At 36.8% G+C, this 106,586-nt stretch overlaps 6 protein-coding genes across 6 annotated transcripts; 4 read left to right on the top strand and 2 right to left on the bottom strand.

The window, feature by feature from the left end:
* Positions 1–21,140: 21,140 nt before the first annotated feature.
* Positions 21,141–23,771, top strand: LOC136821152 (uncharacterized). The gene has a single exon (XM_067077383.1). It carries the CDS (start codon positions 21,141–21,143, stop codon positions 23,769–23,771), a length of 2,631 nt encoding a protein of 876 aa, XP_066933484.1.
* Position 23,772: 1 nt separating this feature from the next.
* On the top strand, positions 23,773–24,756 carry LOC136821151 (uncharacterized). Its single transcript, XM_067077382.1, has one exon. The coding sequence runs from the start codon at positions 23,773–23,775 to the stop codon at positions 24,754–24,756; it is 984 nt and encodes a 327-aa protein (XP_066933483.1).
* A 14,406-nt stretch (positions 24,757–39,162) lies between these two features.
* Positions 39,163–72,088, bottom strand: LOC136821155 (rabankyrin-5-like). Its single transcript, XM_067077386.1, has 18 exons — positions 71,934–72,088; positions 70,987–71,152; positions 70,033–70,403; positions 69,537–69,635; positions 68,656–68,826; positions 68,132–68,224; positions 66,553–66,811; positions 57,649–57,817; positions 56,869–57,005; positions 56,274–56,412; positions 55,182–55,382; positions 47,261–47,437; positions 46,308–46,455; positions 45,809–45,899; positions 45,152–45,276; positions 43,548–43,694; positions 42,441–42,531; positions 39,163–39,926 (listed from the first exon to the last, which is right to left on the bottom strand). The coding sequence occupies exons 1-18, from the start codon at positions 72,046–72,048 to the stop codon at positions 39,791–39,793; spliced, it is 2,835 nt and encodes a 944-aa protein (XP_066933487.1). The 5' UTR covers positions 72,049–72,088; the 3' UTR covers positions 39,163–39,790.
* On the top strand, positions 62,096–64,703 carry LOC136821154 (TNF receptor-associated factor 4-like). Its single transcript, XM_067077385.1, has 6 exons — positions 62,096–62,419; positions 62,921–62,957; positions 63,307–63,411; positions 63,820–63,894; positions 64,085–64,133; positions 64,365–64,703. Exons 1-5 carry the CDS (start codon positions 62,196–62,198, stop codon positions 64,109–64,111), a joined length of 468 nt encoding a protein of 155 aa, XP_066933486.1. The 5' UTR covers positions 62,096–62,195; the 3' UTR covers positions 64,112–64,133; positions 64,365–64,703.
* A 10,878-nt stretch (positions 72,089–82,966) lies between the features above and the next one.
* On the top strand, positions 82,967–88,774 carry LOC136821150 (uncharacterized). Its single transcript, XM_067077381.1, has 3 exons — positions 82,967–83,545; positions 85,772–86,010; positions 86,887–88,774. Exons 1-3 carry the CDS (start codon positions 82,967–82,969, stop codon positions 88,772–88,774), a joined length of 2,706 nt encoding a protein of 901 aa, XP_066933482.1.
* Positions 88,775–93,018: 4,244 nt separating this feature from the next.
* LOC136821156 (rabankyrin-5-like) lies at positions 93,019–100,138 on the bottom strand. The gene is made up of 7 exons (XM_067077387.1): positions 98,553–100,138; positions 98,094–98,289; positions 97,368–97,486; positions 96,228–96,363; positions 95,025–95,298; positions 94,120–94,274; positions 93,019–93,577 (listed from the first exon to the last, which is right to left on the bottom strand). The coding sequence occupies exons 1-7, from the start codon at positions 98,554–98,556 to the stop codon at positions 93,433–93,435; spliced, it is 1,029 nt and encodes a 342-aa protein (XP_066933488.1). The 5' UTR covers positions 98,557–100,138; the 3' UTR covers positions 93,019–93,432.
* Positions 100,139–106,586: the final 6,448 nt, after the last annotated feature.

The raw sequence follows: 106,586 nt of genomic DNA, 5'->3' as shown, positions 1-106,586 counted from the left end.
AAAAATCAAAAAGAAATAAAAAAAAAAATCAAAAATCAAAAAGAAATCAAAAAGAAATCAAAAATTAAATGGAAATCAAAATCTCGTACACCTAATTTTTAGTGATTTACCCCTCGTACATTCCAGTGAACATAAAATATTGTTATGAAAAAGTCTGAAAATCCTTTCTTTAAAGTTTATTGACCAAAATTGATATTTGAAATTGTTGCCTGTAACGTATTAGGCAGGGTGTGCCCCAAGCTCCAACCTTCCGCAGGCAAAAATTTGTTCTGATATCTAGGAGAACAATTTTGCCAGCATTGACTTCCAAAACCCTTAATTATTGCCTAGAAAGATGTGTGTTGAAAGCTTTCCAATTTTCTAGGGTTAAGGAAACAAGAACACGTCAACTTTTTATGAATACCCCTGTCTCCTTTGATAATACACTTGCATTATAAAATTATTGTAAAGGAAAAATCAACACTAAAAAATCTAAACAAGCACGAAATGATTGGGCTGAAAGAACTCAAAAATTAACGAGGTGCCTCGAAATGCCTTCACAAATTTCAGTGAAATCTTTTTAGAAATCAATGAAAAAGTACATCAAGATAATACTGTGAAGATTTCAAGCCAGCACCTTCAAAATTTATCATTTAAACTGACAGGAAAGTTGTCATCTTGAATATAGTTCTTATAGTTTCAATTTTGGCGAAAAACTATTGTTTCCACAAAATACCCCTAAAATATGTCCAAAATTAGTTAAGTGTTCTATTGGGTACAGATTCAAAGATAACTAGCAACAAAAAAACTTTTTGTGAAGGAAAATAAGAGAAAAATTTCAAAAACTATCTACCAATAATAAACTGAGCATCTTGATGTTCTTATAAAGCTCGGAGACAGAGATGGAACAGCAATTAACTGAAAAGACAATGCAGTACATATTCCAGCCGCGGCTTTCTTATACTATGGATGGACCAATCGATTAGTGATTAAAAAAAGATTATCCCGGAAGATTATAAATTAAATTCACTATTTTCCCCACTGGAGCCTGGAGCTTGAAATTAGACCACCTTTAACAATTTCTTTCAATTGGTTATCAACCGGATGGATCGAAACGGGGATTGATAGATGTGTATGGTGGCCCATGAGTGCCAAGTTAAATTTTTTTTGACATTTCTATAAAAAAAATTCAAAATAATTTACTTTTAACATTCATTTTTGCAATAGCTTTTAATTTAAGTTTTGAACTAAATTTTGATTCAAAATTGATTTACTTTCTATTTTCGTTTCAAATTTAAAACAGGTTTGTTTTCAAAAACGATTTCCAACTCAGCCCATCGAGGCCATGTCATTTTAAAATCAATTTTAAATTTTTTTAAATGAATTGATCTGACAGCCCATTGAGGCCATTCATAGAAATGAGTAAATTTCAACAGATAAAGTTTCTTTTGATAATAGAACGAACAAGTTGTTTGTTTTTTTTTGGAGGGGGGTCACATTGGGGTTTCCTCGGAGCCATAAATATTAAAGCATATGGCGGCAACAAGAAAGGGGTTGGAAGTAAATAAAACTTCCCTCCTATTACACTTTTTTTTTATAAGAACCAGTAAATTTTTGCTGAGGCTCGGCTGTTCTTAATTTTTTGGCACTTTAAGCCTTGAATTGTGCTTATTTTGTTCTTATTTTTTCTGAAGTAAAAAACATTTACTTTACTATTTAAAGGATTTTAGAAACCAGTGATTCTTTTTGCTATAACCCTCTAACTTCTAACTTCAGCCTCTCCACTGTTCTTAAATTGTTCTTATTTTTTGGCATTTTTTAGCCTCATTGTTCTTAAAAATTGTTCTTATAAAAATAAGTGTATTTCCTCTCTTCTTAACATTTTTCCTTTCATGCTCGCATGCTGCATATTAAGAAAAAATTCGACTCTTTATTTACACATATATACATCAAAACAAAGGCTCTTCATGTTGCCCATTGTTTGATGACAATAATTTTGTCTGCAAAAAGAAGTAAATTTTTTAAGACAAAATTCAACCCACCAGCCAAACAATGAACAATAGAGTGGAAAAGCACTGTGACGGACAAAAAATCTCTCATTTATGGTACCATAGAACACTGGAGTAAAGGATATCATTTAATACTCTCCTACACATTTGTAAAAAATGTTTGGGGTTTAAGCACTAAGTTGTTTTGGCCTTGATGGGCCGTGAACTGTAAACAATCCAATAAGTAACCATAGTAACTTCAATCTTTTAAGCCTGTAGGGGTCTGGAGACAAAGCTGTCTTTGGCACTGATGGGCTACGTGAGAAAAGTGATTTTAAAAATAAAAAAACAAAATGCTTTTTAAAATGATATCGAAAAGTAAATGAGAATTAAAACAAAATGTAAATCATTTGTGTGGCCTTGCTGGGTCGTATTTTAAGTTGTTTTTAAAGTCATTTTGAAAACGAAATTACTTTTAAATTGATTTTGAAATGAAAGTCAATTTAAATTATAAAATGAAAGTTATTTTCATTTATAAAAAAAATCCTTTTTTGAGTTTTTCAATAAAAAATTACCTGGCACTTATGGGCCACCATAGATGTGATAGTAATAGTATAGAAATAGCGATGATAAATTTGTGTATACTATGTCAACCAAAGGATCCCAGCTGGCTCACAACGTTGTTTCAACGTTTTTCTAACGTTTACAACATCCATATAACGTTAGATGAACGTTGAAACAACTTTGTGTGCCAGCTGGGATGAAATCTCAAGCAAAAGAAATGAAAGGATAAATGAGAATCGAAAATAAGAGAGGAAATCAATTGTTTGAAAACCCTTTTAAGATCATTGGACTGTATTTGATAAGTTTTAATACGCCTTAATCAGATGATTTTCACAGTTGGGTGCAAGGCTTCAGTATCAAAGCAATTTAAAATATAATATATAATTATGGCATTACAAAATTCCTCTGTTGATTGGATATTGGGTCATCAGATGTTTCATGAACACGAATTAAACGATATTTAAGCATTCTGATAGTATTGTTAAAAAGGAAATAAAAGCCTTCACCTTAACTTCTCTTTTTATACCGTAACTTATTAGCATACAATACCTTAGCATACAATGATTTGACATTGTTTTGACCAGGGGATTTTTATTGTGCTTTGTTGTCTGAGTTGTAAGCAGCTTTGTTTAAAGGTATCATAAGAGGAGTGTTGATGAGTCATCTTCTGTTCACCATAAAGGTGTGTACGCAAACATGTTTTGCTAAATTAGTGCGTGATGGATTGGAGGGATACATGATTGAATAATCACATGTTTGGTTGAGATTTTTGGAATGTGTTTAGCTTACTATTGTTCTGAATTGTAGGTTAAAATTAATCAAATTGTATTTAAGACTCCACTAGGAACTATCAAAGGAGTGATCTTGGTCTACTGTAAAGCAAATTGTCTGTGTTTTTTCAAGGTTTTTGTTTCTTTCTGGGTATAAATTTATAAGTCAACAATTAACACCTAGAAAAGTTACCAAAAGAAACAAGAAATATGCAAAGCGCTAATAAACTTTAAGGTCCAGCGTAGTACAAGAAAAAATTAAATTTGAATTATGATACGTACAGTAGTACTTTAAGTTTCATCTTTATCGAATCGTCAGTTATCAAATTAAAAATGAGAATGCTATGATTTTATGTTGAAAGTTTTGGATGGATCGTAAAAAATGTATAATTCAATTGGAATGATTCTCTAGGGTCATAAATACAAATGATAATTCTCTATAGACGTTTTCTATGCGTGAAGATCAATCTTTAGAGTTACAATTTGCTATTAAAATTTTTTTTTGATGACGGCATTTAGAAACCAGTTCAGCTCTTTTGTCTAAGAGTTGTTTGACGAGGTTCAAAATTTAGTATTTTTCATAAAGGCATAAATTGCAAGATTTGGACACGTTGTTGTATGATTTTATCTCTTTAACTAGCCTGGGTATCCAAGCGTTAAACTTTTTTCACAGTCTAGTTAGAGGGGTAAAACACTCCGAAAAAAGTGTACGTGATTTTTTTGATTTTGTGATTTTGTTGATTTTGACCCTGATTTTTTTAATTTTTTTGATTTTGACTTAAATTTTTTTGATTTTTTTGATTTTGACCTTGATTTTTTTGATTTTTTTGATTTTAATTGATTTTTTTGATTTTGACTTTGATTTTTTAGATTTTTCGAAAAAGTGTACGTGATTTTCACGAGTGTTTTACCCCTCGGTCTAGTTTATGATAGTTTTGCTACCCTGAGTATCAGAGGTTAAGTTTTCAAAAAATATATTAACCTCTGAAGACAAATAATATAAATTTTATCGCGCATGTGTCAATCTAAATCACTGTAGAAAAAATCAAAGATGAAGAGCAAATATTACCATATTAATGTCTAGCAGACTGTATCAGTATGCAGTTTACTATTTACGAATTCCCCAGAAACCTCCAAGTGTAATTGAAATGAGTTTATTTCGAAAGAAATCTTTTGCATGATCCCCAAATGTATAACAGTAATTACTAAACTTTTAATTATGGAAATGTCACTTTAATTGAATCGAAATAATAGACAGACTTTATGTTATGATTCTCTATCACTGACTCTTTTTACAAAGCATTTATGACTTTTTGTAAGTTGTGTTTTCAACGACGGGAATAAAAATATCAACTTTGAACCTCATCCAAGATATTGGATGGTCGTCATGGTTACTTTTGTCTTCGTTGATTGCGCGCTGAATAGAATCTCTATTCGTCGGCACAGCGTCAATATATGATTTTGACCTGTGCTATTCACGGTATATTTTTGCTGCTTGTTTAACGCTTGGCGCAGGTAACTCACCTGAAGGGAGATTTTTCCCTGCAATGCAGGTTCGGCCTGATTGGCCAGCTCTCGGCGTATTATTTAGCAATACTTTTTCGGGTGAGTTAAGGCATGTCCTAAATATATTTTTCGTGACGCGTACCGCTTCCCATTATTCCTTAACTCTCATATATAGCTCAAAACAATCGTATCAACGAGAGGATTTCGAAAAGTGCTGGGTCAAAAATTTACATTAATATCTTTATTATATGACCCGATATGACCGAAGATATCGGTCAAAATTTGATTTTGAAAAATACATAGAAAAAACACGTCATGAGTAAGATTCAAATGACGTCATTATTGATTTTTACTAATACTATCAACACCAAATTTTGACTGGAGTTGTAAATTAACGATTCTGAAATATTTGTTAAAAAAATTTCAGAATTTTTAAATGACGTCATTTGTTGTCGGGAAAAATTAAAATACGTCAAAAAATGCTTCTTCAATGTTAGTGATATTAATAATAATAATGATTTTGATATACGTTTTTCAATAATTAGTGACACATTTTTTCTCAATCGTTTCAATTTTTGCTTGCGGTATTGCTCTTGTTGTAAAGCACATGAAGGTTTGGATCTTGCCAATTCTTTCGTTTCGAAAGCTCTTGATTCCAAGCCCCATGTTAATCCTTTCGTTCAAGGGTAATATTACAGAATATAATAGAAAGAAAGAAAACAAAAAATCTTCTCAACTGAAGATCACATTGTAGATCCAAGTTCTTTGTCAGCAACAAAGCCGAGTTCAGTTAAATTAGGACCATGGGATACAGTAAAATAACGAATGTTCTGTGCGTGACGAAAAACAAGCTACGTGAAGCTGGGGTCAGCCGTTCTATTCCTTCACAACAAGTCATGTAAGCAAGTTTCTAACTTCACTTGTCCTCGGTCGGGATAACACAGCGGTTGACCTTGATTAAGCTCTTGTCGGTGTATTGCCAATGGCGGGGAGCTAATGTTCATCGACGCATACCTTTCCTACCGATGAAATGCCTCTCCCGTGATCCTAATGTTGTGTAGCACATGCTAGTCTTGAGTTACCATAACGCCTTTTTCGGCTCTAAAATCTCACAATTTCATACAGTCATCGTGCTGGGTATCAATTAAAACACACTATTTAAAGTCTGACAAATGTTTCGCTAAATACCAAGGAACGTATTTCAAATCTTTATTTGTCATTATGATTTAATATCACAAAGTCATTTTCAACTTTGCAGAAAGATTATATTGTGGAGTTTATAGTGGTAAAGACCCCACCCCCCCCCAAAGATGGGTCAAAATTTATGCTGCTTGTAGAAATTGTGTTTCACGCGCGTGTGATTTTGGAAAAACCACGCGTGTGTTTATCCATACCGAAATTCCGTAATGTGAAATACGTATATCCCAAGACCTTAAAGCTCTAAAAAAAATCACAAACTGAAAATCCTAAAAATCACACGCCGACAGAAAATTTCTGTGCAGATGAATGTGATTTTTGTTATCAAAATTATGAATCGGTCAATGATATTGATAATTTGACGTGCTTCTTCCCACACCCGAGCTCAAACAACATTTCTTGAACTACAGTAAAACTTGGGAATATGTTTTAAATTCATTTTTGATGGATTATAAGGTCTTGGGATATACGTATTTCACATTACGGAATCGGAATAATAGATAATATAGGAATAAGATGGATTGTATAGCCGAACAAGAGTTCAGCTATCATCCTGACATGCATGCACGAAGAAGTAAAGAAACCCAAGTTATGATTTAAAATAAAGAACCAAGAATTCATTATAGGAAACATTATAACTGTTTGTCTAGTTTTTAAATTTTATTTCATATTTAATAAAGATCTTTTCTTCTTCTATCATAACTTTTTTAGCTACACGGTTTTTTATTAGCAACATAGGCTTAGGCTTAGGCTTCAAAATGGCCTAAAAGCAACTTGGCTTAGGAACTCTAGACCTGAGTATGAAAAATTTCTAAACTACTAGGAAACCCATTATTTTCCTTTTCCACTCTGAAAAGACCTTGAAATCTTGCTACATTAGGTCCAAAAAACTACTGTTTTACTGTCAAAAATTTGAAATTTGAGGCCATATTTAGCCAATCTAGAGGGTGCTAATTTCAAAAATTTTCTGGCCCGTCGGCCCCAACCCATTGGCGCTTCCTTAGACATTTATGTAGCCGTTACGTCATCATGGTCTCAGCCGCCCCCCCCCTTAAAATAAGGGGGGACTTGAATTTTGGGCAAAATTTTAAGGGAACCAAAGAAAAAGTAATTTTAAACTTAAGGGGGGGGAGTTAATCATTTGAATCCAAATCTCTTTTCATACCTCTTGTTAAGTGTTTTTTTTAAATATATACTTAATATACCGTTAAATTTTACCGTTTTTTCTCTATCGCCCAGGAATGTTGGGTGATTTTTTGGCTCCTGTAATAACACACTTTATAATGAATGCCACACTTGCAATACCTGCTGCACTTTGTAATACAATATAAATTTGAATGCCATAAAAATGAGTTCGTAAAAAGCCCTGTAATTTGCTTCAGTATACATTTAAAACAGAGAAATTCAGTCCTAAAAACTTAATGCAAAATAATTAGGAGGGGCGTTTATTCGAGCGTTTATGTCTTCAAAAACCTATTCATGTATTATATCTTGCACGTTTGCTTAATACTAAAACACATTCAGTGGTTACCCAAAGTGAAAGGGTTAACTCGTCTGACATTAAAATTCTTTGGATTAAATCTGATCCAAAAGCCATGATAGATAATGAAAATGCTTAAACGAAATGAAAGCGTCACAGGCGAAAAATCTTTATGGATTATTTTGTGGAAGGAGAAGAACCGATAAAATTTTTTGGAAGTTTACTGGGCTTTTTACTGTAGCTGGATTTTTTAACCAGGGTGATCTTAGTGTAAGATTTGACTGGGTTTAGACCACAACTTTCTAAATTTTGACCGTATTTGAAAATTTCGACTAATTTTGACCGGGGTCACTCATTTTCCCACCGGGTCTTGAATTTAGGTCATTTTTGGCTAGTTTCTAATCAGGTTATCCACTGAGACGAATCTGACAGGGTCACTGAGACAGGAGTATTTTGTTCGGGCATACTTATCACCTTGCAACCCTAGTATCCCCTTCCAGAGAGAAGCAATCCAGCTTATAAATGAATTGTTTGTGATGTACAGTCACTGCACGCCGGAAAGGTTGATTCTTTACATCGTATATTACACGTATCCTGTATACTTTAGTTTTACCTCATGTGGTATAAACAGTAGCTGAGAAGGGTAGCCGCCTTCGGCTACCGTGAAAAGCACAGCTCAAAATCATATATTGACGCTGTGCCGACGAATCGAGATTCTATTCATCGCGCAATCAGCCAAGACAAAAGTAACCATGACGACCATCCAAGATCTTGGATGAGCGTCATAGTCGATATTTTTATTCCCGTCGTTGAAAACACAACTTACAAAAAGTCATCAATGCTTTGTAAAAAGAGTCAGTGATAGAGAATCATAACATAAAGTCTGATTCAATTAAAGTGACATTTCCATCATTAAAAGTTTAGTAATTACTGTTATACATTTGGGGATTATCATGTAAAAGATTTCTTTCGAAATAAACTCATTTCAACTACACTTGGAGGTTTCTGGGGAATTCGTAAATAGTAAACTGCATACTGATACAGTCTGATAGACATTAATATGGTAATATTTGCTCTTCATCTTTGATTTTTTCTACAGTGATTAGATTGACACATGCGCGATAAAATTTATATTATTTGTCTTCAGAGGTTACTATTTTCTTTGAAAACTTAACCTCTGATACTCAGGGTAGCCTTCGGCGGCGCGATTATTTGGTACATTTGGTATTTTTGATAATACCTGTTTTTAGGTATTTTGGGGAACAATGAGATCAAATGCAAAAATTTCGGAAGTTGCTAAGTGCTTTTGGATAAAAATGATATATAAACAACTTTTTCTTGGAAATCGTTAACCATTCCAGAGGTAAAAATTGGAAAAAAAGTGTTTTATTTCTAGAGTTCTTTACTTTTCAGGCCATCATCTCAAAATGTCTGGCGAGATTTCCTCTGATCAATATGAAAAAGGAATGCTACTAGCGAACGAGTTTAAAACAGAACTTAACGATTGGATATCGAGGAGAAAGAAAATCATTCCTTTGTTGAACCATGTGGCATCAAAGTTAGATGAGCTTCAAAGGGGTTGTGACATTGCTGAGGTTACAGGGGCATCTACAGCAGCAGCCGGTAGTTTAGCAATTGTTGGTGCATCAGTGCTGACCTTTTTCACTGGAGGGGCAGCATCTCCTTTGCTTATTGGGGCTGCGACTGCCACTGCGGCTGCAGGTGGAACGACTGTGTTGGTCACAAAACTTGTCAATACTATTAGTACATACGTCAAGAAAAACGATATTGATAAATTGATGAAGGAAGACGCCGAGGCTATCGAACGAGTCGAGGAGCGACGTGAAGCTCTAGACTGCTATTGTCGTGGAATATGTGACAGTAGTAAATTTCATTGGGTTTCCGCATTTCTACTACTCGGTTTATCCCATATTCAATTTGTTTCTATTACGAAATACGGGGAAGTGTCGAAAGTAAACGAACGGGCTATCTATGACAGAATCGTTGGTAGCATAAATTATGTGAAATTACGCCTGGTACAGTTAGGAAAACAAGTTACAAGATTGATGCGGAAGAACATCATAGGAGCGGCGTTTCGTACAGCAGCTGCAGCTACGCTTGTTTTTAGCATATTAGATATTGTGAAAGCTTCCAAAAGTATTCACGGTGGCTCGAAATCTGAAGTAGCAAATAATATACGAAATATGGTGGAAGGATTCAACACACAGTTGAAATCGGCAGAGGATCTTTTACATGCCATAAAGTAAGTGACTAAATATTTCTGTTGAAAGCTATTTTACTATTCAAATGAAAGTAATAATAAATATGTTTGTTCGCACTAGTTGTTTAGTACTTTACTACAAATCGGAAATAATGCAGCTTTTGACACGTGCGTAATTGGTATTTTACAGACATTATGGCTAGTATTTCACGTAAAATTTTATCGTTAACCCTATCCGGACTAGGTGGGGGTGCTCTTTCTGTTCGGAGGTCAAACTATTGGTAATAGCTCCTGAAATAATAGAGCTTTTGCCGTGAAATTTTCTGTATGTTCCTAGCTTTTATTTAGCTTCAATATAAAAAAAATTTGACACCTAAAAATTTTCACACCTTGAGCATGATGACATTTCTGACAGTAAGGTGTCAAAAAAATTGACACTTTTCCAATACAAATTGATTTTTAATGTCAAATATATCGTTTAAACCGTAATTTATTGAATATTTAGGATAAAATAAGCATTTTAAACTCAGGCAACTTTTTTCTAAAGCTTTTGTTAGAATACAATAGCTATTTATAAGAACAAAGGAAATTTTCGATTTTTGCTCACTTTGGGCATGATGAGTGACGTCATCAAAATAAATTTTTGTCAAAAGTTACCTTATGTGTCAAGGATCTTGTGTGCCAAATTTCATTCAAAAAGGCTCACTAGATCAAAAGTTAAGGGGTGGTACAGGAAAAGCCCCCCCCCCTAGTTCTGAACCGCCCCTAAAAGCCTAGTTTGAATAGGGTCTAAAAAATTTCCAATCCTGACACAGGGCCCGCGCCACGATTTTGAAAGTGAGGGGGCCAACAAAAATATAGTGACTAAGGAGGCGCAACCGGTTTGCGCCGACGGGCCGGAAAATTTTCGATTTTGACCTGTCTTATTTGGCTAAAACAGCTTCCTTTTTGTTCTGATTTTCTGAAAGAAAACTGTTAAGTTTTTTTTTTTAACAAAATAGTATAATTAGACTTATTTAAGTGTCCATCTGTCCCCTCTTAGAAAGGTTCTAACGTTTTTATTAGCACGCGCGCAGAAAAGAAAAATATTATTAGGTGAAGAGAAATTTTTTATTTTGCTTTGCAAAAAAGTGGAGGGGCCATGGCCTCCCCGCCCCCCCAGTGGCGCGGGCCCTGTGACAGTCAGTAGCAACATCAAATGAGCCTATCATAGGCTGTTTAATCTATCATAGGCTATTTAAACTATGATATTTTCCCGAGGGGGGCACTAGGTTTGCGATGTGACGTAAGTGATGATTTTGAGACAAATTTTGATCAAAATTTCTGAAAATTGTGACCCTTTGAGAGAAAAATTTTAGATTTTCGTGATTTTGGGACCCTTTCAAAGACTAACTTATGAATTAGTACCCCTTTGAGAGACTTTTGAGGCATGAAAAAACGTACCCTTATGGCTCGCACATACCCAGATACACAAAAGTGGTGTGCATCTGCTATTATGACGTAATAGCTTCAAAGTTTTTAAAGGCTTTCTTATGGTAGCCCGTGAGATTTTGAAAAATCTTTTTTTGCCATTCCATAGGAAAGAAAAAGAGAATTTGATCGTTTCATACAAGACTGCTTTAAAGGAAACGTTAGATACAATCACCGAAAGAGAAGACCAGGGCGTCACCAATTCCGAATATCAACTAATTGGTATGTTAGCCAAAGATTGGTTGAACTCTCTAATGCAACTTAATGGAGTGTCGTACGACCTATCTCAACTAATAAATTGTTTGGTTGCATTATACAGAAGTACCAAAGAGAGCATTAAAACCTACAAGGTCCATTACAAATTTATGATTTTGGCACACGGTGGCATTGTAAACTTAAAGTACTCTAGTTCAGCTTATTATGGGTATGGTAATAGCATAACAAATGTTAAAGTTTTTGTTCCTTGGGGAAGCCTATTGCATGCCTCTGCTGCTGCCAAGATACTGACTGGTGAAGCCAGCGCTGGTCAAATGTCTTACATCAAACGCAATTTATTTGGTCGGGAAAGTGATGCAGACGTGCGTTGTAATTCAACTGGTAAAATCGTTCACAAAGTGTTTTCATTTAATGATCTTCCAAGAGAGGGCGGAGTATCAATACCGTTTATCAACCTGACAGCAACATACAAAGATGAAAACGTTATCAATGTTACGAAAAGTTATATGGCACGAAAATCACTACGACCAGACGTTATTCTTATCCCCTACTTCAACAGCGCAAACCAATTCTTCAGATACCCAGATATGCCTTTATTTGTTGTGACTTCACTTTTGTCTTTGATTTGTCATGTCATGAGTTCAGCGTCAAACACAAAAGTCACTTGCGAAATCGAATCAGTGCATTGTTTAGAAGCAGCAAAGGCGAGTGGGTTTGCTCAAAACGTTCCTGTTGAATTGGGACAGTATTATTCGCAATTCCTTCAGAAAAAGTTGAAGTACACGACAAATCATTTGGATCGAACGAAAGAACTTCATTATTTGAGGCTTTAGAGAAACTACTTTCATAAAAAGCGATTTTACTCTTAAGGGCTCTGACCATAATGAAAAATCAATTTTACAATTTGAAAATAAGAAATTATGTTTTCACTTCAGATTGAAAATAAAATTTACCGCTAGTAGAATTCTTTTTTAAGGCTTCACTTTTCTTGCCTGAGAAAGGTTAGAGATTCGCTTTTGGCCCTTTTCCTTGCAGTTTTTATATTTTTAGGTGTGCAAGTGATTGGCATTTATGAGGCCCCCCCAGCGGTTGGCGTGATGGCGTGATGGAGGGTTTTTCGTGGCGTGATGGCGTGAAATTTTGAAAAAAACGGCGTGATGGCGTGAAAATGAAGTGCCGGCGTGATCGTGAAATCGAGTTTTTTTAGGCGTGATGGCGTGAAATTTGCAGTTCATCGTGATCGTGAAAATTACATTTATTAGTTGAATCGTATTTCTATGTCCATTTTAGCCAATTTAGAGGGTTTAAATTTCAAAATTTTCTTGGTCGGCCCCAACTATGGTGGACCTCCTATAGGGTCTCCTATAGATCTCATTTTAAAACATAAAAGAAACGGTGCAAACAGTTCTATTCATCTGTCATTTATACTTGTAACTTCCGATTGTTTTTAGCAGTTGCTAGCTAGTCTTCAAAATAATAAAGTCGAATGCTATGAGAGGGTCGAAAATTGAACATTTTCCCCGTCAGCGCAAACCATGGTTGCGCTTCCTCCGTAACTAACATTCTCCTCTCTTTCTTAGATGCTTATTCTTATAGATGCATCAAAGATATCAGGTCTTTTATTTCAGGAAAACATACATTTGTAGCAAATCCTTAAACACAAAGAAGCAACAGGTTTATTATGAGGTGTAATTTTAAGTAGATTGATCAAAGGAATCCTGTGATGTTTAAACCATATTTTGGAAAAAGAGAGTAAATGAGGGCGATTTTAGCCATACTAAATTGAAAATTTCTCCCGTCGGCGCAAACCATGGTTGCGCCTTCTCGTTTCCCTTTTGAAAACTATTCACGCTAATTCACAATTAATGCCCATGGGACCCGTCAACGGGGGGACCAGGGGGCATGGCCCCTCATGTTGCTTGTACTTTTAAAAGATTTCCATTATTTTTACATGAATTATTTTTCAAATTGAATTGAAATGGGTCTTAAAAGAGGACTTTGAACCCTTCAAATTCTCCGTTACCCAACCATGGTGGGCTTTGTCAATTTACTCAAATATACCTCAGCCCTCAAACCGGTGCCCTTTGATGTGACCAGTTGTCCAACAATTTTTAATATGCATAAGTCAAGATTACGTCATTTTTCCTATCGAAAACACCCCAAAAAACTGGAATTTGACCCCTCTGTCAAAAATAGAAAAACAGAGGTCAAATTTTATCTAGATTTTTCGGGTGTTTTCGATAGGAAAAATGATATAATCTTGACTTACGCATATGAGAATGCCGAAAAACTGATTGACGACCAAACACATATATGTGGGCAAAAATTAAGTTTATATAACAAAATATGAGCGTGAAAACTAAATTTTCTAGGCGTAATGGCGTGAAATCGAAAAAAATTGGCGTGATCGTGAAAATCAAATTTTTCAGGCGTGATGGCGTGAAATCGAAAAAAAATTGGCGTGATGGCGTGAATTTTGGGTCCGCTGGGGGGGCCTCATTTATAACAGGATACACTTAAATAGTCTAAATAATGCACAAAATAATTCTTCTATCTCATTTTTTGGATCAAGGGTTATCATTTGCCATGTTTATATTAAAATCTAAAAGCTTTTACTTTACGAGATAGTAAAAAATCGGCTAATTTGAGGCCTTGAGCCTTAGCAACCTGGTGGATTTCAGTGTATAATTCTATTTTATTTTATTTTATTTTTATATTTTTAACCTTTCCCACGCGCAACATTTTTTTGAAACACAAAACTTCAAAGTGGCATAAAAGCTTTGTAGCATGAGAGTTAGACAATGGTTTTGGTACCATTGGAAAAATATTTACATTCTCTTTCTAAAAGTATTCGGTTTATGTCCTTTAAATCAAGTGGTCCGGAGTTATAGTCTTAAGCCTGAGCGTCGTTTTGGGCGTACCATATGCACGTCACTCGGGTCTGAAGGGTTAATGGAACGAATAATTTACCTAACATACTAATTTTGGCGGGAATCTAATTTGGCAGATGGCTGAAAAAGTCTTATTAAAGGGACTTTGATTTGGTGGATGGTCAGAAAAACTAAATTTGGCAGTTTACTTCTTCATAAGCGAGAAAAATATATTTTTGTAAAAGTTAAGATTTGCGGACTTCTGTCATGTTCAAAATTTATACGTTGTATAGTATAAACCTTTTTTTCATTCTAAAGAGGAAAGACTACACTAATTTATGTTTGGAGGCATCGCACTTCGAATTTCGAAAAACGAAAAAGATCTTTTGATCGTAAAAAGATATGAAAAATTTGAATACATATTTGAATACAGCGATTTTCAAAGTTTCGGAAAAATATAAATTGAAATAAATTGAAATTATTTTTGCCAAGTAGAAAAAAATCTTCATTTTTTTCTTTTTCATTTTTAGAATTCTTCGAAAATTCTTAAAGTGTTAAATTCTTCCAATCAGAATTATCTTTTCAACAAGGTATTACTTTTAATTATATCTTCTTTACTTTAAGAGCAATTAATCAAACCGTGTGTCATTTTTTTTGAAATACACTTTAGTTCATAAATTTATTGGTTGATGCACTTTCTTGATTCTTATTGCTGTGTTTTGTTTGTTTCAACAACCCATCTCTTTTCCATAAAAAGATTTTCCAGGCCATACCAGCGGACCGCCCCCGAGAAAACAACTTTAAATACATTAAACTTTTGAAAAAAAATTCATGTGGTTGTGTCCTGGAAATGCTTCCACGGATAAGTTTCGACCCCCCTACTATAACTATATGAACCTGATGTAGTTTGGGCAGGAGATATAGTTGGTTTTGGTGTGGTCACATCACATGAATTAGAGGTCTTTAGACAAAGGTCACGAATATCTTTTCTGTTTCCACACCAATATAACCAAGATTGACACCCAACATAATTGTCTTTACCTGGGAATTAGTGACGTCACACAATATTATGTAATCAGGTGATTAAAATTTATTTGTTAGGAGTAGTGACCTAGTATACATAGAGGTCAAATTTTCTTTGTAAGTAAGCAAGTAGGGAAGTGAAGTTATTTCAACCTTCATCAGTTCATTCTCAAAATATAATTTGTTTTGTAACTCTAGGAGCTGGTTATGTTAAAAAAGATTATTTTTATAGGGAACTAACTTTGTCTCGATAAAGTTCACTCTGTATTCGTGTCCCTTTTGTTTTATTTACTCCATCTGGTCATGAAATTTAGTAAGTTCAGATGGAGGGGTCGCAAATCCCATTACGCTACCCATTGAAGCAAGTTTTCGTTTTGAATATAAATTCTTTGAATTAGATTATTTCGGCATTATTGATAATTATTTTAAAAACCTTCTATGACTTTGAATTAATGTTTTCAGATTATTTCGACCATTCATCAAAATACCCCTTTTCAAATTTTACCTTGTTTTAACGAAAATTAGATTTTGTAACAAGGTAGCACAGGTAGGGCCTCGACACTAGCCATCATACGTGAACAACTTTATAGATATTTAAAAACTTTAATTTCCGAAAAGGAACATAAAGTTTAAGTCGGAATTTCGAGAGGATGTTTCATCAAATAACGAATATAGAGGTGCTTCCTTAAAAAATGACAAGTTCAAATAAAAGAAGAAAGGATTACTCAAACTTCTACCCGTGAGGAATGCTGAAGCTTTACTAATCATGCATAGGCTAAGAGTATTGATACCGATATACATTTTTAAATCACCTTCGAAAATCAAGGGGTTGCAGACAAAGGTTTCAATGGCCATCATTAGATACTCTTAGGTGCCAAATAAATGCACTCCCCCGCTTGTTAATTTTTCGAAAATTTTCCAATCCCCCGGGCCTTATTAGGACTCCCTGTTTATTAAAATTGACGTATGTAGACAGACACCTGTAAACATCAGCAAGTATCAAATATAAATTATCTTTACAATAATTATGTAGGTGTAAGTGAAATATTAAATTTCCAACCTCCCCCGTTTATTTGCACCTAAGATTACAGTACCAAAAGTACCTCGATTAACAATAAGTTCTTCCTTGCTGATAAGTTTTCCCCGTCACGGTAAGAGCCATCCATATACCTTATTGGCCATTTTTACGCCGGCCCCAATTTAACGTCGGCCCCTTTTACGCCGGCCCTTATTCATCCACAGCCTAAAATTGGCAGTAGGGCCGTAAATAAAGCCAAAACTTGTAAAAATCGATATTCAGGCTTCAAAACAGTACATATTAACGAAAATTCGGTAGTAAACTGTTGAAAATTTCATTGAAAATCACTAATTTTGGTGAAACTTTTAATCATGCCTAAAATCCTTTAAGGGGGTTCCCCACTAGAAATGTTAAAATGCTCAATATTTGTCCAATGAACTTGATATTTGGTCACATGAAAGTATTTTCAATTTCCCTAATTTTCCTCATTTTGAGCATGATTTATTAACCATTTAGAGGGCTCCATTCTGCAGTAAATGGAGGACGCAATTTTGATCAGAATGTTTTCAAATTTTGCAGGTGCATTTTATATAGAATTTTCCATGTCCCCTATAAATTTCTAAAAGTTTGGACTATTTTTTGTTGAGCTATGCTATTTTAAGTACGCAGTTATTAATTTGGCAAAACTTGGAGAAACTTCAAATCGTCACATTGAGCTCAATTTTTTTGCTGTCTTAAAGAAATTTATAGGGAACATGCATAATTCTAAAGTCTGTCCAGATATAATTGGCAGTGGAAACAAGAATGCCTGTAACTTTTGATAGTCAAATATAATTATGGAAATTTTTTTTGCTTGTTTTAGAGAATTAAAAGCGCTATATTTGAATGTATTTTTGGTTGAAAAATTCGCGATTTTTAGCGGTTAAATTTGCGATTGTAAAAATTGAGCTTTTTTTCTACTTATGCTATAACGTTCATTTTTACACCAGTGGTAGTTCAACCTTAGGTTAAGAAGTTTGTTAAATTTCAAGGCGAACAGAAAAGTCCTTCGGCAAATTATATCATCCCTGGAATGGCATTTTCCTTAACAAATCCTAACAAAGGGTAAAAAGTACCCCCTAAACTCGGGCCCAGTATAAAAAATTGACCAGGAGTTAACTTTGGGGACCGACCATTTCCAAAACTAGGATAGTTGAGGATTCCAAAAATGTATAGTTTATCCTGTAGAATCTTGGGTTAAGCAAAATGCCATTTTTTGGGTTTGGCTCCTGGACTAGTTCTTCTTTTATCAGAATGTTCTTTTGTTCTTGTAACATTCCTAACATTGGAAAAAAGGATTGCTTGAGAAAAAACTACGCACTGATTTTTCCTGCTTAGGTTTTTTTGATTTTGGCGTTTGGAAAAGCGTTCAAGGACTCGCGAATGAGGAGTCAATTCTTACATTTCCAAGGTAAAATTAACAAAATCCCATCAATCACACAACGAAAACAAAGCCATATTAAAACATAAACCTTTCCCTAAATTCTCTTTCGTCGCTTTATCAGTGTTCGATTGAAAATCTGCTGACATCAACTCAAATTTCGAGCAATTTTTCGAACGAAACCATGTATGGATTGTACGTTGCTTTGAAATGATGTCTGTCAACTTCTTATTCTCTCGTTGAACTTCACGTATCTTTTCGGCTTGTATCAAACGAGCACTCATATTATCGTTGGATGGTTGATAGCCATGTTTGTCACGAACCTTTTGTAACTTGTCCACTGATATTCTTCGAACCTGAAGACATAGACAAAAATTTCAGCTTGATATCTTTGAACCACCTGATGACGTTCAAATGTGACGTCATAAATATTTTTTGAAGACAACATATTGTATTTTATTTTCTAACGTTATCTCATTTCACTGAAGATTGGTGCCTGTGCACCATGAAACTCTGAGTTTGAAACAAAGATATTGTGTCAACTCTTTATTATAACCTGAAGAAATATAAATGATATGTATATAAAGCATTACTACTTGCGCAGAAGACAGAGTTAGGATTTCGATTACAACCATCACCTTGACGAGGTTCGAAAATTGTTTAAAATGATGAACTGCAAGCGCCGAGCACGTTTTTGCTTGTTGAGACAAACAAAGTTAGCTTGAAGAAGGAAATTGAAATTAGACAAACCTCTTGCACAAAATTCATCACATCATCGTGTAACTTCAAGCGAAAATTTTCGAACCTCATTTTCATTCCGAATGCATTTTGAAAGAGATCCAACACCATATCTGTAAACAATTCCTTAATCACCAGCATCATTTGGAGGATAGTTATCTTTATTATACGTCCCTCGAGGCTTTTGTAATTTTCTATGACGTCACATTTTATTTTCCTTCGGGAATCAAACTTTGATTTATAAACAGCATATTGAAACGTAGCTAATTTGATACTCGTCACTGTTATTTATGAAGACTTATGAGAGGAACATAGTGTTTTGATGTGGAAAATTTGACTTATGTTTAGAAGATTTTTATGTTAAGAAGTTTTTTATAAGCCGAAGGCTTTTTACCGACTCAAATTCATGTTTGAACACAAATCCTTTACAATAAATAACAAGATTATGTTATGGATTAAAGATTTGATTTATATGGTTGATTTGAGTTGATTTATCTGGTTGACTTGTTTTTTTTTTATTATGTGGTTTTTTGAATTTATCATGGTTGTGGAATCATCTATGGTTGTGGTGTAAACTAAAGACAAAGACAAATATAAAGGAAAGGCAAAGACAAAGACAAAGAATCACTACGACATTGTTCTAAATTCTGTTGTTTTTGATTGTCTGTTACTCCGTCTGGGAAATCGAGTCTGGAATTCCGACCCCACGTGTTTGTATTCCAGAAAATTCACATTTGAGGACAACCCACGCTTGTTTCTCGAAATCATACCCAGTCCCGTAATTGTTCCGGTACCTCGTCCACGTTTACTAGTTTGCACGCCTGTTTCCGTCCGTATCCTTACCTTACCGGGAGACTCCATATTGATCTCTAACCATATCGAATTTTCTACTGAAAATTGAGTTATTTGAGGATAACCTACGTTTGATCCTCAAATTCTGCAATTTGGAAAAATTGTTCATTGCCATCGGAAAAACAGAAATTCAACAAAGCCTACGTTGTTTGTCGAATTGACGCCCCTTTTCCGTGTTTTTACCGGTAAAATCGTGAACCTTACCGTATTCTCGAGATTTCCGTATACCACAATTTTCCGTCTGAAAATTTGAGTTTTCCCCGTTTCCGCAAACTTACCTGACCCCATTCCGGAAATCCCACTTGTTTTCAGTTTCAACTTCTAAAGTTTGAGTAACCACCCTTTTACCGTCAAGTTCTTACCGTATTCAGGAATACCACATTCTGTCTGTTCCCATTCCGAACGTTTGAATTTCTCCCTATATGTAACTCCCGTTTCGTATCATTGTTCCGCATATACCGCATTTACCGCATACTTTGAAATCGCAATCTACCACGGGCTGACTTATCAATAGCTTTACGCGTCTGCATATCAAAAATTATCGTATCAAACTGCATCTAACTATCATATCAAAATGTCTCAAAACGATAGAGCCAGAGAAATTCAATTGAATAAGGAAATCTCTTAGACAATCCGTAAACGAAACGGCGCTAAGCATCGAATCACAAAAATGATTCCTGAAATCTTGGGGCTTGTAGACGAAAGGGGGAGTAGAACTGAAATCCGTTTCCTGCGAACGACTCTTGATGAAACCCTCAAAGGCGCTATCAATCATCATGAAGCGTTAATGCTTATTTTACCTGAAGGAGATTCTCGATTTGGCGATGAATGGATCGATGAACTCGCTCTCAACGTAAATTCTTGTTTCGGAAGAATTGAACGTTACCTTGATAGTCGTAAGGATGATCCGCCATCATCGTTACTATCTTCCAAAAAGCGCGAAGATATTCAAAAGTGGCGCGAAAAATCACGTGACCAGGAGGGTTCTGGCTCTGGCTCTAATCCGTCAATGAGCGACATGTGCGGTGCGTTCTCTAAACTATACGTAAATGAATCACAATTACTCGGAGAATTGCGTTCCTTACCTGACCCTGCGTCTCAAAATGAGGGCATTGAATCGCCACAGTCACCAATAATATCGAGCGCAAGCGAAATTCAATCAGTACAAACGGTTATCAAACAAATGCCGAAACTCGATCAATACAAAATCTAAGCGACAACTCAAGCAATATTCACGCAATTCAAAATTATACGGAATTTATCGAGACCACAATGCAAGATTATACTGAATCCATCATTACCTCAACGCATGATACAAATATAAATACGCAAACTAACATCAACCCTTTTGCTATCGCCAGTACAAGCCAACACGGCTGTGCGCGCGCCCGCAACCCAATACCACCCAACACCGGATTACTAAATAGTCCCTTATCACCCATGAAAAACTTAGTCGAAACCTATTTGAATCCTAATACCGATGAATTTACTCCGAAATTACCAAGAAATCCGGGTTACCAATCAAACTTCAACGATCAATTACAAAGTACCTACACAATACTAAATGTGTCTACCGTATTTCCAACCTTAATTCTTTCCGACGATGAATTAAATCTTCCTAATCCAAACCCAACCGTTCGTTTGTCGACAACATTACCAGCTCCTCATGCAAATGTTGCTTCAAAAATGGCATTGTCTCCGCATGGCAATGTCAACCAAATGATCAAGCCTCCTCAGGCTATGTACACTCAACCGACTTTAACTCCGCATGTTACTGTCCAACAAACATCGTCAGGCTAATGTTAATTCAAAGACATTGATTCCTCAAATGAATGTCTACACTTCAACGGCATTAGATTCCTTCGTGAATGCCAACCCTTCTACGACATTGAATCCCCTCGTGAATGTCAACACTTCAACAGCATTAGATCCCTTCGTGAATGCCAACCCTTCTACTACATTGAATCCCCTCGTGAATGTCAACACTTCAACGGCATTAGATCCCTTCGTGAATGCCAACCCTTCTACTACATTGAATCCCCTCGTGAATGTCAACCCTTCGACAACATTGCCTCCTCAGATGAAAAATGTTGTCACTTCATCTTTACCAACCGAAATTTCAAAGAGATCTCTCAAATCAGTGGAGTTTGTTGATTCAAATCGCCCGATTCAAGGCGCTCATCCCATCGCGGAACGCAGATCTCTAGACCAATTGATAGATGAATTAGATCTAAATAATTTGACCATCCCGGATACCAATCATTCAAGGGATATCCAAATGGAATTACTCATTCAACAAAGGTTACCCAGACAGGAGTTGATAGTGTTTGCAGGAGAAGCTGACAAATGGATCGAATTCGTATCAAAGTTCTATGACATAGTCCATAAGCAACCGTATCTCGATTCCTTCCAAAAGCACACTTACTTGTCACAACACCTGAAAGGCGAAGCCCTGAAATCGATTAAAGGTTTCACCAATGATGACCAAGGTTATGTCAGTTCCTTAAAGAAACTGAAGTATCTGTTTGGAAACAAGGTGGTCGTTGCTCAATCTGTGATCCAAAGGATAACTAAACGCCAACAAGTCCACGATTCTGATCCGAAGGCTCTTGCAAACCTGTATTTCGAAATCTCGACTTTTCTAAACACACTGCTAAAGATGAACTATGTTGCTAATATCTATAGCACTGATCTACTACGTCAGACCTTGTCGAAGCTTCCTGTATACCTCCAAAGGAAATGGTCTGAATACTCATTTGTATTGAGAAGGAACCAAGAACCCAATCTGTATCATCTTGAAAAGTGGCTGCAAGATAGAGTCATGGCAGCTAGGGATCCATACCTTAACAACGACGGTTACAAAAAATTGTCAAACATGCACAACCGAACTTCTCCTGATGATGATTATCAAGAGCAGAAACGCCGTTGTTCCTTATGCAACAAAGATCATTGGTTGTATCGCTGTCCCATCTACAAATCCAAAGGTGACACAGAAAAGGTTTCTTTCGTTAGAAAGAAAAGCTTATGCTTCAACTGTCTCAGCCCGAAACTCAACGTAAAAGCTTGCAAGTCCAAAAGGCATTGCTTCATTGATGGGTGCAAGATTAGACATCATACAACCCTGCATCAAGGTCTAAAGAAAGGCCCAGATAAGCCAGACAAGTCTCCTCAACCAAAGCTTAAATCTTCCGCACCAAAGGAACAGCAGAACTATCCAAAGGTTGACGAGGTAAAATCTGAAGATCCTTCAATCCCACCAGCCAACTTACCTGATGGGGACAAGATCGAAACCACCATAAATAGACTTGTAAAGGGAAGAAGTCATGTCTATCTGCAGGTTGTCCCTGTTCGGGTGAAGAATGTTCGGGGTATGTGGGTTGATACATACGCCATGCTAGATACTGGCAGCCAATGTACCCTTATTACCAAATCACTTTGCAAGGAACTAAATCTTCAAGGAAAAAAGATCAAAATCAACTTTGGTACAATCAGAGATAGTACTATTTTACCGACAAAGCTAGTTAATCTCACCATCGCAGCTGTTGACGGCAGTTACCAGACTAAAGTGAAAAATGTGTACTCCCTCAATGATTCGGATTTCAATGTACCAGGACAAGAAGTTCCAGTAACAACTGATTCTAGCTGGGATTACATCAGAGATCTCGGTCTTAAAGATATCGACAGCAGCCAAGTACAACTACTGATTGGTGCTGATGTTCCAGATGTTCTCATTAGCCATGATTTCAGGAAGCCAAAGAAAGGCTACCCATATGCTTCAAAGACTCGACTCGGTTGGACTCTGCTTGGAGTGTATGATGGTACTTCAGACCCAATTGAAAGTCGACTTGTTGCACTGACCAGAAATTTGGGGATCAGAAGTGAACTCTCTGAGGTTGAATACAGCAGTTTCTGGGAGACTGGATCATTTGGTACTGAGGTCAAAGAAAGCAAATCACGCTCTATAGACGATCAACGTAACCAAGAAATTCTTGACAAAGAAACTGAATTCAAAGATGGTCACTACATCGTACTTATGCTTTGGAAGAAGGACGTCAACCTGCCTGAAAGCAAAATCTTGGCTGAGAGACGCCTTAACCAAATTTGCAGGAAGTCCCAATCCAATCCTGACTTCTTTGAAATGTATGCTAAGAATATATCATCCTACCTTGAGAAAGGATACATCAGAAAACTATCAGACGAAGAAGCATTATGCCGCACAGCCACTACTTGGTACATCCCTCATCATGGAGTCACCGGTGTGAATAAGCCAGGCAAAGTACGTATGGTGTTCGATGCTGCTGCTCAGTCACATGGAGAAAGCTTGAATTTCAACCTGTACAGTGGTCCTGATCTACTGAACAGCCTTCTTGGCGTTTTGCTTCGATTTAGACGCCATAGAGTTGCTGTGGTTGCTGATATCGAAGCTGATGTTTTGTCAAGTGAGATTGAAAAAGGCTGACATGGATGCAAACAGATTCCTGTGGAGAGACGATCCAAAGTCTCACAAACCTCCTGATCACTATAAATTACTCGTACACATTTTTGGGCTGACGGATTCTCCCTGTGCTGCGACCTATGCCCTACAACGAGCTGCAAGAGATCAAGCTAACGACTATCCACCCGAAGTCATCAAAGCTGTCTTGAGAAATTTCTATGTCGATGACTTACTCATGTCATATACAAATGCTACATCAGCCAAGGAGACCAGTCATGGTGTTATCAGTCTTCTCAACAACAAAGGCTTCAACCTGACAAAGTTCCAAAGTAACGACGAATCCGTTTTGAAGGACTTACCAACAGAAAAGCTTGCTACTCAACCTACTGGGATTAAACTAGACGACAAGGTCTTGTCTAGAGCACTAGGCGTTCACTGGGACCTTGAAACAGATTGTTTTGTTTACAAGGTCAATGTTGAAGTTGATCGATCAAAGCCATGTACCAAGAGATCCATCCTCAAGAAGACAGCGATTATCTACGATCCACTTGGCCTCTTGACACCAATCACACTTGTCGCCAAACTTTTCATGCAAGAACTATGGAGAGATAAATTTGAATGGGACGAGGAAGTTTCCAAATCTCTCAAAAATCGTTATGAAGATTGGCTTTGTCGAATGTCTGACATTGCATCCACTGTTGCTGTCCCACGAAGTCTCAACCTTGAAGGTGACCAAGACGTGCAACTACATATCTTTTGTGACGCTTCCGAGAAAGCATTTGCTGCGTTAGCTTATGCCAGGATCGAGAGTGAAGGAACTGTATCATGCCATATCCTACTGTCTAAGTCAAGAGTTGCTCCACTGAAAAGATTGACGTTGCCAAGACTTGAATTGCAAGGAGCTGTCATTGCAGTGAGAATGAAAGAAACCATCGTAGATGAGATTGATGTCCATTTCTCGTCTATTCGATTCTGGACAGACTCGTCAGTACATCAACAACGAAAGTAAACGTTTCAAGGTTTTTGTTGCAAACCGAGTTGCTCAGATACGAAACCATTCATCAGATGCTGGTTCGACGGACCAGACTTCCTGTTCAAAAACAAGGCAGACTGGTCAACAACATCTGTGACAACCCTGTCTCCTGACAATACAGAAATCAAAAAGCAGACGCTAGTCTGTAAATCATCCATATCACCGATTGTGAAGTTCGACAGATTTTCAAATTGGAAAAGACTGATCCGAGCAGTTGCTTGGGTGATTGTTCTTCTGCAACCCAAGATGAGCCGCAAAGAGAAAGGAAGCGACCTCTCAATCAACGAAGAAAGGGCTGGATTTACAAAGACATTAAAGATCATCCAGAAAGAAACATTCAATGATGACTCATCCAAAGAACTCCTTGGAAAATTCTCCAAACTAGACCCTTACATCGACACAAATGACGGGCTGATGAGAGTTGGCGGCAGACTGAAACGAGGAATGCTTCCATACGCTGCCAAGCATCAAATCATTTTGCCGAAAGATCATCATGCTGTACGCTTGCTTGTAAGATATTACCACGAGCAAAATCATCATGTTGGTACAGAACACCTTATATCACTCCTGAGACAACAGTACTGGATCATCGCTGTCCGAAGCATCGTCAAAAGAGTTATTCGAAGCTGTGTCAAGTGCCAGAAGAGGAAACCTAAACCATGCCAAGTCAAGATGGCAGACCTACCTGTCGACATTATAACTGTGGGAGCCCCAACGTTCTTCCACACCGGAGTAGATTTCTTTGGACCAATTCAAGTGAGGGTCCTGAGAAGCAAAGTCAAACGATGGGGATGTCTGTTTACATGCCTTGTCACTAGAGCTGTGCATATTGAAGTTTCACCATCATTAGAAGCTGACGATTTCATTAATGTTTTGGACCGATTTAAGCAATATTAAACGATTTCACTCTTCAAACTGTAATGACAGAAGTTGAAGCTGTACTCAACAGTCGACCACTAACTTATGTTAGCAATGACCCAAACAATCTTGAACCATTGACTCCCAATCACTTCCTTTTGGGAAGACCTTCTTCAAAACCCATCACAAGCGTGGATTACTAAATTTGATCAGCTCCTCGAAAGAACTGGAAGCAGGTACAATCAATAACGAACCAATTTTGGGATAGATGGTCGAAAGAGTATTGACGATATTGACCACTAGAACAAAATGGCGAAAGACAAGTACTCCTGCACTGAAGGAAGGTGACTTGGTGATGATGCTTGAGAAGAATCTTGTCCGAAGTCAATGGACCCTCGGACGAATCAAAGAAGTATTCAAAAGTTCAGATGGAGAAGTACGAAAGGTTGAGGTCACCACAAAGGACGGTACATACACTTGACCAACTACAAAGATTTCAAGATTGGAGCTGGAATCAACCAGCTGCTTAAGTCAACCAACCAATGTTTGCGTTCATACTGTTTAATTTGTGTGCTTGCTGGGCATGAAGAAAGAAGATCAACTCCATCGGAATTCCTCTGCCCACCATCAAAATGTCTAATTTGTGTGCTTCCTCTGGGCACGAAGAAAAGAAGATAATCTACATCAACTCAATCAATTGTTCATCAACATGTATCAATTTGCCAATCCTGTTTCAACTTGTGTGCTTCCTGGGCACGAAGAAAACACCTTGTGTGCTTCCTGGGCACGAAGAAAACGCCTTGTGTGCTTCCTGGGCATGAAGAAAACGCCTTGTGTGCTTCCTGGGCACGAAAACGCCTTGGTGCTTCCTGGCACGAAGAAAACGCCTTGTGTGCTTCCTGGGCACGAAGAAGAAAACGCCTTGTGTGCTTCCTGGGCACGAAGAAGACTGGGCACGAAGAAAACGCCTTGTGTGCCACTGGGGCATGAAGAAAACACTTTGCGTACCTCTGGGGTGCGAAGAAGACACCTTGTGTGCTTCCTGGGCACGAAGAAAACACTTTGCGTACCTCTGGGGTGCGAAGAGAACACCTTGTGTGCTTCCTGGGCACGAAGAAAGAAGATCCATCAACTCTGCACTCTCCAACTGTCAACTCTACGACAAAATAAAAGAATGACATAACCAACGTATTGGTATTCATTAAATTTGAACCTACTTCCACAGAACATTACATTGAACTCACGTAATGAAATGTATTGATTACACCTGAAAACGTTACTGATTAGAACTACGTTACACGAACACTACATGAAAACATAACTGTCATAATATATCATACTATTGAATGTGAAGTACATATATTGAAGAGTTATATACATGTTGAAGACTGAACTGTGCGTTGCTCTGTGAAGCAAAATTGAATTCTGTTGAGATGCATTATCTCAAGGAGGGGAGTGTAAACAATTCCTTAATCACCAGCATCATTTGGAGGATAGTTATCTTTATTATACGTCCCTCGAGGCTTTTGTAATTTTCTATGACGTCACATTTTATTGTCCTTCGGGAATCAAACTTTGATTTATAAACAGCATATTGAAACGTAGCTAATTTGATACTCGTCACTGTTATTTATGAAGACTTATGAGAGGAACATAGTGTTTTGATGTGGAAAATTTGACTTATGTTTAGAAGATAGTTTTTATAAGCCGAAGGCTTTTTTACCGACTCAAATTCATTTTTGAACACAAATCCTTTACAAAATCAATTGACGTGTCTGAGGTCGAGGTGGAAATAGTAATCGAAGAGGTAGATTGGGTTGAGGAGGTGGATTGGATTGCAGATTTAGAGTTGGTGGCAGTGCTGGAGGAGGTGTATGGGATTGCAGATTTGGAGTTGCTGACGGTACTTGAAGATGTTTTGCTTTATATATTCCAAACTTATCTCACAGCTTATGTTAGCCTGGGAATCCAGGCTCAAAATCTTAGAAAAAAAAAAAAAAAATACCTAAAAGTTCTAAGATTATAGAGCTTGGTGCAGGTAGATTTGACTGACACAGAATGTTATAAACAGTCTGTGTGTGAACCCTTGTTGACAGACTTTCTGAACTTTGGAAACCCAGACAAACACACATAATCAACTTACTATAAAAACTTTTTCACAAGCTCTAAAGACTTTTAAAACTACTAAAAACCACATCAAAACATCAGCCACATGTATTTAGACTTCCAGTGAACAGCCATTCTCTGTTTTCATTTTTATTTGTTTTCCTTTTTTCTGCATAGTCAGCTTCTTCCATGAATTATGCGCATGCATTGAAATTATTAAAATGCGCGCGTAAGTACTGCTAAGTAATACGCCGAAAGCTGGCCAATCATGTCGAACCTGCATTTCAGAGAAAAGTCTCCCTACAGGCGAGTTACCTGCGCCAAGCGTTAAACAAGCAGCAAATATATCATAAAACTAGACTGCGAACAAAGTTTAACGCTTGGTTTCCCAGGCTAATGATGTGTCTGTGGTGGGAGAGATGAAAGCTTCTTCTGGGGCGACCTTACCAGGGGGGGGGGGTCATGCAGTTAGTACAAGAAACTATGAGTAGTAACTGCAAAATCCAAATTTTGAAATACATCCACCACCCTTCTGCAGTTATTACCCTAAAGTACTAACTGCATTTGGGGTCGAAAATCGGATACCACCCCTAATTAAGCAGTAAGGAGTAAGCACCTCTGATACTATTTGTTTTACATAGAAAAATATGATTCCCCCTGTTTTCGGCTCGAAATGACGCGGAATAAGCTCATAAACCTGATAACACAGAGAAACTTTTTTGTGCTTTGGTATAATCGACCGCCGGAGGCGGTTTCTTTCATAGTGGTACGCTAATCTCGTTTTGCCTTGGCTCATTACTTTGTCTGCCATTTACTTTCGGGTTTTTTAACTAGATTACCCAGGTGTTTCTCTTTTTTTCCTCTGAATGTCTTTTATTCGGAATTGAATAATCGAGACAAGAAAAATGACTATATTGTAATCTGTTTTCAATGAATAATCTAAAATGTACTGGAGATGACATGTAGGCGTTAATAATGTCCGCGCGCTCTTTCGCGAGCGTGATGCGTGATGGAAGGCGGTCGTTTCAGTGTGGTTTAGATCCACACTGTGACCTAGTTAATAAATACTATGGTTTTAAGCTCAAACTAACAGGACTTTCTGTTTAACATCTGAAGATACAAAAAAAAAGAAACATCAATAATAGAAACTAAAGAAACGAAATCTTCATATCCTACAGTATCTTATCTAAATAAAAACATTTTTGAAGTAGATAAAATAAACAAGAATAATTTATTATAGTTATGTTACCCTTTGCCATTAATCTTCTTATATGCATGGTCAGAGTATCCGTAACATAGCCTATAAGTTGAACGTTTTGAAAAAGAAAAATCTTATTTCACTCTCATAAAGTCATACATGAAATCAGATCGATTTTGAATGTTTTCAAAAGTTTTGGCAGTCATATATTAAAATTAGCCAAATGATAGCAACAAGAGCAATGTTAAAATACTTACAAGTCTGTGAAAGACTGAGAGTATCATAAGATTTTCAGACGTTTAATAAAACTAAATGAGCAATTACAATGCAAAATCTTAAGGGCTACTCTGGCATTATAGATCTGTTCAGGATAAACATCAAGATAAACTAATAAAAATCTGTTCTTAAATTCTAACAAATAAATCTAAGTAGTCAACAGAATCTAACTCAATTTTGAAGCTTAGGTTTTGAAAAATGGCTTATATTTTTCCAGTATTCAGTTTCTCAGCTTTGAAATGATTAGAAGAGCTTTACAGACTTTAAAAGTGATCAAAAAGGAAAGCTATGCAAAAAGTAGTAAACAGCTGGAAGGCTAGAAAAAGGAAGTATTAATAAATACTTAATCGTTGAAGGGGTATGTTAACCTTTCAAAGCCGCTAACCTTTTTGAAAAAGGCCAAAAAGTTCATCATTTTTTTCTGGAAATTTATTCTTTCAAAGGCAATTTCTCGACCAGGACAAAAGATTCAGGTATCAACTTTGGTATCGTTGGAAAGCTCTTTCTCTCAGCTACAAAAAATAGCACATTTTCTTTCTCTAAATCTCAAGTGGTCAGGAGTTATGACCAAAAGACTGTGTTTCGGTAAAATGACCTTTTCAAAACGTATATATACGTCTTTTGCCTCCTAAGGGTTAAGCTTTAAAAAATGGTTAACAAATAGAACTTGATGGAATAAAATATTAACAGAAACATTAGTGATTTAACTAAACTGAAAAAATAAATACAGAGAGAAATCTACGAAAGCATTTTTATTCTCTCTTCATCAGATATCATTTTAGGTACATCAAAAGTTTGATGACGTGATTTATAATGTTCCTCCATATTGTAAGTCCAAAGAGATCCATTGCAAATCGTGCAATGGACAACATGATTTGAACAATCACTTTTTGATGAAAAGGTAGGGGTTCTAGCCCATTCAACTTTAAATTGACAATTGCTTTGAAGTTTATAAAAGTTTTCACCTCTCTTTTTAGTGCTAACAACAATAATATTTTGACAATCTTCTCGACTACAAAATCCACATATGTTAGATTTATTTCCAACGTTAACTGTTCCATTCAATATGTGACGTCCTACGTGCTTTCTCGTAGATTCTAATTTAACTTGTGCAAATTAAACATTCAACCATTTGCAAAACTTTTTCATTCTTTTTCTTTGTTGTTGACTTTCCAGAATTAGGTTCAGTTGGATTTGTTTAATTGTTATTTCCTTGAAATACAGAAATCTGAACATTTAAAACTAGAACAAATTGCTTATCAAAAGTTTAAACCATTTTACCATCAACTTCGACCAAAGAGGGTTGTATGGCAAATATCTCATACCCAAGCAATTCATTATTTCAAAATAAATGGTTTTCATTTTCTTCCATTTGCATTTGTTTCACTTTCAAAAAATCGTTTTGATCATTCATCGAATTCACATCCAGCTTTTTGATTTTCTTGTTAGCCTTTTTTATTAGTTTTATCTGGCATATTTCTAATTTACCTTTCACTTTAGCAAGTATTGGGTCGCCCAGCATCAAAGCAGAATCAATTGGAAGGTCTTCAGCCTCATCTGTCGATTTTTCGTTGAATTTGCTAAGACCACGCACACGCCTTAATCTATCTTTTGATAGAGGATTTGAGCCAAAAACATTTTTTAGAATGGCAACTTTATAGACCTGAGATCCTTGAATTTCCACCTGGGGATCGTATTTTCTGCCGTTGATTGATGTTTGAGGAATCATATCAGAAATAGCGTCTGCGGATTCTTCATCAATAGATTCTGATGTGAGTTGAGTATTGGACTGATCTTCACTTTCATTGTGAGGTGCAGCAGCTGCTTCTGGGGCAGTTGTAGGATTTTCTTCCTTGTCAATGCTGTAATCAATCTCTACTGGATTTAAGCCTATTTTACGTTTGCCGTATGGAGTGAGAAGGGTGTAACCTTTGGTTGCCAGTGTTGCAAAATCAGAGACGGTTCCTTTAAAGGAAAAAAAACATTATTTCGGTTATTTTTTCTCTTTTTTTAAAAGTTGTTGAAACAGGTGAATGAGTTAAGGTTAAACATGAAAGGAATTATACCTTAATATTTGGGAAATTTATTCAATACTGTTTCTGCAAGAGCACGTCCAGTGCTCCATAAAATAATGATATTAACATCATCGAGTTTAAGGTTTTCTTCGTTCCAGGATTTTGGATTTGAATAGTCCAGTGGGAGACACTTCATTTTACTACCTTAAAGGAAAAGATTGACAGAAGTTTGATTTGGCTAATGACAATATAGTTATTTTGGTATACGATTGGTTTCATGGTTCAAGGTGATATGTTAATATAAATGCTGTAAATATTAAACCCTTTCATTAACTCTTTGGAGACTGCCCTATTTTCGCTGTTTTTCATATACCTTTTTAAAAATGCTATATCTTGGGATTGAGACGTTTTCATCATGTCATTCACCCCTCAAAAGAACAGCAAGACTTCAAAGATTTAGAAATTAAAAAAATAATTTTTTTTCTTTTTTTTTCAAAATGGTGGAAATCCATAATGGCGGCCAAAGTAGCGAAATTTTTCGAAAAATGCGAAAATTTTGATTTATTTTCCTATTTCCAGGGAATTGTGTAAGGTTAGTGTATATTTTGTAGCCTACAAAGTTGTTCAAAATTAATTTGGCAAGAAGAAGAAGAAGAAAAAATGAACGTCATAGCTCTTTTTGATCACTGGCTTTGCACGAGACGCCATTTTGCTGTTTTCAAAGTTTGTTGATATTCTAGCCTGTGATTTATAGGTTAGAAAAACCCACGATATTCTAGCCTGCGAAAAAAAATCTAGACTTTGTACGGCTTTGGAAATCAAGCCATCTGATTGGCCGATTCAAGAGCTTTCATTTGAGCTTTTACAGCGAGCGTAACGAAGCGTAATTCGCGCGCAATCGCATTTTGAAGTCATCATGCCCACAGGCATGATTTTAGCTGGACTAGTCACGAAAGAGTAGCTGTAAGTTGTGAAGAGTCGAACAAATTATGAGAAATTGAATAACTTTTTGTAAACCAATCGGGATGTTTTGTCAACAAGTTGGTGCAAAGTGCCATGGCTCTTGTTGAGAAGACGAGCTCAAGGTTATCAATTGTACCATGTCGATATTTCAATCTGATGTTCCTAAACATTCTTTCTAGGACATCGTTACTGCACAACATCAGGTGCAAATGTTTATCTGGGTGATAGGTCTTCCATTTAGTTGAGCAGTCAGGGCCCACGCCATGAATTTGAAAGTGGGGGGTCCAATAAATATAGAGTCTAAGGAGGCGCAGCCATAATTTGCGCCGACGGGACGGAAAATTTTGCGGTTTTGAGTGTCTGAATGGGCTAAAACAGCGTTCTTTTTGTTAATGGTTTAAACAAAAATAATGGTAGTTTATTTGTTGAAAAAAATGAATGGAGACTCATAATTTTTAATTCTTTAAAGATCTTTTTTCAGAAATTTTCCAAAATAATTACTTCGAACCTCTTGACTATCTACATAAAAATTTCCTACATTAACAAAATCAATTTTATCGGTCAAATCATTATGGGTGTTCAGGATTGCCAATGAGTTCAATCTTTTCTGCTTCATCGACGAACGCAACCAGGTTTTCAACCTTCGTGCAGTTGAAAATGATCGCTCAGGTGTGGCCGTTGTTGCACCATTTACGAGAAGAAGTTTAGCCATCTTGGTGACGTTGGGCATGAGCTTTAGGTCGGCTCGTCTTGATTTCATGGTTGCGAAGATTTCTTGGGCGTGGGTTGGGTTTTCCTTGATCGAGATAGAATTAAGAATTTCTAGATCAGCTGGAAGGGCTGCGATGTCGACATCACCAAGGTAGTACTGCTTCAGTTCGGTCAGCTCCTCCTCGTACGATTGGCTAAATATTCCTTTAAGTAGCAGTAGCACTTGATTGTAGATCTCTCGGTGATGATCTTCTGGTGTTTCAGGGTGGTAGGCATCAGCTTTTTGCTTGTAGCCCTCGACGTACAACAAAATCGAATAATTGGGCTTCTTTCTCTTACGGGGAAGGCTCGAAAGCTCGACATTTGATTTCAAGAGAGCTTTTTTAATGACGGACTGGTAGAAGAGCTTGAAGTTTTCTTCTGACCTCATGCCATCCACCGTTTTTTTTTGTCAACATTGCAAGACGATGACCACTAACAGCTGCAAATCTCTCCAGCAGTTGACATTGTCTCATCAATCAACTTAGTAGCGAACGTTAAATCAATGATTATCATGTTTTTCGATTTAATCGTTCAAACAATGATTTTAGTTGATTTAATGAACAAAACTACGGAACTATGATAATACCGCTATACGGTTAAAAAGAAACCCGGGTATCTAACCCAAGGACACAAAGGGAAAGCAAAAAGTATACAGTAATTATTATACCGTCAGCAGTCAGTCATCTTGTTTGCTGGATGAAATAAAATCAAGATAACAAAGTTTTATCCATTGTTGCACAACTCGAAGAGCTTTGTTTTGTTGTCTTGATTAGAACTTTCTATCTAAAATTAAAATGGCTACTTTCAAATTGAATTTCTTTTAAACATACAGGAACAGATAGTTCAAGGTACTTTAATATTTATGGCAGAAAATAATGATGTTGAGCAGCAGTGTTCCTCACACCCATCACAGTCAAAGCGACCAAGAAAGACAAGTAAGTAGTTTCTTCTTTGTGTTCAACATTTTAATTTGTCACATTTTGTGAAAATGAGGCGGCGAGTGGTGGAAAAAGAAGTTTTTGTGATTGTTTTTTACGCCCAGTCAGCACCTTGAACTGACTACCCAATTCCCCTCACATGGCATGGGTTGACTCTTGCGAAGGTTCATCCACTTGCCAAGTGAACCGCTGCGAGTGGGAATCAAACCTCAGTCCACAGTCCACAGTGCCTAATTTTTATGTATATGATGCATTTACATAATTGCATTTACCACTGAAAGACATGATAGACATAGTATTAGATTGTGATCTGATATTATGAGATTAAAGTCAATATATCAGTCAAGAAGAACTCAAATCAAAACACATACTGTAACAAAAATTAACTTTCGTTTTTAAAATGTACAATACTATATTGCTATATTACAGCTATATACCATAAAATACACAGTGCAAAGGTTTATGATGGCAGATAGCGCAATGTACTGGAGATCAGGTAACTTGCATCAGTGGAGACTAATATGCATAGCCTTTAAAATGAATGACCTTGCTGGTCATTAAAATATAAAATTAAATCAAAACAAAAATGGTAGAGTAGAGCTGCGAGCAGAGCTGCGTAGTTCATTTTTTTGAAATTTTGCTGCTTTGATTGATCAGTCATTTGATGGCTATGCAAGTTTCCCTCCACTGATGCAAGTTACCAGACTTCACGATATCACCTTTCCATGGTACTCTCTTTTAAGGTACACATCAATATTTGAAATACGATTATTTGATTAATGTATGACCATTATGCATGTTAGCCCGTATTTTGACTTCACGGTACTTATCCCCGGATGGTTCAGTTGTTTAGAAGTATGACAAAGCATACTTCCAAAACGCCCGTCCACCCAATATTCACTCAATCATTTTAAATTTACTTTAATTGTCCTATGATTTCCAAAAAAATAAAACTTTAAATTCATAATTATATAAAAAAATAAAAAAGTTTGATGCTTTAGTGAAATATTTCAATAAATTCCTAGTTTCAATTTTCAGTGGGCATTTATCTAGCGCTTTGATTATCGCACTACTAACGATCAAACAACCTCACGATTTATCCACCTAGTGATCTATCCACTAGCCAATCTGATGACCTACCAATCCATCGACCTACCAACTCGTTGACCAATCCATTCATCCATCCCACCCACCAATTCATTGAGCAACCATCAATCCCCCGCCGACCTATCAATCCAAACAATCCATTGGCCTACCAATCTGCTGAGCTACCAATCCATCAACAAACAAAAGCATATACCCAGACGTCCGCACTCGATAGGATCGATCATCGGAATGGCTCGATGACGGATCGATATGTGATCGATGGATTACTTACAATCCGGATAGGAGATCGATGGAAGATTCAGCCATTGAAAAGTCTCGAGTATCGTTCCTTGGTTGATCCATTATAGAGCTAGTATTTCAATTGAGTATATCGATTCGTCATCGATCGTTAATCGATTCGTCATTGATCGTTAATCGATTTGTTACCGATCGTAAATCGAGTATGATTCGATAGGGTCGATAAGATCGATAAAAGATCAATGATAGATCGATAAATAATCGATAACTAATCATAAGCTTAAAAAAATCTTGAGTATCGATCCTCTATCGATCTCCTATCCGGATTGTTAAGTAATCCATCGATCACATATCGATCCATCATCGAGCCGTTCCGATGATCGATCCTATCGAGCGCGGACGACGTCTGGATATACCTACCAATCCATTGAGAATTCGTCAACCAAAAACGATTAGTTGACCTACCTTCTTCGTTGACCTACTAAATCCATCAACCTACCAATCCGCTGACATATACCCAATCCATTGACTACCAATCCCTTAACCAACCAATCCATTGGCCTGCCAACTAATGTCAACCAACCAATTTGTCGACCTATTGATCCATCAACCTAACAATGATCAATCAACCTACAACAATGATCTCCATATCATAATTACCGATCCATATCATCCTACTAACTCCTACTAACCAGTGCACTAGCACTAGCTAAAACTGATCCATATTATTGAGGCCCCCCCAGCGGCACCCCTAATCACGCCATCACGAAAAAAAATTTTCTCCATCACGCATCACGAAAATCGCTAAAATTTGTCATCACGCAAAAAATAGCGAAAAATAGCCCAAATCACGCATCACGCCTCAAATTTTTGCCCTATCACGCATCACGCCAAAACCTTGATCACGCCATCACGCCGAAAAAAATCTCTAATCACGCCATCACGCAAGAAAAAAGTCCCAATCACGCCATCACGCAAACCGCTGGGGGGGCCTCCTCGACACAAATCTTAATTTTCAACAATAAATGTTGAAATGAACTTAAGTTATAGGGTCGATCAGGCGGCTGATTAAAAAAATTACTCTCATTTTGAAAAAATAATATAATTTTTTAACAACCAATAATAATATTTATAAAAAAGCGAAAACCAAACAGAATATTAAGAGGCAAAAAAACATTAGACCTAGAAATTACCTAGAAACTTTAAGAATTATTCTAATTTTCATTTAAAAAAAGGTTTGTGCATATAATATATAAGCATATTGTAATACAAAATATATAACAACTTAGAATTTCTTAATATTGGAAAGGCGTGCTCCTCGCAATTTATTTCCAGATATTTCCAATATCTTATTCAACGGTTTTTATATGATTACAGGGACATAAAAGTAGTAAAATGTAAACATTGCGCGAACCACGTGTCATTAAAGAGAACAATTAAAATCATGTGTCAAAAAGAAACTTGAGAACAATCAAAATCAGCCATATTTGTTTTTATTTTTTATTTTGACATGTGACATTTGTTTTGATTTTGTATCCCGCTGCATACGGTTTGTTTACAAATTTCGTCAGGACTTTTATGTCCCTTTAAAGAAGTATACACACACTATATCTTAAGTTCACGAAGACGGAGTTTGGCCTAAACCTAAGAACAAATTAAGAACAACGCGAGCCTTAGATTTTTAGAACTGATTTTTACGCTATCGTTTGAGCCTAAAAATTTTGAAAAAAATTAAAAACAGCCATCCAAGACTTGGACAAAATTTCATCATTCTTATAAAAAAAGGATCAAAGGCAAAAGAACAACTTCACTTTGAACCTTGGTCTAAAGGTGGAGTTAACCTTTTAAAACCATTACTCTCGGGTACCTAATAGCCGGGGGGGCCCGCTAATTAATTTTTGGAAAATTTTCCACCCAGGACATTCTTATTCCAACCCCCCCGCTTATTGATTTTTGGGAAATTTTTTTTTGAAAGTTCCCTCTTTTGCCCTAATTCTGCTGTATCAGCCTCCTTTTCGAACATTTTCCACCCAGGACATTTTTATTCCAACCCCCCCGCTTATTAAATTTTGAGATTTTTTCCAACCCCCCTGCTTATTCCAAACCCCCCGGCTATTAGGTACCCGAGAGTAGAAACTACTCCCCTGTCTCACAAAACGATGGTTGAATTTCTTCTCATGGAGGGGATGAAAATCTCTATCGACGTCCCAATGGAGTTAGAAGTTCTATTGATCCAAGCTCAAAAAATGCAGTGGGGTAGTTTAAGAGTGCAATGTTTTCTGTTGAATTTCAAGTGGGGATGAAATCAAAGTCAATTTCCTAGTAGGGCTGAATGTGCAGGGTATTTTTCCCACACAAAACTTTGGCCAAATTTTCGAGTAGGGCGGGGTCCACCGAGTCCGTGACACAGGGGTGTTAAACCAAAAGAAATTTCCCTATAAAATAATACAAAGGATAAAAAAGATACCATTGATATTTCTAAAGGTACCAGAAACTGTACAGGTCTTTCAAGTTTGGTAAAGTTACATCATTTCTGCCAGCTGGCACACAACGTTGTTTCAACGTTCAACGAACGTTGTATGGACGTTGTTTTAGCCAGTAGTGACAAATTTAAACAAGACAAAAGTTGTATAAAATTTGCCAGTACTGGCAAAAACCGGGGGTCTTTCCGTAGAAAACATTATGTCATGAATATCATGAATTGACAAACACAGTTCAAAGCCACTTTAAAATAATCTACGAGTTCAAAGCAGTATTATCGAAATGGAATATTATCCTCGACAGTAGCTCTTAAAAAGCCATCGGTAGAGTGTTAGAATTGAATCGAATCCTGGCGCTCGAAAAATCGTGAAAAACATGGGTAGGAATTTCCTCCAATCATTTTTAGTGAAAGGAGTCAGTTTTTTCCACCCAGCTGACTATAGTGACAAATTAAAGGTTTTATTTTTACATAAGTGTAATTTTTACGTTTCATATCAGACATATTTCATATCAGGACAGGGTTTGCCTATTGTTATATTATGCTGATATAAGCAAAAAGTTGTTTTTCTTTTCCTTTTTTGACCAATCTTGCTCCACATCTGTGTCAATAAAAGTGACGAGTAAGCAAACCAAGGATTTATTATACACTGGATATACAAGTAACAGATTTTTGCCGATTTCTCGTGTACTAGCTATGTCCGCAGTAATGATATTATTGTTCACTCTCCTTCCCTCATTAAATGATTTTTCGAAGCATTTTTATTGCATTTCTTATCGAAAATCACTCATCCAATTCCCAAAAGAGACTTAAAACTTTCCTGTGAGAGTCAGATTCTTCCACTTAATTGCTAATTATAAGTCGTTATGACGTTTCAAGCTGTGAGAAAGATGCAAAAGACGTGTCGTGTATAAGAAATTTAATGTTGACACCGGAAATTTTCAAACTTCAACCTCAAAAAAACCACTTTGCCACCACGTGCCTCCAAAGGATTTTCATACCACAGTGGAGCCAAGACACTCAAGTCTTATGTATGTTAATTTAGTCTCTTCTGGGGACAGTCTTGGAAAGATATTTCCAATTGAAAATTTCGTGTCACTATAAGCATTTTGCGTGAATTTCTTGTCTAATGATGTTTTTCTCACATTACATTTCACAAATGTATCCAGCTCGGAATGCTAGCCTTACTTTCAAACTTTTTTTCTGCAAATGTACAAAAATAAAGAGCTAGAGAACTTTTTAAAAATAAGACTGATAAACATTTTTGAAAATTAGACATCTTCGAGCCGCCATGACAGTTGTCCTTTGCGGACAAAGCTAGAACATCAATTGTTTTCTGAAACAATGAAAATACAATGATCGCTCTCCATCGTTTTATGAGTCGTTTATCCAGTGTATAATAAATCTTTGAGCAAACGATATCACTCTTATTTAAAAACAAAACTATTAAAGGATACGGGGGAGATAAATAGCACAACTTTAAAATACAATTTTGAAGAAATCTTGCAAGAATTTGTTTCCATTTCATTGAGTCGTTCATCAAGTAGCAATAAATTAAGCACTTAGCTATGTAATCATCAATCAATCAACAATGAATCAGAATGCAAGTTCCATTAAGGCCACTGACCTTTATATACCCTGGACCAAGTTACTCAATCCCAGCCAAGCAAAACATTATGATCGGAGTTTTTTTTTAAATTGGTACCCTAAAGGCGGCACTACTCAATAGCGGTGAAAATGTATCGAGAACGCTAGATTTTTATTTTTTCTCGAATAATTTTGATGATGTAGCGCCGTTAGACGTTAATTTTTAACATTGCAATGACTTCTTCTCGGGTACCAATTCAAAAAAAAACTCCAATCAAAGATGGCGGATATAGCTTGGTCCAGGGATATATAAAGGTCAGTGGTTATGGCCAATAAAACTCATTTTAACGAACTGATCCTCCAATCAGTAAGCTAGCTGAACCCCATCAGCCAATAGAATAACTCCTCATAATTTGACCAGCCAATCACAAAGCTAGAAAAATGCTCTGAACCAATCAGAATGCAATGTAACTTCTCAATCAACCAATGATCATCAAGTAATAAGGTTACCAGTGGTTAAGAAATCAAAACAAATTTCACAAACACGGACAGGTTTGCTTAGTTCATATTTCAATATTGGCATCTGTTGTTGGGAACATTTGTTGCACAGTAATCGACCACAGTGGCGACTGAAAAAAACAAAGATTAGAATGATTGGTTAAGAGATCGAGAAAATATTTATTCAAAGTAAAACAGAACAGAAGAAGGCACCACACACATTTTTTTTATAAGCAACTCCAATGTTCGGGCCGGGCCTTGGGTTTCTTAATATTTTAGCTCATTTTCTGAAAAATTTGCTTTGACAACCCCTGATATCAAACCACATTTATGCTTATTGGGTCAAGGCTATCATTTGCCATGCTTAAATTACCTAAAAGCTAATTTTAGGCCCCGAGCATTTGGCCATTCTATTTTATATCAATATAGGGGAACATTTCTGAAAAGAATTGAAAAGGTGAAATAGAGTGATTTTTCATTTTTCCAGGGGGTAAAAACTTGTTTTAAATTTTCCAGGGGGTTTCAGAATGATTTTAGTTCGTCCATTCTCACTTAAAAGGTAGGAAAATAATTTTTCCAAGGGTATTTTTGAAAATTTTGCCACTTTCCAGGGGGTATCCACAAATTTCAAAGAATTTTTTTAGACGTAAAAAAGGTTCGAACACCCCCTGTATGGATTTTTAATGGAACAGCCCATTAACAACCAAGTTACTTATAAAAAAACGTGTATCGGTGAAAAATAATATTTTAGTTTGGAAAATTTTAGAAACTTGCCGCCATTCTATCGCCCCCTATTGTTATTTTCCCCGTTGAAGTAGAGATACACAGTGTTAATAGTTGATTGAGAAAACAAATCAATTTTCAAACCTCGAATTAGAAAAACTTGTTCTTGGAGGTTCTTGTGCATGCATTTCTTTCACTTGTGACTTTGTCTTCATACTATCTCTTTATAATAATCTTTCTGACTTTTTCTGTGTGCATGCAGAAATAGACTTGAGCTTATTTGATATGGGGAAAAGATGACATGGTATGCTGTAAAGCGACCGTAGTGCAGTGGTATAGCATCCGGTTACGGTGCGCAAGGCTGTGGGTTCAGCCCTCAGCCGGGTCATACCAAAGATTCCCAAAATGGTACTTGATGCCTCTCTGCTTGATGCTCAGCAATTAAGAGAAGGATCAAGGGTAACTGAGGCAATCCGGAAGAAAGTATGTCGCCCGCTCCTACCTTCGGGTAGATAGCTATCAAAAGAGAAGCTTTCGGGCCGCCTCCAACTGCGGCCGCGGACTTACTACTACTTATTTACCATGTTGTAATTGCATACCTTATCGGGGAAAACTTCGTCGGGGAAAAAGGACGAAATTTTGGACAAGTGACGAATATTTTCCCCGACGAAGTTTTCCCCGATAAGGTATGACGCGCGTTGGAGAAGAGTGTGATACATTGCGTGCTTTTCATACCCTCGTGAGTAGTTTGTGGGTCCAACAAAAAATCTCGTGCGTTGATTCATCGAGTCTGTGTTAACGTGCGTTAGGACGATGAAGGCGAACTGCATTACAGACCACTTTGTACCTTATCGGGGAAAAATTCGTCACTTGCTGGTAGTTGGTAAACGCATTAAGGCCGGGGAAAATTTTCGTCGGGGAAAATATTCGTCACTTGTCCAAAATATTCGTCACTTTTCCCCGACGAAGTTTTCCCCGATAAGGTATTCAACATAATATGTATACAAGGATGGACAACTGAGACTCATCATCGTTACTCCCTTCCTACTTTACAGGGATTCAATTAAGCTTAAGGTCTGTTAACGCGCAGACTTCTTTTCATATCTCAGATACAGCTGAGTCTCTTTGACTCGGACCTTTATAACTCGAACGTCTTCTTAACTCGAAGAAAATTCCTTCAGTTCCGTTCAGTTAAGAATACCTTATCAAACTTAGTCCATAAATTTCTATATAATAACTCGCTTCGTGTTCCCCGTGCGTGTTCGAGTTATGGAGGCTCCACTGTAATAACCTAAGAGTGTTCACCACTATTTAGTTCTAACTCATCATTCATCTTTTCTCTTCTTCTAAAGTCATGGTGTAAAGTGTAATGGTGGAAATCTAGGCTGTGTGTACATAAGATACCGTGTAGATGGGTTTTTTTCTTAAATATTTTCAAGTCACAGTCAGATTATTTTATACGACCTTCCAGCGCTGAGGGGCGGATCAATTTTTTAGTTCGATTTAGAGAAGTTTGATAAAAGATAACAACAGTTTTTGCTTTTCCCAAGAACTGACGTCAAAAATTACAAAAAGTCGTTCTATTGTAGCGTGTAACAACAACAGATATCTTATATAAAACACTAGATAGAGTTTTTCTTGAATATTTTCAAGTCACTTAATCACTCAAGATATTGCTCCAAAATCCAACTTCCAAATCAGGCAATGTCTCACCTATGATATGACGTAAAGTTGACACAAAAACCAAAGCATATTCAGGGAGGGTAATTCAGGGAGAAAGCGGCGCCCTCCTATACCCCTTAGCTAGATAGCTAACGAAATAGGAGCCTTCAGGACGCCGCCTTCGATTGCGGTCACAGACTACTATGTGCATTAGGTTTATTTCATCATTCAAATTCAATTGATGAATTGATTCCACTTACCAATGATGCTTGCGAGTGGTGATGTTGAAATTTTGTCCACATTGATGGCATGATGGGCCGTCTGACCACGCTGGTTCCGTGTTTAACATGTCTAAAACAAAAAATAAAAACCATACAGTTTACGACAGATACAATAAGATGCGAGTAGCCCAGATTGGCGCCATCGCTTCTACAGATCAGATTGTTGATGAATATCATAACATTAAATTACATTATCATTACATTACTAGAGCCCAGACGCTTTCACTTTCAGACAAAATGAAACACGGCATTTGCAGAGTCAACAGAACAAGCCGATCGGATCACTTTTATTCATTATAAGAGCAAAAACACACACAAAAAGCTGAAAACACTACAAACACTACTAACACTACGAATAATTCCTTCCCCACTAGAAACTCTGTTATCATATGACCAGGGGTACTAGACTCTGTAAAAAAAGAGTGTGACGACACAAAAGAGAAAGAGAGCTAGGAGGATTGTCTGAAAACTTAAAATAACGAACAAGATCAGATCAGGTTAGATCATCACCTTTGTCACACTCTTTAGGGCGTGGTACAGGTAACGACGAGAAAATTTATTATGATATCCATTTATTCAGTGGTCAAAGCCAAGGTTTTTCGTCCGAATGTTGATTATACAAAGCTAATAGACGATATCGGCTTTCCGAATTCTCCCCGAATGATTACCCATAATGCATTGCGCAAAAAATTCACGGAAAGTCAATATCGTCCGTGAATTTTTTTGCGCAATGCATCATGGGTAATCATTCGGGGAGAATTCGGAAAGCCGATATCGTCTATTAGCACACTTTTCCTGAAACTTTAGCGAATTGTGCAGAATTTTGAGACGGAAAAATCCCTTTGCATACTTCGCTGAGACGGATGAACTCTTTTAACGCACTGTGTATTGGAGCTAAGTATATGATGGCCAAACCATTTGGGACAAGCTGGAGTTTTTACAAGTTCTTTGATGACTCTGTTGGTCGTTAAATGTTGAGACAAACGATTTTATTACTTTTTCTAAAGAACGCGTCATCCCTATTGTTTAAAAATAACCAATCAGTTAAGCATCTTGTAAAAACTCCAAGGCATCTCAACCACTAACCTAATAATTTGAATAATAATTTCTTAGTGGCGACTGGTGCATTGAATATAGACATTCCATGTTTATTGATGGTTCCAATACGAGCACCTGATCTCAACAAAGCACAACACAAACCAACAGCACCATTACTGTATGCCAAGAATAATGCTAAAAGAAAGGAACAGATAAAAAAGTTGAATATACAGTTGACTCTCTCTAATTCGATCTTCAAGGGACCAAAACATTTCTTCGAATTAGGGAAAGGTTTAAATTATGGAGAATATTTTATACGACCTTCCATAAAGGGTAAATTCTAACGAGTTGAATATGAAGCTGACTCTCTCTAATTCGACCTTCAAGGGACCAAAACATTTCTTCGAATTAGGGAAAGGTTTAAATTATGGAGAATAGTTTATACGACCTTCCAGAAAGGGTAAATTCGAACGAGTTGAATATGAAGCTGACTCTCTCTAATTCGATCTTCAAGGGACCCAAACATTTCTTCGAATTAGGGAAAGTCTTAAATTATGGAGAATATTTTATACGACCTTCCAGAAAGGGTAAATTCTAACGAGTTGAATATGAAGCTGACTCTCTCTAATTCGATCTTCAAGGGACCCAAACATTTCTTCGAATTAGGGAAAGGTTTAAATTATGGAGAATATTTTATACGACCTTCCAGAAAGGGTAAATTCTAACGAGTTGAATATGCAGCTGACTCTCTCTAATTCGATCTTCAAGGGACCAAAACATTTATTCGAATTAGGGAAAGGTTTAAATTATGGAGAATATTTTATACGACCTTCCAGAAAGGGTAAATTCTAACCAGTTGAATATGCAGTTGACGTTTTACTATTCCATAAGCTCATGAATAAAAAAACTCTTGCTTTTCCGAAGAACTGACGCCAAAAATTACAAAAAGTCGTTCTATTGCAGCGTGTAACAACAACAGATATCTTATATAAAACACTACTAGATAGAGCTACTCCGTCCCTAGCTGAGGCAAAATAATCCACCATCTTGAACGAAGTGACGTCATCATTTAGCTTGCATGATCCTTGAAATTTCGAAGTCATTGCAGTGTCAAACAACTTCAAAAGTCAAAACGCAAGGTTTTTACTGTGACCTACTTTCGGCAAAGATGGTGGATTATTTTGCTGCACATGCCGTTGTTTGGAAATACAGAGTAGCTCTATCTAATGTTTTATATAAGATATCTGTGTTAACAACCCCTTGTGCCGTTCAATACCTGACGTATTATTACATGGCTGCGAGTAACACCGAGAATTACTGGAGATGAAAAAAGGTTAAAAGTGCAGGGTAGTTAGTCGGTAGAGCATTCGCCTTACAATCCAAGGGTTGTGGGTTCGATCCCCAGTCACCGCCAACTCAGCGGATGAGTAGCTTAGATTGGGTAATCTGATCTAGGCGGTAAGTTACTGGGAGCTGAGAGTAGGTGTGGCGCTCCACCTCAGCATTCGATCTCCCAGGTCTAGCGCAAATAGAAAAGGGGATAGACTCCCTCACTCCCGGCTCCGCCGACAGCCACCAGATGAATATACTTACTTACTTTACTTAAAAGTGCAGCACAATAACAATATTTTTTGAACGTTATCTGTTCTTACCTGTGCTTTCAGACGCATCTATCGCATCGAACGGATAATTCGGCATCGTCTGTCGGAATAATTCGAATATGGAAGCCGCGTTTTCTTTACTGTAAACTGCTAGCGTGTGTAGTGGGTTGTGGCCCCTAAAATCGAAACCATTGAACTCATACAAAGTCATTGGGTAGGAAATACAAGTAGAATGGGCGCTCGTTGATTTCCAAGGGACAGATGAAAAAAGTTTCTAAGAGACAGTGAAATTTTGAGAAAACAAGATAAGGGGTTCTCAATTATAGGAAAATATCATGTACCATATAAAATATCATGTTTTCTTATGATGTGGCTCAACAGAAGATCAAGATGGATAAAATTGATATTTTTACGTGGATAACCGAAGTGATTTAGAACTTTTCTAGACAGTCTTTTGATCGTTTCTACAGCAAGCCGGGTCGGCTATCTATCAATTGAGCTAAACGTTAGAAGGGGCAGGGGTTTGAACCATGAATCCCTGGCTTGTTGTGCAAACGCCTTAAATCAGTCAGCCCATGATCCATCCGAGACCTATGAGCCGAACTTGGGAAGAAGCGGGGATTTTAAACATGAGTCCCTGGTTTGTTGTGCAAACCCCCTAAACCAGTCAGCCAAGGATCCATACAAGACTTTCAAGATGAAGCATACTTAGCATTGTAGGATTCGGCATTGATGTTGGATTCAGTGAGAAGGACACGTACTGTGGACATGTTACCGTGCTGGCATGCCATGTGTAGACCTGCCAGAAATAAAGTATGAAAAAAGTCACTTTACAAAATAAGGGGAAATACTGCAAAAGGCAAGCCAGTGAAAGATTTTGTTTTTAAATAAGAGTGATATCGTTTGCTTAATTCACAAGCTTTTTCACATTGAGTTGACATGGACGTGGAGCAAGATTGGTCCGGAAGAGGAAAAGAAAAACATCTTTTTGTTTATTCAGCACAATATAACAATAGGGAGGCACTGCCCTGATATGAAATATGTGTCTGATATGAACGGGACCGCCCTGATATGAAATATGTGTCTGATATAAAACGGGAACACTTATGTAAATACAATACCTTTAACAAAAAATCTCATAATGTAGAAAGTCTCAGAAAGCAGCCTGCAAACAATTCTGCCTTCTAAAATACTGAAAAAAACGTACCGTTGTTGAGATTGGTATCCACCAGATCTGGATTAGCACCGTTTTGTAACAAGACTTCCAAAATGGCAGGTTTGTCCTCGATCGTTGCGATGTGGAGAGGGGCTTGGCGTTGCTTGTCAAGAGCGTTCACTTGTGCTCCGGCCAGTAGCTGTAGAAAGTTAGAAAAGAATTAGAGAAAAAGAAATAAGAAGACATTTGCGGAACTTTCCACCATTATGGGAGCAAACGTTCGATTGACCTTAGGAATCTCCTTAGAACCCAAGACCATGTTCAGACGTTACGGGTTTCGTATCGCTCCGGTGTAGTATTTGTTACGGATAGGAAGTGTTCATACTCATTTCAGAACGTTTTGGAGCAAGAAAATGGAGCAGTTCCGTTCTGATGAAAATAGTGGATCTGTTTTGCTTCGTAGCGTCTTCTTTTTTGACGTATCCAATTTTGACGTTCACGTTTGTTCCGGAACCGTTTCGTTTCGGAGAGAAACGGAACGTATCGTGTGAGCGTGGTCTAAAGCTCTGTTATAAGGTTTCTGCGGGCCAAGTATTTCAAACAATCTGATTACTCCTTAGTCTGAATCACAGACCTCTACAAAAACCGCAGGTAGTATATTATCTTTAAGGAGCACGAATCCGTTAGTGGATGCTAGCAGCGTAGTTGTGACTGTTCTTTCTTATTGATACCATCTATCATCAAAGACGACATGAAACCATTAAAATCAGGCCTGAGGTGCGATTTGAACGCGTCGTAAAACCTTTATTTCCCCTGTTTACACGACGTTTATGCTCACTTATTCAAAACTCTTCTACTCGATACGATTCATTGTTCGATAATATTGAAACACGCCGTCAAATCACAGATCTCTACAAAACCGCAAGTAGGATATCAGGAGCACGAATCCGTTAGTGGATGCCAGCAGCCTGATTACTCCTTGATCTAAAAAAACAAACACTTACCAAATGGCGAACGATGATCTCGTTTCCAGTTGGTATGGCCAGGTGGAGGGGCGTCCTGGATGAACCATCTTTAATGACAGAGTTGACATTGACTTCAATGCTGATCAAGAATAAGACGCTATCCACATCATTGTTGGATACTGCTATGTGAAGGTAGTTCCGTCCTTTGTTGTCAAACTGTAATGAAAAGGGTAAACGAGTCAAATATCACAATTCGTATACACGTTTTTTTTATTAGAACAAACAATATAAGAACATTTTAAGGCTTTGTGGGCTCAGAACACTCAATTTCTTAGAAAAAATGCATAAAAATACTCATAAAATGGAAAAATTAAGAACATTTTAAGAACATTTTAAGGCTTGAATATCAAAAGTTAAGAACATCTGAAGACTTAACAAATATTTTTGATGTTCTTATAAAAAACGTGAAGCGCTTAAAATGTCCAGTTAACCTATACTCTACACGTTTTTTTATTAGAACACCTAAAATTTGGCTGAGCCTGGATGTGCTTATTTTTTTAGCAATTTTCAGCCTAAAATGTTCTTAAATGCGTTCTTAATTTTTCAGACTTCTTTAAATCGACAATATCAAGCAAAATAAAGAGCACTTAAAATTGGTAAAATTTGGACAATATTTGACTCTCAATTTTGGAAAATCCATCCCCAAGTTTCGTTTAAATTGCTTGAAAAGAGGAAAAAAATGTAGTTTCTTGTCATTTTTTTCCAAACTGAGGCTGGCCATGTTCTTACGATGTTCTTAATTTTTTGACGAATTTCAGCCTCAATGTTCTTATAAACTAGGTTCTAATAAAAAATAAAACGTGTACCCGTTCTTTTTTTAAGAACAAACTATACAAGCAAATAAGGAATCGAAAGTAAAAATATTAAGAACAGGCTTTGTGGACTCTGAAACACCCGGTTTCTAAGAAAAAATACTAACATAAATGGCGAAATTAAGACATGTTAAAGAATATTTTAGGCTTACAACTCAAAAAGTTAGGAACATCCGAAGGCTCCAAAAATGGTTCTTATTAAAAAACGAGTATTGAGTCAAAAACCAATTGTTGTGAAAAATGTTGGATTCACATGGGCCAGATTAATTCAATGAAAGCTACTTGCCGAGTTGGTTACTACCGAGAAAAGAAACTGAAACCTTTGAAAACTCTAGCGGAAAAAAAATCTAAACAACGACTAAAGTCAAGCGATCTTATGAACAATATCCTGAAAGATAACAAGTACATATTATGTCGAAACTATATTATCCCGTAACAGTCTCGTATTATCTCATAATACCGATATTATTGTATAACACATATAGGAAGGGGATATAATAAGATGGTTATCAGAAAAAGATTTTTCAGAATTCCCTACATGCAATATATAATCAATTCAATATTGACATTCAAAACAACTATGACTGTATGATTAAGGTTAGAAAGTGGGAATTTCCAACATAACAAGACATCGTCTAAATTATTAATGCAAACAAAGGGGGAAATCAAACAGACCTAGTTATGAAAACCACAAGTGGAGTGTAACACAAAACTGTCCAAGATACATCTTTGTAGACTGGTACAACTTGCTGTGGTCCTCAGGGGTTGGTTATCACATTCTTTGTCTCAAAGCGCCTTAACTGCGGCGAAATGCAGTCCGACCCCAGGTTCTCGGTTGAGGCTCGACCGCATTTTAGCATTTAGTTTAAAGCCCCGAAGAGGCTGGAGAGCTCCGAAAAAGCTAGAGATGTATCTTCAACCTCAACCTTTTTCTCAAGCAAGAAAAAGAAAAAGCCTTAAGATTTGCGCCGCATTTAGAAAGACAGATTGACTCTTAACTAACCTAACTAACCCTTTCTTTCAGCATCTCAAGTCCAACAAATCTGCTCTAAATATTTGTACAACATTTAGAATGGCAGATAAAAACGTCATCAAAAAACTATCGGCAAGCTGAGTTTAGTCTGGTGTAATGTTAATGTTCTGTCCGCCAAGTTAATCAGTGTTGTTTGTTTCGTTACACTTATTACACGTTTTTTATAAGAACAAACTATATAAGAACATAAGGCTATGGCCAAAATGTTAAAAACAAGTTAAGAACATTTTAAGGCTTTGTGGTGGACCCTTGAACACCCGATTCTCAGGAAAATAATACTCAAAAAATGGTGAAAATAAGAACATGTTACGAACATTTTTAGGCTAAAAAGTTCTAATAAAAAAACAACGTGTACTGCTTTACGGTAGGATATGTTCTAAAGTCTAGGAATAATATTTTACCTTATTTGATTATTTCAACGAAAGATGAGTTCCATACTTTTCTTGGGTTAGCAAACAACAAAATACCCCTGTCTCCTTGAAAGATGTGTTCTAAAGGTTTCTAGGGTTAGCTAGACAACAAGAACACATCGTTTTTTCTTTTATAATACCCCTGTCTCCTCGAAAGATGTGTTCTGAATGTTTCTAGGGTTGGCTAGGTAACAAGAACACATCGTTTTTTCTTTTATAATACCCCTGTCTCCTCGAAAGATGTGTTCTGAATGTTTCTAGGGTTAGCTAGTTAACAAGAACACATCGTTTTTTCTTTTATTACACCCCTGTCTCCTTGAAAGATGTGTTAGAATGTTTTCAGGGTTAGCTAGGTAACAAGAACACATCGCTTTCTCTTTTATTATACCCCTGTCTCCTTGAAAGATGTATTTGAAAGTTTCTAGGGTTAGCTAGGTAACAAGAACACATCGTTTTCTTCTATAATACCCCTGTCTCCTTGAAAGATGTGTTCTGAATGTTTCTAGGGTTGGCTAGGTAACAAGAACACATCGTTCTCTTCTATTATACCCCTGTCTCCTTGAAAGATGTGTTCTGAAAGTTTCTAGGGTTAGCTAGACAACAAGAGCACATCGTTTTTCTATTATAATACCCCTGTCTCCTTGAAAGATGTGTTCTGAATGTTTCTAGGGTTGGCTAGGTAACAAGAACACATCGTTTTCTCTTTTATTATACCCCTGTCTCTTTGAAAGATGTATTTGAAAGTTTCTAGGGTTAGCTAGTTAACAAGAACACATCGTTTTTTCTTTTATTACACCCTGTCTCCTTGAAAGATGTATTTGAAAGTTTCTAGGGTTAGCTAGTTAGCAAGAACACATCGTTTTCTCTTTTATTATACCCCTTGTCTCCTTGAAAGATGTGTTAGAATGTTTTTAGGGTTAGCTAGGTAACAAGAACACATTGTTTTCTCCTTTATTATACCCCTGTCTCCTTGAAAGATGTGTTAGAATGTTTTTAGGGTTAGCTAGGTAACAAGAACACATTGTTTTCTCCTTTATTACACCCCGTCTCCTTGAAAGATGTATTTGAAAGTTTCTAGGGTTAGCTAGTTAGCAAGAACACATCGTTTTCTCTTTTATTACATCCCTGTCTCCTTGAAAGATGTATTTGAAAGTTTCTAGGGTTAGCTAGTTAACAAGAACACATCGTTTTTTCTTTTATTACACCCCTGTCTCCTTGAAAGATGTATTTGAAAGTTTCTAGGGTTAGCTAGTTAGCAAGAACACGTCGTTTTCTCTTTTATTATACCCCTTGTCTCCTTGAAAGATGTGTTAGAATGTTTTTAGAGTTAGCTAGGTAACAATAACACGTCGTTTTCTCTTTTATTACACCCCTGTCTCCTTGAAAGATGTATTTGAAAGTTTCTAGGGTTAGCTAGTTAGCAAGAACACATCGTTTTCTCTTTTATTATACCCCTTGTCTCCTTGAAAGATGTGTTAGAATGTTTTTAGGGTTAGCTAAGTAACAAGAACACGTCGTTTTCTCTTTTATTACACCCCTGTCTCCTTGAAAGATGTGTTCTGAATGTTTTTAGGGTTAGCTAGGTAACAAGAACACATCCTTTTTTTCTCTTTTATAATACCCCTGTCTCCTTTAAAGTTCCTAGGGTTGCATAGGTAACAAGAAGACATCAGACTTTCTTAAATATACTTAGTCTCCTAATTTCAGAACACATCAATATTTCTATTTTTACCATGCACTTAAAACTGGGGTAAAGCACCCCCAATGTTAGGGGTTGACGCTATGTATACTACGATTGAGCACTGAAAAATAGTGTTCATATAATTTTAAGTGTTCCTAATGCTCGATTATTTTTTCTCTCTAAGGCTCTGAATTCATGATTATGAAGGGTTATGAAGATATATAGACAATTCTTCAAAAACAAAGTTTAAAATAAAACTTTTATCTTATATCGACACAATTCGGTGACAGTGACGCTTCTATCAGTTGGTCTATCACAATACTTATCAAGCATATTCTTTTTAAAGATTGCAGTGCTATCTTCAGCCAATTTGTCTGATTTCATCCTCACTACTTCAGATTTTTTCATTTACGTCACATTCAATATTAAGGAGATAAAAAGGCAGTAAGTGTGGAATTCCAACATGACACGACACACAGTTTATTCCTTAGTTCTCTCTATAAAGGCTCTGCATCTCTATAAATGTATGAAGATTAGAAATCGGTAATTTCCGTGTTCTAATGAGATTCAAAAACACAACAGAGCATGGCTTCAAAACATTACTTTAAGACAAATCTGATCTTTAATTTAAATCTATTTATCTATGTCAGTTGTTTTTAAATCTCAGCATTTAAAAGATATCAATTGTAAATTCCAATATGACACGAACAGCAAAGCTTTCTTAAAATCAAAACAAGAAATGGGAAAGTTTATCTTACCAATGTTCTCTGAACAAGTTCCACAAGTAGACAAATGCACAAAACTGTTCAAACGACATCGTTTAAGGACTCTAGATATAAAACGTGGTCCGCAATGGGTTGGTTATCATTCTTTATCTAGAAGCGCCTTAACTGCGGCAAAATGCAGTCCGATCCTACCTTCTCGTTACAAAAAGCTAGTACCACTAGTCGAGACTAGACCACACCTTTTGATATGGCATCCGGTATAAACATTTTCTTCAGACGCGGTAAAGCTCTAAAAAGTCGGGAAAAATTTTCAAACCCTGTTTTTGGCAGGTTGTCGGGACCAAGTCAAATATTTCCAGGATTATGCGCAAAGACTATCATTCCTCTCCGATTGGAAATTGGTCCGCTCCTTTAAATCTTTAGTGTTTTAGCGGCCGCCAATCCGCCATCTGAATATCAGAGAACCGCACTTAGTTTGGTTGCAGAAGAAGAATGTTCACGTGAGACACATTCCTGGTAAATCCGAATCGAGTCTCCAAACGCTTTAAAAGTCACTAAATGTATTGCTAAAGGCTAGTACCACATGACCACACCTTTTGATCTGGCATGCGGTGTAAACATTTTCTTCAGACAAGGTCGAGAAAATTGTCCTTAAAGCCCTGTTTTTTTGGGGAGGGGGTTGTCGGGTCCAAACAAAATATTTACAGAAAAACGCCCAAGGGCCGTTGAGCCAACTGGGGATGCATCACATCAAAAGCCGACTATCATTCCTTCCCGATGGGAAAAATTCTGAGGATGAACAGAAGCCTACCACCAACCCGCCGTCAGAACATCAGAGGAGATAAGCACCATAAAGGGAATGACTGTTGCATTAACCGATTGCATTTTGACGTCATGTGACGTCATGTGAAATCTAACCAAATCCCTTAAGGTTTATGGTACGCAGTCTAGCAATTCGGACATAGTAGAAATAAAGCAAAAAGTAATGGAGGGAACAAATTAAGTTTATACAAACTAAATCCCGTAACAATAATCGTATCATCATATAGCGCCTACATTACTGTATTACACGCATTATAAACGACTCCAGTCTATATGGTATAGACTTTATATTAATTATCAACCTATCTAACCATTTCCCAAGTTAAAGTACTTGCTTTTGGTGCGTTTAAATTCACAATGTAGATGTTTTAAATTAAAGAGATATTTTCACTCTTCACAAATAACTTCCCCTGGATCTCACTAAAGTAAATTTGTGGCAGGGTAATGCATGGGCCCAATCAACCGTAATATTGGACCACCCCCCATTTCGGAATGGCTCGTCGGGGCCCATGTAATGCAATAAGTCTAAAATGGTATTCCAAAACCATCCTTACTGGATTATTTTTACCCTTTGAACAATAGAATTTCTGTCCCCATTTGGATTTCAATAGGAATATTTATCCCGGCTGAGGAAAAAATTTCCAACGGGGCTGTGAGACAGGGGTGTGAATAACTTTCTGCCTTCAGAGTCTCGTGAAATATTTGATTATCTCAACGAATAATGTGTTCCAAAATTATATCCCTGAAAGATGCGTCCTAAGGGTTTCTAGGGTTAGCTAGGTAACCAGTTGAAATTAAGATCTCTAGCTCTACCATACGCTCAGACCATATATCAAAAAAGTCGGTTGCTTTCGCAACTAGTTAGAAGCTTTAAGCATAGAAGTTCCATTCCCGATGAAGTGGTACATTTTCAGGAATAAGCAACCTTTTTTGAAATCCCTTTGGATGAAGCAACATCAGGGGTTGACGCTACGTATACAAGATTGAGCACTGAAAAAACAGTATATTACTACTACAAAAAGTGTATATGGAAAATTTATACTTTGGGGTTACTAACAATGAAGTATAAGCCCAAAGGGCTAGAAGCAAATCTTTAACCTTTCTCAGGCAAGAGAAAGTGTTTGAAATCTGAAGAAGATAAACAAGCAATTGTGAAATTCCAACATGACACGAACAACAAAGCTTCTTTTTATCAAAACAAGAAATGGGAAAGTCTATCTTACCAAATGTTCTCTTAACAAGTTCCACAAGTTGACTGAGACACAAAACTGTCTAAACGACATCGTTTGAGGACTCTAGATATAAAACGTGGTCCGCAATGGGTTGGTTATCATTCTTTGTCTCAAAGCGCCTTAACTGCGGCGAAATGCAGTCCGACCCCACCTTCTCGTTACAAAAGACTAGTTCCACTAGTCGAGACTAGACCGCACCTTTTGATCTGGGGCATCCGATGTAAACATTTTCTTCAGACACGGTAAAGCTATGAAAGTCGGGAAAAATTTTCAAGCCCTGTTTTGGGGGGTTGTCCGGACCAAGTCAAATACTTCCAGGATTATGCGCATGGGCCGTTGAAACCGACAGGGTATGCGGCACATCAAAAGCAGACTTATCATTCCTCTCCGATGCGGAATTGGTCTGCTCCTTTAGTGTTTTAGCGTGGGCGGCCACCAATCCACCGCCATTGAAATATAAGATAACAGGACTTAGTTTTTTTGGTGCGTTTAAATTCACAATCGAATGCAGATGTTTTCCATTAAAGATTTTTAGTTTTTACAAATAACTCCCCCCTGGACTAAAGCTATATGGTGGCCAGGGTATGCATGGGCCCCATCAACCTAAATATTGGACCACCCCCCCCCCAACTCGGAATGGCTCGTCGGGGCCCATGTAATGCAGTAACTCTAAAGGCTGTCAAATTAGGATCCTAAGATCGTAAGAGCATTTAAACCTGAAAATTTCGAAAATCCAAAAACAGCCAAGCCTGAGCCAAAATTTACTGGTTTTATAAAAAAAAGTGTGTATTTTCACTTTTACAAATAGCTTCCCCCAGGATTACGTTAAAGCTATATGGTGGGTGGGGTAATTGGAATCAAAAGCGCTTCTTCAATTCAACCGAACTCCTTAAAGCCTCGACTTTATCCTGCTTTATCAGAGGTTTTTGCCAGAATTACATAACAAAAATCCACCATTATGGAATCAATCGTTCCAATTCAAAGAAGCGAATGCTCAATGTTTGCTTTCATGAATGGCGTTCTAAAAGATTTAGAACGCCACGCTTCCATTGCATAATGGCGGAAGTTACGTAACTTAGTTAAACTGAAGAATCACATGATCATTGATTGAAAAGCATGTCAAAAAGATCCGACTATATCAAGAAATTCAACCTGACAATTCATATATAAGAATATACAACATACCTGCTCAGCAGCAGATGGTTCTCTGGTCAGTATAGAAGCAGCTACGTCGTTGTCACGGCAACTCATTGCAACCACGAAAGGTGTTTGTCCTAACCGATCTTTGAGATTGAAGTTAATCTCCGGGTGGCTGAGCAAGATTCGTGTAATAATGGGATTCTTCGTAGTGATTGCAATGTGAATGGGTGTCCTTCCTTCTGAATCCTTCAAAATTAAATTGATGAATTTTTCCGAGTGTTAGCTTCAAATGTAACGTACAGTTATACTCTCTCTCTAATTCGAACCTCTATTATTCGAGTCTTTCTGTATTTCAAACTAATAATGTTGATCTGAAAAGTGGTTCGACTTCCTCTCTGTTCTTAAGAATCTTTCTCTAGAATACTAGGTTCTATCCAACGATTTTAAAAAGCAAGTTGATTTGAAGGTATATAGATAAAAATTAGTCTACTTAAGGCCGGTCTCCACTTGCGCGCGCTGCGATTGCACCTTTACGTCAGATCGCGCCAATGGAGTTGCTTCATTTTTCTTTTGACCAATAACGTGGAAGCTTTGCTCGAAAAAGTGCGATCGAAGCGCGCGCAAGTGGCGACCGGCCTTTAAAAAACAAGAACATGGCGTGAATTGACGTCAGAATCCGAGGGGCATATTTTTGAAGGTCCTACATTGTTGCGTAAAGAGAAGAGAGAGAAAATGGAATTCTGCTTTTGTTTTGGTGAGGGTATGCGACAAACAGGAACTATTCATGATATGCACCATTGCAATGTCTTCCACGGAACCAACAGCTAATTAGTTGAAAGTGACGTATTAACTGATTTTACGTCATTTACAACCAATCAGCTATTGGGTCCATGATGTAATGTCAGAAGACATTGCAATGGTGCATATCATGAATCAGACAGGGGATATTGTATCAAACTAAAATGGTAAATTTTCAAGGATGAACCTAATAAGAAACACCTCACCTGAACGTTTTTGTTTTTAAAGAGTGACGTCAATGTAGCGACTTCAAAAATAGGCCCCTCGGATTTTGACGTCAATTCACGTTTGCTAGACCTTAGATCTAAAACGCCATGAACAAAAAGCATTTGATCTAACCTGGGCATTGATGTCAGCATTGTGTTCGATAAGACATTGTACAATTTGATCTTGACCGCTGCCACATGACAAGTGGAGGGGCGTTAACCCGTCCCAGGCCTCTGTACCGCCCTGACCATCAGCGCCTGGCTTACGAGCACTGAAAACAAACAAAATGAAATACGAGTGCAATCCACTGGCGGAATTAAGATAAAACAAGCACGTCGGAGACATGCGAAGGAGTGAAACACTCGTTAAAGACAAAGAAATTACAATTATTCTTCCTTTTGATAAGTTCGACATGGTCTAAAACCGCCTATACACTCGTGTCCACCTACATTACATTTAAGTAACAGTTTTTAACTTAAGGGCTTTTTCTCACTATAAAACCAAAAGCCCGAAGGTAGAGAATCAGTCAGCTGGCTATGTCTAACGGACGTGGCAATCCCTTTGAATACAAAGCATTATTGAAATTCTTATTTTCCCATAAGTAGAGGGTAGCAAAAGGTCCTCAGTCCTCGGCCAAGAGAGATTTATTTGAGCTGATTGTATAAAAAAAGCCTTCAGAAGTTGGAAAGCAAAAAACCCTACTCAAAACTAAAGCAGTGAGACTTACCTGTTAACATCACATTTGTTTCTGATCAAGAAACAGGCTGTGTCTTCGTCACTTTCAAAGATGGCACGATGTAAGAGTGTCCAAGAGCATCCATTCACACCTGTATTCCACGCTGTAGTGTCTGCACCGTGTTTGACCTGCAATCAAGCGTATAGAAATTTCGCATTTTATACAGAAAATCGATATCAAATAGAAAATTCGCCAAAAGTCTTCGAGAAATGAAAAAAACAGCATCCTTCCAGTTGGCAAACAATATCTAATGTTCACATAACGTTAGATAAACGTTGAAAAAAAGTTGTGTGCCAGCTGGGTTCGAGCACTTTGAAGTGAAGAGTAAAGGATGATGAAGGGTGAAGTAACACGTTGTCGAATCACCCTATTTAGCAAGTCATTATTATTAAAACGTTTTACAAATCTGCCTGAAACTCTACTAAATGAAAATAAGTTTCACCTCACGGTATCAAAGACTTTGGAAGGAAGTTACAAGTTTGTTCAATCCCTAGACGTCACGGATTTTTTCTACGCAGAACGTCTATTCCACTTTGCGACTTTTTCGAATGTTTGCAGCCCAGGTTTTCGGACTCCAAACATTCGGTTTTTTGACGTCACTTTAAACTTTTGAAGCTCCTGCAGTAGCGAAAAAATCGAATTTGCGTCAGAACACTTGAAAGGCTTCTATTTTTCAAAAATCTTCAAAGGGAAGCTCGCTAAGAAACGGAATGAAAAATCCCAGTTTTTAGTGAGGTACGCTATTTAATCCCTCAAGTGGAAATTACCTACCAGTGTAGAAGCCGTATCTGTTTGATGGCTTTTGAGGGCGATCAATAGAGCAGTGTTTCCATGCTCGTCCGAACTGTTGACGTCAGCCCCCATCATGCATAGCGCGTCAACGATAGGAATTAAATGTAGTTGGATAGCCATTTGTAATGGTGAAAGATTTTCACGGTTCCTAAGAAGAAATTAGTGCAAAAAATTTGAAGGAGAAAATATTGAAATTGAAAAACAGTTAAATTTGATGCGCAACTCATACAATTATTCTACGAGAAAGTAAAACGAAGAAGCTTAAAAAACAGTAGAGAGTCAAAGAACTCTCATCTATTCACAAGATGAAATATTTTAAATCCATATCTTTTCGATCTATTGTTGAGGACCACAAGAGCTTGACCCGTTTTTATGGAAATATGGTTACAAAGTCCACATTGGGATCAACTACTTGCTATCAAAGAATGAAAATCATTTCTTAAAATTTATAGAGTTCTAAATTATCTTTTCCTAAAAGTTAAATAACTCTAAATTATTTTTCCAAGGGGACACAATTTGTGAAAATTAATACATGCGTTAAAAGCTTTGTTTTCAAATAAGAGTGATATCTTTTGGTTACTCATCAATTTTAACTCACAAGTTCTTTCACATTGGATCGACACGGATGTGGAGCAAGAATTTTCAGAAAAAGGAAAACAGCATGGGGGACTAATCGACTTCAAAACTGGACACACCTCCACAGGAAATCTGTGAGCAGTACATCTATCTAATTGGTAAGTTAGTACCTCCTACCTAGTAAGTGTGTAAAAGAATACACGTTTTTTTTTAAGAAACTAGTTTTACCAAGCAGCCTCAATGTTTCTTAAGAAATCGGCCTTTTGAGCCTTAAATGTTTCTTACATGTTTCTTACAACTTTGTCAAGCTTAAAGGACGCATGTCGATAATACAATAGACTAATCTGTGGTACTTTTCTATCTTCTATATTGATTTTCTGACTTTCTCAGGTGTTTCTAACTGTTATGTAAGTATTTTTCTGGAACTTTGCCTTAATTGGAAGCAACGGATTAGAATAGGTGGATTAAGAACTCATAGAAAACACTCCTCGTTAGGTTATCAAACTTTTTTACGAGTTTGCTAGCAATTAAAACTTGATAAGTTGTAAAAAAGTTGTAAAAAATCATTACTTTCAACATTTTCATTGGTCATTACGTATCACGTGGTACATTTTAAATAAGAAAATGCACTTTTTTAGCCCTTTCTATCCAATGCAGAAATTAGCCAAATAATTTGAAATTTATTTTCCTAATTCTAAATACAGTCTTCTTTCACCAGTATGCAACCCATTCGTGACCCATCGATAGTTTCTTAGTTATAGACCATACGTTAATTTTCACTTATCTGAAGATTGCCATTGACAAAAGATTAAAAATTTACATTAAAACTGGTCTAGCGTTTGTTGATGCTAAAACTTAAGTGCAGGATTTAAAATATTTGCAAAATCATCAAAATTGATCGAATCATAGGACAAATTCGTTTTCGAAACTGTATAAATTGGAAAATTGTTCTTATAAAAACAATGAAAAAACTAAACGAGGAGTGCGCAGAGTCATTTACAGATTTTTCTTGTAACAATGAGAAGACAATGGATCTCTCTTGGGAGCAACGAGAGAAGTTAATCCACCTATTCTAATCCGTTGTTGGAAGGTTCTTAAAAAAAACGAATTAAAAATTGTTATTTTCTCATTCTCAGCCTTAGCATGTTTCTTAGATGTTTCTTTTTTAGACATTTTGAGCCTCATGTTTCTTAAAAGTGTGTTTCTTAAAAAAAAAACGTGTACGATATCTGTGGAGTCAACAATGAACCAAGTGAGGATTGACCTCGCGTTGCTCTCTCAACGACACACTTTTTTTATAAGAATGGTGTTTTTCCATTTCGTCATGAATATTCTTTTAACTTTTTAGGAAAATCATCCTAAAATTCTTACAGTATTCTTAGGTTATGATCCAAACCCAATACTAATTTAACATGTGATATATACCTAAAGCATAAAATGGCATTTTTTTGAACGACTTATTTGGCATAGTTAGCAATCTATAGTTAAAATCGGCCCAAAATGGCATTCTTAGGTTAGCTGTTGCCGAATTTCACGATGATGATATTCATGGAATATTCTTAAATTTTCGGCCAGATTCATCATGAATATTCTTATAGAATGTTTTGTTATAAAAAAATATGTAAGTTATCGGTTCGTTGCTATTACATTAAAGTCTATTCACGATAAGTGTGCACTCTTTTTTCATTTACCTATAACTTTTGAAGGAATTCTTCAATCTTTATAAATTTGGTATCATTGGAAAGATATTAGTGAGTGGAACAATTTGAAATAAAAAAAACTTTAAAAAGATTATAAAAATGAAGATGAAAATGAAGAAGAAAAAAATGAAGATCTTGTAGAAAAGTGCTATAACTTTCATTTTCACTGGGAAGATTTTTTGATCTTAGGAGATCATCACTGTGAAGAAATTTCATTAAAATATTTATTCAATATAAAGTTATGATACAAAGTTAATAAGTGATTGACCCCAAAAAACTGCAAAAAACTGCAGAAAACAGCGTTTTTAGACGTCAATCAGCTTATAACTTTGTTTCATATCTTTTGACTGAATGATTATTTTTGAGAATTTTTTTCACAGTGATGACGTTCGAAGATTAAGAATTCACTTCAGTGAAAATGAAGGTTATAGCACTCTTCTACAAGATCTTCATTTTTTTCTTCTTCATTTTCATCTTCATTTTTATAATCTTTTTAAAGTTTTTTTTATTTCAAATTGTTCCACTCACTAATATCTTTACAATGATACCAAATTTATAAAGATTGAAGAATTCCTTCAAAAGTTATAGGTAAATGAAAAAAGAGTGCACACTTATCGTGAATAGACTTTAGTTCGTATTAGACAAGGGTAGTATGGGGGTAGTATAGGCTGCCAGCGTCCCCTCTGATTTGCTTTGTTACAAGGAATGCGAATCGACCTCATAAACCACATCCGATACACAAGAGCCTAGAAATTCTGTTGACAAAAGTTAAATATTAAATAAAAAGGGTTAAAACAAAAACAAAAATTTGCTAAGCGAATTCTGATACACAACACTTAAAATCACAATATTTACTTTAGTGCGTAACCTTGGAGATCACATCTCACTTGAATCTAAATTCCACGAATTCCACGAATGGTATGTAGAGATTAAAGCCAAAGTAACAAGCAACGTGCTGAATGGGCCTACAAGATATAGCTAGTCGGAAACATGCTGAGTGAAAATGAAAATGTTCGAACAAGAAAGAAAAGAGCATAGAGATAGGTAAGCTTGAAAACATAGTTTCACGTTGGCTTTCCGATGTCTTAGAGCAAAGGAGCGCCAAAGATTTTTGGGTATAAACAAAAAAAATCCTTTCTTTCCTGTAAAGATAACTCTATCTCATTAAAGATAAAATTGAATGAAGCAACTTCCACAAATCCTGAATTTGGCCCAAATTTGCTTAAAAAGATTTTCTTTTGAAAATCTTGAAGTCTCACATTTCAAGGATTAACAGTTTGCATAACTGTGTAAAAAAATCAGAAAAAACTAATGAAGCAATTTCACACAAAGGCAAGACAAGTGATACTTATGATAGACCTACCTGGTTATCAAGCTGACAATAATCAATATAAACACGATCGGTGTTATTGAAATGATAAACAGAACAAAATAATAAATAATTTAGTTAAGAACATTGATCTATGCTTACAATAGGCCCAAAATGAAAGAGCCAATCTCGAGAGAAGTTAATAACGTAAGTAAGTGATAATGTGCTTATAAAAAATATCGAATTTGGCCAGATTTTCTATAAAAACTCGTCTAGCAACCAAAATTTCATGTCTAAACACAATTATTCTTCAAAATTAAGCAAAAAACATCTATCTCATAAAAAAATTGAGTAATTTGGCTAAGAACATTGCATGCTTATTAATAGTGATTCTTATAGATAACATGCGTTTTTTGAGCCAACAAATTTTTTTTGCGAAAATCTGCTTGATCCATCTTTGATAATGATCCAATTTTTCACAAAGTCCAAAAAACCCGTTTTTCAGCCGTTTTTGGCCCGAACGAACGAACGAACGAACGAACGAACGAACGAACGAACGAACGAACGAACGAACGAACGAACGAACGAACGAACGAACGAACGAACGAACGAACGAACGAACGAAGATTAACTTATAGGACCTCCTCTAAAAACCTCATTTTAAGGCATTTTTGACCCAAATTATTCTTTCGAAAATCAAGCTCCATCAGATTTTAAACATTGCCATTTTACATCATTGTACACAGGTTGAATTAAAGGACCTCCGTGGTAGGTCCAAAAATGATGCTATATGTAATAGGAGAATGTTTGTTTAAATAGAAGTGATCTGAGAGTTTTATGAGAATGTAATGCATAAGAAAGTAAAGACGTCGAGAGGGAGAAAATTTGTTTTAAAGATTGAAAGAAACATGTATGTAGAGAGATATAAAAATTAAAACAAAATGGCAAGTTTTAACCCCAAACAATTTGGTTACAATGTTACTTTCGTTGGGGAGGAGAAAAAAACATCTGTACTTAATTCTGATCAAAAGGAGTTTGCTGGAGGAATCGATAAGGATGACATCACATGCGCAATTTGTCATTTGATTTTGAGGGATCCTGTTCAAGCAGTAGACTGCGGTCATCGTTTTTGCAAAAACTGTATCAGTCAATTTCATCAAACCAAGTGAGTCTTTTACAATAAACTTTATCGGTAGAAGATTCGTCGGTAAAAAGTGACACAAAAATCGCTTTGTGACGAATTTTAATACCGATGACTTTTTTAAACGAATGATCGATTGATGTCGAAAAATTATTTCTAAAAATGATTCTAAGCATAAAAATAAGCGTTCAAAGTTTTGATTGTTCTTATCCTCAATTCCTCTGAAAACCGATGTTACTCAATGTATAGGTTTAAAAAATCGTCGGCAAAATATCCGTCAATAACAACTGACGAAATTTCCGACAAGTGACGAAATTTTTTAACGATAAGATACTTGTTGTTGATAAATAAAACACCGAAGGTTGTATCGTTAAAAGTCGAACCGCTTTATGAAGGGGTTAGCTCTTATGCCTCCAAGTATCAAACCAAAGCCCCAATGAAGTTATAAATAACATGAGACTGACAGATAAAACTTTGTATTGAGGAGGTCAATTTTAATAGGAGTTTTTTTCTTCTTTTTTCTAGTCCAGCAAAATGCCCAATGGACTGGAAAACTATTCAGGTATATCTTAGAAGCCTTTTTGAGGTCAAGTTTCAAAATAATTTTTGCAATTGTTTCTTGGTGTTTGTATAACATGATGAATATATTTTAATGCCAAAAGTTTCCTGCTAAATAAACTCGAAAAGTTAGACTAATTCAAGACAAACTACCAGCGGAGAAGACAACCTGATCTTTAGTTGGCAAAAAAAATCACAGGAAATGTTTTTGAATGAAATGGCTCAAGAAAATTTTGACGAATTAGCCAAAATAAATTCCTAGCGGAAATCTAGTTTCGCGAAAATTGAAAGGCCATCATCTGTGAAAATTGAGTTGAAATCAAGTGAAATACTGGGACATTTATTCTTTTTAGATTTTTCCAGATATTGGCAAGAAGCGAGAGATTTTGAATTTACAAATTCGTTGTCAAAATCACGAAGAAGGATGTGATTGGCAGAACGAGATCAGAGAAGAAGAGGTAAAAAATAAATCTAGCAAACCTTTAGTATACTGTAAACGTTTTTTTATAAAAACATTTTTTAAGCCTTGGGATGTTTTTATTTTTGCCATTTTTTTGAGTATTTCTGTCCATTTTCCTAAGAAACTCGGTGCTTTGAGAGTCCGCATAACCTTAAAATGTTCTTAATTTGTTCTTAACAATCTTCTTATATAGTTGATTCTTAAAAAAAAAAATGTATTTCAAAGACTCCAAACAATCATATCATCAGTTGTTAACACCTTTTGCATATATTCCCATATTAATTGACTGGAAATTAAATGGCAGCAGCTTCTTGATGTTTTAGCCCCCCCCCCCCCCCCCTTGGACAAGAAGGCCCCCCTTCCACGATAGACTTTTATTCAATATTTTAATAACATTTCTTTCCAGAACCATTTGCAGAATTGTGGATATGAGAGAGTTTCTTGCGAATTGAAATGTGGCGAAGATATTTTGCAGAAAAATGTATGTCATAAAAAAAAGAAAAATTTTATTTTTAGATAACTTTCTCTTCTATTTGCCATTTTTACCAAATCCCTGTTCCATTTTTTTAGGCGAACCTTAACTTAAAAAACTATTTCAAGCTTAGCTTCTTTTAAAAACCAAGCTATTATTTTCCACTCATTTTAATAACAGAAATTTGTTTGATATTTAGATGCAGAAACATTTGGTGTGGATTTAAAAATTATGGTTGCACATACAAGGTTAGTAAGTTTTCGATCAGAAATTATTCCACAGGGTAATTCTCAACTTCAGTTGAGATGATTGGTGTGGTGAGCCTGTCAATAACTGAAGCATTGTCAATTTTCGATTTAAAGTTGTGCATTTTAATGTACGAATATCTTATCGGACTTTATACGCTTCCCATTTTTTTTGGCATATTTATCAAAGTTTGTAAACTTCAAAGAGTTACAGGCTGTTTCATTTCTTTTTAGGGAGCAAGATTGTCATTGGACGAGCACAACACTAAATCACAGTACAAACATTTGTCCATGAAAATGGAACACGAAATCCAAAAAGTAAAGAATGATTGCGAAGAAAAATTGAAGGAAAAAGATCAGGAGATTCAGGACTTGAAAGAAAATTTTTTACGAAATAAAAATCAATTGATGTCTGAAATTTTGACAACACCGCGATGCCCATACACTTTTTTGATGGAAAATTTCAAAACAGAGTTTGATAAAGCTAAGATTTCAAATGACAGAATTCTTTCACCGGGATTCTTCACAGAGAAAGGATATAAAGGAGGCTTGTGTGTTTATCTAAATGGTTACGGTAAAAACACTCATATAACTGCTCGCTTTCAAAATATAAAAGGACCGTATGACGATTTGTTGAGATGGCCAATGCCTTGGAAATCATTCAAACTCACTCTTCTAATCAACGATAAAGAAGTTGCGAAAAGGCCACTTATGAGTACGGATGCAGAAGGGATATATAAAGACCATTTCACACGACCAACTGGTGATGATAGAGTCAAATCATTGGGGATATCTAAGACTTTTGCACACGAATTAGTAAAAGAAGTTACTAATAATGACAAGGTTGCCATAAAATTCGAAATGGAATGATAAGGAAGAAAAAAAGAAATAAATTCAAATTAAAAGACTAATGTGGACAAAATTTGAAATAAGGATAAGCGAACAAGACGCCTGAAAATTTTCAATTGCGGTTTACGCAATGGTGAAGATATGACCATGAAGCTAAAATTAAAAGACAAAATTTTAGAGAAGTTGTAGTAGAGTATAATCTAAATAAGTTTGAGTTTATCGACCCAGTGATATCCATATTGGAAATTTATCGTGGCTTGGATCACGAGATTTACGTTTGGCTACGTTTCGAGAGATTCTTCTCCCATCATCGGGCAATGTGGAGGTCAAATACATTTTTTAAGACAAACCATTTCTGCAGCTAGCACCATGTAAAATAAGACATTTAACTTTGTGGCGTCTTAGTTAATTTTTTTTTCAAAACAACTTTTTTCTTAGCACCCATTTATGTCATCAACGATTTATTCACCGTTGGAAAAATTTAAATATTTTTAAATTTAATTTTTTTTTTGAAAATTGAAATCGAATTTAGCTCGAATTTACACAGGGTGTTACCCTTCGAGGGCTTTTTTTATAACCCTTTAATGTCCGCACACCTAATTCAATCGGACCTATTTTCTTGGATTAAAATTCGCGTTTCCGGTGATTTTTACCACTTTCGTGAAAATAAATCACGCAAAACCGTTTAGGATCACTGACTCGTGAAAAATAACGTAAAGTAAACTGTAAATTTGCTACTTTTGCGTTTTTAGGGCCAATTTCAACTATATTGTGCTTTAGGTCACCCCATCGATTTATAAAGCCCGAAGGGCTAGATAGAGTGCTTTAAGCTCTTTCAAGCAAAACAAGCAACATGCTGAACGGACCTACCTGGTGATCAAAATCAGATAAAAATAGGACAAATAGCAAGAGAGTAAGAAAGTGTAATGAGCAGCTTGAATATAGGCACTTTTCTGCCCAAATTTGCTCAAAAAATTATTTTTTCGAAAATCAGGCTCCATCAGAAATTAAATATTACCATTTTATAGCACTATGCAAAAAATAAGAAAAAAACACCAAGCCAATCTCGAGAAATGCTCATTTTTCCTAAATATGACAAAAGGGAGTTTCCCCAAATAAGAAAATCCGACTTTTACAGCCAAAATTTTTTTTCCGGAAAAAACAGCTTGAGTTACGTTTTAGAGATACTTGCCTTTCATCTTTGTCCAAAAAATTTGAAAAAACTAATGAAGCAATTTCACACAAAGTCCAGAAAACCCCATTTTTAGGCACATTTTGGCCCAAATTTGCCCCAAAAAATTATTTACATTATTTACATTATTACATTATTACTTTAGATTTTAAATATTACCATATTACATCAAAGTACAAAAAATCTGAAAAAAATATCGATCCAATCGTCAGAAACGCTCTTTTTCCCTAAAAATGACATAAGGGAATTTCCCCAAAAAAGAAAAACCGATTTTTACGGCCAAAAAAACTTTTCAGCAAAGGCAAGATATCCAAACCTTCGGGCTTTATAAATCTATGGGTCACCTCCTCCGTCAAAACATACAAAGTAGAAATGAATTACCTTTTATTGATATTAGCACCGTTTTGTAGTAAAAATAGCGTAGCGTCTGAATCTTTGTACATGATTGAGCGATGAAGTAAAGTTTCCATTCTATCATCCTCCTGATCGACGTATGCGCCTGCGTCAACCAGTTGCTTAGCAACGTCTTCTTGTTGTGTTGCTAAGGCTAACCATAGCAACGATTGACTTTCGCTGTCTTGTAAATTGAGATCGGTAGCTATTGGTAGACGCCCGCTCAAACCGCCCCTTGATGCATTTTCTGAAACAGAATAAACCGAAGAATTTATTGTGATACTCTAATCTTAGCCTAATAAATAGAAATTTCACTAGAATAGCGGTTCCTACACACAGTCCTAACATAGTTTGGACTCCTCACCCTTTCTTAAGGGAGGATGCACCCTTCCAAAAAATAAAGAAGGGGGGGGGGGGTCAAAAATTTTCATGAAAAAGAGGGGGTAGCAAGGAGGAGGGAATCGTTAAATAATATTTGTTAGCTATTTTTGACCAAAGCCCTTGGGGATAGGCATTTTTAAAGGTTTGGGGGATGTCAAGAAGGGGGGGGGGTCAGACCCCTTTCCGGACTATGCTATGTGACTGATAGTTGTTACTATAATAATATTAAAAAATCAGAAGGGTAACTGATCGACAGCCCCTTAGCCCACTGGCCTCTTTTTACAGGGTACACGTTTTTAATACAAGAACAAACTATATAGGAATAAATAGCTAAGATTTTAAGGCAATATTGACTTTAAAACAGCCAATTTCTTAGTAACCTGCAAAAGAAATTCCAAATAAATGGTGAAATCAAGAACATCTGAAGAATATTTTTAGGCATAAAGCTCAAAAAGTTAAGAACATTCGAAGCCTTCAACAATTCTGAATGTTCTTATAAAAAAACATGTAGCTGAATGATTTTGGGAAGGTTCTTGGCGGAACGGTCAAGGCGTCAACGCCTGAAACCAGGAATTCCCGGTTCGAAGCCCCGCCTCTTCGATGTTCAGTTCAGTGAAAACAATCAAAATACTACCTTACAGGTTTTATTTTTACATAAGTGTTCCCGTTTGATATCAGACACATATCATATCAGGACAGTGTCTGCCTATTGTTATATTATGCTGATATAAGCAAAAAATGTTTATTTTTCCCCTTTCTGACCAATCTTGCTCCACATATGTGTCAATACAATGTGAAAAAACCTGTGAATTAAAATTGACGAGTAAGCAAACGATATCACTCTTATTTAAGAATAAACCTTAAAAGTTCTAGATTTATCCACGCAAAATATCGACTACCTTTTCCGCCAAAACTTAGTCGGCCTTAATTTTAGTCACCTCGTCAAAATTTAGTCACTAAGGGCCGACTAATAATTAAGACCGACTAAAAATTTGGGCCATTTCTAAATTTACAAGCAGATGGAAAATAGGAGAAAGCTTAAAATACTGGAAAATAAGGAAAGCTTAATTATAAACTTTTCAGTCGGCCCTAATTTTAGTCACCAAGCCAAAATTTAGTCACTTAGGGCCGACTAAGTTTTGGCCGATAAGGTATATTTATTTATAAAGCAATACTAATTGCATACCTGCATGATCTACGAAACACCGGATGGTATCTCTCTGCTTGTGCGTGATCGCAACGTGAAGTGCCGTGCGTCCCCAACAATCCGTGATGACGCCTGATTAAAAATATCATGATAATTATAAGATACAGGTTCTGATCCATGTATATCCCGTATCCCACGTCGAGACGACCGTGTAACTAATATACACCAGGAAAATGAGCATGTACTCGGTATGTCGAGGAGGTATTTCTTTGGGAACAGTAACCCCCTGGATTTTTTTTCTCATTTTTTAAACCACCCTGGATTTTCGACCTCGTTATACTGACTACCCGGGATTATTACACTCGAAAAATAACACCCTCTGGATTTTTTTAATTTCCAGGCCACCCTGGACGTCACACTTCTTCAACATAGAGGGTACGGACTATTTCCCATTTGTTGAAGGTTATTTTTGCTTCTAATAACTAACTACTAAGCTCCTTTGTAGCCGTGCTAATGAATAATTTTTTTCCTCTTTTGCTTGTCATTGTTTTGAGAAAATATACCTGGTTGTAAGCCATCCTCGATATCCAGACAGCTGATATACATGTTGTCGAAATCGAAAGCATCTACTTGTGAGGGCGAATGGATAGCTTTGACGTCAATACGGCCGTCGAAGGTGGTAATATGTGCGTTCTGGTTGCTTTTACTACTGGCAAGACGATTCGATCTAGCGTCTGTAAATCAAGAGAACAAAGTGCTTTTATTGCCTGTACCAGACGACCACGGATGTAAATGTAGTAACAGAGTGATAAAAAATCGCGTTTTGGGATAGAGATAGGCTAGTGCTTTTATGGAGAATTAAGACGAAATATAGTGACCTAAAACTGCCTAGTTAGTGACTTTTTAACGTTACGCCCTTCTTGGACAGAGTACAACGAAACGGCTCTAGTGGATCAATAGAATGACAGGGTAGCGATCCTTAGGACCATGGTCTTCGATCGCGGTTGACGTTTATCTTAACCTCCAAACATTTTCTCATTATTCAACGCATAACACGTCTTCACTCTAAAGGGTCACGGCTCTTTATGAAAATCTGTCCAGGTCGGCGCACTGCTTTGATCTTTTCCATCCAGATTTGGAATGAATTTAAATTTAGCTTTTAAAAACAATCGCACCGAAAACAACCGTCAATCATAAACATTAGAACCTTCGCATTCATTTTCAAACAAAAGGTAAGGCGGTTTTGAATGTTTTGGCTGAACAACCAGGTCAGATCCCCACATTCGCCATATCCCTCCCTTTAGAGCAGAGCGTGGCGTGTGCAGAATAGATGATCTATTAGAGATAATGGCCATCTGTGAATCCTGAAGAAATGCATAAGCTCAAAATTAACTTTTACGAATTATAGAATGAATTATAAAAAAAGGAAATATTGGTCACATACCTGGTGTAGTTAATGTGGTCGAGTTGAAAACAGCGCCTGAAGTGAGCGCCATTGCAGCGGAAGAAGCTGCTTGCATGTCATTGTAGAAAGACGAAGAACCTGCGAAATTAAAAAAAATAAGTCAAGGTTATCTTTTAGAATCCTTTGACCCATCGCAATAAATCGTTCATATCGTCAATATTTCAACGTTTAAGAGATTACGGGTTTACGTTCATGTCGGCGCATCAAACGGCGACTACCATTTCTCTGCAATGAGAAATAAGCATCATTCTGTAAAGCTAAGAGGTTTTTTATTTTTCAAAAGAGGGGGCTTTGCGTAATGGATCTCCTCCACATATTCGAACATTTGCTTCAATAATGGCGGAAGTTACGTAACTTAACAAGAGATGAGAAACCTCTATAGAATGGCGTAGTTTGCCGAAAGTGCGCTATCGGGTATTATATAAACCAGAAGAGACAAAATGTAATACAAAGACACGAATAGAAGATAACTTACTATCGTCTTCCTGTAGAAACGGATTCATCCCGTTATCCCCGTCACCATCAACACCATCATCATCCTCATCAAACGGATTCAATCCCGATTCCCCGGTTTCCAAAAACGGGTTACCTTCATCTTCAAATGGATTGGAAGTTTCGGGTTGTGTCTGTTGTTGAGTTCTTTGTTGCTTTTTTTCGTTGTTAGCCGATTCTTCTTTCTCGCGTAATTCTCGTAATTCTTTTACGCGTTTCATAGCTTTCGATTTTTCGAGCATAATAATCCTGTGACGCGCCTCTTTGCATTTCTCTTGGAATTCCATTTTGCGAGCGGACGATTGTGTTTTGAGGACTTCACTTTCAATGGTCTGAATATTAGGATTACAACCGCTGCAAGATAAGATGGGTAAGGTTTATAGTACAGCCATTCTAACTTTGGACACAAAGTTGCAGCTGATAAAAGTGACAGCAAATTGTTTCAAACAGACATTGATTGAAATTATAATCAAGAGGAAAGTTATTTAATTTGGCAAAGGGATGAAATATAAAATATTGGAGTATTTCAGAAAAAACAATTCACCCAAAACGTCGAGATCATTTCAGGAAGGTTATATTCACTGGGTATTTCATATTATTCAGACTTACATATTCATCCTGGATTTTTGGGAAATTTCTGAGGAGCCCCATTGAATTTTCGTCTCTATTTCAGGTTACTCCCCTGGTCTTTTAGTTAATTTCAAAAAACCTGTTGGATCCCTTTTCACTAACCCGCTAGATTTCCTAGGTTTTTTGAAGACCTTGTTGGCTCCCTCGACATTGGGTAAAATTCTTTATCTGGGATAGCCTTTCTAGAATGTCGTAAGCCTAACGATTTCAATCGATAGCTATTTGATAGACGAGTTATAAAATCTACAAACAGAAGCAAAAACATCTCTTCATAATCATGTCCGCCATAAGGTCAAATTCTATGTACCTTTTGAGAAGTTTATCGACCAGTTCAACAAGACCATTTCTAGCGGCCGAATGAAGAGGTGATTCCCCTGCTTTATTGACGTGATTTACTGAAGCACCGTGTTCGATCAAAAACAAGCCAGCTGATTGGTTGTTTGACGCTGCTGCTTGATGGAGCAAGGAATCACCTAAAACATGAAAGATGTAGAAAGATGATTTGCTGCTTGATGGAGCAAGGAATCATCTAAAACATGAAAGATATAGAAAGATGATTTGCTGCTTGATGGAGCAAGGAATCCCCTAAAACATGAAAGATGAAAGATGATTTGGTGGTTATTTTTGTTTATTGATGACAGTCGTAACATAAAGGCTACGGTGAGCGTCCTGGGTTCAATCCTCGGTCGAGTCTTACCAAAGACATGAAAATGGTTCTTGATGCTAAAGATTTCAGAAAAGTGTAAATTCAAAATTTTTGGTGGAGAAAAAATCTTCGTTTTTTCATATTCATTTTTCATCTTCATTTTCAAAACGTTTGAAAGGTTTGGAAGGTTCAAAATTTTCCGCTTAAGATGATCTTTTCAAGGCGGCATTACTTTTAATTACATCTTCTCTCCTTCAAGAGCAATAGCGAGTTTATGTATTCGAGAAAAATAGAAGGAGACGGCATAAAGCAAAGTTGACATGGGGCCGAAATCGCCGTCCACTTTGCTCGATGACGGTAAAAACACCAAAATACCGTCGTCTGTTTAGGTGAGTCAAGGCGATATAGAGCCGTACATAAACTATCGACTTTGTTTTGTAAGGATTTCACTTACCGTCGCCCTAGATATCCTCCGATACATAAACTCGGTAATGTTTTACAATGTGCGGACTATCAATATTTTTGGAACAGGATTTAAATCAACTTAACACCTCTCGATAGCAATAAAAACCGATGTGTAGAAAGGGGCTAATAAAAAGGGAATTCACCTGTTAAGTGATTGATTGCATCAGCGCTACTTCCACGGTCGACTAGCCTTGAAGCGAATCCTGTTTTCTCAGAGGCTTCTTCTTCGATTTTGTTTCCGCTGGCAAGAATAGCCATCCATAAAGGAACGTGCCCATTGTTGTCGCGTATTTCAAGGTCAATACTGAACGAAGAAAAGTTGGGACATTTACACTCAGGTAGATTGTTTTTAGTGACCGGGTGGCTCAGTCGGTAGAGCATTCGGCTTATAATACAAAGATTGTGGGTTCGATCCCCAGTCACTGCCAACTCATTGAATGAGTAGCTTATATTGGCTGATCTGATTCGAGCATCCAAGCTATTGTGAGCTGTGGAGTAGGTGTGGCGCTCTCCCTCTCTCCCTGCTCCGCCGACAGTCACCCGATGGATAGACTTACTTACTTACATCGTTTTTTATGAAAGAAAGCAGGAACGCATATTATGCTGACAAAGCAGATTAGACACAATAATTTTATCAAATTTATGCTCCCGTGGAGCGTACACTGACCTTTATATATCCTGGACCAAGTTTCTCAATCCCGGCCAAGTAAAATGAAACAAGCTAGATGCTGAATGGACCTACCTGATGATGAAAGTTAAAGTCTGTCCAGATATAATTGGCAGTGGAAACAAGAATGCCTGTAAGTTTTGATAGTCAAATATAATTATGGAATTTTTTTTTGCCTGTTTTAGAGAATCAAAAGCGCTATATTTGAATGTATTTTTGGTTGAAAAATTCGCGATTTTAAGCGATTAAATTTGCGATTGCAAAAATTGAGCTTTTTTTCTACTTATGCTATAACGATCATTTTTACACCAGTGGTAGTTCAACCTTAGGTTAAGAAGTTTGTTAAATTTCAAGGCAGACAGAAAAGTCCTTCTGAAGATATGGGACCCGAAATACCCCTTGGTAGCACTTTTCTGTGAAAGATCAAATCTCCAACTTATTACTTAAAACGGGGGTAGTGATATGATTGATAAAACAGTTTTTCGATCATAACACATTTTACGATCTCTTTAATGACCTTATAGCCAAACTGTGTTTAGTGTTTTGGGAATTAGCAAAGTTCTTTAGACTTAAAAATAAAAAAAAGGCAATATAAGTTCATGCTTATCTTTTCAATAAAAACAAGACGACTTAAAGTCGAAAATTTCGCCTAGAATTTAAACTACATAGGAAAAACAAGAAGTAGAGATTGAAGCCAATTTGAAATCTACTTTACATCGAGCCTTGATGAAACAATTTTTTAAATAACAACGAGGCTTAAAATCGCTAAAAAAAAGAGACCAATTGAAGAACAACTGTTGTTTAATTTTTAAGAACTAATAAACAAAGGTAATATCACCGTCTATCAAAAGTTATTGATTTGATTCTTATAAAGTAAATGCTTATAAGAAAAATAAATAATCTCATATTATGCACCGTCCCTTGTATACTTTATAAGAACTAATTACCGAAAAGTATATCACCGTCTAACAAGAGTTATTGATTTGATTCTTATAAAGTATATGCTTATAAGAAAAATAAGTAAGCTCATATTGTGCGCCATCCCTTGTTTACTTTGTAAGAACTAATTACCGAAAGGTATATTACCGTCTATAAAGAGTTATTGATTTGATTCTTATAAAGTAAATGCTTATAAGAAAAATAAATATGCTCATATTGTGCGCCATCCCTTGTTTACTTTGTAAGAACTAGTTACCGAAAGGTATATCACCGTCTATCAAGAGCTATTGATTTGATTCTTATAAAGTATATGCTTATAAGAAAAATAAGTAAGCTCATATTGTGCGCCATCCCTTGTTTACTTTGTAAGAACTAATTACCGAAAGCTATATCACCGTCTATCAAGAGTTACTGATTTGATTCTTATAAAGTAAATGCTTATAAGAAAAATGAATATGCTCATAATGTGCGCCATACTTTGTTTACTTTGTAAGAACTAATTACCGAAATGTATATCACCGTCTATCAAGAGTTATTGATTTGATTCTTATAAAGTATATGCTTATAAGAAAAATAAATATGCTCATATTGTGCGCCATCCTTTGTTTACTTTGTAAGAACTAATTACCGAAAGGTATATCTGAAAATCGAAGTAAGTTACCTTGTTGTTGGTAACCATAAAACAATATCTCCAACAAAACAATAAGCAATATTTCTCCAATAAAACAATTAACGATTATTAACTCCACAACACGAGTAACGTTTAACCATAAAACAATATAACACGACTTCAATATAAATAACTCCAACAATGAAACCATAAAACAAACAATGTACAATTTCACTTGTATAATTCCAAGCTCCTCCACAGCTATTATTTAGTTAGTTTATTGATAGTCTAAAGGTAAAAGTATCAATCTGCTTTCTTTTCTTCTTTTCTTTGATTGTCCTTGAACCGATAGTAATTCTTGAACCATGTCAATTACATTCACAAAATATCAGGCCACAGTCTCACGGTTTGCTGTTTCCTGAAAGTGAATGTCTCTTCAATCTCGGATGGCTCTTCAATCTCAAATGTCTATCGTATCAAATGTCTAACACTTATAGCGTGATAACTTCTACCCGTTGTTTTTTTTTTGTTTTTTGTTTTTGTTTTAACACGAACAATGGTGATGTGGTTATTGTTCACCATTAATTACGACCGATGTCGAATCCCCTGATTCAAGTACTTCCATTAGGGAAAAGGGGGATGCGCCTTTCTTTGTCAGAACGTTGGCCAGTTGATGACTTCCGCTAATCCATTGCAGGATGATTTCGTCAGTATTGATCATTTGACGTAGAGCATTTATCTCTACACGGAGTCGTCTGTCAGTCACAGCCTTTGTTGAACCGGCACATTCAAAGAGTGATCTGCTATCAGTTAGGCAGACAACTTCTGGTGTCTTGGACAAGAATTCTTTAATCATTTTTGCCAAGAAAAACGCTGCGTCTGCACCATCTACAGAAGCTAGTGTCTCGGCTGCAAGAGTTGATCGGACTACTCGACGAACCTTGTTTGAGCTCCAGGAAATCGGTGATGATTTTCCTGAGCCATCAGTTAAGAAGACAATGTAGCCACCTTGACTTTGACCACCTTCAATGTTGTTAAAGCTGGCGTCAGTGAATACCTTGATGCTCAAGCTATTCAAATTCAGTTTTGGCACCGTCATGTGACAGGTGTGAGCTTTTACGAACTTTATTGTCTTGTTAACAAGTTTGATGTCAGATATTGTGGCTGTTCTTGTTCTTGATGACAAATCGCTTACCGTGAAGCTGATTTCTGGTCTTGACATACATGCCAACCAATTGAGCTTACCAAGTGTTTGCCTCAATTTAGTCCTTTCAATTTCATTGATTGGATCATCGTTTACGCACTTCATTCTCTCTGATTCTAGAGTGATTGGTTCCAATTCTGTGACGTAATCATTTTGACTGATGGTAATAGTTCCATCCTCGTGTTGGTTGAGATTAATGCCAATGTATTTGAAGTGTTGCACGTGTTCGCTGCTGGTCCTGAAGATGCCCTTTAGCTTTGATATAGTATTTGTGAAGGTAGTGCTTCCTGCCCAAATCACATCATCAACACAAGCACACTAATATTCCAATTAATGATGCATTAGATGACCAGATGAAAATCCCTTGATCTAAATCGATGGGCTTTCCACCAAGTTTGATAAGCTCACTTCTTAATTTTAAATACCAGCTACGGCTTGCGTCAGCAAGGCCGTATACGGTTTTGGAAAGTCTCCAAAGGTACTTGGTGTTGGCTTCCTTTGGTGGTTGAACAAACACTTCTCGATCAATTTCCTTCCCTTGAAGGAAGGCAGTTTTGACATCTAGGGAGTTGAGTGTCCAATTGTTTGATGCAATAATCGTCAATGCTAATCGTAATCCTTCCTTTGAACAGGTAGGACTATCTGTCTTGAAGTTTTGTATTTCTTCGAATCCACGGGCCACAAGCCTTGCCTTGACTGAAGGTTGTCCATCAATTAATTTTGGTGTTACCACCCATCTCAGGCTGATGGTTTTCTGACCTTGATCAGGTACTTCAGTGTATACTGAGTTGTCAATCCATGATTGCAGCTCCTTTGATTTTGCTCTGACTATTTCATCATTGTTGGCAATCAGAGTAACTTCTTCGGGACTTTCATCAATTTCAATGTCTTTGATCTTTGCAAAGTTTATTGATCTCTTCATCCCAGTTTCTGTCTCTACATTAAACCAGCCTTCATGCTTTCCTCCAACTTTTCCTGCCCTTGAAAGGATTCGGGCCTTTTGCCACTCTCCATCGTTGTCTTTATACTTGAGACAAAGATTCGGTTTCAGTTTAAGTTGTTCCTTTTGAGGAGGGTTGTGTGTCTCAACTGAAGTGGATTGAGTTTGTAATTGCTGGGTAGGTGCAGTTGGTGGATCATTACTGATGGGTGTTAGAGAATCTTCTACGTCTGATTCTGATTCTTCTGATGATTGATGGCTCACGTTTGGAATGTTTAATCTTGGGAGTCTTTCTTCAGTGGTACTGGTCGTCGTTTCCGTTTCTGTTTCCGTTTTCTCCTCTGAATGAATAGGTTTGTCGTTTTCATGTACCAATTTAGCACGACAAGGATGAACACAAACATAGTAACTCCCATGTTTGACTAGAATTTGCTGACCGTCCTGACCAAGCACAGTTCCAGGACCCTTCCATTCGTTGCTATCATTTCTCTTGTAGTATACACGATCTCCTGTAAGGTACTTGATTTCTCCTGAAGTCCTAATGTTGTGGGCTAAAGCGCGACGTATTCTCTCTGAGTGTTCGCTTGCAATAAAGGCTTCTCTTGCTTTGTGAAGTACTTCAAGATTTTCTTTCATCATTTGTGTCGCTGGTTTCCCTGATAAAGCTGGTGGTTTATCATCTATTAGTGAAGGCAACTGTGGATTCGTTCCAATGGATAATTGGTATGGGGTAAATCCATGTGCGTTATGCAGTGAATTCTTTGCATTTACACACCAATAAAGGGCAGTGTTAATGCTGCACTTTGTATCGTTTAGTACTTTATCAAGCATGTTGGAAAGTGTTTGATTATGTCTTTCTACAATGCCATTTGACCAGGGAGATTCAGCCGCAGTAGTCTTTATCGTGATTCCAAACTGTTCTGCTAGATTGATTAATTCCTCATTTGCAAACTCACCTCCATTATCCACGAGGAACTTCTCACATGAGCCATAGACGGATATCCACGTTTTTAGTATTGCCTCAATGACTGTGGTCGGATTTTTATCCTTTATAGTCGTTGCAGCTGACAAGCGAGTACACATATCGATAAGATGGAGAATTATTTTCTTATCGTAGAATTTCAAGTCCATGGCAACTGTTTCAAGAAATTTTGATGCCATGGGTAATCCAACAACAGGACGAGGTGGTGATCTTCTGTAGATTTGGCATGTTGTACATTCCTTGTCTACTCTTTTGATTTCTGATATCAACTCCTTGTTGTTACTCCATGGTGCCCCTGCTTTATTGATAAGAGACAAGATTTGGTTGAGAGATGGGTGAGCAAACTGCCGGTGAAGTTTTTCAGCAATTGAGGACATGTTTTTGTCCTCTTTCGAAATGAAAACAAAATTGCATTCAAAAGGCTTGTCTATTGAAGCAATTATTTGACGTGGTTTGGTCAGAGGAATGGTATAATGTCCACTTGAAGTTGTTGCTAGGTGAACAGTTTCCCCCAATGCATTTGCACTGTCATTCTGAAAATCCAGGATCATGTCAGCTCTTTTCATGAATGATTTTGATAGTAACAAGGGTAAGTCCTTTGGTATGACGTCTGTGTTTATCTTGACCTTTGTGTTGCCGATAATAGCAGGGATTGAGACTCTTCCACAAGCCTGGACTTGTTCTCCGTCTCCGAAGCGATATAGGCTTTTACTGTGATGATGCTTTACCTCTCTCTTTTCTTCATCAGATAAAGAGTTGACATATTGTTCAAGCCAAACATCTCCACAAACCGTCTTACTGGCACCACAATCGAGCAAGCCACAATTCCAAGTTTCTGATACTAGATGTTTAAGTTGACCTGGTTTGTTGCTTTCATTATGAAGGACGATTTCATGTACCATGTACGTATCATTTTGTTTCTCTGGGCAGTCTTGTTGCCAATGGTATACGCTTTCACATATCACACATCTAGAAACACGGCCATTCTTGTCAAGTGGATTTTTGCCAGGTTTTCTCGAATAATCTGCCTTAGTTCGAACAGCAGGTTTCTCCTGGCGCCAATTATTTCCTTTTTTATTGAATTTTGATGAGGAAAATCTTTGGTTGTAATTACGTTTACACTTTAACATAATACACACCTTCTTCATCTGATCTGATGATGTTGGTTGGTAATCGTCTGGGTGGGCCTCATTTGTATAAAAGGCAGGCTCTGACTTGATTTTTACAGAAGACATACTGCTTTCTAAATCTCCTTCGATAGACTCTTCTGCAAAAACTTTTATTAGCTTTTGTCTCACATCTTCGTAAACTAAATCCGTTATTGTTGCTTTTATGAGTCTTTCATGAGAATTGTCGAGATTGGCAGCTTTCAGAAGCCGATATGCTAGCAGATCATCTGGGTAGTTAATATAGTTCTTTATCTTATAATATCTTTTGTCAAATTCTGTTAGAAAATCTCGTATCTTCTTCTCTTTTGTTCGTCTATAAGTCTCAAATTTCTCAATGGCATCAAACTTTTCTGTCAACTTATCCTTTGCATAGATCTTATCAAGCCTATTGATGATGTTTTGAACTCCATTTTCAGAAGATATCTGCTCTCTCGAAAGTTCCAATGCAGCTTCTTGTGATTTCCCGTCAAGAGTGAGTACAAGGGACGGTCCTTGCTTCTTTTTGTCTAATGTTGTAAGCTCCGTCCAAATTCCAATTAATTTCTTCCAATCCTCATAGTTCTTACTTTGGGATAGCAGAGGAGGAGCTTTATTATATGACGCTGATGTTGCCATTTTTCTCTGCTACCATGAAAATTGAAGTAAGTTACCTTGTTGTTGGTAACCATAAAACAATATCTCCAACAAAACAATAAGCAATATTTCTCCAATAAAACAATTAACGATTATTAACTCCACAACACGAGTAACGTTTAACCATAAAACAATATAACACGACTTCAATATAAATAACTCCAACAATGAAACCATAAAACAAACAATGTACAATTTCACTTGTATAATTCCAAGCTCCTCCACAGCTATTATTTAGTTAGTTTATTGATAGTCTAAAGGTAAAAGTATCAATATCACCGTCTATTAACAGTTATTGATTTGATTCTTATAAAGTATATGCTTATAAGAAAAATAAGTAAGCTCATATTGTGCGCCATCCCTTGTTTACTTCGTAGGAACTAATTACCGAAAGGTATATTATAGTCTATCAAGAGTTATTGATTTGATTCTTATAAAGTATATGCTTATAAGAAAATAAAGAAAAAATCAAAACTGTGGAGCTAAAGACACAAAGATATATGACGTAATCCAAAGAAAACCCGCGAAAATCGTCCGTGGTTATACGAGCGTGTAATTTGTAAATTAAATTTAGTGAGTTCGTCCACCGTATCAAGCACTTTCGTTTTCTAATTTTTTTTCCGATGACACCGCCGCCGCAGAAAGGCTATCGTAATACTTTCGCTAAGCGAAATTAACAATTATACTGTGATTTCACTTCGTTTCGAAATAATAAATGATACCAATAGCAATAATACCAATGCACCAACACTTAACATTTTCCAACTTTTAATTGCACTGTTCAAAAAAGATAACATAACCCCCGTTTTTAGTAATAAGTTGGAAATTTGATATTTCACAGAAAAGTGCTACCAAGGGGTATTTCGGGTCCCACATCTTCTGAAGGACTTTTTTGTTTGCCTTGAAATTTAACAAACTTCTTAACCTAAGGTTGAACTACCACTGGTGTAAAAATGAACGTTATAGCATAAGTAGAAAAAAAGCTCAATTTTTGCAATCGCAAATTTAACCGCTAAAAATCGCGAATTTTTCAACCAAAAATACATTCAAATACAGCACCTTTGACTCTCTAAAACAAGCAAAAAAAATTTCCATAATTATATTTGACTATCAAAAGTTACAGGCATTCTTGTTTCCACTGCCAATTATATCTGGACAGACTTTAGATAGCAATGCGAGGAGAAAAAAATCAGTCAGAAAATATATCGTTTAGCGAAAATGCATAACGCAATAAATTCATCATTGATTGTTGATGGGGGGAGAAGGAAGGGTTGTAGGGAAAAATTAATAGAAAGTTCTGGTCGCAAAAATCAGTTTTATTGACAATTGAATCATGCTTGATGGTGAGCATTGTTATCAATAATGTTTTTGTGTGAAGAACATAGAAATACAAGGAAAACATATAATGAAAATCTGCAAAGACGGCGATTTCCGGCATTTTCAACCGGAAAAAAATTTTTCTCAAAAATCGAACTCGGCCATGTTTTGAGCATTGCAAATACGCATCTTTCTGCAAAAAATCAGAAAAAGCTAAAGATGAAAATTCGAGAAAATGTAAAAAAAAACGGTTTTCCGGCATATTTCTGGCATTTTCGGCCGGGAAAAGATATTTTTCGAAAATCGGGCTCCGTCACATTTTAGGTATTGTCATTTTGCATCAGTGTGCAAAATTTCATGAAAATTTATAAAGTACAGCTCGAGAAATTCAAGAAATACCGTTTTTCCGGCGAAAATAGGCTGTTCCGGCGATTTTTAGAAAGTTCCGGCTTCAAAAATCACTTTTATTGGCAATTAAACCATGCTTGATGGTGGGCATTGCTACAAATAATGTTTTTGTGTGAAAAAACAACGAAATATAAGGAAAAAGTCAAATGAAAATCTGCAAAAACGGCGATTTCCGGCATATTTCCGGCATTTTCGGCCGGAAATGAATTTTTCTCACAAATCGGACTCGGCCATGTTTTGGCGATTGCTAATACGCATCTTTGTGCAAAAAATCAGAGAAAACTATTGATGAAATCTCGAGAAAATGCCAAAAAAACAGTTTTTCCAGCATATTTCTGGCATTTTCGGCCGGAAAAGTACGTTAATTGAAAATCAGGCTCTGTCATATTTTAGGTATTGCCATTTTGCATCAGTGTGCAAAATTTCATGAAAAAATATAAAGTACAGCTCGAGAAATTCAAGAAATACCGTTTTTCCGGCGAAAAAGAAAAATAGGCTGTTCCGGCGATTTTTAGAAAGTTCCGGCTTCAAAAATCACTTTTATTGACAATTAAACCATGCTTGATGGTGGGCATTGCTACAAATAATGTTTTTGTGTGAAAAACAACGAAATATAAGGAAAAAGTCCAATGAAAATCTGCAAAAACGGCGATTTCCGGGATATTTCCGGCATTTTCAGCCGGAATAGAATTTTTCTCAAAAATCGGACTAATCCATGTTTTAGGCATTGCTAATACGCATCTTTGTGCAAAAAATCAGAAAAAACTAATGATGAAATCTCGAGAAAATGCCAAAAAACCGGTTTTTCCGGCATATTTCCGGCTTTTTCGGCCGGAAATGAATTTTTTTCGAAAATCGGGCTCCGTCACATTTTGGGCATTACCAATTTGCATCTTTGTGCCAAAAATTAGGAAAAACTAATGAGCTAATCCCGAGAAAAGCTAGTAACGAACGAACGAACGAACGAACGAACAGAGGTTAATTTATAGGACCTCCACCGGGGTAGGTCCAAAAATCAAGCAAAAAGGAGTTTTTTGAACAGTGGTACCCTAATGGCCGCACTACTCAATAGCGGTGTAACCGCATCGAGAGCGCTAGGTCTACTTTCCCTCAAATACTTTTGATGATGTAGCGCCGTTTAACGTTAATTTCTAACATTGCAATGGCTTCATCACGGGTACCAATTCCAAAAAAAAACTCCGATTAAAGATGGCGGATATAGTTTGGTCCAGGGATATATAAAGGTCAGTGGGAGCGTATCTCTAGACCGATGCTGAAAGAATAAATATGGTACATTTACACACATACCATTGTGTGTTTTGATGATATATAAAAGAGACGTATCGTTTCATATGCTGACAAAGCAGAAATGACACAATAAGTTTATCAAATGTATGCTCCAGTACTCTGTACCAGAGTGTATCTTACGTTTATCACTTCGTAGTACACTCTGTGTGCATTGTCTGTTTGATAAAAAAATTCCTGCACGGAGACCTCTGCGATGAAGTATGATTTATAAATAGCAACACTTTTCTCGTCGTCTCCCCTCTCTCACAAACACTCCATCGCAGCGGTCGATTTGAAAAATCTCAAATGAGAAAAGACAATAACAACAGGAGACCCTCTATGGCAATAAATTTGGAAATTAGCTGTAATGGGTCTGTGCATAGACAAATGCTCAAGAGGTGGCGAAATCCGTTTCCTCTTTTGTTCGACTAAGAAAAGATTTAAGTCTAAAAGAACATCGGAAAATAATTTTCTAAAACAAAAAAACCATTTTTGGAATCAGTTCATTCTGTTTGTAATAATAGGATTGTTTGGTTAAATGGCAGCCGTTCATCTCAAATTAAAAAAGAAAAAGAAAATTGAAAAAAAAAAATGCGGATAAGGTTGAGAATCTAGCAGTGGAAAATGATTGAACAGTGTAGGCGGAAGGGTGTGATTTGGCACCCTTGAACCGCCCAGTAGTCATGATATCTTTGTTAGATAAATATATTTGACGTATCATAGCAACAAGACAAGCTTTTGACGGCTTATTAGTTACATTGTATATTTGACGTCAATTTACTACTTTGAACTAGTTTTATCTACTTTGACGTCAAAAAACTTTTGAAATTCGTACAACAGCTTTGAAAACTTCCTTTTCTACAAACAACTCAACGAAACAAGACGTCAGTCTTAACGCAACATTTTCATTCGAAGTAAACGCTCAAACTTCATCGAAGAATTCCAGCGTTCAATATAACACATTTTAAACAACGAGGCACGAACCATAAGACCGCTTTTTTAACATTACAACACAACAAAATGTCTGCTTCCTCCACTCACAAAACCAGCTCAACGGGAAAATATGAGAACACTGAACAACACCCGCAAGGTCTGAAGACCAACAAACAAAAAATGATTGATGCTTCCCGCAGTGTCATCAACATGGACTCTGGCATCAGTCCAAACCAACACGAAATCATATTACGCCATCTGGAGAAACTCGAGAAGAGCTCCCAAGGGAACATTCAAAATCCACACATCACATCATGTGGATCACTCAGCAGCCGACAGACATCAATCGAGCGCTTAGCTCAAGATTTAACAAAATCCACCTACGACAATTCTTCAACCGCCCAGCTTCTACAGTCGTTGTCAGTTCTTCAGGGTGAGAGATCTGACATTCCTGCTATGAGGAAAGACATCGATTCTTTAAAACGCTCAGTCGATAGCACGCACACCATCTTGAAACATTTATGCGTTGTGGTGATGGAGGGGAACAAATCATCCGGTGCTGAACCGCCCTCGGCGCCCAATGGCGTTCCCTTTGAAGAACACGAAAGGGTGGTGTCTGAAAAAGACGAACAAATCCAACGTATAAAACAACATGCTGATACCATGGTAAGATTTTTTTATTCCTTAAATTTTCAATAAGATCACATCGAGAATTACAATAATTATTCTTTTCGGGATTCTATCACTTTACTAGTGCTTTAGAAGCTGGCAACTTATAATTATATTTGAAGTGTCCCCTCACTTGTAGCACAATGAGCCTTCGTTACCCAAAGAAGATCTTGAAGCTTAGAAGTGGTTTTCAGTTTCTGTGTTATTCATGTACTCAGCGCACAACTTAAATCAAAATACATTGATAGAACAAGGAAGTCTTTTGTTAAGGCTTGCCGTGGTAAAGTGGTAGTCGACCTTGGCTTTTGTACAGGAGGCCAGGGTTCGATTCCCACTCACGGCAGTTTACGTGGCAAGTGAACGTTCCTTTGTGAGGGGAATTGGGTAGTCAGTTCAAAGTGCTGACGGGACGCTCATAAGTAAGCTTCTATCGTTGCGAGAATAGGCCTCTAAAGCCTCCTGCCGAAAGCCTGCTCAACCGAATAGAAATAGAAATAGAAATAGTTTTCGTTATTTCTCAGTCCTGTAGATTAGTGTAAATGTATACATGGCGCAGTAGTGTATGTAGATATAAAACTAGATTGTTGTCCGGGGTTCTCACTCGAGTGGGTTGTGCTCACTTGGCAAGTGAAAGTAACTTCAACCCATGTTTGTGATAGGAAATTTGGCAAACAGAAACTCAAGTAACCTGTCATGATCAATTCCACATTATAAAACCTGTTTGTTTGATTAAATTTGTTAAAATTCGCGAAATCAAATGGTCGTGAAAAAAATGAATATTGTTGATTCCACGAAATATAAAAAATTTCGCGAATGGCCTGACTCGTGCAATCTAGTTTTACTAGATATTTAAAAGTACTCTTGTCTCTCGAATAGACGAAGGGGGGTCCGAATAAGCAGGGGGTAGGAAAATTTTCTAAATTCTAATAAGTGGGGGGGAGACAAAATTTTTTTAAACTGATATCATTTTCAACAACAAAAAAGAAACTTTAACAAATGAACACGAAAAAGGCAAAAGTTTGAACAAGCTTTAGGTCTATCTACACTGTGATAAAATATCAAATTATTCGAATTTAATTACCGGAAGGGGTCTTAATAAAGAGCGGAGGGGGGGGGGGTGGATTTTTTTCTCTTAACAATTAGCTGGGGGGCGTCCATTCAGGAGACAAGAGTAGCTTTAACTTTTTTTAAATCTATAGTTTTTTTCTCAAAATCAGGAATATTGTTTAATAACTTGACTTCCTTAGTAGGAAAATTGCATTGCACTTCTCTAGCCAATCAGGCATTATCAACATTAAATCAAAGTCAGTTCATTTGAAATATTATTCGAACTACTTTTTTCAAACCTAATGTATGATAGCTCAAAATTCAAGTTAGAGCATCCTCTAAACGATTAAAAAAGAATGAACAAAAAAATTAAATCCTGAGGCTCACAATATCTCGACATACCTGTTGTTTTTTTTTGGTGCACCCGAAATATTTTTTAACTTCGAGCACTCTAGTGGCAACACGCTCGCTTACCGCGGCCTGATGTGTTCTAGGAAGGATAAACACGTGTCTGCGGAAAGATGAAACACAAGTGTAGGAGTGCTCTTGTGAAAATTTAAGATACCCTTGCATTGAAGCGATAAAGTAACCTCGACAGTTAAGCTATACGAATGCTAAAAATAGTTTGCACTCTAACGCAAAGACTCGGGAAAATGCCTCTAGAGTTTTGGGGGGAATTTGCTTGGTTTGATTTTAACTGCAGCCTAAGCATAGTTCGGAAGGGGGTCACTACCCCCCCCCCCCTACCCTAGAGCTACCCCCCTACCCTGGGTTCTTCCCCCTTTTAAAATTTGATTCAAACATACTAAACAATTAATAAAGAAGACGTTGCATTGTAAATTAAAAATAAAACTTCTAATTTGGGAAAACACAAAAAAAACATACCACTGACATCTTACCCCCCCCTTTCTAGATGAACCCCCCCTTTCTGAAAACTTCCCCCCTTCTAGAAAAAATTCTCTTCTTACCCCCCCCCCCCTTTCTGAGATTTTCTGAACATCGCTACCCCCCCCCCCCCCTTTATAAAGGGGGGGGTGCGAACTATGTAACTGTGCCTAGCCTGTTAGACGAAAACCGCGCCGAAAATAAATGTTCCTCGTAAGTTCATTACCAGTCCTAAAAAGCCGACCACTCCGCTAAGGTCTGATAGGTGCATTATGTTACATTCTTTTATAGTTCGACGAATATCGATGTCACATCGAGAAACTCAAGGATGAAAAGGCATTATTGGCTGGCGAAGTGATAAGCCTTAAGACAACAATGTCTAATGTCTTTACGGCTGAGATAGAAGCGAGGAATCTAACTATCGCCTCACAATCACAACACATTGATAAGTTGAGCACGGAATGCTCGAAATTGATTTTCTTATTGGAGGAAGCTAAACACCAATTAAGAGAAAGAGCGCTTGTCAAAAGGTATGTGATTCTTTTTTGAACTCGTTCACATCTAAGTCTACCATTATGACTTGACTCGATTAATTGTTGTCGAACATAAACAACCTTTCAAAAGGTTATTTCACAATCGCAAACTGTAATGGGTAATCAAGACCACTGCGCGTTAATGACGATTTTCTATTGGCCCAAAATTTTAAAATATTTTGAAGATTTTTGCGTCAAGCTAACCGTAAGTAGTTACTAGAGCGTAACCAGTCCTGATTGCCAATTCATTTCGACTGTGAAATGCATCTATTCAGTTGAGTTTCAAAATTAGATTAAACAGCAGTGTAATGATTTTAAAAATCGAATTAGAAGATTTATTTTCGGGATAGTGAAATATTTTTGTTGTAGAGTTTAGTCCGGTTGAGTGACTAAATTGTAAATTTTCGAATTGTGACGAGTTTAACATTTTGGTCTGGGAAAAGCGACAAAATTAGGATTAAAGGTTTCATACGGGAATAAAAGGACCATATTTTAGGCAGTGTCTTCATGCTAAGTCAGATAAATTTAAAACTACTTTCTTATGAAGCGATATCCTGCAAACCTCACAGTGCTTTTGTAAACGAAAAAATAGCAAATTTGATTTCGAGAAAATTTTAAATTTTTAATTATAAGATAGAAAACGTTCTATTTATCATAAACATAAAAACAGTCGAAAGAGTAAGTCTCTTTGCTTGAGGAATGTTTTTTTACTCAATGTATTTTCACTTTTTCAAAAAAATTTTCTAATCTTCTCGCACTTGTTTTTGCTACATCTGCTCCCTGACTAATTAGAACCCAAACGTTTTTCCCCGGTAGAGTAGTGGGTTTATCTTTTGTTTTAAATGACAAGATTCGTTATCTTTTCCTTTGTAGCAAGATGTCTGTAACTTTTCCATCCTCCGCTAGTCAACAGACACAACCTGAACACGTTGAACACGTATCATCAGTTAGCAATGTCCAGCAGACCAAATCTGCCCACATGGAGCACGTATCATCAGTTAGCAATGTCCAGCAGACCAAATCTGCCCATATGGAGGACGTATCATTAGTTAGCAATGTCCAGCAGACCAAATCTGCCCACATGGAGGACGTATCTTCAGTTAGCAATGTCCAGCAGACCAAATCTGCCCACATGGAGCACGTAGCACCAGTCTGTGATGTGGAGCAAACCAAATCTGCCCACATGGAGGACGTATCATCAGTCTGTGATGTGGAGCAAACCGAATCTGTCCACATGGAGCACGTAGCACCAGTCTGTGATGTGGAGCAAACCAAATCTGCCCACATGGAGGACGTATCATCAGTTAGTGATGTGGAGCAAACCAAATCTGCCCACATGGAGGACGTAGCACCAGTCTGTGATGTGGAGCAAACCAAATCTGCCCACATGGAGCACGTATCATCAGTTAGCAATGTCCAGCAGACCAAATCTGCCCACATGGAGGACGTATCATCAGTTAGCAATGTCCAGCAGACCAAATCTGCCCACATGGAGGACGTATCATCAGCTAGCAATGTCCAGCAGACCAAATCTGCCCAAATGGAGCACGTAGCACCAGTCTGTGATGTGGAGCAAACCAAATCTGCCCACATGGAGGACGTACCATCAGTTAGCAATGTGGAAGAAACAAAATCTGCCCACATGGAGGACGTAGCACCAGTCTGCGATGTGGAAGAAACCAAATCTGCCCACATGGAGCACGTATCATCAGTTAGCAATGTCCAGCAGACCAAATCTGCCCACATGGAGGACGTACCATCAGTTAGCAATATCCAGCAGACCAAATCTGCCCAAATGGAGGACGTAGCACCAGTCTGCGATGTGGAAGAAACCAAATCTGCCCACATGGAGCACGTATCATCAGTTAGCAATGTCCAGCAGACCAAATCTGCCCACATGGAGGACGTACCATCAGTTAGCAATGTTCAGCATACCAAATCTGCCCACATGGAGGACGTAGCACCAGTCTGCGATGTGGAAGAAACCAAATCTGCCCACATGGAGGACGTACCATCAGTTAGCAATGTCCAGCAGACCAAATCGGCCCACATGGAGGACGTAGCACCAGTCTGCGATATGGAAGAAACCAAATCTGCCCACATGGAGCACGTATCATCAGTTAGCAATGTCCAGCAGACCCAATCTGCCCACATGGAGGACGTAGCACCAGTCTGTGATGTGGAGCAAACCATATCCGCCCACATGGAGCACGTATCATCAGTTAGCAATGTCCAGCAGACCAAATCTGCCCACATGGAGCACGTATCATCAGTTAGCAATGTCCAGCAGACCAAATCTGCCCACATGGAGCACGTAGTACCAGTCTGTGATGTGGAGCAAACCAAATCTGCCCAAAAGGAGGACGTAGCACCAGTCTGTAATGTCCAGCAGACCAAATCTGCCCACATGGAGGACGTATCATCAGTTAGCGATGTCCAGCAGACCAAATCTGCCCACATGGAGGACGTATCATCAGTTAGCAATGTCCAGCAGACCAAATCTGCCCACATGGAGGACGTAGTACCAGTCTGTGATGTGGAGCAAACAAAATCTGCCCACATGGAGCACGTAGCATCAGCTTGTGATGTTAACCAGGCCCAACCTGACCATTTGAATGATACTCCCTCTAATGACCATAATGCCGAGTCTGGGTCATCATCATCCAACAAAGATACCGTCGAATCTGCACGGCAAAATCAGAAACCACGCCGTACCATGTGGTATACCTTATTGAACGACTTTTTTGAAAGATTCTACTAAAATTAAAGTTTTCAAAAGCAATTGTATCGAAATGTGAAGAAAGGAACGAAAAAAATTTTGTATCTATATTCTATTCTCTCTGAAGATCATCAATTAAGTAAAAGAGACTAGCAGGGAAACAGAACTATTCATGCCCTTTGGACCTTATGCTTATATCATTGCTCGACTAATTAAATATCTCATCGGCAAAAGGTGGAAAGGACTTATGAAACCATCAACATCTTATATCCGCCTCAAAAAAGTTTTGGCCACCTTGCTGTTGGTATATTTAAGTAGCCTCCAATATTAAGAGCATGAGATTCAAATTGTATGAATATTGCCTGATCCCTGCTAGTGGCTTTGTCTTTTGATGGTACCTCAGTGAGTTTAGAATGTCGAAACAAAGTTTCTTTGTTTGTTTCTTTGCATATTGATACGATTGCTGTGTATATTGTATATAATTTTTCTTGTCATATCCACTACTATTATTTTCTTTGAATAAATTTATAAAAATCTAAAATTATTCTCAATAAACTTATTTTTCTAACCTATTTTCGGTTTCTCTTCGTATTTTAAGGGGTATTTAGTCCAGCATCGATCTAATTTATCGTTTTAACGCTTGTTCTTGAAGACCAACGAAACATGGATCTATCTAGCCTGTACCAAACCATGTGATAATTTCGAAGACCAACGAAACATGGATCTACTGCTAGCCTGTACCAAATCATGTGATAATTTGCATGGATGCTCATCTTCTAGCGAAAAAAGTTTCTTATAGAGGCTGCTTAAAACATGGTAGATCCTCTTTCCCAGAATATGCCGCTTCTCGCCGAATTTCGGCGAACAACCCTTTTTAGCTGGCGAGTGCTTATGATGATGAATTTGTGAAGAAACTCTCCCCGTTACGATTTAGATTTTTCATAGTCTGTAACAAACTAATAACAAATATTTTCATTATTGATAGCGATATTAAAAATGTACGTGCTAGTTTGATACAGGCTTGCTTGATTGTTCACATTTTGAATTCAACATGGCTGCCGAAGCGAAGTAGAGATTTTCTCTTTTTTGGAGTTTATTTTGGTTTTTGGAAGTTATAATTTTAGAGTTAAAAGCTTTGTATGTGTAAATTTATGTTCAGTTGTATCTATGGAATGCATCAAGGGAAAGTTGTGTCTCAGTTGCATGAAATAATGATTCAAATTAAGATTATATGTTTGTTTTGATTTTGGCTGATGTTTTGGATTGTTTTGGTTACAAGATCTTGAACAAAGCAACAGGTATGTCAAATTTACTTTGTTCTTTGTTAGAGAGCAAGATTCTTTGGTTTTCTGGAAGATTTCTTAAGTTTTCAAAGCTACTTTAAAAGAGTTTTAAAGTCAATTTTTTGTAAGTTTTTTCTCAAGTTTTAGCCATCAAAAACTGACTCTGGACAAGGGTTCATACCTCTAGTTTGGCCTTCTTGGTATATCATTCCGAAAAGCATGAACCGTGCAGCTGTGATTAAATATTTCTCATATTTTTGTCGGTTTCGAGAATTTTGGAGAGATTGAGTTTTTGTTTTGACTTTTCGCAGACCCGAAAGACTCAGTCAGACTCAAATATTAGAGGAGATGATTTTAGTTGGTAGTTCTTAGATGTCTTGGTGATACATCTAATATTTTCTACATTCTTAACGGTTTCAAGGTACAAATTTTCTCTGATCTCAAAACCCATTTTACAATGGTTTCTTCTTTCAATTTTTTTGTATAGTTTCTTTACCTCAACAAGAGAAAAAAACCTTATTCAATACTATTATAGGGATGCGAGAGGATTGTTGAGATTGATGCAAGAGGAGTTGTATTTTTAGAACAGAGTGCTTTCTTTTTTATGGATTCTTTGTTTTGATCTTTTCTCTGACTTCCTGTACAATGTGAGATTGAAGTCAGAAAGCTGATGTTTATAGAACTCAAAGAACTAGGTTTTTTTATAAAATACACTGTTTTACACTTTTTCATAATTTTTTTTATCCAGACTCTCTTACTGTTATAAAATAAGTCAAAGTGAAGACAGAACATATTTTTGTGACTTTGTCTCTTTTTTATCTTTATTATTTTCTGACTCGCCATATAAAACTCGTCCCTTTCCGTAACTCGCCAAAAAAAGTAAAATCGGCCACCATAGAGCCACCATAGCGGGAAGGCAAGCCGTACACTATTAAGCAAACCTATATAGGAGATATATATATAGAGGTTTGCGAATCAAACTAGGGATTATAGGCTCTAGTCATATAACGTCCGCTGTGCGGGGCCATTAGGGACCTTTAGCATTGAGGACGGCGACTTTAAAAATGTACGGCAGGATTGAATAAAAAGAAAGCCCCTAGGGGATTAATATAAAGATTGCAGCTAGGTTCTATTCTTTTCATATCAATTTTCTCATGAGAATAGTGAATTTTAATAGGGTAATTAATAGACGTTTTCAAATCTCAAGACGACTTGAAAATTCTTTTTTGATGTAGTCTTTGGGACGAAGGCGGTAAAAGAAAAGCACAATAGTTTTAAATTGTATGAATCCCTCGAGAATTATAACGTCATTGTTTATAAAAACTTTCCTAAACTCAAATTTTTCCATGCGATATTAAATCTATGTAAAATCGGATAAAATTTGCCATTTGATTTTAAGATTTACTTTACGTCCTCATTCAAGTCGCCGTCCTAGATGCTAAAGGTCCCTATTGAATTGACACACACAGATAAGTGATATTTCAACATCATTTGACCATATATTTATAAAGCCCGAAGGGCTAGATGTCGTGCTTTAAGCTCTTCTAAGCAAAAAAGTGAATATTGCAAAAAATATTGCTGATATTGTTTTCGAAAACCCGCGAAGGTTCTGATTGGTCAAGCGCTGAAATTATATTGTAATGTCACGTGACTTAAGTAGGATTTCCCACCTAACCCCGGCACACTTTTCAGCAAAAGCACGATATCTAGCCCATTCGGCTTTATAAATCTATGCATTTGATCAGTGATAAATTTGAACCCGATTGCAATAACCAAAAAAAGTTTTTGACTAAAATTGCCATTGTCTAAAATCCTTTTACACCGACTTTATATACTTTAATCTACCCCTTAAAACGGGCAAAAAGACAAAGCAGAGAAAAGATTTTAATCCACCCATCATCATTTTTGATCTAAGAATTTCAAATATAAAAAGAATTAATACATACCTAAAGGTAAACGGAGGTGAAAAGATATAGTACTTACTCTTTGTCAGCCAAAAGAACGGAAAACACATCCTCCGTTTTTGATTCGATCGATCTATGTATGGCCGTTCTACAAAAGATAAGACCGAGTTAATATGTATGTGTGTCTTTCTGGGACGGACACGGCAAGGTTCTAATTGACTAGATCCTGACCAACTGAGGACGACGGTAAATTAGCACTTTTACCGTTCTCGGTTTTGCGTCTCAGAACTGCAGGTAATTCCAAATCGCTTCAGTTAATCTTGCGTCCTCAATTAACTGCAAATACATGAAATTGCTGAGTATAGTATACAAGCGCGGCAGTAAGTTAGTAGTGATTTCACTGGCGATTATGGACATGGGTCAAATGCTTTGCAGAGTTGACTGAGAAGGGAAAGTTTGACATACAAAGTGAAGTGTTTAGCTTCACTTTACCAATGAAATTTATCCCAGCCTTTGTAAATGAGGCTATTAAGAAAAGCTATTAAAAGACATTTCGCTGCAGCCTAACGCCACAAATTCAAACGCAAAAAAACTGACCAGTAAATCGTCCTGGGGCGTCATATTGCCGAAATAATATTGCTCATTTTGTTGCTTTTTGAAAAAGAGATAAAACAGTTCCAGTGGAGCATGATATAGTTCTGTTGTAAATAAAAGCACACTTACTTTCCACTGACATCCACGCTGTTGATATTGACACCGTAATCAAGTAACAATCGACAAACGCCAGCCATATCTTCTCCACTGGCTATTTTGCCTGAACCTGCACGCCCTGAAATCGGTCTGGGGATAAAACAAAAAGAATCATTAAGAATCATGGTCCATTAAGATTACATTATTATAACCCACTTTTCGTTGCATCAGTTTCATAGAAACCCTAATTCCAATAATCGTCTTTCAGAAGCTCAAACAAGTCTTGCAGAAAGTTTACTGGTCAATTAGACTTTTAAACGAAAAAAAACTCTTAAAATTCAAATTGTTGCAAATTTCTTTTATAATTCCTTTTATCCCTCTCTTTTAAAAACCTTTTCCTTTCTTTTTTGCTAATGCCTCATTTTAAGGTATGTAATACTAATAGTTCTTTCCTATACGCCTCACTTTAGAATAGAAATAGGTATGTAATACTAAAACACCCCTGTCTCAATGAGTCAGTGAAGTCTTAAAATCCACCGGGTTGACTATGAAAAAGTAAAATTTTCTCGGGTTCGATTTGAGATCTCAAAAAGTGGGTGTACTTATGAAGGACTGATACAGGGGTGTACTAATGAAGAGTGCTGGTTACACAATACCATAAGCGATCCCTAACTAAGGATAAGCAGGTTGGGTGTATAATAGGTTACCTATCCCAACTTCCCTTTTCTAAAGTGGTAATACTAGGTAATACTAGGTAATACTAAATACACCCCTGTCTCAATGAGCCAGTGTATATTAGGTCTTCAATGCTCTCTTCAGTCACCTAATCAAGTAAAAAATTCAAACCGTACTGAAAGGAAGCAGCTAAGTGTAGTGTTGTTTCGTTCTTGTCGCTAGTGATTGCCTTCACGTCTGCTCCTTGTTTGATCAAGAAGTTGGCAGCATAGCTATCTCCATCCTCTATCGACCTGTGAAGTTTGAAGCAAATAAAGTTAGTAAATTTACTTACAGGTTTCCATTTCCTGAGGCAGTAAGCCGACTCATACCAAAGATTGAAAACTACTGTAAAAGATTCTTAGTTAAATCATCATCATCATCATCAACTTGGAAGTAGTTATTATCTTCATTACGAGGCTTTTGTATTATGACATCACATTTTTTATGTCCTTAGGGAAATTAGTATGTGATAAAAACGGTATTTTGGAAATTGGAAAATTTGATATTCGCCACTGTAATTTATGAAGCTTTATGAGAAGGATTAAGCGTTTTGATATGGATTTATGATAGAAAGAGATTTTTTGAGCCGAAGGCTTTTTCAGTGTCCAAGATCCTTTTACAAATCTCTCTGTTCAGCAAACAAAGAAAAGGTTTAAGGGTAATAAATAGAGGTGTCCAGCAGTAGCGTGGTGGGTCGAAAAAAAGTCGGGCAAACTGGGGAGGCAATTTCCGAAAATTCTGCCTCCCCCTGCCACCACGCTACTGGTATCCAGGCAAACGAGTGGTGTCATACCTGTGCAATAGTGTCTTCCCCTCAGAGTTTGGCGAATTGATATCACAGTTGTGTTGTACCAGTGTGTTTGCTATGCTCTCTTGACGCTCGTTTAGTGCGATTTGTAAAGGAGTAAGACCAGTTTCAGGCTCTACTTCGTTCAGTTTTCCTGGTATCTGTCGAATGAAGATAGGCGAGGTTAAAAGTATTTAACTAAGATAGATAAGCGCACTGTAATATATATGTAGATGATTCCACTACAGTCTGAAGGATCATAGCTTCAGCCAGGTTTTAGGTCCCCCCAACAAAGTAAGGTCCCCCCAATAATTTAGCTCCCCCCCCAAAAAATTGCCTTGTGCTAGGTCCCCTTAAACACTTGGGGAAAAAACAAAAACATTGTTCTCCCGCCCCTGTAGAGAAGTCAATAAAAAATATATGCGAGTACAGTACTGATAAATGAAAACTCAATTTTACTTGTATTAACATTTACGTTTACAAATCTTTTGCTTTTTATATTTGATTTAACAGTGAGATAAGAGATCTTTTGAAATTAGCTGAACAGCCCCCTGAGTCTCAGTCAGATCATCTAGGTCCCCCCAACAATCTAGGCCCCCCCCAAATATTTTGGTAATTTTAGCCCCCAGGCTCTTTAAAGGCCAAAATTTTTCTTACCCCCCCCCCAAAAAAAAATAAGGGGGGGGGGGGCTGATGCTATGAGGATCGTGGGTTCAACCCTTGACTGGTAATTGATGCCTCTCTTGCTTCAAAGTGTTAAGCAATTAGAGAAAGATTGAAGGTGAGCGGGCAACCCTAGGAGGTTTTCCAAAACAAAGTTGTTTAAGGGGGAGGGAACATTTTAGTTGATTTGCAAGGGTGATATTTTGTAGAAGATTGTAAATAGAAAGAAAGACACAAAATTATTATACCTGCAGATTAAATTCAATAAGGTATAGAAACACAATATCTTCTCTATGATGTCGTACAGCAAAGTGAAGCGGAAAATTTGATTTCGATTTAAACATATCGTATAAAAGTGGTGCACTCATCCCGACAAAGTCTTTAGTCTCCAAGTCATCCCAATGATTTGTGATGATCTCTGCACAATATTTTTTCAATTCTGTAGCTCCAATATCTTCAGCCGTTTGATAGTAACGTATACAATTTGATACAGATACTGATGACATTAAGATCCTCTCACACCTGGAAACAATATGAAGAATTAGAATGTTTTGCATGGAGCCTGTTGTTAATAATACGCCAGTTCTGAGGCTAAAATTATGATTCTCTCACACCTGGAAAAAATAGGGGTATGAAAAATGTTTTGTAGACTACCTTAAGGGAAGAAATTTTCGCGAGAAGAAATTTTCGCGGAATTTAATTTCGCGGATCAAAGTTTGAAAATGGCAAACTTCGCGGAATTTAATTTCGCGAATGAGCCGATTTCAAAAGTTTCACGGAATTTAATTTCGCGATTTAGAAGAAGTTATCAACTTAGATTAACTTTTAAGCATCACGGACTTGTTTATATTTGTTTATATTTGATAAAAGATATACGTTATAATGCTTAAATCAATTGTGTCGATCTTTTTTGGTAACACCTGGTCAAAAACAACAAAATAAAAGAAAAAGAAAAAAAATCGAAATTCGCGGAATTTAATTTCGCGATTTAACAATTTTGGTGTGTTTCGCGGAATTTAATTTCGCGAATTACGCCCCAATTCGCGAAATTAAATTCCGCGAAAATTTCTTCCGCGAAAATTTCTTCCGCGAAAATTTCTTCTCGCGAAAATTTCTTCCCTTAAGGTACGTCAGTTAGGCAAAAGTTCTTAGGCTAAAATTATGATCTTCTTAAACCTGAAAACAATAGAGGCATGACGGTTTTAAAAGAAATGGTATTCATGGTGGTAAAAATTTCAGTATGATCACCCTGAGAAAGTGTACACAGTGTAACAAGAGACTTAAATTATTTTTGGATCCCCTCACGCCTAGGAAGAACAGATATATATAAAGATTGTAAGGGAGGAAATTTCTAGCATCTAATGGTATTTTTGTCTCGATCCTCCGTCCGATATAAGATTGTAAGAGATAATATTTATAGAAATTATTAGGACAATTTATATAATAAATACCTGTTCCTTAGTCCACCGAGAGAGTATCTATTTGCCACGCGCACCAGATCCATGATGAACGACTCATCTGTCCTTATATCTGCTTTGTCAGTGTACACCCATTTCATGAGCGCTGTACCCACTTCTACACTGGCTTCTAGGAGTGAGACAGAATGAGTGAGATTACTTTTCGAAATTCAAAAGCAACTGTACTACTTAAATATTCAAAGTTATTTGAGACTCGTCACTTTTCTAATTAAAAATAAAATTCAATAATGATAAATTAGAGGTCTCATTTCGTTGCTGTAGAATAAAAAGGAGCTATGTCCAATTTTTGGAATTTTTTATTTTTTTGTTTTTTGGCTCCCCAGTCCATAAATTTTTGCTCTTGAGATAAATTCATCTTATGTCCATAATTGAATGGACTATGTAATAAAAAGAAGTTATGTCAACAGCAAAAATGGACATACATGTAACTTCAGCTTGGGAATTGGCCCAAGATACACTAAGATAATAATTCTGGCTCATGCTCATGCTTATATCTCTCATCACAAACGATTATGCAAAGCTCAACACCCAGTATTTTGAGCACTCTGGTGACAGCAGCATTCTATGCTGGTTTACTGGGGCTTCACTGATGAGTCCTTGGAAGGATGAAACACTTGTCTGCGTATGGATATTTCTCTTGCACGTGAATTTTACCCTACCACCTCATTACACTTTATTAACTAGGGATTCCGAGGTATAAATTCAGAGCTTTTATCTACAAATGGCAACACTGCAAGATTAAATAACTGCCTCATAGCAAAATTTGTGGTAGTATGCTATAAACAAATGAATTTCAAATATGAACGATATATGATGGATACCTTCCACTGACCTTTATATACCCTGGACAAAGCTTCTCAATCCCAGCCAAGCAAAATCTTTGATCGGAGTTTTTTGAAAATTGGTACCCTAATGTCGGCACTACTCGATAGCGGTGTAAATGCATCGAGAGCGTTAGGTCTACTTTCCCTCAAATTCTTTTGGTGATGTAGCGGCGTTAGACGTTAATTTTCAGCATTGCAATGGCTTCTCTTTGGGTACCAATTCTAAAAAAACTCCAATCAAAGATGGCAGATATTGCTTGGTCCAGGGTTATATAAAGGTCAGTGATACCTTCCAGCTCAATTTCATTTTGGTCAGCTAAATCTCCAGTGCACCATTTTTTACTTCTTGCTGCCAGAATCACTCTATGTGCCCTGACTTTCTTTCCAGAAAAAGAAACTGTAATGTCCCTACAAATATTGATAAAAAAATAAAGTTTAAAGATTTTATTTGATCTTATAAAAGCAGACGTAGAAACAAAGCAGAATGAGCAAACAATTTTTTCCAGTTTGTACAACTTGAATGGCACCGAAATTTGGGCAGCCATGGAGCCAGATGGAGCATTCATCATTTTATTATATTTTTTTATTACATTGGTTTGAGTTGATTCTGAAAGGTTAGAAATGATTTCTTTTATAACCCTCAAGAGATTAAATTGCACAGACTTAAAATTGTAAAGGGAGAGTCATTATAGGCAAAGCTCACAACTGGATCAAACACATAATTGGCAAAGGACAGTCAAAACATATGCTAATAATCAGTAAAGAATATTGAACAATGTATTTTACCTAATAGTGACTGTAAGGGAAAATAAGGGCAGATTTTCAAGCTGTTTTCTAGTCCTTGTCTTATCGTACAGTTTTGCCTATAAACCTCAAATTGTCAAGAAAATTTTCACCAGCCTTATTTGGGTCCTCCTTGTTTTAAATACATTGTACTTTTGAATCAAATCAGTTTGGTCTAGTCCTAAGATGTAGCGGGAAGCTAAGGGGGAACCCTACTAAATTGAATATTTACGTGAAGGTTTCTTTATCGTGTAAATCGTTTGATGTTTTCAACAGCTGTGATGCATAGGTGTCCTCAGAGACATTTCCAGAAGTAGCTGACACCGCTGCTAATTTTTGTTCCAGATCAAGCGTTTTATTTTGTAATTTAACATATTCTTGGCGTAATAAATTGAGATGTTTCTGTAGTTTGGCAGCTTCACTGTCACCTGTAATAAATAGAGAATGAGGTAAAAACTAGGTTTGTTTGTTGTTCTATGTACCTGTTGAACAATAAAGACTATTAAACTAATTTATCTACCATAAAAAGGGGAAAAGGCTTCAAAATTCGTTCTCTGGAATTTGAAAAGATCCAATGTAACACAATTTGCTAATAACACTGGGCTCAAAAACAAACCAAAGGTTCTCTTAAAATTAGTATAGTAGTAAATGTGAAGTAAATATTTAACAATGAAAAGCACAGCATACATACCCATTATGTATTGGAATTAATTCTGGGTTATTGGAACCTAAAATAAGAAATAAAAAACAGGTAGGTCAGCAGTTTTCTATAACATTCCAAAAAGGTTACAACTAGGGTCTTAAACTCAACGTACATAAAGTTATAAAAACTTACAAGGTAGGCTTTTCCTTGAAAACACAAGTTCGGTATATTAAACCCTTGGTTTACTTTTTTGTAATAAAAATCTCCAGTATAGAGATTTTAATGAATCGTACTGTAATGTAATATACCAATTAGGGCCTTTTGAAGTATATCAACAGCTATTATGATTATGAAAAAAGCATTTTAGGAAAAATTAAGCCTATTTTATTGAACATTTGACAGCTCTGCTCCCATCAGCAGGACTGAAACCAGTCAAATCATTTGTATTGGATAGTCCCACAAGGTTTTAGTTAGGGCAATTTATAATCATTTCAGTCCTATGGGCAGTTTAGAATAAGCATGACTGTTGTTGAATGTAATTCAATATATATAGTTGGTTAAAGGTGAAAAGGTCTACAGTATCGGAAAAATGCATTATTTTGAGTCTGGATTGAGATGAATGACAAAGGTTTTACCGTCGTTCATTTTTTACTCAAATAATTTGTAAATAGTTCCCTTTATCTTGAAATTTAGAAATACGAGCAAAAGAGAATCAAATTTGATATTTGATATCTAGATTATATAGTGTTAAAATACGGTAAATTTTCATGAAAAATATTTTGTCGCATCCACAGGAAAGTTCAAATTTTTAATTATCAGGAAATCGGGGAAACCAGTTCACCATGTGGATAAAAAACGTACAGAATTGTAAAATGACTTTTATCAAAATATATTTCAAAAACAAAAATAAAAAGTACAAAATTTAATTTATAAATCATGAAACAAAAATTTGTTGCATCTTGGAAATAGTGTTTATTTATCATATACTTACTGTAACTTATCTCATTTGTGTGCCATTAGGCTAGGCTAGCTAGACTAGGCTATATTTATTCATTTATTTTATTTTAGTATGTTAGGCACACCTGGTTTCCATGGCCTCATTTTCAGTATCATGTCACAGTGTGAACTCAGTCTATTTAAGGCCTCACTTCAGTCACACCTCAGAGCTACCATTTTGTGTCATGTCATGCTGACTGACCATAATGGCATCATAATTCATAAGGCTCTAACCTTAAAGTAATTTACAATTCAATGTGTCAATGTTCAACTTCAACTCAAGTCAATCAATAGTCAATTCATTCACAGCATTTTTATATTGGCTACCTGGTAGGTTTCATTTTTTGTTCTTGTTCTTTGGCAGCCATCTTGTTTTTGCTTTCAGGCAGCCATTTTGTTTTGTTCTTTCAGTTCACACTGATACATTAGGGCCTTGCCTTGACATGATTCATAGGTTCAGTATTTCATTCAAGCCTTTATTTTCATTTAAGAACTTTTTCAATCAGACTTATACTTTTTCATTTTTCAATCAGACTTATACTTTTTCATTGAATTCAGACATTTTCATTTTTGAACTTAGACTTATTTTTTATAAACACAATACTCATAGACCTTTGTTATTTATTTCTACAGTTTGAACACACACATCAACAACAAAAATATCAATCAAAGATAGTTACGAACAGCGTCATTTCCTGTAACGCCACAAGAATGAAATCTGACAGAAGGTTTCAACAAGATTTATTTAGATAAAGCTACAACAGGGTGTCTATGGATTTTTTTGGGGGATTTTCAAGGTTTTCAAGGTCTCGTAGACACCCTGTACAAGAGGTTCATTACTTGCAACCAAAAGCAAATTTGTTGGGAAAGAAAGAGTAAACGCAAGACAGAAAGTTTGTTTGTGTTGATCAGGAAAAAAAGACCAAGGAAGCAGACCTGACTATTATTATTCAATCAACTGTTTTGATTATAGCAATACTCGATTGTATCAAATACCTTCGATTTTGTAAAATATGATTCCTGTAGCAGCGCGTCAAAATAATTTGAAATGGAGTTTATCTCACCAATTAATAAAACACGCAATTCACGTGCTAAAACCACTTTCGTTTACTTATTTACACTTTACGTTTACTATTTATAATTGTCATGGAAGCTCTCTCTCGGTCATTTCGTACCGGTTGTCCTTGGGAATTACTATACGCAGATGATTTGGTTATTATTGCAGAATCTAAAGAGGAGCTTTTGTTCAAGCTAACCCAGTGGAAACAGGCCATTGAGTCAAAGGGTTTACGTGTGAACACTCGGAAGACCAAAGTAATGCATTGCAAACATGGTCTGAGGGAAAGGCAAAAGACAAGTAAATGGCCTTGTGGTGTCTGCTACAAAGGAGTAGGGAGCAACTCTATTTTATGCCGCCAATGTAAAAACTACATTCACAAACGATGCTCGGGCATAAAAGGGCGTTTAAGGGAAAATTTTAACTATGTTTGTCCTGCTTGTCTAAATCCTTTTGTTGTACCTCCCTCCCCTGTGTTTTCTATAGACGGTTCAGATCTTGAGGTAGTACCCACATTCTGTTACCTAGGTGATATGATTGGGGACAATGGAGGCTGTTTTGATGCAATTACCTCAAGGGTGAAGTCTGCGTGGAATAAATTTAGACAGTTGTTGCCAATTTTGACTAATAAGAGCATCCCATTGCAATGTCGTGGTCGTGTCTTTACTTCAGCTGTAAGGGGTGTTTTGCTTCATGGAAGCCCGACCTGGGCAGTCACGGTTGATGACTGTAGCAGGCTTGTTCGAAATGACAACGCGATGGTTCGTTGGATCTGTTCAACTCGTCTGGCTGATAGGATTTCGATGACCCAGCTTAGAGAAAGACTTGGTATTCCATGTATTGAAGACTTAGTTTCCCAAGGTAGACTTCGTTGGTTCGGTCATGTGCAGCGTATGCACGACGACTGTTGGCAAAAAAAGATGCTCACTCATGAAGTGCAAGGGAAATATGTTGGCAGACCAAAAAAGAGATGGTCGGACAATATCAATGCGGACATAAAGTCCCTCAATGTCAACATCGACCTGACAAACGATCGCATTGCATGGCGTACGGCCATCAAGAGAGGAAGGCGTCCAACCCCAGCTGCTGGGAACAACGGACGTTAAACCGTGCAGTAAGTAAGTAAGTAAGTTTCCTCCGACCAACCAGAATGCACGATATGAATTACTTGAGGAAACCCAGGGCGAAGGCACACAAAATGGCGTTTTTCTTAAATATATATGATAGTAATTGTTTATCGAAGTAATCAATTGGACTATCGAAGTAATTAATTGGTTATGGAAGTAATCAATTGGTTATGCTTATGGAAGTAATCAATTGGTTATCGAAGTTATCAATTGGTTATCAAAGTTATCGCAAGTAATCAATAACAATCAAAGTACTTGAATGATTATCGAGTCTTCGAAGGGTTGTTAAGAAAGTGATTGAATACTCACTCGAAATTCAATTGTTAATCGATATGTAGTCGAGTTCGATTACTTTGATCAGATCATTATCGATCACTTGATAATCGAATTTATTGATTAGTACAGTCTGGGCTGGAGTAATTTGTTATTCTATAGGCCATCAAATTCTCCCAAATGACTATTTTGACTTGTGTTTTCAAAAATCGGTCTAAAATTGACTGCCACCACGGCTATTGATTTCAAAGTTTGTTCTGTTAGACCCAATCCTTATGCTGTGATCACTACACAATTGTCCTATACCAGAATACCAGTGTCTATATTTATATCATAATAATGAGTAGGTTAAAAAAGGTTATTCAGTTATTAAAAAAGATTGGACCATTCCAGTTTTTATCTGATACCCCCCAATGGACGACATGGAATTTCTGTAGCAAATTGCTTTCAAGAAAGTCTGGAATTTCTGCAACAAATTTACAAAATACTTATCAAAACCATTCCGGTGTAATTTTCCCCGTGTTCGATGATTTTTTAAGTTATTTTCAAAAGCGCACCGGACTACACTGGACTGTCCGGTGCACTTTTCTAGCGGGCGTTTCATGGTACCGGGCAGCCTTTTAATTTTAAAATTAATATTGCTAATGCAAGTCATTGAAAAGCTGGATTTTTTAGCTAAAGTAATTGCAACCAAGGAATACCCTCAACTGCTCTAACTTGGGACTACCCAACAAAACATAGGACGTCCGGTTATTTTGAATGAACAGTGTGTCACAAACAGCGATATTTTGATCGCACAGAAGCGCATCAAAACACCAGCATTATTACGAGCGCCCAAGAAAGTTTTTGTGACGCAAAAATTGCACGATAAACGAAGCCCTAGAAAAGCCACTTACCCCCGGATTGTTTTAGTAGACTTACTTTTTGATACTTTTTGAAGGCTTCTTTGTTCGTCTCAACAATCATCCAATTTGAGAAATCCGATGATGGACCATGACTTTGATGCTATTTGAATCAGCTCTCCTAAGAGGAAAGTAATTCGGCAGCAGTGGCTCGTCCGGTAGTGAATTGAGAAAATGGTCCAATTGATGTTTAAAACTAGTTTTGGAGCAGTTTTTGAGGTTACGGATGGATTGTGGGAGGGCATTAAATAGTCTGGGACCTTCTTCTGACAGGGAGTCTCTCCATATGTTTTTTTGCCTTATGTTCACCTCTTTTAGATAACATTTTCTACCCAGTCTCTGGTTATCGTAACTGAAGATGCCACCTTTGTTTTCAGCATAGTTAAAATTTGGTACAAGCTGTTCTAGGATGCTCCAGGTGTAGATAATCCTGTATCTTTCTCTGCGCCGCTCCAGGCTGTATAGTTTAAGTTCTTTGAGCTTCTCCCAATAGTTGAGATGTTGAAGTGTAGGGATTCTATTCAGGTAAGCTTTTTGAAGTGATTCCAGTTGTTGGATCAGATATCTTTTTGAAGGTGGACCACAGCTGGGAGCAATAGTCAATGTGTGGTAGTACCAGTGACTTCCAAAGAGTTAGCATTACTTGACAATCTCTTGTTTTTGAACGTTCGATGGATCCAAGCAATGATACTTTTGACTTTCTCGATCTGGTTTGTAATGTGTTTGCTGTATGTCATGTTAACATCCAGAGTGACTCCTAAATCCTTCACGTCCATCTTGGTTTCGATAGGAGAGCCAGTGTCTGAGAGGTAACTTGAGTGTTCTTTCAGTTCTTCATTTTTTCCGTATTTAAGATGTTCAAACTTCAAGCCATTGAGCTGCATGTTGTTTAATGATGTCCATTGATACACCACATCAAGGTCGTTTTGTAGAAATTGAGCATCAGTGTTATTAGAGATCTCCTTCATTAAACGTGTATCGTCGGCAAATGAAGATAGAAATGAATGTAGGATGTTAGTGTCAATATCTTGGATCATTATCAGGAAGAGAAGTGGACCAAGAACTGATCCTTGGGGACGCCAGAAATGACTTCTGCTTTTTTGGAGAGGATGTAGTCAACAGATACTTGTTGGGTCCTACCGGTAAGGAAGGATCTGATCCATTGCAGTAATTTGCCAGTTATACCATTTCTCTCGATTTTAATGGAGTAGGATTGTATGATCTAACGGTCAAATGCCTTGCTGAAATCAAGGTAAATAACGTCAACGTTACGTCCTTTTTCAATGTGATGAATGAGTCGTTCTGTGTGCGAAGAGAAGTTGGCTAAGACATGATCTTCCAGACCTGAATCCATGTGATTATTGTTTAAAGAGGTCGTTTTCTTCTAGATGGATTTTGTAGCCGTTTTCTGACAATTTCTCAAGATCTTGGTTACATGCGAAGTAATGCTACAGGTCGATAGTTTTCAGGTAGGCCTTGGTTGCCTTTTTTAAAGATGGGTGTGATGAAACTGGTTTTCAAAAGTTGAGGTGTGTAGCCTTTGTCAAGTATATTTCTCCAATTAGAGAGAGAGGGGCCGCAATCTGTGACTTGACTTGTTTAAGAAAATTGCAGGAAGCCGTCAGGTCCTGCTGCAGCATTGGAGGATAAAGTGTCGATCTCCTCTATAATATTTTGTTCTGAGAAGTCGATATCACTTAGATTTGGTTGATTTTCGGTGATTCTTCTGGCAAGTTATAGTTGGGTAGTGGCTCCATAAAACAGAGGTATATTGATCTTGTAGAATGTTTGCCATTTTTTTGACTGTCATTTGTCAGTTGATTGGTTTTTGGATCCTTCAATGGTCCAACCTTCGGTTTGTGTTTTGAAAAGCGTTTGCGTACGAATAAAAATATTTTGGATTGGATTTTATTTTCGAAGTAGCATTTGTTTCTTGGTTCTTTCTTTCATTGGAGTATGATTCTTGAAGTTTAAGTTCAATATCGATAAGTTTTTGGTGAATCTTTTGAGTTGATTTCCGTTTCTTTAGCTTTAGGGCGTTTTCGCATCAGCACTCTTCTATCTCTGGGTATAATGGTTTTTGTTGATTTCTTTGACATTCTTGAAGGGACTGATTTTCAGTGATAACGTTTATGCATTTATCAAGGAAAGTATCATATTGTTCGTCTTGGTCTGAAATGGGGTTTAAAAAGCATGCCAGTCAATATTTAGTAAAATCTTTTTTAATATTTTCCCAATTAATTTTGTGGCTGTGAAAATTAAAATTGTCAAATTTGTTGTGTGAGGTTTTCTTGGTAAAATTTTTACAAGTTTTCTCGAAAGTCATATGGGTTGCAACTTGGACATATGTGATCTGAATGAATGGTAGGAGTGACTTGGTAGTCGAAAACCATATCTGGATTGTTTTAGTAAAAAGTCTAAAATATTTCCGTCTTTAGTGTTGGTTTATGATTGTCTGATTTAAGTTTAGGTGCATCATAAATTGTTTAAATATATATAAGCTGATTATCACAGCTTTTTTGTTGTGTTATGTATCGTTTGATCAATGTGGTGGAATATTGAAGTCTCCACAATATAAATGGATGGGGTGCAGTCGCTAATGGTATCAATCTTTGAAGTTATTGAAGCGAGCATTTGAATGAACTCAGGACCATCTGATTTGTAATTTTGTTGGTCGGTTGTCTGTAAAGTTTCCAAGAATAACATTAAGTTGCTTAGAGTATAAAAGGAGAGCTTCGTTTACCCCATGGAGAATTCCAATAGTGGTCGAAAAGAGGAGCAATATCATCCTGTAATAGAAAGCCACTCCGCCGCTGTATCTGCCATATCTAGATTTCTTTCTATTTCTGTTCTTTTCGAAATAGCTTATATCCGTCAATTTCTAGCTCCGCCTCGTTATGACTTTGGATAGCCATTCTGTCAGTCCTAGAAAATTGATTCTCTGACTTCAAAATTTCCCTCAGATATGGTACTGAGAGTGTTTGGTCTGAGGGCAAAGACCTTGGATGTTAAAAACATGAAGTTTCTCAAGTTGCATCATCTTGAAGTTTGGATTGGATAGTTGGTTTGATTGGTTGAAGTTCAGATTCCAAGTGAAGTGGTGGTGGAATGTGGCTTGGGTTTGGTATCGTTGTTGATTTACCAGCTTGGACACTTCTTGAGTAGGTGAGTTTGTGGTGGCATTTGAGACTTTCGTTGATGAATGAATCATTGCAGGCGAAAGTTGTCCAGTATTTTGAGAAATCCAATGAATCGTTAGTTTCTCTGTGGTCTTTGTTGGAAATCTGATTCTTTGACATGGATCTGGTCCCTTTGACGTGTGCAAAAGGTGCAGTGGTATTGAAGCATGTACCACTTTTAATTGAGGAAAGCACATTCTGGGTGAAACTGTGCACAGTTAGTTCCAGCATTAATCCTCTTGGACCTTTGTTTCCGTATTCATGAGTTTTGGCAGGCTTAGGATGGGTGTACTGGCAGTTTTACCGCGAATCCATGCTTACATTTCCTTTCATATAGAATCGACAGGTTGGAGGTGTATGTTGTTGGTCTTGTTGAGATCTTTTGATTCTTCAGAGGGTTGGGAGGTTGCAGATGGAGCTTTGTGTTGTTCTCAATCTCTATAAGAAATCTTTTCTTCATGAAATCGTTTCTCCCTAGATGATTAACATCATCCAAGGTTTTTGTTTGCTTCTTCATTTTATTGTCTAGAAAAACATTTGGTGTAAGT

This window comes from Clytia hemisphaerica, unplaced genomic scaffold, assembly GCF_902728285.1.
Source record: "Clytia hemisphaerica strain Z4C2 unplaced genomic scaffold, Clytia hemisphaerica genome assembly, whole genome shotgun sequence".
NCBI lineage: Eukaryota > Metazoa > Cnidaria > Hydrozoa > Leptothecata > Clytiidae > Clytia > Clytia hemisphaerica.
Note: the sequence above shows the minus strand (reverse complement) of the source record. Positions and strands in the feature narration are given on the sequence as shown.

What these genes read in the sequence shown, in the direction of transcription:
- LOC136821151 (XM_067077382.1), top strand. Translation starts at nt 23,773, where the DNA reads ATGGATGCAAACAGATTCCTGTGGAGAGACGATCCAAAGTCTCACAAA.
- LOC136821154 (XM_067077385.1), top strand. Translation starts at nt 62,196, where the DNA reads ATGGCAAGTTTTAACCCCAAACAATTTGGTTACAATGTTACTTTCGTT. An exon ending in ACGAGATCAGAGAAGAAGAG is followed by an intron (nt 63,412 to 63,819) that starts GTAAAAAATAAA and finishes ATTTCTTTCCAG; the next exon opens with AACCATTTGCAGAATTGTGG. An exon ending in AAGATATTTTGCAGAAAAAT is followed by an intron (nt 63,895 to 64,084) that starts GTATGTCATAAA and finishes TTTGATATTTAG; the next exon opens with ATGCAGAAACATTTGGTGTG.
- LOC136821155 (XM_067077386.1), bottom strand. Translation starts at nt 72,048, where the DNA reads ATGGCTATTCTTGCCAGCGGAAACAAAATCGAAGAAGAAGCCTCTGAG. An exon ending in AACCATCTGCTGCTGAGCAG is followed by an intron (nt 47,438 to 55,181) that starts GTATGTTGTATA and finishes TTTTCATTACAG; the next exon opens with TTTGACAACAAAGGACGGAA. An exon ending in ATTATTATTCAAATTATTAG is followed by an intron (nt 42,532 to 43,547) that starts GTTAGTGGTTGA and finishes TTTTTGTTTTAG; the next exon opens with ACATGTTAAACACGGAACCA.
- LOC136821152 (XM_067077383.1), top strand. Translation starts at nt 21,141, where the DNA reads ATGAATGTCTACACTTCAACGGCATTAGATTCCTTCGTGAATGCCAAC.
- LOC136821156 (XM_067077387.1), bottom strand. An exon ending in CACGATAAAGAAACCTTCAC is followed by an intron (nt 97,487 to 98,093) that starts GTAAATATTCAA and finishes CAATATTTGTAG; the next exon opens with GGACATTACAGTTTCTTTTT. An exon ending in GGGAAGACACTATTGCACAG is followed by an intron (nt 93,578 to 94,119) that starts GTATGACACCAC and finishes CAAACTTCACAG; the next exon opens with GTCGATAGAGGATGGAGATA.
- LOC136821150 (XM_067077381.1), top strand. Translation starts at nt 82,967, where the DNA reads ATGTCTGCTTCCTCCACTCACAAAACCAGCTCAACGGGAAAATATGAG. An exon ending in AACAACATGCTGATACCATG is followed by an intron (nt 83,546 to 85,771) that starts GTAAGATTTTTT and finishes ATTCTTTTATAG; the next exon opens with TTCGACGAATATCGATGTCA. An exon ending in GAAAGAGCGCTTGTCAAAAG is followed by an intron (nt 86,011 to 86,886) that starts GTATGTGATTCT and finishes TTTCCTTTGTAG; the next exon opens with CAAGATGTCTGTAACTTTTC.